Here is a 144,179-nt window from a genome sequence, read left to right as displayed (position 1 = left end):
AATCTAGTTGGTGACACAGCAAAATAGTGAGGTAGCGAGTGATAAATGGCTGGACTTTGCTGGATCCTATAATATCATGGTCTCTCTCTGGTGCACCATTTAAAGCTTGCACAGACCAGAGGTGCAATATTTTTTTTAAGGCTTAAACAGATGTGAATAAACAGCCTCACCTGAGCACACTCACCAATCCTGTTTAACATGTAGTGATTAGGCAAGCTTAGCTGGTTAAGCCTAATCCTCAGCGTTGTAATCCGTACTATATTTCAACATATCAAACATTTAATTTCCAGCATAGTGAAAGTTGTTATGGTGCTGCAGTAGAATATACCCCACAAATTATATTTAACAGAAGGAATTTATTCTGTATTGTAATCTGCTGATGATGGCACAATAAACTCATAGTCAGATTCTGCATGTACTGCATGATTAGTCTTCCTCGCTGTATATAACAGGAGGGTCTGCAAAGCCAAGGAAGTTGAAATGGTTGTGGTAAAAACACACCGATTTCTATGTATAGTTTGAATTAGTTTAACTTTTCGATGTCCTGTATCCCATTATGGTGAAGGACCAATGTAAAAACAAATGTAGTTACATCAATAAGTAATTACAGTGTTTCTTTGCCCACGCTACAGTTACTCCAGGTCTCTTAAGAACAATGAACAAGAAAAAATATTTCATTAAATGGCTGTGAATAATATTTTAAGAGGTCCAGTAATATTCTAGAAACGACATTTCCAATGTAGCGATACATAGAACATGTTGTAACCATTCCATGTCCCTTTAATCAGGCATAAAAACCTGCAATGCAAGTTGGCTGAGAGGCGCAGTTAGCAAGGCTCAGGAGGCTCAACAGAAAGCTCCTGAAATCTTATAATGATTTACTGCTATACTGCTTCTGTAATTGATGAAACCATTACTAACAGTACATTACTACAGCACACAACACTTACTTCACTTATAGCTACAATTGCACTCAGTCCATAGGATTGTAATTCAGCTTTTCAAACACAATGTCAGACTCACCTTCAAATAAAAAAAAACAATAAAACGGCTTATCCTGCCGCCTTTAAACTTTTTATTCAGCAGTTTTGAAACATCACTGTAGTGCTCAAGTAATCACGGTTTAAGGGGTCAGCTGGCTTGAACTGAACATTTCAGAAAGAGTATTTTACTGCCCATCACACATTAAAGGGACAGAAGGTTCATTCTGAAATAAAACAGACATTCTGTTCAAAAACAGAATTAACTGAGGCTGAGGGAACATTTTACATGAAGTGACCTGCTCAGCTGCATATAAAGTCAATATTCAGAGAAAGAGTTGAAAACTATTGCATCAGGAAGGGAGTACAGTTTTACATTTCATCACACTGCTTTGACAGAAAGAGTTTGAAGCGTGTATTGGTAGTTGAGCTAATACAAAGGACATCTGGAGTTTTCAGCATGTCATTATTAGAACGGAAATATAAATTAATTTAATCCTTCATTTTTCCAAACATCACATCTTTTTCCAGCTAATACATCTTTGTTCCTATTCTTTCCCACTTCATCCATTGTCCCGCTTAGCTTAGGAAGATGTGTTGGCACATCTTACTCTTTCCTCCACTGAGTTGGAAAAGCTGCCAGTTTCCCTTTTTGTGTGGATGTTTCTTTGTTTCATTTTGGTTTGCTTATGCCAAGACCAAGACCTCCATGACCTTGCAGCACATGCCTTATGATATGCCATGTTATGGTGCCAATTATGCTTGCTGAGCCACTTGTTATGGGTTCATTTTAAAATAAGTTGAAGGGGTAGCTTCCAGCTTTAGTAAGCTTTTGCAGCGCAGGCACTCCAGAAAGATGTATTTGTGCAGCTGCACATCTGTTTTTATAAAAGCTATGTAGTAGTCCCTTCAAGTAGAAACTCAAAGTCCTCCCAATAAATCAAATAATAATGGCTTAGCTCTCATTAATCTGACATGGAAATGCAAAGTAGTTCAAATGCGTATGCCAACATACATGTCAGAAAATATTAACATTCTTTTTTGTCAGAGCAGATTAGTTCAACTCACGTTGCGTGCTATCAGGGGAGGCCATCTTTCATTGTCTTTGATTCTGCAATCGGAGCTTTGAAGATAGACATCAGTAATAGACCAACAGGCAAGTATTTTACACAACGCTCTTGAACTCTTATCAGAGGAAGAGTGTCATAATAAATCTGAAACTAATTTCAAAGAAAAGACATCCCTCAGTATTACTTGTTAAGAAATTAAGTCAAGCTAAAAGAGGATTGGTATTCCCAAAATGTATCCAACCTTGGTTTAAATTTATGCGGATGAATATTAACATTGAACTTCTGTGTCCAGACACTTGGAAAGGAACGTACCTGACAGACACACATAATGTAGATAAGAAAGATACGAGATCAATGAAGTAAACTCTATGAACCCACACTTTTTTTAAAAAGGGGTGCTGAAACATGATTATCCCCAACAACAACACTGATGACAATACCATGTGCTTACTGAAGGTTACTGTTGTTATTATTATTAGTTGTTTTTTTTGGATTGAGTAAAGGGTTGAGGTGAAGAGTGATGAAGGGCTGCAGCAATTAAGGAGAATGGTCTTGAAAGAGTTGGAGCCACGGCTACAGTTAGGTATGGGAATTGAGAAACCGGTTACAGTTCAAAACCGGTTCCAAATTGTCCGATCCATCAGAGTCGCATGCGTCCGAGCTAATTAATTATTGAGTGATGGAGTCGAAAAGGTGGAACTCATCTGTGAGGGCAGTGTAACGTCCAGACTGTCTATAGTGCGCACATGCTAAATTTATCTTCAGCTATCTTGTAGTTCATCTTAAAAAACGGCAGAAGTTGCAAGCATGTTTTGATTTAATGACTAGATAATTACCTTTGAGAGACAGACATGAAGTATACTGTGAACTTTCCACACTGTTACTCAGAGGCTAACATTAGCAGCCGAGTGGTGAGTGAACTCCGGACTCCGGAATGTCTGGAGACCGGCTAACCAACACACACTACAGCATTAAACAACTAACACCAACTCTGAGGTGAAGAAAATAACTCAAATAAGTTTGTTTCTCCTTAACGATGCCGCGCCACTCATTATGTTGGACAGCGGTGTCTTTCCTCGGAAATAACGGTGCAGTGAATCTGGGTTATTATAGTTTTTAAATCTTCATTAGTTTTTATTTTTATTTAGTTTTTCAGGTATTAAGAGGAAAGAAGTTGAAAATGATTAAATAGTGGTAAGGTTTGCTGTTTGTGGTGCAGCTGTCTGACTGTGAGCTTACGTTAGTTGTCTCTTGCTTCTCTGCGAGAGCTTCAAAGGTGGACTTTCAAATTAGTGGGATTTTTCCCTTTTACCTGTATCCTTTAAAAATGTTCCCATCACTCTTCATCACGACACGTTTACTTTATCTACTATGGGTTCATTCATAGTTCATCATTCATTCAGTCAATATATTCCCATACTGGGCGGTGACATTTTCTACCTGGAACAACTTCTTCTTCTTTCTAAAAAATCATGAGTCCCGTTTCCACTGCAGGAATTTCGGGGTAATTTTACGGGGCCGTGACAGTTGGCACGTGTCTCCATAGCAGGAACCTCCCCCGAAGGACAATCTACCAGAACTTTTATGGGGGCTAAGCGAGTCTCTACTCAAAGCAGTATGTGATGTCAACAGAAAGCGCCAAAATAAGCGGCACATTTAAAACCCAGCAGAAGAAGAACAGTAGTAGAAAGCGTCTATACTGCCGGAAAAAAAGTTCATAGCGTCCACCGCCATGTATATGAACCCACAAACCAGAAACGCAACGACCAGTTCAGTTCCTTCCATGTTAACCTCCTCGTTGTCATTTTCTCTGTTATGCTTACGGCGCGTCGCCTCGGTGACGTCACGGTCAGAGTCTGGTGGGTCCTATCCGGGTCCTACTCTGCTATGGAGACCCAACGACCTCGAGGGCCAAGTGAGAGGATGTTCCTGTAAAAGTCCCGCCTCCTACATTTCACCAGGAACTTCCTTAGTGGAAACGGTGCTATAGACCGCACCTCAAGCATCTTCTTCTTGAGCGTTATGCGGCAGCCGGCATCTGCTACGTTGCCACCTACTGGAACCAGCCCGTTATCTCAAGAAGTCAAACTGAACAGGAAACAGTAAAAAGGGAGAAAACAAAACGCAACACAAACGAAGCTGATTGCATCTGGAATTCAGTTTACTTTTAGTTCATTTAAGTTTTTTAATATTTTTTTTTAAATTTCAGTTAACTAAATTATTTTTTTTTTACTGCTAGTTTTAGTTTTAGTCTTACTTTCAGTTAACTATAATAACCCTACAGTGAAGAGCCTGCTCTCAACTGCTGGATATTTACCGCTAAAGTTAATAACAGCAGAACACTCTGCCTCCCCTCTCTCATTTTGTTATTCTCATACAGGCTACAGACTGTAAGATGCTTTCAAATTAATTCATGCAATTAATTAATGCACTTAACATTTGGCTGCGGACCATTTATCTTACTTACTAGTTATGTTTCATGTATACATCAGTATGCAAAGTCATTGATAGCCAGTGGAGATATTAAAACAGTTGCAATGTCACTGAAAACCTGTGTAGGCCAACTCCTTTCCCACACAAAAAATTGATCAAGATTTGATAGGGAAAAAGATAAAGAATCGGACCAATAAGCAGTATCAATAATGACATTGGCATCACTAAAAATCTTATCAATTCCCATCGCCAGCTACAGTTCAAAGTGAACACTGCTCCCCACATAAATGGCCAAAGCAATACATCTCCAACAACTGAACCCAAGAACCCATTAACATATTCTGCAACAGGACCTGCCTGTATCAGATTACCCATTGCCTTAAATGTCTGCATATCCTAGCGGTATATCTGTCACTTTAAGCAGCATGTTCTCACTGGAGAGTAAACCCTACATATTCAGTATTCTGTGTTCAAGTCTAGCGATATTTTTAAATAAATATGGACTGTTGACTGGGAAAAATCTCCTAATGGTAAAAATTACACTTTTACCTGTTAATGTTGGCAATGCTAAAATACTAAATGTTACATGATAACTGTCAGCCTGTCCATATCCAATTGTTAAGTCATGCAGATGAGAGTGATTGTGGGTGTGGGTGTAAAAAAAAAAAAAAATCTCATTCTTCTTTGATGTGCAGGTAGTCACAGAAGACAATGAAGTAGATGTTTAAAAACTATTATAACTAAAATGAGATAACAGTTCAATCACAGCTATTCAAAGATGTGGAACTCCAAAGCGAGTGTTTCATTGTCTGGAGAGAACATGCTTAATTTATTTTAAGGGTCAGTGTTTGAAGGTTGCCTCAGCATTCAATGTGTATTTCAGAGTAGTGCACTTAGCAAATGTAATTCTGTTGTGTCGTGATGGCAAAACCCATGAAAATTAGGTGCTGAAAACTAACACACCTGGGCTGTTTTGGTTGATCAGTTTGGCTCTGAAAAAATTGCCTTTATTTACATCCTGAAAAATGCAGAAGTGAATTAAAAAAAACAAAAATATGAATAGTATAATTTTTAGGTGTCTTAAGAAGGCTTTTCAATTACTGATCCATCTGGTGTAGCATAATATAACAAATTGCTAAGTCAAGTATCTAGCACGCTCCTGATCACGGAGCATATATCCAAATGTACCATGTTTATCAAACAGATGGTATCCTTCATGTGTTTATATTCTGGGGTCACAGTCTTATCCAGATAGCAAAGAAGGAGATATCAATGTTAAAAACCGGGCTCTTCAAAACACAGTTGAATCAGATGAAGAATTTGCTGTAAAAGAAATTGGATATGATTTCCATCAAAACAGACAGACCAACAGCAAAGAGTGAAAATATCACCCCTCAGAGCCCCTGAGGGCAGAGGGGCAGTGAATGAGGAGCGGAGGCAGCTGTTGATGACACAAGAACTGCTCTGCAACTGGGCCAACAAGAGTCCACATCACAGATTTTTGTAATAAATTCCAAAAGCTAAATCAAATTTCCAAAGTTTGATGCTTATCCAATGCCCTGGGTTGAGGAAGTGGTTGGGTGTAGTGAACAAGCCAAGTCTTTCAAGGAGAACCCTTCATTCAACAAACTGAAATTTCTTCAAATAAACCGTCCTAACCATTGTCCAGAGAGAAACTTTCATCTGCTGCCTTCTTGTTCCTGATTATTGTATGGCACTTCTCTCACCACTTACCCATTTGCGCGCACACACACGCACGCACGCACGCAGGCACACACATTCGAGTGCGATTGTAGCCTGGTGATTCACACAAGATATGATGCAATTCACTGGACCATGCCTCAACGTGTTTCTAAGATACAGCTACAAAAGCCATCATAGCAGCTCTGCAACTTCAAGAATTGTGCCAAAATCCACATGTATGCCTTGGCATGTTGATAACACTGTTTGATTACTATAGCAGCACCAAAACATGATATAAATAACCCTAAAATAAATGTAGATTTTAAACTTGGATTCTTTCTAACTCAGATTTTTTATGCTATTTCTGTTTGAAACTACATTTGTGTGCAAACAGGCTATGTTGTGTCTGTGAGTATTTCCAGTTAATTCCTAAAAAAATTAATTAATTGACCACTTATACTTGGTTTATTTTTGTAAAAGGAGACTGATACCACTGGGCGGCACACACGGGCTTGCAGCTGAATACTCCCACCCCTCTCCACACACTGCCAGCCCTCCACCCCCCAATGGCTTAATACTCATTCTTACAGGAACACTGCGGCTCTTAGTGCCCAACCAGCCAGGCCAGGGTGGGGGTGCACTGCAGCACAGAAGGCTCACTTCAACAATAGTGACTCAGATTTCCCTATATTATCTTTGAGGAAGGACGTTTTTGTCTTCAGCTTTTGCTTTGACATTGGATGGCGTGTAAAGCTCTGTGGCATTGAACGTATTAAAATACTTTAATACCATCATTTAATTCATATGATACATTTTATCTCTATAATATTTTAACATAGATTATGCATATTTGGCTGCAGTATTTTGAGAATAATTTAAGGAATGCCTCCCCAACCGTGATGTTGTTCAGTTACCTGAAAGATGCGTTCTGCTATGTGGTCACCATTGTTGATGTGTGTGCTCATGCATCTGCGTATGTCAACACGGGCATCTGGGTTTACGCACATCCACTAACAAAACAAAATCATATTGCCTCTCCTTCTAGACATAAAGTTGCCCGTTCAGTTTGTGGCTGAAAGAGGTCTCCCAGCTTGGAGGTTAATCTGGGATTTGTGTGGCTGTATGAATCAGCATTAAGCCCCTGACATTGACATAACAGTGAGGTTGCGTTCTCAGACACAGTTTAACAGAGTAATGGAGATCTCATTGCTGATGTCCATGGAGCCCGTCTGGAGGAGGCAGGATTGCTGCGGCTCGCAGTCTGCTGTCCTCATCAGTCCTGCTATCAGGCGGGGCTGCACATCTGATATCAGCCTCAGACCTCCTTCTCTGTCCCCCTGACCCTTCACCATCACCTCAATAATGGGACAAGAGGAGAGGAGCTTATTCTCTTTAAGAGTTAAAGAAACAGAAATATACACAAGTCATTTTAAGTTCTGACACAAATGTCATATTATTTCCTCAAGTAAAGATTTATGAATGGTGCCGATAGAAATGTGCAATTATAGCAAAGAAATTGCCAAGTGATTTACTTTGCTATAAATATTGACCAAACAGACATTTTTATCTTTGTGTCTTAATACAAGCGAGTTAAATCCAACTACTTCCCCTTTCCCTGTTTTTAATTTACCATATTCACTGCTTCTATGATAATATACAGCGTTTATATATATTTCAAGAGAAATATGTGTTTGATCATTGTAAATCATACCACGGTGTACACAGCAGTATAGTTTTGGAAGGAACTCCACTTAAAATGATGAACAGATGTGACTGGGCGGGAGAGCTCAAACTCTGCAGTTGTTCAGTAGGGTAGCTGCTATGTGGGAGGTGCAGCGATATTCATTTCCAGAATCAATTCAGTCGGCACAGAGGAGAGATCATGAACTTGTGGACAATTATCCCACTGATGACAAGAAGAGTCTAATCACAGCTAGGTGATGGTGTTTCCTTTTCATTCCCTGTGAAAAGCTTCAAAATGAAAGCTATAATCACTGGCACGCAATAACAGCTCAGCTCCCCTGTTTCATTGAATGCTCCTCTAAATTTATCATGGAGGTTAAACTGGACATTCGCCCTCTTATTGTTTTTATTTGTCATGACAATTCAATTATCTGAGAAAAGGAACATGGATAATTTTTAATGGGGGAACTAAAGCATTAACAGGCTTTAATTAAACTCCAGAGGCTCAGCTCACAATACGACACAAATGAGCTGAGAAGAGGAGGCACCAGAGATACGTCCTTTCCTTCAAATCTGACTGTAGAGCATCTGCGGGTAAACATGCTCATGTTACCAAAGTGGACGGCAGCTGCAATTCAAACACTGCTGATGCCACTAGAGTGTCACATGAGGGGGCTTAATTTATATCTCTAAAGCAATGGCTTCATGTTAAAATGTGGTATGGAATGTGATTGCTTAAACGATGTGTGTTATGTGTAACAATGTTGCTTTTCCAACACAAGTGATGTCATTTAATCTTTTAGTTGTGTTTGATAGCATTGTATTATGAGGTATGGTTGGGTTTTAGCCTGTTAATTACATACAGGAATCCTAATTGCTTCAACAGCTATACAGCTTTATATCTACCTGTAGCTAGATACCTGCTGTTCTCTCTCTTTTTTATTTTAAACCATGCCCCTGTTTTAAAAAGTCTGCAGCCCACCCACAATAATACAGCACTGCTGACTATGACTTGTAATCACATTCACGGTGTCACATTTAATTTTGAATTTTGGGAATAAAGAAACAAAAGACAATGAAATTATGTGATCTTGAACATGTTAACACTCACATTATAATGTTACTTTTTTGAATTTATAATAGGTTTACATACTACCAATATTTAACTACAGTATTCAATTTACAAATGACCAAATCATCCTGACCCGCAGTTACCCTCACTGCAAATCACAATTAATCATTCTTTGTAAATAAAAATGTCATTAAAAATAGTCACTTTATAATATTTTGTAACAGCAGTGGACATCTGTTATAATGTTTGTGAGATCTGATAGCCAATGCCCCCAGCTTTAATTAGCTAACAACACTGGGCAAGAACATTAAACCAATTATCTTTCTTCAGGCATCCACAGGGAGGAACGTTACTCATGGCAGGTTCTCTATAGGGGATGCTTTGGCAGCTGCATATCTAATTACACCTATGGGGAGAACCTTGTCTATTGGAGAGGTCCAATTTATACTCATACTGGGCAATTAACAGCCCCTCTATGCTCACAGCAATGACTGAGCATTTAGTTTTGTTAAGAAATATAAAATGCACATGTGTCATGCTTAGAAATGTATTCTCTGGTGAGTCATACCTCCTATAGGAAGATGTCTGTTGACAAGTGAGACTGATGCATATGAGGCTTAACCTCCTCTCGGCCCTGTACTCCACATGAAGTGTTTAATTGCATGAATATTTCAACAGTTACTGTAAGTCCTTTCACATGTGGTATCAGCAAGATCACAAGTTTTTAGATACCCGCATGAATAATTCATTTTACCACTCAATTTTGTGCAATCCTCTTTCTTTCAAAGTTTGCATATCAGAAAGAACATATCAACAGATCAATTGGCTTTTTCCCATGTTAGTACATCATGCTATACAAATGTCCATCCATTAAGTTTTTCTATGTTCTGTTTCTCTTTTTATACTATGAAACACAGAAGCCACACAAACAATGACACATGCACATGCCTACACCGTGGTGACGGGGCCACTTGTAGATATTCACTCTCAAAGGTCAGTATAAGATGTATCTATTAGACTTGTTTTCAAAACAACATTAAAAACGAAAAACACTGTATCTCACATTTCCATACAGCACATGTAAAGCTGTGAGTTAAAATGTGAGCCACAGATTAGACCTTTACACTGTTTTCAATATTTTCCCGTTCAAAGTAATCAGAGATTAAATTTTCAAAAAGGTCAGCTGGAATAACACAGCCCACAGCAAACTTGAGGCACACTGTTTCAGGAGGGTCTATGTTCAATAATGAATGAATGCATGCTGTTTCATTAAAACATATCCCAATCCAGCTATGTCTTTGATGAATATCCTATCACTGAGATAACCCTTTTATGCAAATAAAATGTCAGTGTTTTGACTGTTATTTGGCCAGAATTTAGAGTGAAATGATTCCCTGCCCATTTTTTCACTGGGCAGCTTTGAGAAGTGATTGCACCCCAGTCAGCCCGCTCCCACTGAAATGGGATGGCACCACGAACGCCGTTTCGGCATTACTGATGATTATTCTTTTTTATTAAGCAACATTCATGAGTAAATGACTTACTTGTAACAGTGCACTATGTAATATACACCACGGGATATTGACATTTACCATTTTTTTTTCAAGAAAATATTTTCTACTTTGCTTTAGGTCCAATGGTGTGCCAGTTTACCAATATGGATAAGGCTCGTGTTTTATTTAGCCTTTCAGCTGCCGTGGATGAATGGAAAGAAAAGCGTCTGGAAACTCAGAATACAAATGAGACTGAAAATGCTTCAACACATGCAATGTCAGAATTGATAAGTTGTAATATTTTTCCCTTCCAGTTTCCCGGTGCCTTCATAGACTTCAGATTACAGACGGGCCACTTCATATTTCACAGATTCGGAGCAGGCACAAGGTTACGGGCCTCACCTATAGCAGATGACTGCAGGTGACATCCTTTTGATAGAGAGGGTCACAGTCTCACCTGTTTCCCTCGGCCACTTGGCAGCTTGCCTTTTTCAGGAGCACTCTGTTGTTTTTTTTGACACTCCCGTCTCGTACGTGTGACAGCTGACACTGAGGCCACTGGCCCTTGCTTGTTTGTTTTTAAAGCAGTTGCCAGTGTTAAACAGAGACAGAAGGAGATGCAGGTGCTTTAAATATTACAAGCCAATACCAACAGAAAGCCTAGATGTTGGATTACTACTACGAATTGAAACTTCCAAATACACTATTTTTTGGCAGAAGTGTATTATGGCATATACTACATACATACAGTATCTGTATTAACCTTGATTCTGTCAGTAACTTTTCATTGGCCAACAAGGATTTGAAAATGCAAACTATACAATACCTGATTGCTTCATGGTCAATTAAGGCTTAGGGGAGAGCAGATGAGATCAATGCTGTTCTTCCAGAGGATTTAATGGAGAATTAGGACATGTTAGAAAATGTCCAACATCTCCCACCATTAAAAACTTTGGGGCTTGCGTGGGAGTCTGTGTGTAAATAAAAGAGGGCAATAATAAGCTCCTAGTCCTGATAATTGCAGTCAATTTAGCTATGAGTAGATGTGAGGGTGAATGGAGTTGGTGTTATCTACATGGGACCAGCCTGTGATAGTAACGCAGAGTCCTAGGGTCCTGGGAGACTAATAACACAGTAGGATTACTGAGCGCTCACTCTGCTTGCACCAAGGACATTTGCCAATAACAACTTTATCTGCCTCCTCCATGCGCCTGGGGTTCTGGCATTTGTAACTGCTGGAAATTAAGAATCGCTTTGTTTTGTCTCCAAGCTGGGGATTGCTGACTGTGGTTGTACTCAAGAAAAAGAAAAAAAAAAGAAAAGAAAGGAAAAAGCTATCAAAAAGCTTTTTTGATAAAACCTTGAGCAATTTCATCATGCCACTGTCATTTTGCTATGGTCCTTATCAGTCGACTGATCAGGGAGAGTTGTCAGCTGAAGAAAACTGTTTGAGGTTTTCGAAGGATTTTTTTGTGTATTTTCATAAGGTGACTGCAGTTCTTATCTTTCACACAGATGTCATTATTACACTACCTACTACCTTGTTAGTGGGGGCAGACAAAGGCCTAAAGATTCTGATTTGCATATATTTAGCATTTTAGTTCCCATCATTTTATGCTCGAGTCTCCAAGTCATTTCACACCTCTTCAAAACCTCTCATTATAATATACAGTATGTGGTACCAATTTGAACATGGTTCAATTTTCAACAGAAAATTACCTGGCGACTAGAACTTCAATGATTAGTCGATTAATTGATCAGCAAAAAATGAATCTGCAACTAATTTCATAATCGAATGATCTTTAGTAATTTTGACACAAAATTATGACACATACTGTATACACAAGCATTTGTTTCAATTTTGTGACATTATATGGACAACATTTTTATCAAGCTGCTTTTCATACATATTCAGCATTCATATATTCCTTTTTTTGTCATCTATATAAATTGAATATCTTTGGGATTTGGACTGTTGGTCAGACAGAATACTGATATTGAGGAAATCACCTTGAGCTAGGAAACGATGGAGGGCATTTCTCACTATTGCCATAAAAAATGGAAAGAAAAATAAATACAGTACCAGTTAAAAATTTGGATACACTCTTTCATTCAGGTTTGTCCAAACTTTTGAATGTTACTATATATTCACACAGTCACTTGATGCGTCAATAATGTATAATATATATATATTGTTCATTATAGATTAATGTGCCCTAAATTACTTTCCTTTATAATTTCACACAGCCAAGGTTAACATCTTCAAATGTCTTGTATTTTATGATTTTTTTTTTTTTTTGTAAAAGGCTCATTCAATTATCAGAATTGTTATTTTTTTGTCAATCAACTAACTGATTAATCAACTAACTGTTCCAGCTCTACATGAATGTGGTCTATTCTAACATCATACAGTATACACCTCAAATCTTCTTTGTAGTCTGATCTTTGTCACAAGTGAAATAAGCACACTGATGATTTAAAACACTGGCCCAAACCCTAAAGCTATTAAACACTATAAAAGACATAATCATATAAATTCTTTGCTCATGTCTGCTATCCACTGTTTTAATACTCATCAGCATCTGTACTGTCTACTGGTGAGAACTAAACCATTCTATTTCCCTCTGTCATTGAGGTAAAGATGCAGATGCAGATGCCCCCCCCCCCCCCCCCTTTAATTTGTGCCATTGTGCCACACTGCATGTTAAGAAAAATGTTGCCACTCTTGCCTGAAATAAGCCAGATGCTCCTGACATTGCTGCACCGTAGGGAACACCTGACATTAACACAGTGTTCTTCGGGTCTTCAGGGCTGTGTTTAATATGGATAGGAGCCCTTTTCTCTTTTAACAGACAGACTCCTCATTGGTGTGTCTCACCGTCTCACTAGCTTGAAGAAATGAATTCAAACACTGACCCCATCCCTCAGCTAGCACGCACAGGCCTGAGGTGATGAGGTAAAGCACGGGCAGAGATGTTTTGAAATGCTGTCAGTTGGGTTTAAATTTGTTTAAACATACTTATCTCCCACATGTCAATTGTTAGTGCAGAGTTCAAACCGTGTACTCAGTCTTCTTCCTCCCAGGCTAAGCTAAGTTTACAATTTAATTGCAGCCTAGGGCTCGTTTTCTCTAGCTAAGAGATATAAAAAGGCATCTCAAGATCTGAGATTCCACCACCCCATCCCCAATTTATAGTTTCCATAGTAACCATTAAAAAGAAATCACAGGTGGTGTTGTGCCCCATTTTTCTGGGAGAGAACTTGTCAGTGACACAATCAGAAGCAAAATCACTCACTCACACACACACACACACACACACACACACACACACACACACACACACACACACACACAAACACACACACACACACACACACACACACACACACACACACACACACACACGGAGCGTGGATGTGCTAAATAAATTACTTTAAGTGTCACATGTGAAAGATATTATTAATCCATTATTCCTATAGATTTTAAAGATAATATGAATCTATTATTCCTATAGATTTAAAAAATAATATGAATCCATTATTCCTATAGATTTGTCTCTGATGTTAGAAATATATGTGGCACGTTCGAGTACAATTCAATTAAACTGTGATTCTTACAGTTTTTCCGAAAGGCACTATGCTAATTAGCAGCCAAGTCTGTTTGACATACAAAAGTGCCACAAATGATTCTGAGGCTGCCGTAGATGTGAGCTTAGTGTGTGGTTAGGCTTCCTTGTCACTGGCTGAGTCAGTTCCTTTCAATTATAGTGACATAAACTGTTTTAAAGATGATAACAACCTGAGCATATGCCACTGAATTAAGTGCTGGAGGTTCATACAGTAATGAATAAGATATTGTTTGTCTCACACTGAACAGGCAGTGCAGTGAGAATTTGAGCTTTTTGTCACGTTTGATGTGAAACTGGTGGGCACAGCTTTCATAGTCGGGGCATTTATTACACCGCAGACCACTTCCAGCAGAATATAAATAGCAGTACATCAAGGAGAAGAATGTAACATTTGAGAGTGGGCATTTATGTATCATGTATAATATGTATAAACCTGTCACCCCATGACAGTCCGGACAACTTATTAGCCCAGAATTCCTTCCTCACTTTAACCTCCCTACCCGCTCAACATCCGCAATTAAAAACAGACAATATGTGGGTTCAGAGTAGTAGAAGCAGGGTTAGAAAAGTGACTGAATGTTGGACAGAGAGGAGCTGCTGTAAAGTGAAAAGCATTGTACAGATGAGTTACATAACAAACATAAAAGGCTTGCATGAAAGAGACATGGTATGATTGCATGAGATGAAGAAACACACAGGAACTGAGTCTTGGCTGACTTGCCCAGTCTTGATAGAGGCCTGAACACTGCAGCTCTCTGGCTATTTCCGTGCTTGTTCCCATCGGGGATGGGTCTTAGCAACATGCCACAGGACATTATTTCATGCATCACTGAGCTGCCTTGAAACTAATGTAGCCATGTTCGTGTGATTTTTTTTTACTTCTGCAGAGCTGAGTTTCTATAGGATAATTTGTTACTCTTGTTGCTCAATCCAGGTAACCTCAATGTAGTCCATCCTTCTCTATATAAACCTGCTGGCAAATTAAAAAAAGGAAAAATTATAATGGTGATTTTTGTTAATCATTTTGTACAAATAAAGGAAAGGGAGGTAAACGCATCAGAGACTACATTCTCCACTTGCTGCACAATGTGGTACCAAAGATATTGTGAATTATCATTTTACAAGTCCTTTCCTTAAACTGTGAATGCTATTATATCTCTGGAAAACAATGAACATCTAGGAACAATGGTTTGAGCATAGCAACTACACATAAAACTATGTGGAGACCTGTAATTTGTGCTTTTAATTGTACGCTGTCTTGTCCAGTTCCAATTACTCCATACAGGGCTGCCTTAAACGTTTTGCTTCTGGCAAAACAAGATATTTCTATTGCACACAGTAATTGCAGATATACAGTTATTTATTCTGTGAACTGTGGTCATTATGTTATGGTCACATTGTTCTTTATCTTGACAATACTCATTAGCTTCATCCTGATCCACAAGGACAGGTTCAATGTGTTGAGCTTATATGCATCTATCTTTGAAACCTTTCTTATATAGGGGCATAAAATGAACTGGAAAACCCAGTATGGTATTACAAGACCAACATAGAGTCAAAAAAATCAGAAAGCGTTTAGTGATTCCAGTTATTTTACACTTAAGGTCTTCGAACTGTGAAGCTATAATGGCACATAAATGTTTGCTTGAGAAATGCTTCTCCCTTAATAGTCTGAGGCCAAACTCAAACATTTACCATTATAGAGTAGCCTCCTAATTATACATCTTTATGAAGTGCATGTGTATTGTAGAAAAAACTGATGCCAGTACACAGTATGTAGCCACATTAATATTGATGTCTTATGGAGGATCTCTGTGTTTTCACCAAAACTGGAAAACCTGCTGTAATTGAACGTTGAGGTAAATGTTTACGAATAAACCAAGTTCAACTTTGCCTTTGCAACACAGAATAACCTTTCCCCGCTAGGATCTTAATAACATGGCTCATCTTCGAGAAATTAAACATCACTTATCTATTTTCCCCTGTTTTCAAGAGCTGAAAGACTGAGAAATAAAAATGCTACGGCTGTAGAGATAAGCCTTTTTAGATAAAGTATACAAGTCCTGCCGTGTTCTTGGAGAAGGTCCAAGGGTAGCTTTGCTCCAGGTAACACAACATTACTTGCATGTTAGTGGGTTTAAAAACAGAGATATACACACACTCACACACACACGCACACACATAGCATGCACACACACACACACACACACACACACACACACACACACACAGTCATGCATCACAAACAAACAAACAAAAAAAACCTTGAACAGAAAAAAATCTTGCTAACCCCATATGCTCTATTGTGATGCAACTATTTCCCTGACTGCAGAAGATAGTTTTCCCTTCAAATGTTAATCATCGGGCCAACATAATTAGCCGCTGGTCCAGTGTAACACCCCGTGTCAAATGAAGAGCAGGACTTTCCAGTGGAGAGTGATTGCACTTGAAAGTCTGGAAGATTACCACACATAAGCATAGCCTCAGACGAAATTTCCCGGTTGGCAAACTTGATATTTGCTATGCAATTGCCTTGAAGGTTTTGAAGATTTAGCACAGAAAACTTGTGATTGTTGAACAGAACATCTACAAAGACATTTATGTGGGACTCGCATACTGTAGACTAATTTGAATTAATAGTGGACATTCACAGCCATGCTATATGCCTTAACAAAACTGAGGGAAATAGAGGCCTGATGAAGTTTTAAATCTTAACACTCATGCTTGTTTTGTCATTTAGGAGTGGACACATCAGCAGTTAATGACATTGAAATATAATAAGACTCTCTATTTATGTCCGTTTTTTCACCACGGACAACTATTCGAACCCTTGAGATTTTACAAATCTCTTGAGGCTTCATTCATTAAATAAATTGTCATGACTCAAGCTGACTCTTTCTCATGATAAAGGGAATTAGACTGTCAAACAGTTATATCCATTTGCACTGTCTCCCTGTATTGATTTTTGAATTTAGTTCTGAGACACTGCAACAGATTGTGTGTGTCTGACTGTGAAAACCAAACTATGAGTCATCTGAGATACATTTACCAACTTCTGATTGTTCCAGACATGATTATCTCCGCACGAAACATGCATCACTCTCAAGAGAAATCAAAGAGGAGTGTAAAAGAACTACCTAGTTGAAATGATTCAGTAACTCGACTTTCGTTTACCAAAGAAAAGGAAGTTAAACTAATTGCGGATTAAGGCAGACGTTTGTGATGCGATCTATGAGTTGCATTCAAATTGAGTGTAGTTTAAATCGCTGTCTGGCATAAATATTGATAAAAGAGGCCGGCGTTTCCACGGGCTGACAGAGTTTAAAGGCAGGACAGGTCAGACAAAGAGAAGTGGACAGCTATGTGGATGAATATATAAGTGCTCCTCAAATACGCACACACATACAGAGTATCATGTGAGTTCAGTAAGATAAAAAGCACTTAAATTAGTGCAGGAATTATTGATTGCTATGCTATTTTTCATGAGCCAATTGTAAAACAGGACATGTAGAGCAACAAGCAGATGTAGAGAAGCTGTGTATGCTAACTGCTGCCGCATCTAAATGCATTTATAAGAAGTCTTCATTGATTAAGAGCAAGCCTCCCACTGGTTTTCACCAGCTTCATTACGTGCAATTAAAATAATTTGCCAAAGTGACCAGTTTCCTGTTTCCACATCTGAAATAGAAGGATTGTTTTTTCATGGATTTTAGTCTGACATCGATCATCACAAGACTCATGAAAAGCATTCCATGTGCTCTGCTGCCTTCATTTCACTATGTATGCTTTTTCCGTGACTATTTTAGCAACACAATTATTAATGTGACAGCAGTGTTTACACGTGTCAGCATAAATTATTGACATTTGCACGAGCTCAGCTATAAATAGTGTTGTGGGAGAGGGTTTATGCTTTTATCCTCTGACAGTCTTTCCAACGCTGACACTAGCCGCTGTGGCCTCATACAGTACAATAGTTAATGGGCATACGGACAAAGAAGTGTTTCTCCCGCTGTTCATCTGTGAGGCAAGTTGAGATGTGTTCAGTCTGTGTTGCTAATAGTTACCACCAAATTAGTACCTCCTACAGATATATAAACAAAACCTAAATTTATCTTGAACTTATCTTGCACTTATGTTTTCCACAAGTACACTATGTTCAAACGATGCACCAACTGTTTAAAGAAAAAAAAAGTTTCGATACTGTGGACTAAAGCTTAAACCCATCACCAGCTAAATGTTTGGCCATAACAGGATATGTCACAGTATATTGATATTCTCATATATGTTGGGCAATAATTTAAAAAAATGAATTGCAGTACAGAAATATATGCAAGATAAAGCAAAGATATGTTCAATGTTATTTAGATGCAGTGTTGCCATAACCTGGTTTCTCCAGCAGGGGTGCACTGACAAGTTTCACCTGTAAAATTTACGCTCTGCACATACATTGGTGGCAATCCATTAACAACCGCAGTTTAGGGATCATTATCAAAACTGGTTGTTTATACTATATGATCAATTACATTTTTTTAAATCTTAAATACATATATTAGTATTGATGAACAGAAAATGTAAACATTAAAGATGAACTCTGTCAAATTTACACATTAAAAGTGTATAGAAGATTGAAAATGCCTAAATAAAAAAATCATTAAAAAAACCTAATAAAGACAAAAAGTGAAATACAATACACATTGTAATAATATGTATTTCTTTTGTGTGCATGCGCTGTGTCAAAATAAAATGAAACATATATGTAAAAGGACAGTTGTTTAGGGTTTTGACTGAATGTTTTTCATTATGATGCGTGTTTTCTTGTGCCATGTTTAAATCTCATCACAATACAGAAAACAATGCAAGGATGTGTATTGCATTTCAGTGGTGTCAAGCAGATGACAGCACGGAACTGCCAACAGTAAATGAAAACCAATGTAATTCATTTTTATGAGGCGATGAAGGGAGCTTATCTTGTTTTTTTGGAGTGGCAATGCATCCTCAATGCCAAAGTATAAATTACTGTAATGTCACAATCATCATCAGTCATTCAGTTAATAAAGATACAAAGGTTTATTTGATCATGACACAGTAAATGCATACATAAAAAGCAAATATATACAAAAATGTGTATCACTGTAGAAGACTGAAGACTACAAGTTTGAAAATAAAATAAAAAAGGAAGTGAAATTACCAGACCTCTGTAGCCCGCTCTTCATCTCTATTTAAAACAAGTGACTCAAGACTTCATTAGCCACCACTAACATAACACACCTGTGTGTACAATCAAGCTGTATTGAGGGTAACGTAAGCCAGGTTGTGTTACGTTTCAGTAGTGCAAAGCTCAATCAACAGAGGACTCTTTAAGTATTCATCAGAAAGAACACCTGAAGGTTACGACATTATAACACTAGTTCTACAAGCACAGGCAGAGCCCTCTACTGGACTCTATGGGTAATACTAATCAAATCACATGCATGCAATCGCTCACTGAAGTGTACGTGTATGTACCCAGCCAGTCAGGACACGTCTATCAATTATGTGTGCGTCATACCATATCAAAGTCAACTGCAAGGTCTCACTGATGCTCTCATCTCGAAAACCACTTCAGCAGATGGCTTAAGAGTGGCATGGTCCAAAGGTAGAGGGCTTCAGTTGTGCTTATAGAACTAGGTTTACAATATTGTGATTTTTGTTGTATCTCACACAGGCTCCGCCCTTTACTGGAGTTGAACATGAAAGTGGTGTAATCATGGCCTAAGCTCGCAGTGGTCGCAAATCACACAGCACACCCTGCACACCTCATTCCTTAAGTAATCCCAAGTCAGGGGGGTGGTTGCATCATGCCACTCTCTGTGTGGTCCTGAAGAGAAGCAGATGTCCGGCAGTGGCGGCAATGAAGCCAGGTCACAACGGGCAGGAATAAGCTATGTGGAGTGGCAACTTCATAGGAGGTAAGATCAGTGAGCAGTTTTGCTGTCGCTGAAGTAAGAAGTATGAAAACAGCAACAAGACACTTTCTTTTATACTGTGTGAGGCACAAATAATCGCTAGGTACGTCCTGATTGGCTGCCTATATACATGCAAATTTCAGTGGGCAATTGTGTACATGTGATCGAAGGGCAGTATTACTCATAGATTCCAGTAGAAGACGAATCATGTGTGACAATTACTTAATGTAAAGTTAAACTGTTGATGACAGTAAAAGTAATGATATGAAACCAGAAAGTTTCAAGAACATTTCATCAGTGTCCATTTCAGTGGACTATAAAATTCAACTTCTCAAGCTTCAATGCCAGACAGGGAAAATGGGAAATTCTGTTCAATACAGTTGCAATATAATGAAAAAATGGTCATGCTCCCTCTTACCTCCTTTCAGTCTCTCTCTAACTCTTTCTGCTTAACTCTAAAAATGATACGCTGTATCATCCATCATCATGCCATTTATTTGTCTCCTCCTTTCTTGCTCTGTGTACTCCTTCACTCCTCTGCTTTTTCCTGCTACTCACTTCAGTGGCCTTGTTGAATGAATTCAGTCAAAGCCTGGGGATCTCTGGATATCCAAACAGATTAGAGAGTAAGGACCTCAGAGATCCCAACTTTTTATCCTCTGTGATGTGATAAATGTCAGCCTTGGTCCCTGCCATGACAGTGATATATATTAAAAAGGGGGACTCCATCAGTCCTGTTCACCCACTGAGGGAGGTTCATTTGTCACTGAGACCATATTTGAGATATTTATCACAACTACTATTGGTTTTCAAAATAAATAACACCTGACATGGGCTTTCCTCCAAAAAATGTTAACAATCCCTATCATTTTCTCTTGACTACAATTACGGATCTACTGGTGAGGATAGATGCTGAATCAGTGGTGGCAGTGACAGGCTATGCTGAGGAGCTGCATGTTGTAATGGTTTACCATTGCTCAGTGTCTGTATGAATGAGAGAGGATGCCATTAGCACCACAGGCTGCTCCATGTTGGTGTCTCCAATAATGGGCCAATCAATGAGAGTATAGGACTCAAGGCTTGAGTGCAAAAACAAGAAATTGTAATCATTAATGGTGTCTTTCCAAGGTTCTTGAACGATAAGTATGCATTAATGTTTTCACATACTGTAAATATGTAATACTCCCTTGAGTACACAGAATGAGGAACATGGGTGTACAAGTAAAGAAGGATCAAATGCTTTGTTTATCATTTAATACAAGATTGCGAAGTAAGACCATTGTTTTTGCCTTGTAACTGTGTGTGTCTTGAGGAATGTGCTCTTGTTTTTGTTAAGGCCTCCCTCTGCTCTTTCCTTGTTTTGGCCTATGTCCAAATAAGGTAGACATTCTGGGTTTTGTGACACATGGAACTGAGTCCTGCACGGGTCCCATTTTGTAAACCCGCACCCGCCCATACCTGCTGTGCTTAAAACCACACCGACCCATTATCTGACAGCATCTCTAATTAAATTCCATACCCAACCCAACCCGACCCGCTTTAAATAGAGCCGAAACATGACCCGCACCCTAATTAAAATCAGTCTACTACATATATGATACAAAAAAAAGTCCACTTGCTTTCTTTTTCTCAACTTCTCAGGATCCATTTCAATGACTGCAGTCTAAGCGGATGTGATTTTTTAAATGAAAGCAGAGTTCAGAGAATATATATTTTTACGTTTGCAAAAATTACATTTTAAAAATAGCTTAAGCATTACACTTTAGACCCGCGGTCTGCATGTGTCCAACGTGACCTGTACCTTCAAATTACACAGTAAGGTTTCATCAAAATTTGTGGGTCACCCATCGGGTACCTGCAGGTACCTGAACCCATGCAGGACTCTGGCGTGGAACATGGTAAGGTGTCAAAGAATCATTTAAGCCTTGGGGGCCTCACTCTACTGTGTCTTGGGGGCATATGACTCTTGTGTAACATACATGAGTATGTAAATGTGTCTTGTGGCAATTTGCCATTGGATATAATCATCTAGGGAGATGTGTTTATATAGGGGATATATGTTTAACCAATCATAGATCATTTCTTTGTTATAATAGATTAGGTTTGCTCTTGACTCATTGAGATGAGCTAATGTCACACTATGTGTGTATGTTGTCTCCTTATTGTACAATAATAATTGTTTAATCTTCAACCCAGCTGTATTTTGTGTATTATTTCATATTTGTGTTTAGCATTTTCAGAAAATGTCCACGACAGAGCATAATTTATTTAAGATGCATAACTGCACCCATAAAGAGAAGTGCTTCTTGAGGTAGCACTAGGCTACAATCTGCATTACTTCATTAATATTTTTAAAGAACAGTTCCCTCTTAGACAGTATCAAACCGAGGCTAAAATCTAAAAAGATGGCATGTCCATGTGCGACTTTCCCATTAGGGAGGGGAAGGGTTTTGGAGGATAGGCGTTTCAAACTCTCCACATCCAAGAACAGATTCCAATTATAGATCAGGGCTGTGCCCATCTACTTTCCGTCAGATCATACTCTGGAGTGCATGTATTTTCTCCTTCAGCAAAACAAACACAAAACAAATTCACATTCTAAACTGCTTGCGGTGAGGACAGCGGCAGCTGGAGAGAGCAAGAGAAAAGGACTAGTTGAAATCATGTCAGTAGGTTTCAGTTGGGCGTTTTTACCCGGAGATCTCCAGCATAAGGGAGAGGCCTACTGTGAAGATGCAGCTTGTAGTGAAAAACTGTGTGAAACTATCATCTGTTTGCTGAGACGTATTAATGCGATGCTTTTAAAAAAACGGCTTATTTTAAGAACAGGATGTTATAGACTTTTAAATTAAAAAACATATTCATAATGCTTTAAAAATCTGAGTAAACAGATAGTATTTTGCCTGGATATCTATTTTCAGACAGTCTTGTCTGTAAATACCAGAAAAGGCAGAATTACATTTTTCTATTATTTGGCTCATTTCTGTACTTCCATTTTCCTGTACAAAATCCACTGGCTATTCTTATTACATGGCTTCATTATATTGGTGCAGCGGGAGCTTATTTAATTTGAAATATAGTGCATGCTGTCGAGATCTCTCCAGTGCAATGAATGAGTTGGTTTTGTTCCTAGTGGAACATCCTCTGTTTTTTAATTGAACAATCTGTTCATAAAAATTGCAGATCTGTGTCACCTCCTACTGGTAGGACTACACTCTGAATTCATGCAAGTGTCAAGAACAATCGACAATTTTTCCCCCAATTACTCGATCCAACTATGAAATATATTGTCAACTAACATTTAATTTACAGAGAAAAGCAGAGAATCCTCACAATTGAAACAGCTGGGTGGGAGCAACATTTGGTATTTTTTCTTATTAAACAATTGATCGACTATTATCTTTTTATCTTGTTTTTCATCCAGCATGTAGACACTTGAGCATTAGGATAAGCACCAAACAAATCTGATGGGGGGCTTTGTATTGGGATGCATGCATGCCACAGCTGTGTGAGCCATAGTTTGCAGAGAAGCTTAGGGCCCCATTTTAACGATCTATAGCACATGGCGTGAATCGCGTGGCGCAAGTGCCTTTGGGGTGTGTCCAAATCCACTTTTGCTATTTTAACGGCAGAAAAATAGTCAATGCGCCAGAGCGGTAAACCAATCAGAGTCTCATCTCCCATTCCCTTTAATATCCAGGAGCGCTGTTACTTTGGCGGATTGCTATTGTAATGGCACATTTGCCAAGCAATGTGTTTCAAGAATGAAACATGAGTTACTTTTGCTGAAAAGAAAGTTGGCTGATGAGCTGCTAACCTGACATTTACTTCATAAAAAAGAAGAATATGGAGTTATAACTAACCAGTCTGATGAGTGTAGAGGTGTGTTTAATTATACTGTAGCAGCCTGGTGTCATCAGCTGATTTAATAAACAGTGTAGGCTGTGTGTAATGGCACTGTGCTCTGTGCAGCATCTCAGAGGCTGCAGATTTATCAACACATCAGTCCTATAGTATAACCAGCTGTGGATAACAGACACTGTAAGAATCACCAACATTCATTAACAGAGTACCACCTCATTGATTCTGTTATTTTTGCAATTAATTAAATCTGATAAATATTATGACTAACCAATATGACATGTATTTTTTAATATGTTGATGTAATAGGCTACTTTTATTTCATTTTATTTTTTGTATGTTTGTGTGCCACTGCCTGTCCCTGTGTGTGTAACAGTGTACGTGCATTGTGCACCGGCCTATTCAAATCTTGATAATGCGCCCTTAAAATAACAGTGGAATATGTGCCAGTTACTTCAGATGTGTTTTTTATTTTTTTGTCAGTAGCGCAATCGTTTTCCTCTGCCTTAAAATAGCAACACGCCACCAATGCGCCTGACCACACCTCATTTCGAGACCAACACACCCACAGGCACACAGACCGGTGCAAGTGCATTTGCTATTTAGACAATGCGGGCGCAGGGCGAGAAAATGACAACTGCGTCGGGGGGAACTAACAAAGACACATGCGTTGCGCCCACCATTCGCTGTGCACGGAGCGCAAGATGGGGCCCTTAATGTTTGTTGCACTAAGAGAACTGACCAAACCTTCAACCTGCACCATCGGCACACGGCACAGAATCACCACTTGACAAAGCAGAACCGTCTCCCCTCATGGGCTGGTGACATTAACTGCTCATCACATAGTGTAACAGTGTACATGGCTAAGCACAGCACTGTCAGTGTACGTTTATTGATTTGGATAACCATTATTCACTTACCTTTATTGCTGGGGATTGATGTTAGTGCATGTACTCATAGAACTAAAGTTATATCCAGTACCTATTATGTCTTGCATGCAAACTAATCACTTTCTTAACCCAGAATCCTACATACATATTGTACATATACTTTGAATTAGTGTCAAACATATCCACACACACGTACATGAAACTCAAAGCTGCCACTTCACATACTTTCGTTGTATCACACGCGTGTTCATGACACGCACGGGGAACATATACAAATATGCGTACTCGAGCACTCAGGTTCAAACACACTTCCTCTCACACATACACACGTGCACATACTCCCTTTGCTCTTCAGTTAAGTACAATTATGTAAATTAAATATAACCTGTTTTACTTTTTTATCTTTTAAATAAATACTTTTGAGTATGCTGATCTATTTTGCACATGAATGCTGCGAACCTCTACTATTTTGCACTTCAAAATCATAGATTTGGTCATTTTGGTTGTGGTTATTAATTGAATTATTATTCTGACTTCCAAATTGATAGTATATTTGATGAGACTAAAAAATTTGAAGGGTGGTGCACCGAGTTAATTTAATGCAAGTTAGATTCTATATACTGTTAACATTGATTATTTGTGATAGCCTTTTAGGCCGTTGCACCTATAACAGAAAGCAAGTCACATGTGTCAACTAAAAGCATACTGGTTATAGAGCAGACAGAAACATATGTGTGTGGTGGAAAAATCCACTTAGCATTAAAATAGTTGTGATGGTGATGCTGAACCATCTCAGGATAAAATCCTTCCTGTTACAAACGTTTGTCTGTAGGGCCTGAAGTCCATTAATATGCTGCACCTTCCTCTGCACGCCCATGGGTGCCTGGTTATGCTTTAAAATAGGGGCGCAAATTTAGAATGATACATAATTGGCAGGGGTCAGGGGGTCCTCCCACAAAAAAAAAAAACAACGTAATTTGAAACACATTTCTTGCATCTCTACACCACCTAACCACTTGGATTAAGTTACATGCACCAGTTTAAATTAGTTAGATTGAGTGTGCTATGATAAACAAGAGTGCATCAATAACAGTTTATAATTGGGTGGATCAGGACAGGAAATGATTATCAGAAGAATGACTATTTCATATTTGAAATTATATTTATAAAAACATTATGTAACATAATTGGTAGCAGGTTGCAGGCTACTAGGCCATCTTCAAGTTCAAACATGAACAAACAATTTATAAAAATGAAACAGCCTTACAACACATCACAATATGATGTGTTTAATTAAAGCTGGTTAAACACTGTTAAACCTGAGGGTTGCTATTCGCAATGCTCACAAGGTCATCTTCAAAGTCTAATAATTGCAACAAAGCACAAACACTTTGGATGAATGACATGTCCTCACAACAACTATCTAATTCCAATTCCACGTGTTTATTTTACACACAGGTTCTAGTGGGACCTATTCTCAATATCACTGCTAGCTGATGTAGTTGTAATGTTATGCAGGAATGATTAAGGCTGTGCACAGACCCTTAGAGGGGCCTTTAGGTGTGCTCAAAGGTAAAAAGGGGCACATGGAACAAGATTTTAAAACACTAACATAATTTACAGCATAACCTGTTAAATTATAGCAATCCTTATTCAAACAGAATGTAATATGCAGTCTTACAACAAATGCTGCTTTTAAGACATGTAAATTAAAATGTATAGAATGGTACTAATATTGTGACAACAGATATGTTCTCATAAAAAACAGACAACACGATTTACATGTTTCCTATGATCCTTAGTATGCAAAATTATTAAGTACCACTCATCTTATAATCTGTTACAGGTGCAGATCAGTGTTGAACAGAGAGACTCTGACAACTCTTATCTAAATGCATGATAAATAAAAAATAGCCTACAACACTGACATGTTAAAACTAGGGCTGGGCAAAACGATTATTTTTTGAACAATTAATCTATCGATTATTTTTTTGATTATCAATTATTTTCCCATTATTTGATTACTATAGCAATTTACACATTATGAATATCAAAAAACATTGATTTCTATTAACATTTCAATATTTATTAAACATTTCTTTAATACATCCCTTCAGAGTATTGCTCCCAAAATCTCTCCAGATAGATGAGACAAACTGATTTTGAACTGCCTGTGGAATTTCCTTCATTTTACGTGCTTAGCTACAGTCATTGTGTTTTGGGCTCTGAGCACTTCCAAAACGTGGGTGACCTACACTTAACCATGTACCTGAACGCCTCCTGTGTAGACAATTGCTGTTGATCTTCTAAACATGCTGCTAACGCTATGCTTTCTGTCTAGACACAGGGTCAGAGTGTCCATTCTTGATTAAAAGCTCTGTTTTTGCTGTCTACTTTTCTCTCTTTAGAGCACTTTTCTCTGACTCGCTCTGCTGGTGCTACACGCTGCCGCCATTTTTTGTTTTGTTCTGACGTGTCGACGCAAATTTTTCGCGTTGACGTATCGCCCCAGCCCTAGTTAACAAGCGCTATTCTTATACTTTTAGTATTGAAAAAGTCTAGCTTATTACTCAATATGTTAGACTTTTGAGGTGACTCACGTTATTTGATGTCTTTTTCTTTCTTTCATGGAGATGAAGTCATTTAAGCTCACTCCCCTGGTTGACTTCACCACCGTATTCCCACCATGGGTCCAGCCTGGACAGTTTAGGCAGGTAGGCCTGAGGCTACGCCAGCAAAGCAGAGCTCTCCATCCGCTCCCTGGTGACGTCCTGCATCAATGTCCCACTGTAAAAGCACAATATTTCACAATTTTATGTATGAAGGTGGCATTAATTAATTTACAAGCTTAACTTACTTTGTAGGTTGTTGTTTTTTAAATAGTAATCCTTAATGAGATGTGGCCTTAAGAGCCTGTTCTGCATCTCTGTTCACATTAAAGTGAACAGAGATATAAAAACAACAGTGTTGGTTTAGAGAATTGTTAGAGACTTGATAGTAAAGTACTGTGGTGAGATGACTGAAGTGTTCATACATCTATACATTGTTCCCCTCTGTATACCAATGGGTAAATATTGCCTAAGATTTTTAGATTTAGAAATGTGTGATTTTACACACTACATATTAAAAATAAAGTATTAAATTGTCTTTTTACTTGGATACAAGTTGTCACGTCCTGCAATCATAAAACATAAGCTGAGGAGTTAATGGAGCACCCGGGTGACCACATGCAAACTATTTTTGTGTTGGTATTAGGCTACTTGATTATGAAATACACCAATGGAGCATGCTTTTAAGAGCTCAGAATATTCCATCAATAAAACCTCTTTCTTTGAGTGTATGGGGCATTTTTTTAATGAGGGTTATAAATCAGTAAGTGCAATTTATAATTCTCTAGGAAAGTGGAATAAAGAAAGCAACATCACATCTACCTAGTTCAGCTTAAGCAATTACATGTCAGTTAGCAAACTTGCCAGGAAGCTACCAGAATGCTGTTACTCAGTAAGGCTGCATGAATTTGACATATTTATCTGCAAAATATTTGACGAAGTGTCAGGCTGAAAAACAATATTGGTAAATACAACACTTTATTTCATGGGGTGAGGACAAGATTAAATGAACTGCACAGTTTGTCTCTCTGAATTAATAGGCGTTACGCTGAGGGTCTCCCCAGTGATGCCAGCAGCTCATTGCCACCGCAACACCTCTGCTATGACTAATTATTCTTTTCTAGTGAAAGCAGCTTTAAGGCTTTAAGCATTCATTGCCAATTCATGGCAATGCTATGGAAAGTGGTACCCATGGTACATACTGTACAGTATGATGTATAGTAGCAAAGGCGTTTGTCTGTATTGGGTCACAAAAAAATGAAGCTTTCCTCAAACTTATACAAATACAATAAAGTTTCTCTCAATGATATTCACTATTGTCTTTGAATTGACTCCAAGGAGATGAAATCCCTTTACACTGTGAAGGGAAATCTTGTAGTCCTATTGACTTTGCACCTTCAGAATCAGTACTGCATACAACTTTAAAGTCCCCCTCCACTAAAAAATGTGTTTTTCTCATTGCTACTATGCTTGAGTGTTTGAGCTTCATGATGCAGAATGATATGTTATGACATTCAGCAATTTTGGAAAGTTCCTCTGTGTTTACAGAAAATTTGAGTTTAAGACGGTGTGATGTGGAAACTTTAAGCCTCCGGTGCACAAACACAGAGAATGGACTTCTCGGTGAGGTAGGAGGCATCTTGTGTTCAGTTTATTTACATATTCATAGAGTCTGGATTTTTAATGAGGGAGAAGGAATAGGTTTTATTTTAAGAATTTCTAATGAGGTAACTAAACATTTTAATTGGTAAACTAAATCAGACATTAATTATTACTCCAAACAGAGTATTTTATGTGTCTTGGAGGGGATTCACAACTGCTAAATGTGTAAATAGGGCAACAATAGGTTGCATTTACTTAAATTACATTTTAACCTAAGTTGATTGTTGATGTCCCGTTCTCACACTTTTTTCCTGGCCACCAGAGAGATTATGACTAAATTATGAGATTAAATTCAGATTACATTTATGCCACTTTACCATGGATGTATTAAAAGAGTAGATTTGAGATGGCAGGCTAAGCAAACTATGGATGTATGAACTGAAACTACATTGGCTGAAACCTGACAGAATTTACATTTTTTCTTTAACACAAGGCAAATGAATAAACTGACACTAATACTGTGGAGGGAGTAACTCGGGAAATGAAAACAGCAAGGTTGGAGTTGATTGTGATGCTAGCTAACATTACATAACATCCCTGCTAGTGACAGCAGCCCCCAGTGAAGGGATCAACTGACCTGTGTGACCAGTTAGCTCAACTACTGCAACCATATGAGCCTTGTTTTCCAAGTTGGGATTTGTGGCCTGAGGAGAACTAATATCTGAATGAGCTAAGTCTACGTTTTGACCCTGTGCATGATTCTGCAGAGAGGAAGGAAAAGAAAAAAGTATCTGGTGTCATGCAAAACAGCATGTTTATGTAACTGCTACATGGCTGCTTTAATGAAGAATGCAAGAACCAGTTAATGTGATAAAAATAGCAGACTGATCGATTTGAATGGAGAACATTTACAGCATATTGTTGTGTTATTGTCACTGATAACATCCTTTATGAGGAAAGCTTTGCCTATATATAATGCAGCCTTCTAAAATCACCAGAGCTGCAACAATTAGTTGATTAATCAATTAGTCAATCAATAGAAAACTAATCCGCAACTAGTTTGCTAACCAAATTATTGTTTTAATTACTTTTAAAGCAAAAACTATATGCTGGTTGCATTTTCTGGAATGTGCTAATTTCAAGCTTTTTACCATGGGCTGTACATTTTATTAACAAAATGATGAACTGAGAAAATAAAAGACAGAAAATAATCATTAGTGCATCCATAATATCACTATTAGTGACTTTGCATTGGATATCTGATAGGAATGTTTTTTGCTGGCACACAGCATGAATTTTCTATAAGCTACAAGTAATAAGATTGTAGTGAGTACTGTGCACTGGCCCACAGGCCTCTGTGTTGCTTATCTGTGGCAGCCTCTTCTCTACATTCAAAGCACACTGCAGAGATGTAGAGAGTAGAAGACATTAGACAAGCTGATGTCTGGGTATCTACAGTTGTGTGTGAACGATTTGCTACATTTTTAAACTACAGCAAAATTGATTCCTATTTCTTGCTATTACAGAGTTAACCACTTCAAGTTATTTATGTTTCAAGGGCAGACTAGATATTTAAGGTGTGTGGGTAGACAGTAGCAGCAAAGTGTATGAAATAGTGGTTGACCATGATCTACTGTACTCAGATCTCACTTGTTTGGCTTTGGGCCCAATTATGTTTCATTTAGACCTTTTCTAACTTTTTGTATTTCTGTCTTTTCAGTGTCAATCGTGCCTTTATTAAAACCACCTTAAAGGTCAAGCTTGACAGTTATAGAAGGAAGTGGTGTTTAGACTTGACACACTGATGCAGAAGAAAGAGCAGAGCTTATAGAAAGCCAACAAAACGTTCAGGACTTGAGACAAAGTCTGAAAGCAGTGAAACTGATCATATAATAAAATGAACACTCACCCACTGTGGTGAGCTGCACTGTTATTATTACTGGAAGCAGGCATCACATGCTACATCTCACTCTGGAAATTATACTTACAGTAGGAGACTTTGACGTGTGCCAATTGAAATGCATTGTTTGCTGCTTCAGCCCCTCATCTCTAATTATAAAATGCCAAACTTCATTCTGTCTCTTTCTCGTAGGTCAACAGCTAGGTTGTTCATGCTTCATAGCACTTCCCCCTCTCAAGCTATTTCCCCCATAGCCTAACCAAATATTGACTGGAATAGGAAATCCAAAGCTGCTGTAAACATTCAAATGTCTGACAAGCCCACTTTCAATTTCACAGATACAGGCCTTGAAGATATTATGGATAAACAAACCTCAATCTTTCGGCGCATTAAAGAGAGAAAGACAATACTGTTTGGCTTTCAGTGGAAGGTCTTCCCATCCTGTACTCCAAAGATGACATATTTTATGAGGAGTGCTACATCAAAATATCTTGTTGATTTGTGTTTTCTCAATAACACACTATTTTATAGGTTAATGTACTGCCTCTGTAGGGAATTTGAAGAAAATGATTTTGATAATTGGCATTTAAGGAGCCAATGTTTACCTTTAAAGCTTATCTCAGCTGGGGTCAAAGTCATGCCTCCCTACAACCTGAGTGATTCTGCCCCTTCTGTACTTGCAGGCCTTGGAGAGGTCAGAAAACCATGTCAATGTGTCTCTCCGTTTAATTCTATTAAGCGCAGGTTCAAGCTCCAAATTAAAATGCAAATTACCTCCGTAATAAAAGCGAGTGAGAGTACAGGCAGAGATAAGGTACATCCTTCCCTTTTATTGCCAGCGCTTATGAAGTACAAACCTCTTTTTAATGTAAAACTTAATTTAATTCTGAAGAACAAAGTGTCTCAAAACACATTGTCTCACAACAGGTTCTGTCCAACTTGTGTCATGTTTGAAACAAAAAAGAATGATGGCTTCAAAGTCTGTATTGTCTCTTCTTTCATTTTCTGACTCGAGATTATTTCTGAATTACATGGACTGTTTCAGTGCAATTGTTTGGTAAAATTAGGTCCAACTCCATTTTATTTTTAATTATTGCACATCTGTCATCAGATTTTTATAAATAATGAAACAAAGTCTAATTTATTCAGTCTAAATATCTGAAAGACCTGGGTTTAATTCTCTTAAGATTAACCGTAGTATAACTTCTTCCTTAACCAGCCGTACAGCTTTTTGACATGTTAGGAAACAAGAATGACTACTAGTAGTAGAAGTAATTCTACTAATATAAAAATGGCTCACTAAAAACATAATAATCTGTGCTTAGGTAAGCAGATATAATTCCTCCATTTGTGACTGCAGTTTGTGTTCAATTGTCAAAATGTGAGCAGTCTTCCATGTTTTGCCTTTTAGGTTCCCTGCAGCTTTCTCAGTGAGAGTACTGTACCTTTTAGGCACATGTTACCAAGTATATGAGGTGAATGTCAGCATCAAGGAGATAACAGCTTGACGTCTCGCTGGTCTGTTATCACTGTGCAACGCTCCAGAGCAGCACAGCTGCAGGAGCAGAAGTCTTATCGTTCCCAGAGTTAAGGTGAAAGAGCAGCAAAAGGATGAGACTCAAAAAACGACTAGCATGAGCCCTTAAAGCCCCCCTCACAGCAACACCCTCTGCCTCCACACACATAGATAGTCCAACTAATATTCTGAAGGGCCCACCTTTGCATTCCTATGAGGAAATAAAATTAGCGCAATAATCCAAGCTTTTTAGTCATCCCAAGGACGATTAGTATAGTGCCTACGACACAGCAAGTGACGCAGAGTCTTTGACAGCTCTGTGCATACAAATGAAGGCTTTTGCTGTAAAAACAGCACACCTATATTATGGGTCACTTCAAATGTCTTGGTGAAAATGTAATAAGGAAAACACAAATTCACCACGAACCCCCACATAAACATTATGAAGCACACTATGAACACTATGAAAGATAAGCGAAGACAAGCATCACTGTCTTCAGTATATGACTATGTTATCTCAGAGAAAGCATCACTTTGGTTGTCGTACACCAAAAATACGAGACAGCAACGCATATTGTTCACAGCCACAGTGGGTTGTTAAAAATTCAGTAGAGGTACGCTGGAACAATGGGAGAATTTAAAATGAATATATATATATATATTTTGTTTTATAAATGAACATCTGGTAAATGCCTCCAGGCTATTCGTCACCTTTCTAGTGGATACATTACTTCAGCTGAGAGGTAAACAATACATAATAGATAACTTTTGTACTCTGAAGTGTTATAGTCTATATCAAGGCCATGTGTGCTCGGAATTGTTGCACATCACATCTATGTGAGATGACAGTGAACCGAGGGAAGCAAGTATTTCTGTACGACTGGCTGCTGCGATACAGCCTTTCTCTCGCCATTAGGTTGTGTGAAATGTTTTACTAAAGTATCTGAAAATACCAACAGTTTCATTTGGATATCTAGATTTTTGACTATTGTTTGGATAAAATACACAATTTGAATGCAGTACGTCATCTTAGCACTGATCATTTTCAGCAATTAGAAGTCAGATTATTCAGCCATTACATGTCATAGTCAAATTCCTATAGCTATTTCTATCCTGTTGCTGTGATCTCCATGAAATAAAGTCAGGTTTACTGCCATAGTATAGACAGTAGCAGCTTCCTTAAAGGGGATATATCATGCTTTTTGTGTGTTTCAGTTATCTTTTATAGTTTTATGATGTCGGCAGTCCATATTTAACATGGTCAAAGGTCCAAAACTTTAGATGAATGTATGTGAATTGCTGCTCTCAACGATTCGTTTGCAATGACACTTCTACTTCCTTCTCGTGATGATGTCGGATTGTTTGTGCATGCCTGCAAATTGCCATTTTTTGTTGCCAAGGTTGTTGCTAAGTTTGTGCTAATGATTATTCGTGTTGCCCAGTCCCATATTTTGGATCAGATTCAGAGTCAAACGTACAGACGTATTTCAGAGGCCTCTGTTTCAAGTAAAGAACTAGAAAAATCAGTCAAATCATACTACTGCTGTTTGTTAATGTAGCGAAAAACTGAAGGAAGCCAGCCAAGGTGCAGCCTCTAGGAGCCAACCAATCAGAACAGAGAAAATCAGGAGTGGGGCCTTAAAGGGACAGGAGCTAAAACAACCTGTTTCAGGCTGAACTGAGGGGCTGCATAAAGAGTCACTATAAGATAAATAAATAGTTGTTTGAAGTGTAAATCATGCAAAGATATACCAGTAGAGCCCCAGAATCAAAATATAAACCTGGCAAAGTTGCATGATATTTCCTCTTTAATTAAATTATTTTCATACATGTTGATTCATAATTAGTTTTAATAGTAAAATCCTTGTCAAAAGAACCTAAGCAATTTCTAATGTCAACTTATTTTCTGATGAATTGTAATTATTCTATTCTGTTAATGTAGGCCTGTGCTATGAAATAAGAAGTATAAAATAATTACACTCATCTAAATTACCGCTCTACGTTTTTGTGAATGAAATCAAGCTCTCTGCTGTGGAGTTAACCTTCCCACTACATGGCCTTCTGTTCATATTCTAACATTCATAATGAAAAGCTAGGGGAGTGCTTGCTCATAGAGTTCTGGTATTACATAAGTGACTGTGCAGACATTGAGGGCGAGCCAAAAATTAATCGGCACGATTAATTACAAGAGCCACATGGTCAGCAGCGTCTCAGTGCCATTTCCAGTTAGATGGCTTGGGAGGTGCTGGGAGGCCTGCTGACATTTGCACAAAGTCCCTGAATTCAACATTTGTGTTCTGGTACAATCTCCCTCTGTCTCTCTCTCTGTGTGTCTCTCTCTGTGTGTGTCTCTCTCTGTGTGTGTCTCTCTCTCTCTCTCTCTCTCTCTCTCTCTCTCTCTCTCTGTCTCTCACGTGTCTGCATGGTCACACACACAGATGCACACACAAGTACTGTATTATAATAAGTCAGGATAGGTCAGGTACACAATATTCTTAACTGCAACACCAATAGTACTACAGTCGATTGCTGATAATTTTCAGTAAATATTTCCCTACCAACATTCATGCATCATTCAACCATAACGTGTGTGTTGCTGATGCAATATTTAAAACATTGCTGAGCATCCAGAAAGAGACAAGTCATTAGAGACCAGACTTCAAAAAAGGTCACAGTTTTTCCCCCTTTCCTCTATCTAGCTACGGTGTTTGAGTATGTATGGTAAAAATGGAAATTGAAGTTAATAACACCGAAGATGATTCAAGAGCTTACATAATCAAAATGACAAGTGATCGTGCACCGTTAAAAACGACAAAGCAGAGGATGGCACCAACACTCTCCTCGGAAATTAGATGGATATTGTCCCACCTGCCAAGGGGTGTATGAGTCATGACAGACACTGGTTACATGGTGAGTGTACTGTATACACACAGGCAGTATTAATCATGCATACAGTCCCATAGGGGAAATATGGAGTTTTCAGGCTGAGCTCTGTATCTTCCTGCTGATAGACACTTTGCTTGGCTAGAGGTGCAACATGTAGAAAACAAGAACAACAAGTAGGCAGCTGTTAAGATAGATAAAGATAAAGCCTACATTTCTGTATTCTTGTATTACTGGACAAGACGGATACATACTAACCAGGAATGTCTAAAATGATGTTTGTTGAAAATGAAGAACATGATTTTGACAGATAAATTTAAAAATGGAAGTGTTAAAGCCAAAATGTGATGATGATTGGCCTAAATGTTTGGTTAAAGTGCCATTTTGGACAAAATCCATAACTAATTAAAATTAGAGGAAATATAAGCGGTATTGATTTTGTTGTTGTTGCATCTTCTGCCCCCCAATCAAAGAGTGATGACGTCCTTGTCTTCAGTGTTTACAGTTTTCAGTGCTGATTCTCTATCATCATTTAATTAGCGGGGCGTTGCATTTGTGTTTAGTCATGTGCTCAGTATTTTTTTAACTTTTAACATGAACTTTGAATGTGTCTAAAGGTTTTGTAAAATTTTCAATGGTTTTCACTCCTATGCTGCGGAAACTGACATTGGAACTCATTCGTCTAACAATGTAAAAGCGAAGCTTCATGTAGCTAAGTTATCAATGAAGCTCCATGTTCGGGGTCACACATTATTTACACTGACAGAGTGCTCTATAGAGTTGACGGACGCAGAAAGAAAGCACTTTCTTTTAATTCTCCATTAGGGAATTATCATCATTATTATTACTATTATTATTAAATATTATAATGTTAAATATTACTGTATGTGGAGCTATCTTATGCTCTAAACAGGCTTTGAGAAAGTAGGAGGCAACACACACACTGCTTGCTTAGTCTTTCTTGTGGTGCAGAGAATCAAATTCCTTGAAGATTCGATTCCAAAGCAGAAAAAAGTCAATTCCCGCACACACTCATCACCTCTGCATTGATTTGTTAGAAATCTGTCTGCGTTACGGTCACGGGGACCTTTCTCAAGACATTGCATTCTTTATTGTTGATTTGAGCAGGGACAATGCACAGTAAATGAACTGCACCAAAGATAGCTAGAAGCTCATTTGCATCTGTAGTCCCTGGGCGGGGTTCAGCATTGGCATGCAGGTCTGAGCATAATTTAAAAAGTATAGCCCATGATTTAAAACATAATATCATACACAGTGAAAATACACAAAATATATCAAAATAAAATAAAATAAATCATGTAAATCATAAAGTGACATAGTGCTTAAATACAATTCATAATTGCATCATAGTCCTAATAAAAATAGTGTCTGACTTTTTTTTAATATACTCTTTTGGGGGGATAAACATTTGCACATAGATTAATCTAAAGTTGAATTTGGGCTGGGTTTCATGTTTAAATGGTTTTGTGCAGAATTTTTTTTAATGATTTGAATATTCTGACAAGTAGTACATTATATAACAGCTTGATTGACTGATCTCAACTTTTTAAAAAAGGTCAGTAAGATTGAGTCTTGTTCTACGAATGATTGGATGGATGGTTCTCAGAGGAACCAGTAGATCATTATTGATCATTATCAAATATCACACATCAAATTAATTAATCATCAAAATAAAATAATAAAATGGATGAAAATAACCCTTGCAAAAAATCCTTTATGACCACTTGGCTTGCAGCACTGGTGTACAGTTTAACACCCCGATGTTACACTGATGCACTCATCTATATTAACTACCATTCCTTGTATTTTCTATCCTATCTTAGCTAGCTGTGGAAATAGTCAGACGAAATGAGGACTTGTCAGACCAGATCCAAATATGCTTGATTTTCCGTGCAGTGATTGACAATAGCCCCTAATGCCCTAGGATATTCTGTCCCCCTACCATTCCAGGAAGATAGGATTGAATGACGGCTTTTCTCTCTCTTCAACAGCATTTTACTTATTAATCACATTGAGAGTATGAACCGTGAAATGAAAGCCATCCCGCTAAACTACTCCGGCCTTGACTAAATAAATGGTCCTCCAAGGGAAATAACTTTTCATGGGATTGGTTTGGTGGCAATATTCCGAGACTATGCAAAATACCCCAAATATGCTGTAAATCAAATGCCGACATAAACCTTGTAGAAAATTAAACAGGCCACTTTCTTTCCTTCCTTTGCTTTCAAAGAACTTTAGATTACTTGAGATTTACAAAATAAACAAAAATGACCAAGGTAAGTATCAAACATTACTCATGCAGCGCACATATTTGTAGTCAAGGAGAGGTCAGTTTGTGCTCGATTGTTAAAGTTGTCAAGAGTTTTTTTTAAGGCAAGTGTGTGGTCCAGAATCTAGGTACTATTTGATAATCGTTCCAGCAAAAAAAAGTTCATTTTCACTTCATTATTATGTGATAATAGTCTCTGAAAAGTAATACACCAATAGAAAATACATACACAATGCAGGAATGTGCAGTGATAGCAGGTTTAGACCACTGCCTTATGAGTCAGCATACCAACACTAAATTCAAAGCCAGATTCTTAACACTACTTTAAAAGAAATCTCCCTCCGACTCCCTTTGAAACCGCTTTTTTTTTTCTTAACAATGTAAATACAGTAGGGCCTAATGCCGAGCTGTGTTTTGCAGCAGCGTTACCATACAATATGAAAATGAGCCAGTTGCATCTTTTGATTCATTCAAATGAGCTCAACGAACTGTGCAAAATGTTAATTTTCTTCATGGAGGCCTTTTGTGTTCCATGTCCCTAAGGAAATGGCAAGAATACATTTCAAAAGTTGGACCAGCTCAAACTTGGTTCAAATTCAGAAGGGATGTCACTCCTCATTTTAGGTGAGTTTTGCCTCACTGATCTTACATACAGTAGTGCTTTTGGGACAAACGTAACAGTTGCCTGTTGAACACATGGTGATACTCAGAAAAAGCAGAAAGTACTAAAATATATAGATACGGTAGTTTAAAGTTAGGATATAGTGTAATCTATGTGTCAGAGAATGAACACACAAATGTGCTAATTGGACTGCTATATTTGAAACTACACATCAAGTTTTCAAATAGCCTTGGCAATACCTATACTACCATGAAGTGTATCAAATTATGTTGTGCATGGAGGTCAGTATTTTCTTACAGCAGATAAAATTTCATATGCAACACTGATTGCTGAGTAATGTGCATTGTGGCATGGCACACATTCACACAGTTTTTGAGTTCAATTAAGATTTAAATAAAAGAATGTAAAGTAATCAATCTATAGCATTTTGTTTAGGCTTTATAATTTTTCCTCCCACTCTTAACACACACAATGTGCTGCGTAATTCTGCTGAGGATCAAAGACTTACTTTCTGACATAGAATACAAAGCACCATACAGCATATGCCCCCTCATATCTGTGTACATGGTAATGAGCAAAGTGTTTAAGCTGTGATTATAAACTATGGACGTTCACAATCAACTCTGACATCTATAATTATCATTATATAATCCATCAAAGAAAATGTGACTCTTCTAAGACCTTTTTATCATTTAGTTCAAAGAAACCACGTCAGCCCCATTCGATATGTCTTACACTTTATCTGATGGCTTCGTCTGTAAGAGGCTTTAAAGCTATGTAAAACTCACTTGAGTGATAATGACACTGCTTCTCATTTTAGGTCCTGTTCTCATCACAGTCAAAACTATTGTGCTCTTTTAAACAAAATGTAACCCACACTGCACATTCTGTACCCTGCAACAATTGTTTTATATTAAGTGAAGTATAAACAGGATTAATGCTGCAAGAGACAACAAAAATGGCTGAGATCAGCAGAGGCATTTATTGTACTGATAAATGTGGGTAAGCAGTGACTGATGGTAAGAATGATTGATTTCATATAATGGGCTACTATCAATATGAAAATGATTGGCTGACAGTTATGCTTGTTTGTTAATTGGTTCTATGTATATACATACAGTCAAGCTAGGGTTTATTTTGGTCACTGAAATAACCTTTTCATGTATTGGACAAAGAGTAAGGAATACATGGCAATGTTTAAAAAAACAGAGAATTTGAATCATTTTTATAGCAAATCACTTCAGGTGAATGAGTCAATTAAAATGAGCAGTGCAATTATCAATCATTCCATTAGAATAATTGAGTTTTGATTAGTATAAATGAGGCACTCTGTAAATTGGACTGGCCAGGCTCTGAAATTCCACTTGTAATACATGACGTACAGTGATGCAGACCATTGGTGCAGCCAGAAACAGAGAAAGAGTCATTTGAAATTCAAAGACCAAACTCAACTCAACCCCAGCCCACAGCTGTACGCAACTTAACTGGCCAAACTAGACGCAGTAATGATGTTTTGTTGGTACATGTCTGGTTCATTTTGTCTGGTTTGGTACAGGACTCTCTGCAGTATGTGTTGTGAAAACTGACTAAAAGGTTGAGAAGTTTGGCCATTTGTGTACCAAATTAGGATTATGTAATGTAGTTCATTGGCTATCTGACTGGTTGCTACAGCTACAACAGATTTGCTCAGTAGTAAGGAATCATGTGTTTAACAATGGCATGTGTGGCAAACTAATACCATATTTTAAAATGTATGATGAGTCTTACATGGAAGTCCATCATTAACCATCACAAGCTACCCCACAGGCATAAAATCTTACAAAGCCAATATACGGTAGAAGGAAAATATTGATACAGCCCAGCTGTTTTACACCATAACACTATAAAATTAGCCATAACCAAACTGTATTTCCTGAAACCCAAACAGCCCTCTCTGTCAGTACTTTCATCACACCAAAACAGCTGTAAAGTCATTATTTTTTTGAGGACAGTTAGTGTTCCTTTAATGGAAAAAAGACAAATGACCTTTCCTGTCTGTGAGAATATTAATAGAGATTTATACCTTTAGGTAAATTTGAGTCCAGCAGTCTTGATGAATGCACATTGGACAGCCATTCAGGAAAGTGTTACAAAGGTCTCAGGTTTGTGCTCTTTAAGACTCCTGAAGATGAGTGGGTTCATGTGGTGCTGTCTGTGACAAGGCATGGCATTGATGAAGGAAACAGCGGGGGCCACACACTCTACGTCCCATCTCCATGGTGCAACATATTAAACTCTCATTTACTGACAAAAGACATTCAGCCCTGCTGTTAGTCACACTAGTGCTACAACAAGTAGTGGCAGAATGAGAGATGGCCACTCTTTGTCTTAATCACTGTTCAATGATATCTGGTCTAGCTACTTTAATCTTGCCAGCTCCTTGAAACCTCAAATATCCAAAATACAGTAGGGCACAACATTTCACAGTATTCTTACAGAAACACTTGCAATAACCAGCAGGATGCTGCTGAGTACTGTGATTGTTTTTAGCATGTTTCACGCCCAGGAAATGTAAATTTGCCCCACACATTTTGGTGCCTATGTTGATAGAGTTGCTATTTTCCATTTCAAACGGGAATTAGAGAGAGAATCCTTTTAACAGAGCAGTCTAAATTCCTACAGTACAGTAAGTGGTTTAAAAGCTGTGGACAGGGATAAAAAAACGGCTGTCTGTTTAATGGGTGGATTTTGACATAGAAACACCCTAATCTGCTGTTACTTCTGTTGTAAACACAAGTGTTCAAGACAGCTTTGTCAAAGGCAGAACCATCCTTTTTTCCTGCTTCTTCTATAACTGATGAAAATGTATATTAACATCAATCCTTAAATGGCAATTGTTGTTTTTATGTTCTAGAAAATTCAAAGTTCAGTTAGCGCTGAAAAGGTTTGTGTTAGTAGTAGTAATAGTGGTAGCTTTAAGCTTAATTTTCAAGCACATATGACACAAATGCTTTTATTAAAAAAACGTACAATAGATTGTAATGTTCACGTACACACAAGAATTTCTGTTTTATCATATTGTAAAAAATAATAATAATAATAATAATAATAGACGTAGCAACCATCATGTCACCCAGTGGTTATAAACGCTGGAGTTTACCATTTTGATCATCAACATCTTTGATTTTTGGAGCCAAAAGTGACCCTAAAACGAGAGGGTGGAGCTGACCCTAATGCTAGCTGCTATATAGGTTAGCACAGTGCATTTACATTAACTGTGACGCTAATGCTGGGGTCATGGGTCAATGTTTCTTCTTCTTTGTTTTCCTGGCGAACTACATACGCCATGTTTACATTACCTTATCAACATAATGAAAATCAAATTACAAAATGAACATCGTGCTATATTGAAGAAGATTTGATACTAGCGATTGAAACCATAAACTCAATAAATCATGTGAGAGGAAGGGACATTTTTTCATAAAGCGCCACTTTTTGTAGTTAGTGGAGTTGCCCTCTGCTGGCCATTAGAGAGACTGCAGGTTTAAGGAACTTCAGTAACCAACACAGATGGAACAACTTGATTATTCTACTGCTTTCAAACATAGCATGAACATGAAATATAAGAAAAGAAAGAAAAAAATGGAATGAGTAGAGTATCTCCCATTAAACAGTCTTTAGAAACAAATCTGCTATTTATGTAAAAAAATAAATTAAAAAAAATCATATTTTCTGTGTGTGTGTGTATGTGTGTGTGTGTGTGTGTGTGTGTGTGTGTGTGTGTGTGTGTGTGTGTGTGTGTGTGTGTGTGTGTGTGTGTGTGTGTGTGTGTGTTAACAACTTTCTTTATGTTGATGTAGTCTTACTGTTACTAAGGGAGGGGCACCAAATCACATAGAGATACTGTACATTATAATTGCTTTTGCAATCCCCCTAAATTACACTGTATTGTCTCCAAAAGTCACAAAATGAGGTTATAATTTTGAAAATGGTTACAAACCTGGGACTATGAATTTATTATAATGTATGCAAATCAGTAATCACATGCAACCAGTTTGAAATACAACTTATTTTAGGTAGACTAAAAGGGGGAAAAAATCATGAACATAGAGAATAATGTTTGTTAAGTGTCCTTCTTTGCATACTTTGGCACAGATTTAAATGCAGCAAGTAAATAAGGCAAAGGATAGCAATGTCACGCACAAGCACTACAAGGCTCTGGAACATATGGAAAGATAGATCTGTGAGCACTGGCACCAACATATGCCTCCTCAAGAGTCTCATTTGGCCAGTAGCCTTGTATGGCTGTGAGACATGGACCCTTAAAGTAGCTGATGAAAACAAGTTGTCAGCATTTGAGATGTGGACATACAGATGCATTCTCAGGATATCATACACTGAAAGGTAATCCAATGATTTCATCTAGGAAAAGACTGGCATGAAACTAATACTTATGGAAACCATTATCTCAAGGAAACTTCGCTATTTTGGACACATCTCAAGAACTGATGACACACTGGAACGCATTGTGTTTGAAGGCAAAGTAGAAGGAATCTGCTCCCGAGGCAGACAGAGGACAACCTGAAACCTGGATTGACAACATCAAGATATGGACTAGCCTCACTGCCAGAGAGACATGAGGTTTGACTGCCAACAGATTGCAGTGGAAGAAAGTGGTTGCGGAGTCTCTGCCAGACCATGGCATGATGATTATATTATATAACAACATTAGTTCAGCTTAGGTAAAACCATATTCACTACAAACCCGTAAACCACCATATGTCCAGCTTGTAACCAGCATGTGCTGAGATGTTGGAAGACACATTTTATCACTAGGTCCATAAACTCCTGACTTTTTACTTTCCTAGAGGAATCTTTCTGGTTACTGTGTAATGACTTGTTATTAAGAGTGGGCATTTTAACACAACCATGAGGCTTGTAAATAGATTAAATAGACAGGGTTTAGTTATGTGGACTTTCAGACTACAATTGCAGCATGAATGTGCAAATTTAAAAAAAAAAAAACAAGAGACTCAAAAAACTCAAACAAAATAAATAAAAAATAGCAACAACAAACCACAGAATGCTTTTGGCAAACTTTGGACCATTCACATATGTAGACCACAGAGGAGATTGATCATTCAAAGTTTATCTTATCTCCTCATGCAGGCCTAAGTCTGCAAGGTCTCTAATTCTGCAGAATAATGCAACACTAGTATTTTAAGAATGTTTTCAAATGAGTGCCATGTTTTCTACAACATGAAACAGAAACAAATGTTTTTGCAAGATAAACGGGCACAATAGTCAGGTTCGACAATAACAAGTGCTGGTTTCCTGACTCCGCCAAATGACTACTTCTGCCTAATCATTATTTAAGCTTTAAGGCGTCATAATTGAAACAAGTAAAATAAAAATGACAAAAATCCAGACAAAGAGGGACAAAACTGCCAGAAAGATGAGGCAATTTTAACACACATTTCTCAACTAATGGTAATGTAAAAGTTCCAGTTCCAGTAAAAGTCAGGACCTTCGACCATTACAAATTAAAGGATGTGATGTAAACAAACTTCTCCTTTCGTTACTAAGTCACACTATGCTTTATGCAACATGAAATAGTAGGAGAGCAGGAGGAACAGTGATGGGACTTACTTTATTGCAAAAAATGAAATGCGATTTCAACATTTCTTTGACTCAAAGCCCAGTGTAGTTTGTATTCCAGGCTGAAATGGCTCGGTGGTATTGCCTTGTCTTTACTCATTCACCTTGTTCACAGCAGCTTTGGGTGACAAACCCAAACTGAGCATAACACACTGAGGAGTGTTGCAGGAAGGGGGATCAGTGCCCAGAGAATGAAAGCTGTTCGCTTCAGACACGCTCATGTCAATGAACTGTGATCTCTTAAAGACACTGCAGCCCCATTGGACACAGATTCAACAGTGTGAGACCTCAGGAGAGCCCAGGCCTGATGGTGAGTGCGTGCTGCACTGCCTATCTGCACATTAAGGTGTATGTAAAATTCATAAACATGGATCTTTTTTTTGTAAGATTTTATGGAATAAGCACTAGTTCACATTAGCCTGTTCATTATGTGAATCTGAATTCTGATTGGATTATGAGACATGACAAATAATTGAACTCACTATTTTCCCCTTTTTGCCAATTAATGATTAATCAACCAATAAGGGCATCTATAAGAGTAGTAGTATTGAATACATCATGTGATACCCATCCATAATTACGATAATGCAGCTAATATATATGATTCATAAGGTTTACAACAACAAGTCAAGGGAATGTATACCTCTGTTCCTCCCCATATAAAGGTATTGTATTGGCTGCACTACATATTGTATGTAGTGGGATGACAAATTATCAGGTGGATTTACTTCATGTTTAGTGTGGTGCTCTGTCCTGCCAGGGCAGCACACTGATGTACAGTATTTGGCTGAGTGAGTGAGTTTGTGGTTGTGTATATGTATATGTATATATTTTGCTGACTGTGTGTGTGTGTACGTGTGTTTGTGTGTGTGTGTGTGTGTGTGTGTGTGTGTGTGTGTGTGTGTGTGTGTGTGTGTGTGTGTGTGTTTGTGTGTGTGTCTTTAAACCCTTGTTATTGCCTTTACAACTTGTGAACATTCAATAAAATGTTGAAACGTTATAGTTTTGATATTGGAAACAACATGTCTTTGACTTTCATTACTGTGCCCTTTATTGGGTTAGTGTATGTCTGATATTGTGAAATTGTATTTCCCTGGGTGGAAGTCCCGGGGTGGTGTGGTCAGGCTATATCCTTAAATCTTAGATCTAAACTACTCACTCTCACCTCATGTGCAAACTGTGTACTGTTTAAACCCTGGCGGGGAACTGAATTTAAATATGTGAATGTGAATAAGTGCATATGCACATATACCTGATTAAGCCAAGGTACCCAAAGTTGGAAGCCTTAATAATATTCCTCTTTTATTATTTTCCTCCAAATAAACACTTTTTAAAAAATGATGATGATGAGAATGATTGTGAAGGTTAATTTTAATATTACTTTGTTTACTTCATTTTTATTATTTCCTTACTTTTGCCTTTTTTATTATTCTATGTTGCATTTGTGGGAGCAAACTTAAAGACACATTCTTTGTATTCTTGCATTAGCTAAAACAGATTCTGATTCTGATTGAATGGATGAAGTCATGCTGACATAATAATCCTAAAACCAAGAATTATGACATTTCCAGGGTTGTATAAATAGTCTATCCATTCCTATCAGAAGCCTACTAGATGTGCTTATTGTGCAGCATGGTTTCTTCCCTTAACAATAACTAAAGTGATCATTACACCTGATATGCTGATAGTGATGTTTCTAATTTGATAACATAGCTTCATGCATTTTAATAAAGTTAAAAAAGTTAATAAAGTTCATAACAATAAATAATGAAAGTAAAGTCAATGTACAAATCATTTTATAATTCATACTACTTGTTTTGTTTATTTGCACCCAATTAGAATTAACTCTTAACTGCACATATTGTGTTGCAGATATTTATAGACAGTTCTAGATAGCGGAAAGCACTACAATACCCATGACCCTCAGTTACCGTTGATATGGAGCCAGTCCATAATGTGGAAACCTTTTTCACTTTTAAGGTGAAATTGTCTGTAGCATGTCATATGAATTCATAGGAGACGTTTCAATCTAGATATTCTCATACCTCACAACTGAGTTTATCTTTTAAACCTGTATTGTGTGTGTTTTTTTCTTTCATTTCCTGACAGTGGCAAAGTGTTGAGTGACACCTGTTAGCCAGCACAGCAATATACAGAGCTGACAAAAAGCCTATAGATATATTTGTATCTCTGGTTCTGGTGGTTCATTGTGACCCAATCGTGATTTATATTTCTTCCCCTTATCTGTCAACTGTGTTGCCACCTATCATCTTTAATTACATTAATTATACATTCAGAGTTCCTTTTATATTAAACAAAATGTGATAGATAATTTGACAAATACATACACACACACACACACACACACACACACACACACACACACACACACACACACACACACACACTTTTCACACACATTTATTAATTTATTTTTGGCGTTAATTTTATTAATTGTTTATTTTTAATTTAAACAGAATTCAAAAAGTCTTATTGAAAATATTGTAACTGAAAAACAATTGAAATATGTATTTAGATAGTTCTTTAACTTAATTTATGCAAAAATATTTTAATAATAAAGTTCATGTGCAAATCATTCTGCTTGCTTTTGTTTATTTGCATACAATCATCTTTTACACAAAGAGACAAATCATATATATTTTTAAAAATGCCTGTGGATCCTCGTTTGCTGTAGGATAAAAGTAGTATGATTTTTATGCATCAAGATGCAAGAAGTACATTTTTATCTTAATTGCTGTGTTCCAGATTTTTATGAAAGTGCAGCCCCACAACTGAAGCCAATGAAGTGTTGGCAGCTAATTAAGTTGTTTGTAATTTGTTGCTCATAGCCTATGTAGCCTACTCTGTGAGGTCACCTTTAATTATTGTCAAGGGAAGAAATGAGGCTGCAAAGCTGCCCAGGCATATAAGCATTTCCAGTAGGCCTCTGACAGGAATGCATAGGTTACTATTTACCGAAAACCCTGGAGGTTGGATCATTATGATTCTTGACTTTGGGATTACCTGACAGCATGACATCCACTTTATATGGCCATGGTTAAAGATTTGATGCAATTTAGTGTAAATACAGGTTAGGCTTACTGAAAAGGTATTTGGTGTTGTGGGTGGACTTGGATCCTTCAACTCCTGTTTTGGGTTGTCTACTGTTGGTGGGCTTTATTTTGCCACAATAGCAACCGTCCGAATCCAAACACCACTATCTTAAAATGGTTAACAAAAGGTGTTTTATAGACTATGATTGTTTAATTGTATATGATGCCACCGTGACCCGGCCCCGGATAAGCGGCAGAAAATGGATGGATGGATGGATGGATTTTCACGAATATGTGACTGAAGTTAATTAAAATTATCCTTTGTAAAACATAACCGTCTTCCTCAATTAATATAACAAAGGCAAAGGCACTATAATAAATTCAGTCAAATGATAATAAATGTTTTCTAAACGTTTTCTAGACTAAAAAACAAACGTTATCCATTGCATGATGTTGTTGAACCAGGATATTCATGTGTCTACCACAACAGTAATATCGATGAACAGATATCTACTTAGTAAACACAATATTGTATTCCCTAAAATGTTGAACTGCACTATAAATAATTGCAACCAAGATATGTACTGAACAGGATATTTTACAGTGTAAATGAACTGTTCTCTGTTGGACAGACAAAGATTTAAACATGCTTCTTTCTTTCTTTCTTTCTTTCTTTCTTTCTTTCTTTCTTTCTTTCTTTCTTTCTTTCTTTCTTTCTTTCTTTCTTTCTTTCTTTCTTTCTTTCTTTCTTTCTTTCTTTCTTTCTTTCTTTCTTTCTTTCTTATTCTGTCTCTTGCAAATAATCCTACTGTGGTGGGAAAACTACAGTATTTTTCTGTGTATGTGTGTAGAGCAGTTTGGGATATTTTTGAGATGTCATGCTTATTTTATTGCTCTTTTCTGTTGTCATTGTGCTAACAATATGCATTTTTCTTTCCTAGGTTATACAAGGCATACCCTCCCACTGTGAGCATACTATCGATTTTCATGGAATTACATGATGTTTCTAAATTTTGGATGACTGCATTTTTCTTTTTTGAATAACGATAAAACTTCACAGTAATGAGTCACTTAAAACACAACCAAAAAGATAATTTTGACAGACTGTAATTTTTTTCCTCCCTATTACAGAAAACATAACTTTGCCTCTACTGATTTAATGGCCTCAATTTGGAAACATACAGTATTCCAGTGCACAGCTATGGGTGCTTTTGTCACAAAGTTTGAATTCAGTTACTTTAGAGGAATAACAAAGGTGTTGCAATTGGGGTTCATGTAGAAATAAATCATTTTATAGTGCATTGTTGTTTTGAATTTGCCTTTTGAGCTCAGTGAAAATCCCATTACCAATTACTGTAGCTGCCTGACAAGTTACGACATGAGGGTAAAGCCTTTATTGTAATGTAGGTGCATTATTTAGGCAAAACATTCTGCAGCAAAAACTAGAGGCAGGGCCAACTATTTATACAAATTATATTACTTATATTCTTTGGAGAGGCATGAACCACACAAACAAAAAACAGCATTTAAACAGCAGATTCAAACATATTTGTGATTATATTGTATTGGTTGGAATTGTCAGAGCTTTCCAACTATGGAAGTAAAAGCATAATGCATACTTACAGTGTTCCTTGTTTAGTGTCCACTGATGGATATAGCAGCTGTATGATGTAGTTATCACAACATTTACTAGAAGTATTACTTGTAATTACATTGTTATACAAAGGTTTGGATATCAGACTTGACATTGTTTAATTATTACATATGATATGGATATTGTACTGTGGTCCATGTTTAGAAGTCTTGAAGAAAGTCTATGACTGAGAGGCGGCTGCCTGTACAATATACTCTGCTCTACCTGTTTCAGATTTCATTGAGATAGACAGATTTTCTGTGGCAAGCTGTGTATTTATAGCACAGAGGAGAAAAAAGCTTAGCCAGGTCTTAAAAGCATAGACTCAAATATCCTCATATTTAACAGTCCCCACCCAAATGAAATATAAAGCTATCTCGTGGACCGTATACTATGTTTATCCACTAGATGAAGTTGATTAAAAAATTGTTATAGGAACCCTTGATTGACTTGGTGGTAAGAGAAGCCAGAGATTCAGAGGTATCCAGAAGATGTCCTCATTTTCAGCTTTAAACAATAGCATTAGGATTTAAGTTGCAGTTTACAGGATTTTTGATTTGATGTAAAACTCAAATCTGTGTTATCTTTTTCTATTAAAGTTGCATTGATGTAGAATGGTAGAAGAAACTGAAACTAAGGAGAAAAATCATTTATTTCTGCATAAGAGTTACCCAAATGAAAATGTCTTTTCTGAGTGTAGTTACCGTTCACTCACTGGTTTGAAACAGCCTGCAGCTGTCCCAGTGTCTCTCGACAACATCAGAAGAATAAGCTGTGCAAAAAACTCTCTGCTTTCAGTTTCAGGACATTTTCTGCAAGCCGGTGCCCACTCTGAAGTTGCAACAGAAGCCTCGATGGTGCTCAGGGCCACTGCATGGGCAGATTATATAACGTCTTGATGCTGGACAGCAAGGCAGATTAAGGTTGTCAGTGACGGCTTCTGTTTATTCCTTAGCATACTGTAGATACAATATGAAAACTAATAATGTGAGACAAACAGAGGATAAGCAAAACATCTAAAGAAGCATGATTTCTAGAGTGCATGCACCAGTTGTTAATTATGTGTACTTAATCTTAAACATTCTGTATATGAGTCTTTTTCATTCATTGACTTTTGAATTTTAAATGAAGTGCAAAATAAAAAGACCAACATGCTGAGATTTACTATAGATGGCTGCTTTATTTCCAATCACTGAGTATTTGTGCAGAATAGCGTTTTTATTCGTAGCATCGCTGCCACCAGCACTTTTCCTGGGAAACATAAACCCACATGCACACAAGCCACCACACATAACCTCTACTCCACTGCTCCACCAGTAGCCTGCAAGGTGACAAATGAATACTGTCACTTGGCTAAACACCTACTTGCACTTTTATTACAGTTATGTTCTATACTTCACTGTTCTGTGTACGTTTCTTTTTTTTATTTGTAGAATGCTCAAAATAAAATAAAATATTCTTTCTCATAGCCTTCTTTCAAATTCACATACACAATAACTCTAGCTTTAGCAACATGATAAATAAGTTTATGTCAAATTAATATCTAATTAGGACCTTATCTGCCAAGTATTTAAATATGAATACTACAATAACAGGAGACATTGGGCTGGATAAAGAAGTGGTTGAATAAACCTGTAACCCTGTGCCCTTCACGCCACCCATTTTAGTATGTCTATCTGTGGGCCATTAGGGGAGTCGTTGAGAGAGCGAGTGTCACTCTGCATTAGTCCACTGGTCTTGTCTGTCCATTTCATCCTGTCTGATAGGATACAGTCTTATATCATAACCCGCTGTGTCAAATCTGAAATCACCTAGACTGCACCGAGCGTTATCGCCCCTGCACTGATCCTAATCACATTAATGCATTATTTTATGCAAAGGCTAGGACCTAATGTGAAAATATTAAGAAGATGTTCACATATGAGGATCCCTGTTAATCTCTGCATCTACTGCTGGCTAGTGTTGTTCATATCCAGACAGCAAGATGAACCTTAGTTCTAGATATCATAGTTTATCATAAATTGAACAGAAACTGTACAGGTGCCAGAGGTCTGAGTAAAACACAATGAAACCACACCAATTTGTACTAATAATTCTGCATGTCTGACAGTTGGGGGAAAGGTTATGGTATGGCAATGATGAAGAGGGTTTGTTTGTGTGGGTGTCTGTGAGAAGGGCACACTGTGCAGGGTAGGACCTAATACGAATATGATTAAAAGGTTGGAAGGGGTAGGGCTGCAAATAATGATTATTTTCATTATTCCTTAATCTGTTGGTTATTTTCTTGATTAATAGATTCATTGTTTGGCCCATAAAAAAACGGGGGAACATGTTGATTGCTGCTTCCTAAAGCCCACTATGATGTGTTCAAATGTCTTATTTTGTCCACAACTGTCTGCAACCGAAAGATATTCTGTTTACTGTCATAGAGGACTAAGAAAGCAGAACATGTACACATTTGAGAAGCTTGAATCAGAGAATTTGGACATGTTTTCTTAAAAATGACTTAAAGCAATTAATTGATTATCAGAATAGTTGACTATAAATTTAATAGTTGGCAACTACAGTAATAGATTAATTGACTAATCATTGCAGCTCTAGAACAGGGATGAAATTTATAATACTGATAGTTTAAGTAACTGTGATGAAAATACATTGGCTATAATTGCAGTATTCCCTCCCTGTACGGTATCATCAAGCTTTCATAGCCTCCTCTAAAGTGCCTCTAAATGATGATCTAATATTTGTGAGATATGTCTTAGCTATGATTAACTGATTTTTTTCCTTTTTGAGGAGAAATTATTTAATTAGCTTGCCCTTTCCAGAGAGCTTAACCTTTTAAAATGTCAGGTGAAGAGGTTTTAAAATATGTGTATTCTCAGAAAAATCCTGTTTTAGGGGGCTCATCATGACCTATAGTGAGGCAAAATAGAAGGTCTGACAGTGATGAATCTTAGAACCCACAGCAATTTGTTATCGTTCAGATATGCTCCTTTTAAAGCAGAACTCCCACTGAGCGGAAATGACCTGCCTTTTGACTTGTATAACATGCATTACCAACAGCCTTTTTAAGATCTTAGAAAATCTGTCATATTAGGTTTGTGCTCAAAAGAATGCTTTATGTATACATAACATTAAACAGAAAATCTGGGTTAACTAGCTGGGCAGTAGAGGATAAAGTATAACTATTCCCCTCAGTGACAGGGCCATTTGTTTGCTCTGAGGCAGATCAATCCAACTCTTCGCTGGATTTCCTCTGCCTTTGTTGTCACCACTCTAACTGTCTTCAGTAATCATCAGCTTTCATGTCAAATAAATGAGCTGTTCTATTGCCGGTGTTGCCGCAGCTCCACCACTGGTCAAAATTAATGGAAATGAATAAGGGTTATTTTGCAAGGACATACATACATGTGGAGTAAACGTGGCAAAGCAATAAAGGCCTCTGTCAGAGTGAATTGGATCACATGGATGACACATCCAGTGCACTTTACCTCAAGAAGAAATGAAAAAAGAAAATGTGAAAATTTAATGACTCTAAGAGGGATGTGGTGTTCAGGAAAAGTGAGAAATGCGATAATCTGTACCATGTCATAGAAATGTCACAAGCACAGGATGTTAAAAATAAATGTAAAAAAAGAAAAGAAATTGTGGTACAAAATGTATTCTTCAAACATGGACATGTTATGATTTCAGTTTTATTTCATAATGGCTCCAAATTGCGAGTAGATCAATTCTATAAAAAACTAAAACCACAGCATGCACAGCACTCATGACAGCTCTGTGGTTATCAGTTAAACAGCGCACACTATTGTAAATCTTTATGAACACATGAAGTGACTCAAGTGCTTATAGAGTAAACACCCTCCAGCTGTCAGATGTAAACTCTATGTTCTAGACATACAGTAGAGCGTCTGCATCTTCTCTGCTGGCATCAGTAAAAAATGCAATCCATCTTCAGCCTGACTTAATATATAATTTACACAATGTATGCACTGAGGTTAAATGCACCCTTGTGCCATTCACAAAAGTGACAGAAACACTGCTTAAATTAACCAGAATATGCTGCTGCTGACTTTTGTTATTTGTCAGTAGCAGCATTATCATCAGTCTCAAGCTTGCAGAGATGTTTTTGAATGCCTTGTATACTGCAGGTGGTGGTTATATGCCAACGGTGGCCTTTGCAGATGTCCTCATATAATTATAGCAATAGTTGTCTGGTGAACTGAACAAACACTGAAACCTCTCTGTGCTCTGCCGCCACCCGCTGCTGCCACTGACAGCACACTACATGAGAATATGCAAATATGCGTCAAAACAGAGAGAATTTACATTAGACTTCATTCTTCATAGGGTAAAAACTGTTCTACCATGGAGTGGATGGGAAGAGAAATGTGGTAGGGGTAATCCTGATGAAGGAGTATGTCAAGAGTGTGTTGGAGGTGAAGATAGTGTCGCACAGAATGATGTGTATGAAGCTGGAAATCGAAGGTGTGATGATGAATGTTGTCAGCGCATATGCCCCCCAAGTTGGATGTGAGATGGAAGAGTAAGAAGAATTCTGCAGTGAGTCAGATGAAGTGGCGGAGAGTATAGCAATGGTTGGAACGGAACGTCTATGTGTTCCACCTCAATGTTCAAGGTGATGGACAGGTATGTTGTCAAGGAGAGGAATGTGGAAGAACAGATGGGGGTGGATTTTGTAAGAAAAAAAGGATGGAAATGTCTGTGGTAAATATGTATTTCAAGAACAAGGAGGAGCACATCATGATGTTTACGAGTGGAAAAAGTTATGAGAAAGAGTATAAACTGGGTTAAGAGAAGAGGTGATGATTAGTGGGCAGCATTAAGGTGTCATGCCATGAAAGAGCATGTGATGTTTTAATTGGGAATGTTAATGGAGAAGTATCGAGAAAGTTAGAAAAAGTTGCATTGTGTCTTTGTGGATCTAGAGAAAGCATATAAGCCGAGAGAGGAGCAGTGATATTGTATGGGGAAGTTGGGAATTTAGGATATGTATGATGGCAGTGTGACAGCTGTAAGGTATGCAGTTGGAGTGATGGATAGGTTCAAGGTGGAGGTGGATTTACATCAAGGATCGGTTTTGAACCCTTTCTTGTTTGCAATGGTGACGGACGGATTGATGGACAAGACCGGGCAGGAGTCTCCATGGACTATGATGTTTGCAGATGAAATTGTGATCTGTAGTGAGAGTAGGGGACAGGTTGAAGAGAGCCTGGAGAGATGGAGGTATTAACTTGAGAGAACAGGAGTGAAAGTCAGTAGCAAGAAGGAATACATGTGCATTAATAGGAGTGAGGACAGCGAAACAGTGAGGATGCAATAGATGCATGAGTTTGAATACTTGGGGTTGTGTCAAAGTGTCGAAGAGATGTGAAGAAAAAGGTTCAGGAAGGGTGGAGTGGGTGGAAAAGAGTGTTAGGAGTGATCTGTGACATGTGCTATGTTGTATGGCTTGTAGGCAATTGCACTGTCGAAAACACAGGAAGTGGGACTGGAGGTGGCTGAGTTTAAGATGCTAAGATTTTCATTTGGAGTGAGGAGGATGAACAGGATTAGGAATGAGTATATTAGAGGGACAGCTCACGTTGGAGAGTTTGGAGACAGATGCGATTGAGATGGTCTGTACACATGCTAGTTAAATTGGTAAAACGAAGCTGAAGATGGAGCTGCCAGGCAAAAGGAAAAAGAGGAAGGCCAAAGAGGAGGTTTATGGATAGTGCGAGGAAAGACATGCAGGTGGTTGGCCCAACAGAAAAACATGTAAACACGGATGATCCACTGTGGCGACCCCTAACGGGAAAAACCAAAAAAAGGAAAAAGATTCTGATTCATTTTCATTCCTGTGCAGACAAGATGCCTCGCCTCGGCCTTGTCAAGCTCTCATCGGTATCATTCATGAAAAATGTTGCAGCTGAAAATTAGATGCAGCTCAGCTGTGGAAAAAAGTAAAAAAGTGGCTTTATTTCAACTTGTGCTGCTAAACTATTCTGTTGAGAGCACTGCATTAGCTTGATTACAGTTTTATCTGTCAAATGAATGCACAGAAATAGCTGACATAACATTATGTTGCAAATCCAATTTTGTATTGATTGACAGTGTGAGATCCACCAGGCCCATGTTATGGCTTCCTGCACTATTACAGCATATTGCGGTGTTATTTGCATTGGAAAGGGGGGGCATTTGCTGGAAGTAATTAGTTAAGCTCCTCTGACTTTGGAAATTTAATTGCAGGTACAGTAGAACCGGCTAACAATGGGATAACTGAAGCATTACAGTCTGTGAGGGACTAACAAACAGCAGGAGCGTCCCTCCTGACAAACTACACTGGAACACACACAGACAGACACACAACCACACCAGTGTAGACACACACACCAAAAAAAAAAAAAAAAAGAAGAGCCATGCATAGGCTACTGACCTCCTGATTCTTTGATCCATTAATGACATGCAATATTCATCCCCCCAGCTACTGAATGTTTCATTATAACTGCAGAGATGTGGAGTGCATTATTAAGAAGTAGAGCACTATGGTATGTTTATCATTTATCATGCGCTGTTGGTTTAGCATGCTGTTGCAATGAAAGGCTTGACCTTGAATGCAGCTTCCTGCTTTCATGAATCCCTGTATGTTGGAAATCAAAATACAAGGGAGAGCCATTAGGTTAATATCATGTACAAAATGTGCCTAGAAACCTGTATTTGCATTATGTAAACTAAGATAAATATTTTCCTTGCTTTTCTAATGTGCCTGTGGTTATCATCAGTCACCACAATATTATGAACATGTACATGCAGTGCTGTTCTGCCTACACAAAATCTTATGTAACCATGTTGTTAAATCACCTCAAACTGTAGCATTTATTTACCTACATAATAATATGTAAGATTTATTCCTCTTTGCATTAGCAGGTTTATCTTAACACCCATCATAGCTGGGACATCAATCATAGGAACAGTGCTGGCAACATGACACAGTGGACACTGGTAATTATTTAAAAGGATCACTGACTGTTAATGGTATTTTGCCTCACCTTTCCCATTATCTGTAGCAACCAGTTTGTTTTCCTCTCAATTAAGCACGCAGGCAGTGAGCAACACCCATCTCCTATTACTGGGATATGGCAACAGAGGCCATGGGGGAAGGGAAAATAACAGGCTGCTGTTGTTGCTATCACTTCTGCTGCTGCTGCTGCTGAGGAGGGATTGTGTCGCGCGTTTTCTTGGCTGCATTTCATTTCTTTATTCTCGCCACCATAACTTGCTCCACTATTAAACATTTGTCACTCCTTTTTAGAGGTCTAAAATGATGGATCAATGAAACCTGATCTGGGTCAAAACCATAATGTGTGTTTTTGTTTTATCTTGATTTTTTTTTAAATATATTTGCAATACAAATAATATTAAGAAGGAAAAAGGCAAGCCATAAAGAAGGCATCTGAAATCCAGTCAGTGGGCTTTGACTTTAGCTGCAACTGAAGGTAGCTCTATAAGTAATTTTAAAATGGTCAGACACCCATATGATCAAACAGGTCTTGCATCTTACAGGATCTGAGAATCAAAGTGTTCCACAGAAAGAAGCTTTTATCCTGTTTTCTATTGAATGATACGTTCAAGCATTTCCTGATCCAAGCCTGCCTTCTACAAATAATGTTTATATGCAACTGATTTGCTACAGCAAATGCATTTCAGAGGAACCCTGACTCCACATTTATCAACATCACAAGAAAATGTAGTCAATTATTGTGGAACTGCAGCTAATGATTATTTTCATTATTGCATAATCTGTGTTTTTCTTAATTAATAAGTTGTTTGGTATATACAGTAAAAAGTCAGAAAATGGTTAGAAGAGTCACTCTTTCCCAAAGTAACATCCTCAAATTTTCACAAAGATATTCAGTTCAGTATCATAGCAGACTAAAGAAACATACATTTTTCTCATAATTCTCTCTTAAAAATGAATGAAAACAATTTGTTGATTAGGAAAATAGTTGGCAGTTAATATTCTGTCGATTGGCTAATTGTTGCAGTTCTAAATGATCTGGAAATTACATTTGATATTATTACTAAATATATCAATTAAAATATTAATTTCATTTGGTTTTCCTATTATATATCAATACAGCATTTGCTCCTAGTGACGAAAACATGATTTAACATTTTTATAGCCATGTCTGGCCACTAACATCACTTGTATGCGATGGTCTTGGTTTAATACAGAAAAAATAGTGCCGCGACTGGAGGCACAAGACATTTTCTTTCCCTAACCCTAACCTAAGTGCTTTTGTTGCATAAACCTACATGACACTATTCCTATATGTCCATCATCCAGCCTAACCAAGTACAGAGTACAGAAATGTAGTGCTTAATTCACTCAAATGAAAAAAAGGTTGCCTGTGAACAGAATCCAGGCAGTAATTACGCTTCCAAACATAATTGGGAAACAGATAAATCTAAGATCTAGGCACTATTGACCACATTTGGTCTGAAACAAAGATTTGTTACTGATTAATCAACTGTGTAATCAATTAATTATTTCATTAAAACAAAGTCAGAACAACAGCCAAAGAAGCCCATTACAAGCTCCCACACATCTTCAAAATGCTGGTTTTATCTGACCAACAATCCAATTCCCACACACATTAAGTCTATAATGATATAAAGAAGCAAAAAGCCGTTGAAACAATTTTTTTTGGCATGTGTGCTTGTTGAATAACTTCAGTGATTAGTGTAAAAATCAACTGATAATTTCAGCACTAGACAACACCCAATGACCACGCACATCTATGCACTGATAGCATGATCAAAGAGAAAAGCTGTATGATTTACTCTGTGCATGTGTGCTTTAACATGTTTTTCCAATGCATATTTGTGTTAGGTGGGGAGGGGGGTTGGATTTTCTGCGTGCAGCCCATTCCATGTAGCTCGAACCTCATGTGGTGAAGATGTCTTCCTGCCATGCTGCACTGACTGCTGTGGTCGCATGATTCTGACTGCGTAAAGCCCAGGGCAAGAGAGTGAAGTATGTCAGCCTGTGCAGCTGATAACACCGCCTCTGTCACACTCAGGCCAAAGAGTGTTTGCTGGGGAGCCAAAGTGCATGGTGGGTTTTGTGACGCAGCACGCAGTGGTATTCAAATGGTGAAATTGGGGTAGGCACTTTTTTTTCATCCCTTGAAGTGTGTCACGTCATTTACCTTATGCCACATGATGCGTTTCAATTTTCCTCATGGGGAGTTCACAGCGGTTCCTCCTAAACTGTTTTTCCATCACTTGATTTACACCAGGTTTTTATCTTTTTTAGACTTTGTTGACCAAATGTGATTTCCACATTGTAACAGAACATTTTATTCAACTAGATTCGGGGTTTCTTTACATCTTTGTGACACTCAACCACAATGGCAAGTGCTTCTCTATCTCCTTAGGCCATTGCCTTCCTACAGTCTCTTTCATGGGAAGAGGCACTGACAGAATAAAGAAGAGCTCCTTGAGAGCAGAGTCTCTTATCAGGCTATAACATCTGGCCAAGACTGATAGGCTCTTGGAATAGCTCTCCAAATATCGTTGAGTTTTAGCTGCGTAATGCTTGTTTAACTGCATCCTTCCCACAATGTTAATTCACCCCCTCTCATTATGTGTCTTTCACCAGAGGAACCCATTTCTATGATTACTGAATTTAGCTCCTCAGCAGGGTAGATTTGATGTGAGGCAGTGCACTAAATGGTAAGAAAGAGAAAAAATTGAAAGATGAATCAAGTCATATGATGTGACCAGTCCTGATTAGACATTACAACTCTAAAAAAAAATATTGATCTTCCAAGTTGTCAAGTGTTTAAATCTTTGACATGAAAAGCAATTTCCCTCTGATATGCACACAATTTGAACAGTATTTTTGCATAAAATGAGTCTTTCTAAATTGGAATCATCATCGTTGATTTCAAGCGTATGGCCTTGATGCATTGCAACATATTAGATTAAAGCTCTGAGGTAATCTGTGCCAGATTTCAGAATTTATCCACACACCTGCTTCTGTATCCGTAAAGCTATTGATCATAAATGAGAAAAGTTTTTTGAGCAGGTGTGTGGCAAGTTTTGTTCTTGTCACATGAGGCGGATCGACCAATCATAAACCTGAAAGCTAATAATCAGTAGATGAAGATTCTGTTGTGGTTAATAGATAACGTTTGTGTAGTATGTCTAATTTAAGGTAACTGTATTTAATCTATATATTGTTTAAAAAAAATTAAAGTACTAACAAGAATATTTTACTGATGACAGCGGCTCCTTGTTTGGTTGCCGCTGCAGTATGCTCTATGTTATCTGCTGCTGTTGTTTTATGGCATTTTCCCCTGTTTTCTCCCACTGGTAAAGGCCAAATCCCCGGGACTGCAGAGCCTGCTGTGCTAACTCCCACTGCTTGCCTGGGGAGGGTGTAGACAGCCATGTGCTTCCTCCGATACACACAGAGTTATCAGCTGCTTCTTTTCACTGGACAGCGAGGAGCTTCACCAGGAGGGTGTGGTGCATGCAGAGGTTCAAAGAATCTCCCACAGATCTCCACACAGTCACACTGACCAACCAGTATGAGTCACCAGTGCAGCTGCAAGGAACACTGCCAAATGGGTCTTAAGGAGCTGGAAGCGCTGGGGCCAGGGATTAGACCTGGGTAGCTGCAGCGATGGGCGAGTATTTTGCCTCTGCACCCGATGGGTGCCCGCTGATGTTAAGTTTAAGTGATAACGTAAAGCAGTGGTGTTCAAAGTGAGGCTTGGGAACCCCAATTGGGCTTTTTTTTCTTGTAAAATGCTTTACTTTCACCTGCTTAGGTCTTTGAAAATCCCTTAAATGTAACCATCTGAAATGGGAACATTATTCTTCAGTTTGATTCATTATGATTTGTGATGTTAAGTCACAAGTACTGATTGATTTTAAAGGATTTCAACTAGACCAATATGAGGTTATTGCTTCTATATATGGCATCAGTGTACAAGAAACCAAGAAACAACAAACGGACACACAGAAGTACTAAAAAATATGTTAGAGGTAGTTTAGAAACACAGACGTAAGTTAATTTCTCAACTGTATAATGTCTCTTTATATTTTTAACCAAATTTAAATGGTCCTTATAAATAATGTCACACATTTATGAAGAAAAATAATAGGGGCATATATATCATTATCAAATGAGTTAAAACTCAAATATTGACATCCACCACAACAATCCAGTAGCAATCATGATATAAACAAGTCAAAAAAATGTTTGGCCAAAAAGGTCCTTGCATCTCCTAGCTATGATTACCACATTACAACCACAAGAAAACACAAGATTGTAATGTTAAGATGACAGAATAATTATCCAGTAATCATGAGAAAATCAAACCTAAAAATAATAACGCCCATGGCCTCTAGACTCCCACAGGGGCAAAGAATGTCATTTTAAAGTAAATGTTATAGTTTGCTAACTTATTTGCTCACATATCAAAAAAGCAAAGATGAAGATTTCACCCTGTTGTGTTAGGAGAAGAAGGCAGGGAGCAAATGAATAATTCTTCCTGGTGAGGCCTGCACTGCTCAGAGCTATAGCCTGTGAATCATCATCATCATGAGATAAAAGGCAACATCTTTTCATCTATTTTTCAGTCTTTTTCATTTTGCCTGCTCGAGTTACACTCCTGTGAGTGTTTTCAAATCCAAAAGGCATATCATATAATTATTTGTTTTCGTATAGATGATATCTGTGAATTTTTTACACTTGTGACAAAATTGAATTCCTGCATAGGTTGAGCTGAGAGGATAATGCAGCATGTCCAGAGTGCCCTAATTGCAAATAATGCAACGCAATTATCACCATTTAATATAATTTATATCAAGGCCTTATCTCAACCACTCAGGCTCCCCTTGCAGAGAGTAATGTTTTTTCTTTATGGGTTTTGTTTGAAATGATGCACGATTAGCTAGTTCACACTGAGAGCCAGCATACACAGTAAATGACCAATTAAATTGCTCCTTTGGTAGTTGAATTGATTCTTTCAGTTAATTGTTTTACACAACATTTTAGTAAACCAACATCACAGGTGGCCGCTTATTTTCTGCTCTACTAAAACAACCATGTTGATGTATTGACATTGCTAATTCAGGTGTGACGTGAAGAGGTTTGTGGAAATGGCAGAGCGGAGCAGTCAGAGGGTCAGAGTTTGACGTTGGTCATTATGACTTCAGCCGTTAAGTTCACCCAACAACGTTCTATGACTCTGACACAGAGGCCGTGCAGACCAGAGGATCAATGTGATGTCATCCTAAATTCATCCCCAGAGAGTCAGTGAGTTGTGGGAATAGACGTCCACTTTGACCCCGTTTGTAAAGGAAATCTCCCCCTCTGATGACTATAGGTCATACCATATCATCACTTTACTGACATGAATGATTAATAGCACCTACAAGCACATGATCCCAGTTATGTTATATAGGTGTGAAATGATGGTTATAGTATATATTAGGTTATTTCTCAGATTTTAAACATGAAGACATAAACACAGAATTTGTTTATTGATGCCTTATTATCCGCACCATAGTAGCAGAGCCTCATCCACTGGCTCTCTCCATTGAAAACAGTCTATCATATATCTTTAAGATCATGTTAATTTGTGTCTTTTGAATCTACAAAGTTTAAAACAGGACACACGGTATGTTAAAGTAAACCTGGGGTATCAATAGCTGAGGCGTCAGATGTTTATAATGCAATTAAAAACTCAATTTTCAAAGCGCTATGCTGAGGGTGATAAATGGGCCAGTAATCCCTTAATTGTTCTCTCTTAGGCAGAATCACAGGGATGATAGATGTTTCATTAGAGACAGAGCAAAACTTAAAGTAAATAAAATGAGATGCTTATTTTAAAAAGAAGTGTCAGTCAGTGTATTATCATCAAACCTCCAAACAAAGCTGAATGTGAGTCTCTTTGTGTTTATATCAACTTCCGGCATGTTAAATGGAAAATCAGTGAGCTCTTGCCTTTGTTCAGTCTCTTGATCATTTTCAGGACCATAGACAGTTCTGTTGGCTCTGTGTTGCTACATTCCCCTCTGCAAGCGTGTGTGTGTGTGTGTGTGTGTGTGTGTTTGTGTGTTTGTCAGTACTTGTGTGTTTAAACTAAATTTTACAAATGTTCATTTAATTCCTATGATACTTTTCAGCACGAACATCTATCATGACGAAGATGAAAATGTAATGCAGATCTAACATCCAAACATGAAGATTTAACATGGTGAAGACAAACTTTTGAGACATGCTCCCACTGTGGAAAATAACCGCAGTTCGTGCTTGACTCACATGGAGCCTGAATGACATGCAGCAGCAGGGTCAGCTGGAAGTGGCCGGGCTATTCAGAGTCATTGGCCACCTGAGATTGTGTGTTTCTATTGATTCGTCCAACAGTAAGCTAATATTGACAAGTGCAGCGTTTATTCCAAGCTGTCGTAATCTAGCTGTTTGAGGCTTTTTCATTTAACATTAGATCAAGTTTGACCAACACTGGCCTGCCGCGGCGGCTCCAATCGGAGTTCAGATCAGCTCCTTCTCCTCACCACCCCCCCCCCCCCCCGCCCCCCCCCCCTCTCTCTCCCTCTCTCTCTCTCGCTCTCTCTCTCTCTCTCTCTCTCTGTGTGTCTCTCTCAGTTGCAAAAACCGCTCTGCAGCTGGGCTGCACCTCAATGAACCTAACTGGTGCACTGTGAGCGACCATCATCTATCCTCTGGATTTCCTTCGTGCCCGGCTTTCATCCAGAACATATGAATTTGCTTAGACAGACCCCTTTAAGGAGTTGAACAGATATGTCGGAGAAAATGGCACAACGCGTGGTTTTGTTTCTACTGTGGCTCTTTGGAAGATCATCCGCAGGATTTCCAAATCAGATCAATATCGGTAAGTGTTTTGCTTGTATACAAGGCTACAGATTGTGGCTTGAAGGGACATTAAATATGAAACTGCAAGAAAAAAAAATTGTACCGGAGAGATTTGTAAGGAGCGCGGAGCTCTGCGCAATGATTGAGACCAACTTGATTTTATATAGCCTAGGCTGCAAGCTTATGACCGCTGATTCTATAAACTATGAAGATTAAAGGTACAGCTAGTTATAAAGTCTTTACTGTGCTATTGTAATCACTGCATGAAAATAAGTATAGTGTATAATACAGAAGAGGGGAGACGGTCAGTTCATCAGATCGGTCTGGGGAGTTTGAGACAGGCGCACTGGTCAAGTGCTAAAATACATGACACACATTTTTTAAAAGAAACAATTACCCACATGTATAGTTTTATTGGTTTAAAGATCTTCCTCATACATACAATGTCCTAAACTCACCCAGAGACGACAGTGAAAGCGTTGTCTGATCTTGGTTTTCATCTCTTTAAGGGGGACTGTTCATGCGTTCCACGGTGCAGGAGCACAGCGCGTTCAGGTTTGCTGTCCAACTCTACAACACCAACCAAAACACCACTGAAAAGCCTTTCCACCTCAACTACAATGTCGACAACCTCGAGTCGTCCAACAGCTTTTCAGTCACTCATGCGTGTAAGTGTGCTTCTATTTCAGTCATGTCCGGATTCCCACCACTCCTGTCCAAGCAGAATGAGCAGAATTATTTATGTCAAACTCATATGGACCTTATAGAAGCTTACAGCTCAATCCAGTGGAAGCAGTCAAGTTCAATCAAAGATGGGGATATCTCAACTCACTCACTGGTTCATGGAGTCTCTGGCAATACGAATACAAACAGCATTTTTATAATGTAGCTACACATTGCTCTTCCAATATTCATCTCACATAATATTCTTGGATTGTACCACTTTATGTATAGAATTGTTATTTATTTATTTATTACAGATAACATTTTACAGACAATGACTAAGGTTAGAAACCACAGTGCTGTGGTCACATTTATTGTATTTTTTGCCTGACTTGAGTTGTACTGAGGTGATATTTTACAGATATATAAATTCCATGCTGTAAAATAAGTTCCCTTGGCAACATGCTTTATACATGTTGGCCTTGAAAGGAAAATGCAGCCACTAACACAAACACTGTGTCAAGGACTGCTGGAGGAGTGCATACTTTGTGGTGGAACACAATTGGATGGAAGTGTTTTGTGAATGTCTTTAATTTAAACACATTCATGATTCACACAGAGGACGAAACAGAGCAATATCTGTTATACACATTACCTTATGAGCCGTATTATATGTTTATGGTCGTGCTGTGGTGCAACTGGTACACAGAGCTGCTTTGATTTGTGGCTGATCCCACAAATAACCTCTATACCCCATTTTGGCTGCAGTTTCTTGAAATCAGCAGAAACAGAGTGGACAAACAGGGAGGAAATAGAGTGCCATTTTGTGATGTCATTTTAAAGGATGAGTTTAGTTTGGCTGAATGGCCGACTTCAGAGACACAGTTCTTTTTGATTGGTGTGGTTCAGTCCATCTAACCACTGTGTGGCATGCTCATAATGGCCCCTCTGACTCTCCGTGCGCCAGAGCATCTCCGCCTGCTCCTTCCTCTGACTCCCACTGTGTTACAGAGCATCTCCCCCAGCATTGCAGAGTCAGCTCATTAGCACCCAGCCCTCATAGCACCTCACCGTGCTGTCATTGGGTGAAAGGGGGGAAAAAATCCATAGCTCCCCAACCAACGCCAGCAAATGAGTTGGGCTCAGACCTGCAGAGGAGGTGGGTCTGAGCAGTGAAGGAGATGAAGCAGAGCGTCATATCACAGGCAACAGAGCTGCAAGCACCCTAACGAAGGCATCCATAAGAAACAATAAGCAAATGAGAGTGAATAAATAATAGATAGTGCTGTGCAATTTCACGCATGTCGAAGAGGAAGGGAAGCATAGGAGGAAAAGGCTTGATATCAGAATCTAATTAAATTCAGGGGCAGACAGAGCTTTGGTGAGAGGAAGGGGTTCCTGTGGGAGCCATGGCCCCGTTTCTTGCTGCCACGTCTTAGCATCTCCATCAAGAGCACTGTCTCAGGACTGCCTTAAACTTCAGATACACGAGAGCTTGTGAGCTTTTAATGATGCAACGAAACCAGCGCTCCAAAGATATTTATTGCTCAGTGATGCAAAAATAGGAGGGCAATTGTCAAATGTCGTTATAATGTTTGGTGAGAGCATCTTTTTCCCTTTTGATGTACATATTTATAATCTGCTCTGCTTTAAAATTCTCTTCTACGCTGAATGTGTAGCCTGCTACATTATACAGGCAGATGTGTTATACATACACACTAAAAGTATTTTTTATCATAAGATAAGCATTAAAAGTTGAGCAAAAACTGCACATAAAACAGTCTGAGATGCAGGTTTCCTTCTGAACTGATCTGTGTTACGTATGATCTGAGATATTTTTTCAAAGTAGTGCCCTGAGAAGCTTGTCAAGCTGAGCTCACAAACCGCAGACAGCTCATGCTGAGCTCACAACAGTCCACAAGCACCTCAGATTGTCTCTACCAATGTAGTGAACAAAATAGAGATGACGGTTATTAAATATCACTTATCTGCTGACTTCTAGGCCTTTGAGGCTTTGCCTCTAGTGAGTGAAGACCTCCTGTGCTGCATGAGTTTTTGATTTGTCAGCGCTGTTTGTTCTGCAAGCTGTCACAATTATTTAGTGGACATTCAAATTTCCTTTGTCATCAATAGCCCCATGTGGATGACTCAGACCTTTGTCAGCAGTAGTACACATCTGTTTTATGATGGGGCAGTCTGAGCTAAATTTTTTACAAAAGTGGCATTTCTGCGGTTCTAGGGAGTAAATCTGTTTGGAGGCGTGCTTCATTGCTTGGATCAAAATGAGACCTGGCTCAGACTTGTGGAAATAATAGTTTTTGTTTGGACTCCTCTTTTCGTGAAGCTGATGTTGATTTGCTTTCCTGTGCAATGTTCTCTCTTAACTCTGGGACAGACACTGCCAAAGCCCTCCACTCTGACTCATCATGTAGATCACTCCCCCTCATTTGCTGTACATCCTTCAAAAGTAATATACAGTAATAGAGGCAGAGGAACAAGAGGATGCACACAGTAATTCAAATTAAACTTGCTGGATTTTATTTTGCTTTTTAGAAACAAAGTATGGAAATCCGTAGGTATAATGAAGGCACAGTCTTGTGTCAGAACAGTTTCTTTCAAGTCAGTTTAAAGCCTTTTGCTATTAATTGAATTAGTGACCGGCAGCAAAACAATGTGTGGCTGCAGTAATCCTTAAGGCTTGGCTTTGTACTGCAGCAGCGCGGTTTGTGCTTTGGTGACAAGACTGTTGTTGCTTTGAAGTGACATCAGAAATTGTGAAATGTGTAATTACCAGTGCAGGGTCCATAATAGCTGTGGAAGCTAGGAGTCAGGTATGCTCACAGAGAAAACAGGGATAGTTCAAAGCAAAGGCTACCAGTTTGAAGAAAGCAGAGCAGACAGCATTAATGTTCCTGATGGTCACAGCTAGCCAACTTAATGACACCGCCATCCTTTTCTCTCCTGTTTACCCATCTTATTCTTCCTCCTTTACCTGAGGCGAGAAAAACATCAAGCCCCCCCTCCGCCTCTCCTTGCCACGCTATTTATTAGATTACTCGCCTTGATTCCTGTTAAAGACAAATTTTGCAATGCTTGGCTTTTGAAACTCATCTCCCTATTCCTCATTCCTCATTCTGTCATTAAGCTAATGGCCTGTGTCCCCTCTGCCAGCCTTGTTACATGTGCCTACCCCTCTTTTATTGAATTCTCCAGGTCCTTATACCCTGGCAGTAGCAGATGCTTTTTTGGCTGCACTGTTCAGCCACCTTCTCCTGCCGCTCTTAGCTACTGTAGATGAAACCGCCTCACCGCAGGAGCATGGAAGAGAAGACAGGATGAAACAAGGGTTGCTGTGATTGCATTTGTCATTTCTTAAAGGCAAGAAAGAGGAGAAGTACAAGAAATAAAAGCAGACTGACTGTGAGGTGCAAGTGTGTCTTATGGTAAACAGAGAGGAGGTGAGGTTAACTCAGCTCTCAGTGAATAGCAGACGACTTATGTGATGATAGAAGTTCATGTTGCAGGATTAGCATTGTCATTTTGAATCAAAATGAATTGTTGGATGTTGTTTTCCACATAATGCAGGATGATCTATGGTGAAAATAAGTGAGGAATATCTACATGATTAGCAATGTCAGCTTGGGTACAGCATTAGGATGAGAAAATATATGTGACAGTAAGGAAGAGAACTCCAGCCGTTGCTTGAATTTACATGGATACTGTATTGGACATCAATATAATTCATTAGGATTATCATAAATATTTAGTAACAAGCCTAATTGTCTAGACACAACACATCCTTTAAAGCATCTTCTTCACTGACCTTTACACCCACCCAAAGAGTGCAAGCTGTGCACATGTTGCCCAGAAACCCCAACAGTCCCTTTGCGCTAGCGGCCTACACTATGACTGAGCACATGTGGCAAATGGCATATGCTGTGAAGCTCAGATGAAAAGGCCCCTTACCAAATCTTCGCATGTATTGTTGTGTATAGCTTTTGGGGGTGTTGTTGTTGGTGTGTGAATGGATGGTAAACAAAGTGAAAGAGAGACATGTTTTTGCAGCGCATTGCCTGACAGAGACAGGCCATGGTCGAGAAAAGCTCCTCAGGTGATTGTAGAGGTGCCACACTTCTTATCCTTGCAGGCTGTAACTCAGACTCAGCTTGAAAGGTGTGACCAGTGAAACATGGCAGGAGAAGCTGGGAAAGGGGTTGGGGGTGGAGGGGGCTTGGTGGTGGGAGGATAGAGAAGAGGAGTGCAGTAAGAGAAAGCAAGAGAATAAAGAATTAGATTAAAGAATGTTTTAGAGGTTGCTTATATTGGCGAGCACATTTGTGCATTTGTGTGTGTGACAGAGAGAGAGTGGGAGAGACTTCTCCAGGCTATGGGGGGTTGTATCGGGACATGCCATCACAGTCCAGCTGTGTTGAAGGCACAGATGGAGTTTTGTTTATGGACGAAAAGGCGTGTGCATATGCACGCATGTGTGTGCATATGCACATAGCCACACACTCATCAGCAGACAAACATACACACACACTGTAGGCGTATAGAGTCACACGCAGCCAGTCTCCCTTCACTCATTGGCTAATGAGTATATCTTGCTTTTCTGTTCAAAAGCTGCCATGACACACTTCATCATTAAACCAAAGCAAGGGTCATGGTAAAAAATATTGCTGGCTTACCCTGTGTCTCTTTGTGCCAACAGCTAACACAATGTTAGAAGAAAAAAAATATATATATATTTTTTGGAAATATATGTCTCACTTTTCAGCAGTAGGATGGTCTGATGTGGAAAAAAATAAAGAATGCGGAGAATAAGAATTCTGAATAATAACAATAAAATAAGAACAGAATATTTGAGATGCATCATGACTGTGCAGCAGAGTCTCTGGGAGAAAGATGAAGCGCCGTACAATAACATAATGGTCCGATTTTGAGGCCAGCAGGCCAGGCAGTCTCAGGGGCCTGTTGAGGTGGCTCGATGCAGGCCGCAGTCAGATGAGTTGTGCAGTAACGGCCCTGGATGAGGTTACATGCTCTGGGAAATACAAGGGCTCCAAGAGGGGAGCAGGACGTAAGCAGAAAAAGGAGACTGACTGCACAGTTCAGATAGAATAGCATGAGGCATAGAAATAAGGACATGTTTTGATTTGACTTGAGTTTAAACATGTCCAGCAGAAAATAATATTTTATATATTCTAAATTGTAAAATTGTTACCAAAAGTGCTAAGTGCAACTGCATTACAGCAAAACATTGCGTATATTGCAGAAATTTAGGTCTGTTGAAATACTAATGACTAAATATACTGTTAAATTTCCTACAATTTACTTGAATTCTTACTGTTATGGTTACAATTATTAGTACTGTTTGTTATGGTCACATGAGGTTAAACCTTTTTCATACAGCAAACACATAAAAGGCTGGAACTATTCTAAAGGCCAAACCTCCAAAGGGAACATTATTTTTGACCTAATTTTCTGGCCATGAGATGCCCTCCACTGTATTTTCATTTATTTGTTTCTTTAAAGCCAGGCAGAGGGCTGAAGCTGTAATGAGATTCAGAATAGAAAACATAGAACACACTCCAAGGCAGATTCAACACAATGAATTTTTAATCAGAATATCAAAAGATCCTCTTAAACCCAACCTGAGAAGTGTTGCTGTCGGGGTGTTATTTGTCTTGGAATCAATGATGCTGGCAGATGTTGTTTGATAAAACAACAGCTTTCCTGCCTTGCTTCTGTTTGCTTCAAATCTCCATATATCCTTCACAAACACTGGGCATTTGGCCATTTCAGCATCCATGGATTATAAAAAAGCATATAGTTCAGAGAGAGATTTCTGACTTGTATATCGCTAAATCAGTGCTCACGATATAGACTCATAGGTACTTTCAAAGATCTCTCTGACCCTGACAGTTATCAATCTTTTGTGGTGTGTTCAGACCTGCAGTGGGGATGTCGGGGTCTTTGAATTTCCTATTGATTTCCTTTATCTATCTACTCAGTTTTCTGGGGCATATATGATACATTGCTAGAGAGAAGGGGGATTAAGGTGAAATGATTATGGATGGACTGTCACAGCACCCTGAAGATATCATCACCCTACAACACACAATAATTTCAAATAAATTTCAAAGCCAATGTAGAACAACGGTATATTGTTTTTACATGATAAGTGATATTTTGATAAAATGCATACAATCGTAATTCTTGGACTGCAAGGAGTGTTTCAAATGTCTTGCTAGACATATGGGATTCCCCGTACAGCTGTAACAGTTCAACAATAACATTTTCACAACTATTACAGCTATTTATGCCACCACTGAATAATAAAACCCCTTAATGTTACCCTTAAGCATCCAAGTATAGGCTTAACAATAACATGTGAAACACTGACCCATATGTGAGCTTTATGGCAAACTCATGAATGCAAGGCATACATCAAGCCCCTTTTTCATCAGGAGACATGATGCAACATGACAGCCCATCTATGCTCCACACATCTGCTCACCACTGTTCAAATAACGGGGTGGTTTCTGAACTATAAGTCAACAATGACAGGGTAAGTCTGTGTTCCTTTATTGAAGATGAGATCAGCACTGCGTTGTGATGAACACGAGGAACTGGCTGACCATATAAAAACAGCGATGAACACAACAAGGGACCACACAGGAGGAGACAAACAAAATCTTAATGGTGCATTAAACACATTTGCCTTTGTGCTCTTTGTAAGGAAAATGTGTTTATGATAAGAAAAAAAGCCTGTACATTTGGTGCATTTGAAATAAAAATGAACAGGGGGCAAGCTGTTATTGTGAACTATTCATGTCAGGTGCATCAGGGATATGATTGCCAGTAGCCGAGCTCCATGTGACGGCTGCTTTCCATTTTGTTTTCTCAATGAGCAAACGCTCTCAAGGAGAGTGGGGTGCATGGTTTGAGGCAGAGATTATTTTTCATTTCTAAATGTCATTTACCCTCATGCACCAGTTGTGAAAAGGCAGGGATGCAGGTAAAGAAAAAGAAAGGAAGTGCTTTTCAAAACTTGTCATTTTTAAAGATCTCTGACATTGCAGTCAGCATTTTTACTTCTCCTCTCTGTCTTTCTCATTTCCATCTATCTCTCTTTATATATATTTAATCTTTCCTACAAAGCCCATTACAGCTATGTTTCCGCTGCCGTTGCAGTCACACTCAGCTTGCTATTGGCCATTCACTAAACTCCCCTACAATACCCCGTAATCATTGAATCAGTAATCCTCTACTTGAGCTGGAACAGCACATCTGCATCGTGCTTCATTGGAAGTTGCTGCATTGGTCTGGCATCACTGAGTCTAGAAGAAAAAAAAACTCTGTATAGTCTTCCTCAATAGGAGCTACTGACTGCATTGTCCTGACCAAGGTCAGGTAGTTTATGAACAGAAAACACTTCTGTGCCTTTTATTATTTGAGAAAGTCAGACAAAGGAGTATTGGCACCTATGTGCTGTCTAATCTTGTTGGTCCACTTGGACTGTGTTATCAGTTATTTATTGTTTTGGCTTCCCCTCTGTATGTGTGTGGCAGAGTATAATTTCTGTGCTAAAGACAGTCAAGAATGAAGAGGACATCAGACAGTGTTGTGATGAATGCAAAGCCTCAACAGGGAGTGTCACGATGTACACTCCCAACTAGTAAATATTGGATCACAATGCAATGCTTCCTGCTCTCCGTCTGCCGACTGAGCAGACTGATCTGCACGTTTCCTGCCTGTTTCAAAAGAGGCAGTCGCTAGCAGAGCCCTGCCAAAGCTGCATGTCTGTGCATAAACAAGGGCTCCATCATAACTGATTGCTTGTGACAGTTCACAGTCGCCGGGCCACTGAAGCATCATAACCTTGTGAAACTAGTGTATGGGCACTCTAGCATACAGGCTGAAGGAGAGGAGGAATTAAAAAAACACATATTAGCATATTCCTTGCAGTGATATAGAGATGCAAATAAGACATGTGGTGCCATGAATATCCTCTGTGGTTAATATTAAACACATCTTATGTAATGAAAGACATAATGCAGACCAACACCTCTGGAGACAAGGGGCAGATTTATAGATAATTACTGCAGTGTTTGCAGTAAAAGATTGAAGACCCTAGCAGTGTCAGGGAAGGGTTTGTTGATGTGCTGGAATATAGAACTGATGACACTGAAACAGAAATATCTTCTGAAAGGCCTGAGGAACAAACTCAGTTGCGTTGTCACCATAACACACGCTTATATATTTCGGATTGTTCAGTGATTCACATTAGTTTAATCAAATCTGCACAAACGCTGTAAAGATGGGAACGATAATCAAATGATCATGAATAATATGCAGGGAATTATTTGGTTGTAGGCGACTGAAAGGGCTTCAAGGTGCTTTGATTAATCAGCCACTCTAGGAGGCAGTTGCCATTGCTGTCCACGAACTCATCCAATCACTGCTAGCTTAACAGTTACTAAACTGATGTGTTTATAGGTGTGAAAAAGAAAAAAAAACATTTAATTGTGATATAGTGCTGTGGTCATATTGACACGATCTGTAATATAGTTCTCCTGTCCTCAGCCCTCACTATCCCCATGAGTGAGAATTAAGTGAACATGATGTGCTCGCTCAACCATGACCCTCCTCTGTTTCTTCCTCCAATGGTTAATTTGGAGAGTGCTGTTGTGTGGCTCTTGCCATTTCACACATGGCTACGTAAAACCTGTGGGCGGTTGCTCCCCGGCCGCTGTCCGTGTTTGTGTGTCCATGCATGACTGTGCGATGAAATATTGAAGTGTTCTATCATCGACCATTGGGTAGCCCCCGGCGTGACTCCTGTCCCTTAATTTTATTTTTCTTCCCGTCTTTATCTCAGTGGTGTGGCTTTATTTTCTGTGGCATGGCGTGCTAGATCAGGAAGGCAACCTCATCTGGACCCATGACAGAGCTAATCCATCGCAGCTGCAGAATGAAAAGGCCGTTTGGAGTGAATCCATTCCAAAGGCCTCAATGGAAAGCTTCTCTCAGATGCTGGTGCCCTTTGCAGCCCTGACAGTCCTAGAATATGATGAAAAAGGACTTGGGAAAGATCAGTGGCTTAGCAATGTTTATGAGAGAAGGGAATAGTGAGGAGAGAGGCACAGCACTGAAGATGGAGAGATGAAGTGACCAACCGCTGTGTTTGTGTATGCCTATGTGTGCACGTGTGTGATGTGAACTGGATTGTAAGTAAATCGCACAGACTCTTCCCCTTCATCTCTCCACATACCTATCTTCTATATAGAACTGAGCCCAGCTGAATTTCGTGCATCTGTTTTCTGTCAATGTGTGAGGCTTTACACGCCTCTGCAGATGAGCTGCACAAATTCAATAGCAGAACCACAATGGCTGTGAAGTGGACAGTGGCCAAAAGTGGCATGATGTCTACTTTGGAATTAACTCATCATAAAGGAAGTCATAGTATGTGTGGATGGTTAAAGAAAATAGCACCTTGCTCTTTCTTACTGTAAATGGGAGTGAAACTGAATAATATACCTTTCTTAAATATGTCAAGGGCATATTTCTCACCAGACTTGCTTTATGTTCTCCTGCTTTCTTCTCAGGACTTTTTGCAACATATTTTCTTCCTGCCTATGCAGCTGCTACTGTACAAGTCCCACTCCTAAGCTATTACGCATAAAGGAGCTGAAGATGGAAAGTTACTCTCAAATTGTTTATAGAACACAATTTAGATCTCAAATGTGCATTAATTGAAGATCATTTAGCAATGTTTTAGAAGCAGGACCACACCTCAACTGCTCCACTACCAGCATTTGTTTAAATACCACCTAACTCTCACCTCCTCAGCTCACATGTGCTTCACATGCATGCAGCCCAAGTCTACCTTCTCACAGTCACTCCAGTAACAAGCTCAAGCCACCACTAGATATTAGCTGTTTTGTCTCAGATTTCTCGGCAGACAAATCATACTTCCTGCCTAATTGCATTATCTAAAACACAGATAAATTTGCTTTGAAAAAGTCAACTCACCATGGATCACGAACTGCAGACCAACCCAGCCATGACACAGCAGTCAGACCACAGTCAAGCATCCAATCGGAGCCGCTGCGTTCAGCACAGTGTTGTTTTTGACAAGCATCTTAGATTTAGTCTTAGTCTTAGTCTTTTTACTAAAATGCTTATTAGTTTTAGTCACATTTTAGTCACTTCTATATGTGATAGTTTTAGTCTAGTTTTAGTCGACGAAAACTCAAAAGGGTCAACAAAAAAAAAAGAAAAAATAAGTATAGTCTTTTAACAAATTAATTTAGGTCAATAAGTATTGGAGATTGCTGTTGGGCAGTGTCACACATAAGTTGTGAAAATAGCAGCAGATCTATAAGTTCAACACATTGTAAGCTTGCAGATCTGCTATTTTTTACAAATAATAACAATAATAAAGGAATGGTTTTAGACATATAAGGTTTCCACCCAACGGCAAATTTCGGATCTAAGGATTGTGTATTAAAAATATATATAAAAATATCCTTGTGGCGAGCCTTAAGGTGCCGCTTAAGGTTGGTCGTATTTTTTCCGCCTACTTTGTGGCCACATTTGTCACCGTCTTCCTTCACAATACACTCTGTTTTATTATCTGCTGGGTTATATTTAAAATACACCCATATGTCGTCTCTACGTTTGCGACCACCAAGCCCCTGTGTTGAAACTGCCGCCACCATCATGGTCCATTGTCTGATGAGTAACAACAGTGTGACGTGTTGAGCATGTTGTGCGCTGGACGCCAGGTGGTGGGCGTGACCAAACAAGGATAGACTGTAGGCAGCAGCAGATACTTTTTAGGTTTTAATTGACACACACAATAAGGAGAAATGTCATGCATTTTAAACGTCTGACAGATCACCCACTAACATTTTCGTCCATTCTCGTCTCGTCAACGAAAACTCACACACGTCTCGTCATGTTTTCGTCATCAGAGAGCTATGTTTATCTCGTCACTGTCTCGTTATCGTCATGAAAAAAAGTGGCGTCAACGAAATGATTTCTTCATCGTCATCGTTGACGAAAACAACACTAGTTCAGCACATAGTGGCCTTGTTGGCACCTCCACTCAACCTCCCGTAACATCTCAGACTTTCTTTCCTCCATCATTGAGGGCTGAAAACCATGGACATGACAGACATAGGTGCTGGAGGAGGTAGCTTCAGCTCTGTCCTCATCAGCTGTCTCTCTACAATCCGGGTTATCCCATGGTGAAGCCATGGAGCACCCACCAATTGATCTGGCTGTCTTTACATCCACAAATGGAACCCCACATCAATGACTGAACTGTCACCCCCCTCCAACTATTCCTGTAAGTGAAGGCATTTCCTTCAACCGCAGTAACAATAAAGTCAGACTGTTTCATTATCATTTCCCTCGCTTCCGGCTTCTTTGCCAAAGCCGATCACTGCCTCTGCCGGAAAGTGTGACATCACAGAGCCCTGTCGCCTCCACTGACACAGCTGCATCATCAGCATCCCCTGGTGGGGGCCAGGTTATATTGTCCAGGTTGCAAGATACTAATAAATTACTAAACGTCACTGTAGCAGAGTCACTGACACAGAGGTAATCTAAAGCTAATCTCTCTCTCTGAACTAATCTAATATCACATCAGTAACATTGATTATCATGTTAACAACACAATTTAATTAAGTGGATCTTTAGACTTTCCGAATGTTATCAGACTGAAAGTATCAAATTCTGACAGTGAAACAAGTCATTTTGCGAGGGCTGTGAGGCTAAAAAAATGTATCCACTGTTTTTCAGGTGCTCCATTTCCATGTGTGGGAAAAATGCCTTTTGGGCGCAAGTCAGACCCACAAGTTGTAATTCCACTGTTTGGCCACTACGTTATATTGATTTCAAAGCCCAGCCCAAGTCCTGGAGGGTTGGTACAAATAGCCTCAGCACCTGATTCATCACCACAGCCAAAATTAGTCTCTCTCTACTTTACCTTTCTGTTTCCCACTGCCTATGTTTCCTGACTTTAATGGCTCATATAAGCTTGAGTCCAGTGCCATATAATTGTAGCATAGAGTAATTAAATAGGCTGGATGAATGCAAACTTGCAGTCCCAAAAGTATGTTCTACTCTGCAGCAGAACACTTTATGTACTTTTTTCCCTACACACCTTTGATCCATTGTTGATATCAATTTTTGAAATACTCATCTCTGACATTTTTGTCTCCACCCCAACATAGTGGAAGTGAATGGAATATTCCTGTTACTGTTGATAACCCAGTATTCTATCCACAAAAGTGAAATTGAGCATCTTTTCATTGAATGTGAGAAAACTTTTTGGTCTCATCTCTCCAAGTGGCTATATGAAATGGCTCTGAGGTGAAACCCCTTGCTTAGATTTTGAGTTTTTTTTTTCTTTTTTTCTTTTTTTTAAAGGAAAATTTGCTTTAGAAGAGTAAGGTGAGCAAGATATATTCAAGGGCTTTCTCAAAGATATATAGGATTACTGCTCACTCACTGTCATAGCCCTCTGTTTTCCATCTCTCTCTCTCTCTGTCTCTCTCTCTCTTTCTCTCTCTCTCTCTCTCTCTCTCTCTGCTACCTCCAGTATTATCATTCAGGGACAAAGCCCTGTCTCAGCAAGGGCACTAATAAGATGAAAAGTGGCGTTGGACTCTACATACTTAACCAGGCTGGATTGAAGCTGAGAAGGAGAGGGAGTTCTTTAAGTGATGTTTTCAAGGTTAAACAACTGGTCCCATCTCCCGTCCTCATTGACATATTTTATTATTCTTCATAGAAAGAGCTGGGAGAGACCAGTCCTTCAGATGTGCTGTTTTAAAGTACAGCCCTGTAATGAAGCTGCGCAATGCAAGTCCCTCAATGACTTGGCTCGGTTTGTTTCATTGCCATAGGATATGACTTATGACATGTAATTTGATTAGTGACACTGGGGGCAAAGGCTTACTTTACATGCGCAAGAAGTGGACCTCATGAGAGTGGCATATAGTCATCCCCTCATGGTTGTCTGCGTGGCGAACTTTGCATGTGTGTATAAGCCACACATGAGACTCAGAGATCTGAAATCCCCCCTAAAGGACAGAAACAACCAGTCAGGAAGCATTATCCTCATGTTGGTTCACACTGTAACTAGAATATGGAAATTCAAGACTCCTTGCTGTCCTGTGTTGCAAATGAGGAAAAGAGAAAATGACAAACTGAATAACATATATTACTGATGTATATAGAGGAGCAGCAAAAACAATACAGCATTTTGACATTGATGGAAAAATATGTGTGCCTGCCAGAAATCCACAACTCTGCTTGTTTTTTTTCCAAATCATCCAAATAATAACAGAAACAAGAGGGTTTTCAGCTGCCAGGTATTTCCCCTGCTGTGCAGAATTGGATTCAAAACAAGTCCATTGGGTGCGGAGCTCTGCACCTGAAACATCACCACAAATCTTTACCCAAGCAAGCCCAGCTCTCCGGCAGTCAAGTCGAATAATTTATAGGCATCTTCTTAAACTATTCCTTTAATCTCTTTGATGGGGCTGAGAGTTTTCTCCTTGTGTCTTATTTTCTTCAAGGCCTCTGTCAGAAAGTCCAAGACAGATCTGTTTCCTGTGATTCAGCAAAGCTAATCTCCCCTGTTTGTTGTGAAGGCAGAACCCCAGATCGCTTCTGACAGCAACAGTTTGAATGTTTGCCGTTGTGGTCTGACAGGTTGAACTCTGTCTCGTTTGTTCCTTTTGCAGCTGTCCTGGGCGCCTTGCCTCCTCTAACTCGTCTCACTCCCAGCACTGAGATGGTGATTAGACTGCGTGTTAGAACATGTTGGCACGCCTTCAGTGACTGTCCGTCCGTCCTTATGCAGTCATGGCACAATCTACACCCCTCTTCATCTGCGATCCCTGCGTTCTTCCTCGCTTCATGCTCTATTCTCTTCCCTTCCTCCATATTCATCTGCAACGAAGAGCACGCTTTAGGCCTGCAGTGCTGATTGGGAGGATTAGTGGTGTGTGAGGGACTTTGTCACCAGCTTTCTGGGAAATCCAATTACCGAATATCATAAGCCTTACATGTTTCATACTCTGTTGAATCCCCCTTAAAAATGCATACAGTCATACTCAAAGGGTCAGTGTTTAGCAGCTGTCTCCTCCGTATACTGTAGTCACATCTTCCTGGAGGTGTGAGGCGAGATCGTCTTTTAGAGGATAAGACAAGTTCTGTAGCACTCCTCTCGCCTCTGCATTGCAGCAAATGGTGGACTGCACAAGCCTGTCAGAGAAGGGATTGTTATTTGTTCAACGTGATGGGCTGGGATCTCATAGCGTGGCTCTTGAGGTGAAGCGAGGGCCAAGGGTTTAGGTCTGTTATCTGCCCACATAGATAGCCCATAATTGCATGTGTCAAAGAAATGACATGCAGTGGACGAGGGCATGCAAAGTGAGATTTCTGCATATATCATGAAACTGATGTCCCCCCAGAGTTATTCATCAAATCTTGCAGCTGCCATCACAACGCTGTTATCTGAACTTTTGAAAATGGCCAATGTATTGAACATTTGAACAGCATCCTTGTTCAAACCTCCTGCTCTTTTGCTCTGCATAATGATTTTTGTTGCTCAAACAGAGGGCATTTCAGTGATGATAAAGAATCACCACATTGTGCAAGTCCTCAATGGCATGTAGGTCTGTTTGACCTGCACAGTTCTTTCAGCCCTGTGTGTTGCTGTGTGTTCAAACAAAGCATGATGGTAAGACCTTCAAGGTGAAAATATCTGTCAGAAAGAGATGGAGTTGAGAGCCATTGACTCCTTGGGGATTGTACATCAGCCACTCTCACAAGCACAGGACTATATCATCAAGATGGCAGGTGGAGAGAAGGAGGAGGTGGTGGTTGAAGGCTGCAGAGAAAAAACAAGAGAGGAAAGAGAATAGTAAATGAACCCCAGTCATAGGAAGGTACAAGCTTGTGGAGCCACATCTGACCGCAGTACCTCTGATCCTCGGGTCAGTCTCATATCTGCAGCACACCATATACATAGTAATTTGCAGCATCTCTGATATAAGAGGCATTATTAATGATGAAACAAAGGTTAAATAGAAGTAGATTTGTTCCTCATTTCAGTGTTTTCCATCTTAATTTTAATATAGCTGCCATTAGTCCTTGTTATATTAATATTAGGTGTCTTTTTTAAAACACAATTATATTGGACATGGTGGTTGAACAAAAACTTGAATTCACTGACATCTCAAAATTGTTCTAAAACATCTTGTTTGATCAGAATATTGAGTCAATTTATTAAGCAGACAATTCTAGTTTGCATAAGTAAACCTTCCATGGCTTTCTCTGGCAAACCAGTAAAGATTTGACAAATAGAATCATATCATGTTATTCAGATGTGATATCTCAGCTTTTAATTCTTCTTTTGTTTGGCCAACAGAGCAGAGGTCTGGGCACATCTTATTAGAACTGACAGGGTTTTTAGATCATATGAGCCAATAGTATGGTTTGGGATAAGTGGTTTTCTTACAGATGTCTTTCAGGTCTAATTCTCAAATCTTCAAAGAGAATGTAAATCACACTAACTAGAGTTGAATTTTATGCTTTCATACAAATTTCCATAATGTCCTTCTCAATTTGATACACTACTCAACATCCAGCTCTGACTAAATGTTTTTTCTCAAAACTAGAATGTGAATTTTGTACTTTAACAAAAATTTCCATTAATTAATTCTCAGAGGAAAAAATGCAATTATTATTTTTAATGCTTTAAAAATGAGTACTGTAAAAATTACAATAAGGTATTTTTTATTAGGATAGTTGACTAGTTGCCTGATAACTCTACAGTTGTGTGAGCTTGTTTTCAGTTAAAATATACCATACATTTAAACAAATGTTATTCAAACTAATGTAAAATGTTCATTAGCATACAATGCTAATAAATGCCTATCCCATACAGTCTTGCTATAAACTGCAAAACTTTTAGTTTGCTTATCTCCTACTGTAAAGTGTTGTGCTATGTGTTTTACCACAAGTATGATTAGCAGGAGTGTCAATTGTATTGTACAGTTCTTTAAGTATTAAAATATTCCTCCATAGGTATAGAGAATTCTTTGTGTTGTTTCTCACAATATATTTGGATCAAAACTTGTAACTGTAACTAAAACATACTTGACAAAATATCTTCACAGATGATCTGTGTTGTAACAATAAGATTATATTTCCTTTAATATTTGACCTGTTCTCCATCCATCCAGACAGAGTAGAAAAAGAGGTTTATATGCTATTCCATTGTGTAGAGCCAGTGTTACAGCATTACAGGCAGCCCCCTCTTTGATAGAGACAAACTAATTTGACCCATTAAAGTTACTGGCCAGTAAACTTTTTTGATGTGACTTTTACTAATGTATCTAGCAAAGGAGGGAATGTATTGAGTGTTCACAGTCTGCAGTTGTGTGCACTTGATAGATACAATAAAACGTATACATCCATATTCTGTTATTACATTTATGCATGTTCTCTTGGGGCTTTACATGCCTACAACATAATCTTCTTACAGAAAGTATATTATATGTGAAGTTTATAGAATGTTTCATAGCATGCATGAGCATATCTCAAATAAAAAGTCTAAAATAATAGATACAAAATGAGCTAAAGACTGGTCTCCAGTATGCTGGGTTGCTGATCTTTTGGTGGGTGAGCTCCAGGCTAACCAGCCTTGGTGACAGAGGATCCCCAGGCCAAGCTCCTTACCCTCCTCCATCATCCATCATATACTCCAACAGGCATGCACATGCATAAAAAAGGGTGCATGTACGCATGTGCACACACGTACGTCTTTATATTCTTGTGAGAACAATCATGAATATAATGCATTCCCTAGCTTTAATCATCACAAGCAGATGCTTTATCCCAACCTTTACCTCAAACCTAAATTCAATTCTAGCCTTAATCTAAAAACAAGCTGTAACAAAACACACACAGTCGTGTTTTCATCACTTCAAAGACATTACATTGACTTAGATTAATTTCATTTTGCACCATCCCCCTGGAACACACTACAAATAACTTTAAAAATGTATTAATTGGTTACTCTTGGTAATTTTAAATCAACCTTTTAACCCTTGTTTGTACCTGTTCTAATTGTTGTTACTTTTTTATAAACAGCTTTAACCTCAACAATTTTTTTGTTTAAATAAAGACAAATGATTTCCTGGAGATTTATCTTACCTCAACCATAACAATTACTTGCCTAACCTAACCCTAACCTTAAAAAGATTTTGGGGGACTTGCTTTTTGTCTCCATAAAATAAGCAGGTCCTTACAGTATGAGTAGGTAAACAGATTAGAAAATAGAAAATGATTAAAAGGTATGTGTTCAGATAACATTAAAAAGCAGTCTTTACATGCATTAACAACTCATTTTGTTAGTTAATTACTATTTGCTTGGAAACATTCATTTAACAGATGTTTTATAAAACAATAACATGATCATTAAATTGTAATGTGATTCCACTGAGAGTCAACACACAATAATAATATTGAATTATTGTCCTGGAAACTACAGGATACATTTACTGTACTGTAGATAATAAATCAGATAAATTAGTACAACAGATAATTTGAAGTGTAAATAGTTGTGAGATTTTGATGCTGTGGGAATAGTAACAGCTTCCTTTAATGTTTCATGGTAACCACTGCAGTTAAGTCGTTAAATCTGGCTTTACCATTTGAGTTAATAGTTTGAAGCAATCAATGGTTCTGAAACTTTTTCACATCAAGAACCCCTAAACTGCCACATGTTAGTCTACTCACCCCCTTTTGATGAGATTTCATCCCAGGGTCCGCCATCTGATAAGATTTTTGCTTTTAGATGTTTTATTAAGGAAAGTGTATGAATCCCATGCCCAAAATAATCATACATTCTGACACTGGGTTACTTATGGATCTAATTATAATGAAAATATATTATTCCCCTATTTGTTGGGGACCCTCTGGGGGTCCCTGGACCCTACTTTGAGAACCGCTGCTCTATATGTCAAGAGCTGATGCAATCCCCCCCCAGGGCACTTACAAGCTATCTCCCCGTGACAGCATCCCTCTTCAGTGCAGGACGGGCTGGTCCCGATGTAAGCTGTAGGAAACTGGGGGGAGGAAGGCAGTAAGGGAGAGTGTACCAGCAATAAGAGCTACAAGGGCCAGAGGGAGAAAGAGACCTAGACACAGGCAAGAAAATGGAGGACATGTGGCTGAGAGGAGAAACAATAGAGCCAAAGAGAGAATGTGGGTTTTATGAAGAAGAATAGGAAAACAGCTAAAGAGATACAATCATCGTTGACATTTACTATTCCCGGCCCCCTTCCCAAGGCTGTGCAAGGCTCTGGCTCGTGTGCGGCGAAAGAGCATGGAAGTCCAAATACTTTGAGTGCATTTATGAATTAGCCCAGTGTGCCTGCAGGATAACACATATCCCTCTGAACTAGCATTCCAGGCCAGCCATCTCAAGTGATGCATCAGAAATGTAACATCCCTGTAGCACTGCCGAGTGTCCTGATTATAGAAGTGAATGAGGGCGGCACACTGTGTGTGTTTGACCAGTGAACTGAAGATGGGATGCATGGTTCCCTGCAGCAGGAAGGGGGAGGAGGTGGTGGAGGAGGAGGCACGGTTAGCTGCAGAGGAAGGGAAAAAAAGTAGAAGGGAAAATGAGATTGGAGAAGAAGGAAAAGAGGAGAAGCAGATGAGGGAGATATCTTTGTGTTGTTTACAATTCAGTCCTCATGCAGGCCTCTGTAATCACTCTGTGTTCATGCGCATGGTTGTCTGAGGACTTGTGAGTAAATTAGTATTATTGAAATTCAAAGTGACACTCACTGAGTCACTGAATTATATTAACTGATGTGTTATTCCTTCAGAGTTGGACACAGGTTCAGACGCTTTATTTCCTCTTGCAGCGTGGTATTTGTTTCATTTTTATTTAATTACCGAGAGGGATGAGGCAGAGGCCAGGGCGTTTCTCTGCTGCTCTCTCCCCTGACTGAACTGTGCAGAAGAAGTCAAACACCGATCTCTGCTCCACTGATGCAGTAGGGTGATATTATGGGGGAAACAATCTGAGAGGGGAAAGAGAGAGGCACTCAGGTGGAGAGAGATACTGCCACGCTTGAAGAGGATATATGCTTTGGGGGATGACCAGATGGCTGAGGCAAAAGACATGCAACAAAAGGAGAGGTCAAATAAAGTGGTGAGGATAGAAGAGAGGAGAGTGGAGACAGACGACGAGACTTGAAGAAGGAGGGGATCAGTACTGCATGAAGAGACATTTATGGGAGAGAGTGAGTGAAGTGTAAGAATACATACAAAGTATGTTTTTTTGTTTGTTTGTTTTTTGTTCAAAATGGTAATCCAGAACTTTCCACATATGCAACTTTTCAGAAACAGGGCCAGTTCTGAGTTTGGCTGTTGTTCCATCCTCCACTTTATGTTAAGAATCACAAATAAAAGGAGAGTCAATACATAAAGGTTCATGATTGCACAGTGTTGCTTTGATTAACTTTCCATTTCACTGCAAAGAAACTTTGAAATCCTGTCTTTGACTGGTCAATACTTTCTAACTGATTGCTTTTTTTATTTGATGTTTACATTTAAATTTACCATTTATTCTCTGTTCATTCGTTCTGCTTTCTTGTTATTCACCCTTGACTGAAGGAATTAGAATGTATTAAATTATTAAAAAGCTTAAAAAGTTTATGTTCAACGAATTAGTGAGGTGTCAAATTGGCGCATCTTCTGCCAAATGTAAATCAATTTAAATAATATAGTGATGTTAGCCATAAATATATGATGTAGTTTCAAGGACTACTCACTCATTTCTCACACAACACAGCTCATGATGATAAGAGTCAACGCGTCTTTGGCTGGAACAGCAAGTTTCAACCAGTTCAAGCTCATTTTCCCACAGCTGTTTGTACAAGTGATAATTGTAGCTGCTTGGCCAAAGGAAGCATTATTTTTTACTGATGAGATGACACATTTGTTTAATCAGTCATGATCAGCAGCACTGCTAGTTCCACTTGAAGATTCCTGGAACTTGCTCTAAGCATCACCTTTAGGCTGTATAAACACCCGAGAAGCCTCAACATGTGCTGTGGCTTGTTAGCAATTAGGAGTGAGAAAACAAATGATTTCTGCACAGCACACCTTTTGGTACTACACTGAAAAATCAGTAACAAAGCTTCTTTTATTTGTATGTATTGCTACACTAACTGTGGTCGTATCTATTTATGGCAGCACCACTGCATATGGCTGTGAATGCCAGTCCTACAGCCGTGTAACCTGTCACAAATGATGCTTATGCTGCCAGACTTTGGCGAGGGAAGAGGTGGAGAATGGATTTATTGTGAAGAAAGGGGGGGTGCAGTTCTTGTGGCAAAGGTGTTCAGGATGAATTGCAGGATGCTGGCAGATCTGGTGCAGTGAGACAGGCTGGTGCATGACCCCAACACAGAATAGGTCATTGTTTGTCTGGAAGATCCCTATCAAGCTTGCTACTATGGGAGAATCTACCTAAAGATAATTTTAGATGGCAACGCTCATTGGATCAGTGGAACACGCGGACAAAGAAGAGGGTGCAGTGCAAAGACACTGCATCATTTACAGGGGCAAGATGAGAGAACAAAAGGTGAGGGCAGAGAGCGAGATGGGGCGTGTGTGGAGACGATGGGAAGACATAGCTGTTACTGAAGCAAGGGCTTGCTTAAAGCTCGTAATAATCAGAGGACAGCTGAGCAGAGAGAAAGAGGCTGCCAGATCTTCTCCCCTAGGAAAGGTTCTGTGTCAGTACTGGCCCAAATTAAGAGGGAGTGCAGAGAAACTGGGCTTCGTAGAGGACTGGAACTCCTACTGGCTCCCATTCAGTGTGGGAGATTGCACCACTCACCCTGCAGCACTTACCCACAATACTGCTGTCCATCTGTTGATTCACTTATCAAGAACCTGTGTTGTGAATGTGTGTGTGTCTGTGCGTGTGTGTGTGCCTGTGTGTGCACGCATGCTTGTATGTGAGCATCTCTGTGCGTGTGAGCCTGCCTGTATGTGTGCATGCTGAGAGTGGATGCTTATACCTTGGGAGAGGTGTCTGTACCAGGACAGATAGGGAGGGAATTGAATTAAAAAGGATGAGGCAAATCCCACCAGCGACTAGATCTCTCATTCACGCAGCAATTGTGCTTAAGAGCCAAATACTCTACGTGAGCACTGTCATGTTGTCCTCTGAGGAAGGTTTGCGTATACTGTAACAATTTTCTACACAAAGACCGATAAATTCTCACTGGCAGAAAAAAAAGGGTATTGTGTGTGCATACGTGTATGTGATTGAATCTTGAAATTGATTCGGATGAAGGTACAAAACACAAACTATCATGTCAGTCAGTGATAAATTTATTTCCAGTTTGGCATCAATAACCTTGGAGAATGCCGAGAGTCCTCTCTTAGAGCAGTATTTGGACTGTGAGCTACAGGCTTGAATGGATAGCCGTCAGCCAATCAGAAACAAATATTTAACGTACAGTAGCTATTACGCGAGATTGGATAGAGCCATCCTTCCTGTCATTCAACCAGTGTGCTGGAATATTCAAAATGTTTACGGATGTTAAGAATGCTTGATTACCCAGCAGGAACACTTGAGAGTCAATCAGAATAAGTGAACAGTCATTCATGATAGGGTAGGAAGGCAAAACACACCTGTAGCTCTGAATATTAGTTTACACATTAATGGCTTCTGACTGAATGGAAGTCGCTCTGCCTGACAATTTACGCTGTCCCACTAGAGCATATGATGAATACATAAACAAATGGAAGCGTTTTTGCCTCCCAAGTGTCATCAGATGCACATGATGATTAAAAAAAACTAAAGAAAAAACCCAAAAAGCAACTGCTTGTATTGCCGAGATGTTCATTCCCCAAAGTGGTTGTTATAGATTTGTTACAGTGAAAAATATTCAAACGATTTATGTAGCTGTCGCCTCAGATAGTAATTTCACTGAACAGTCTAGTTTTTGCGTAGGGCTGTGATTACATGTTGAAAGGGGTTGTTATTTCTTTAACAGCGGACCTTGCAGTTCAGTGTTGTGTTAGGATGTGATCTCTATCTATAAACATTAACACAATCTTTGCATTTTTGTTTGCTTTCTGTCGTTATTGTGCTCAGATCTCCTTTGACATTCACAGTACGCAAAGATACCAAGTATGTAGCTGACACTGACATTGTCAAAAACAAATTGTGGGTATAAGGTCATTGAAAGTGACACTATATTTATTTTTCACTTGAGGCAGAAAGACTTGTCTTTTTCTCCTCTTTTGAAGGACGTAACTAGCGACAGTGCTACTGTGAATGCTGCAGTGAGCCATTCACTGTGGACGAGGGAACAGAGCGGTAACTGGTGGGAGCTCCTGGTGGGAGCTGGAGACCTATGGTGAATGCCGTAACAATTCTATCATTTGGCAGCCACTTTCCTACCAATGCAAACACACATCCTGTCACAATGTGAGCCAGGCTATGACCACATCCATTCACTTTCTGATGCTGTACTTGGTGTCCCTTTGTACATTCTCAGTTTTTTCTGTGGGTAAGTTATTGAGATGTAAAGATTGAATGTTAATAGTAGGTATAAAATGAGTTTTATGTTGGGATCACAAGGGTTGGGTTTGATTGTCATCACTGATTTATCTTTAGATTTTTTTCTTCATTAATTAATTCATTGTATGGGATATTAAATATAAGAAAATTATGAAGCGTGCCCATCACAATTTTAGAAAGCCCATCGTATTGCCAATTTTGTTCTGACCACCAGTCCAAACAGTTTCAGATTAATGTCACAAAAGACTAAGACAGGCAGCAAATCCTCACAAACGGTATTTTTGGCATTTACAGTTTAATTTATTTGTCAATGGTTGCCAATGAATATTATTTTCAGGCAACAACTAATTGTTGCAGATCTAGTTTCATTTATTTTAGAATCAAATGATACAAGTTTCTTCACAGATACAAAAATGTTACTTTTTTGATACCTTACTTGGAGATATAAAGAGTATAAGCAGGTTTATCTAGAAAACCCTTAATTTAGCAAAAAGAGAGTTAAGTGTTATATGTTAACTATCTTAACCCAAGGAGCTGTAATTTGCCTAAATACAATTTCCAAAGTATTCATTAAAAACAGGGACTATGTCATCAAAGACTAAGCAAACCAACAAATGATAAGAAAAAATACATCACTAACATTTTCTGTTTGATATTATTTCATTTCCCACGATCTGCTGTCAATGCTTTGTCAAGTCCTTGTGGGGTCATTTAGAGTCATATGAACTCTTAATTGGCCATTAGTGGTGGGTCAAACCACCTAATCGATCTAGTACTACCTAAAGTGATGAAGCACACATTTGTGAACATGTGGGTTTTTTAGCTGACTCACGTCTTAACACTTGTGTCCTCTTTGCCCTCTGCTCTCCCTGCAGTTTGTTCCCAGTTCTCCCGCGGAGTGTACGCCATCTTCGGATTCTATGACAAGAAGTCCATGAACACCTTGACCTCGTTCTGCGGCGCTCTGCACACCTCCTTCGTCACACCCAGTTACCCCACGGATAATGAGGTGCAGTTTGTCATCCAGATGCGCCCAGCCCTCCGGGGTGCTGTCCTCAGCCTGCTCTCTCACTACAAGTGGCAGAAGTTTGTCTACCTCTACGACACAGACCGAGGTAGGTGACAGCATGGGGCCTTGAGTAAGGACTTAAAGCTTGAATTACAGTGTGGAACCACAGGAAATGTTTCAGTGACTCAGAATAGCAACTGCACACCAGGGTTAGCCGAGGATAGGTTTACACTGTAATACTTTCGGAAAGCTCTGTAAATGCTTGAACTGTTAACACTGCACTATTAGTTTGCAGTTATGTAAATCTGAAATTATTAGCTAAATATAGTAGCGTGTAACACTTGTAATAACACATTAGCACTTAAAGAAATGACATGTTATATGAGATCTAACCCTTGGATTCTTGGGTGGTTCGTGCCAGTTAATCTTCTGTTAAATCATGTTGATATTGGCTCGTCTTTCATCTGAAATGAGGTATGTCACAGCTGCTACTAAAATGTTTCCCGCAGAAATCAGAGTCTCTGTCTGCCTGTGGGGGCTGCTTATTGTGTTGCATCAATGAGGGTTTTGTGCAGTTCCCAGATTGCATTGCCTTGTTGACAATAGACATTGGTTGATCGTGGCAGCTCTCCACGTGTATGACGACCTGTCAACATGTCGAAGTGTTCGTTTCTGGGATTTCTAATGTCAAACGAGAAAATGAGCTCATTATCCCACAATAGAGTAATGATCCCCGCCTCCTACAGAAATTTCAATTTGTTCAAACAACACCTAGGCAGGAGAGAAAGATATGTTCAGGATATGACAGACAAAGCCACATTATGTCTTCGTCTTTGAACAGGAACAATATGAGGGTGCCAAAAAGGGTGACTGCATACTCCTCCTGCACTGTACGTAGCAACTTTCTATGTTTATTTGCTCATTATAGAAAGGTCCTGACCTGCAGATATGCCTCAAGCAACCCGTCTTCTCTGCAGCATGCTCTCTGCTCTGTTTGGTTCTTTTTTTTTTCTGGTCCAGCCTCACACCCCCACCGTTCTCTGTGTGTTGCTTTGAGGCAGAATATGGAGAGTGAGCACAGAGTCCTCTGTCTTTGGGTTTCCAGGCCTACAGGGTCCAGAGCTGAGGGCCTTAATCCTCCAAACAGCCTGCAGATAATATGTGGTTAATTAGGGTCACTCTGACTAGAACACTCATTGGATCTTCCCTGCGGATGCTAGCAACCCACACGTCCTTCAGCACAACCAATACTGCCCAGCTACCAGTCCCCATCCCTCTGCTTTTCCTCTTCTCTCTGACAAGTCAGCCTGTCTGGGGCAGAGTTGGATGCACAGCGGAGGTGGGGAAAAGAGTATGAAATACAAAAACAGAAGAGGTGTTAGAGAGAGAAAGAGTGATGACAAACAGACATTTACTTTAAAGAGAGACAGAACGGGCAGAGGGCAACAGAGAGATGGAAAGTGAGGAGGAGGAAGAGGAAACAAAACACTAGTCCAGTCCAGCAATTAAAGCAACAGCAGGTTCATGTGATTTACAGCCTGTTACGTGTGTACAGACAATTCCCTATGTACAGTACATCCCCATGCAGGAGCCCATGCCAAGCCACTTTTACCTCTCTCCTTACTGCCAGTGGTGTAAGACGATCCCTTATTAGTGGGAGGACATTGGCCCCAGGAGGGGATTAAAGTCGTTTATTGATGCACTCCATCCAGCACTTTGGGGGGCTTTGACACTTGGCTCATCAAGCAGACAGATGTGTCAGAGAGCCTCTACCTCTGCTTATCAGGTAGTGCAGCTCCCCTGGCAATATGGACACCGACTGCTAGCTAAACCAGAAGGAGTGACAAGGGAAAATAGTCTTCATGGGTGTATGTTTTTTCCCCCCTCTCACCCTGCAGCAAATGAAAAATTGACTGGCAGCTTCTTTGGTCTGTATTCAGGCGATAAATCAGATTTGAGTTATTTAACTTTTTTTCTTTTTTTTTTTCTTGTGTTAGTATTGTCTGAGCAAGAGTCCATTGTCAGCAGGTATAATGTTTAACATATTCACAGTCTTAGATTAGAATACAGTTGAGGCTAATGGGAATGAGATTAGTTTTGGACCAATTAAAACATTAATCTAATGGTGGCAATAGATATAAAGTCATTAGAATTCATCAATTATATTATATTTCAGTCTGGACCAAAGTGGCGTGGACATTGGCTGATACTGAGTCAATGATGTTGGGGGCATAAAACAGAGCTTGACAGACATTCGTAGTCTAGTCGTTTGGTGACCTTTAAATAATCTCAACATAAACAAGTGACACAGATCCAACATATGTAACTATACTGCCTTGTTTGCAGGTGGCTCTAACAGATTTCTGATTTTGCAGTTAATAAACAGTGAAGTAAACAAACCCAAATAACAAATGACCCTCTGCTCATGATGTGAGCCACAGAGAACCTGTTGCGACATATTATTTTCTTGAGTGCCTTTTTGCCTTTTCATTTGTGTTTGATAAAAGCATTGATCATACACAATACTGGAAGCAACTTTGCAATTATTCTCCAAACTCTCCTATTAGGGAGGGAAAGCACAGCACCACCGCAAAAAAAACATTCACTAGCTGAGTTCCATCAAGAGATTTTATTCAGTCAATAGAAAAGATTAATTATAACCACACTATTCATTTGGCTCTGTTATTGGGCTGGCAAAAATGCTTTTAGGCCTTAGTGCAGTGCTTTCAGGCACAGAGTGATGGTCCATATGCTTCAGGCTCAGATGTATTGGAAGGAAATGGAGGCAAATTTGTACCCTAAATGCCAGTATCAGACAGCTGTTTGAAAGCAGACGTTATGATGAAGGAACTGCACTGCAAGCAAATGGAGCCTCTGAAGGCAGTGTTATACCATCTTAATGAGGGGCTACTCTTCTTTTGTCTGGGGTAATATATTGACAGGGTACCTTGTGTGTGTGTGTGTGTGTGTGTGTATGATTTATACTATGTGTGGGTAGAGTAAGATGAAAGATATTACTACTCACTCTTCTCCCAGAAATCACCATCAGATACGGCTGGCTAAGAAAAACTGACAATCCCCCTCAACCAAATCCTCTGTGTTCCCAATTTTTAGTTCTCCAACAGTGAATGTAGTTTTTTTCCCCCTTTCCTTTCAGTTTGTATCAGCAGACGAATTTCCCCTTTAAAAAACTGGAGCTGTATAGGGTGAAGGTAGATGGAGCTTGCCCTTTCTGTTCTGGCGGTCAGGTATGGGCAGATAATTGCCAGGTCTGTGCAGCAGAGACAGATGATTGCAGGCTTTATTGTCTCTCCCAGGCACAATCAACCCTGATTCAGCAATCTCACCTCTACTTGATTTATGAGTCATTCTCTCTTTCTTTCTCTCAGTCTCACCCTCTATACCACTTCCTTATACTGTATGTTTTTACCATTCTCTTATGTCCCTTCTTAAGGCATGTCAGTGTGATTGTGGTGTTAAGGCGGTCAAGTATTTTCTTCTGTAATAAGAGCAAAGTTGTCAAATTGGGAAAGAAACAAACACACATGAATTTTACCACTGAAAACAACTTTGAATTCTCAGAATCTGTTAAATCCATAATTAGAATATTGGTGCTGTTTGTTCACTAAGACCCACCCACCACTTTTTTGCTAGGCCTGTCAAGCTTTCTGTTATAACATCTGCAGTGATAATGGTGACACATTTACCTCTCATTAATTATTTTTTATTTTATGTTTTAAACAATAGGTCCTTGCTTTCAGACAGAGGTAAAAGGAGACAGAGGTCAAAAGAATAAAGAAAGAGTACAGATGTTTTTACTTTGAATGTTACAAGAGAAAAGGCTATTAGAATGAACACTTATCAGTGTCTTCATCCTAATAGCAATTCAAATGTAATGCTAGGTACAAATACGACATTAATGGGGCATAGTATAAAAACATAACCCCACAAACTAAAATGGTGTTCAGGCCAACATTAGTACTCATGTTTGTTTACTACAATAGGTAAGTAGGTAGTTAGTTTGACATGCTAACAATTACAGCTTACATTATAGCATATAATCCATTCCTTACACTTATGCTCATGAGCTTTTGGATTTGAAAAGAATATAATATAATATAATATAATATAATATAATATAATATAATATAATATAATATAATATAATATAATATAATATAATATAATATAATATAATATAATATAATATAATATAATATAATAAGTATTGCTCTAAATCAAAAGCTTGACTAACTACTATGCCTATTTACAATTGCTAAGCTACGACTGGACAATCAATGTTTGGGGGATGGTTTAGCCAAATGTCTACTACCTCTATGTATTATTTCTATTGTGTCAGTCTTTAAAAAATGTATTTCACCTAAAAACTGAAAAAAAAGAAAAGAATAAAGATGTAAATATGACTGATGATGATCTTCTGGCAGTGTGAAAGCACTTATATTTTACAATGACAGACATCAGTCAGGAGAGAGCAAGGCTAGTGAAATGTGTGGTAATAGCTGGGGCTGCCACATAAAATCCATGATGGTGCTGTGAGCAACAGGTTTTGAGCCCGTCCCACAATATTCATCGTAACAACAAACGTGTTGATGACATATTAAGAACAATGCTGGGCCTCCTGTCGTCTCCTTCCTCTTCCTCTACCAATCAATATTCTGAATGTGATACAGTTAGGAAGAAAACGATCCAACACATAAAAAGCACAGAGCTATTTACTTTTATCATTATACCGCTGACAGGTGAAACTACAGTTGAAATAGTGTTCGATGTCATAGCCTCATTATAGCACCAGGAAGTCAAATGCTCTTTGAACAAAAACCTGTCAGGTGGGAGCTGTATTCCAGCATTCAGTAAAAATATATACAGGGCATTTCTTTTATTCACTCTGTCAATATTTTCAATGACCCCAACTGCAGCTGAGTCAATTCAACAAACTTATATGGAACAATGAATTGCATGTACATCTATTGATCATCTGAAAGTTGCTGCAGTTTTTCTAACCATGATGGGCTTACTATCATTACAAGCAAATATGAGCAAATTCTAACCCCCTATATGGTCTCTAAACTGTATATGCAGACATTCTTACGATATTTATTTAAGTTACTCTGTCAGATATATTGAAAAAAGGTTTTAAAAATGTAGATATTATTGTTTTTACAAGCAAGCAATGGCACTACATAAAATGGAGACATTGAACTGCACCAGAGCTATCCTCAATTTACTTTCTAAAAGAAGTTATTTGCTTCCTTCATTATCACTCAAGCAACTATCTCCCAGACAACAGTCTGAACTTAAACCTATATCAAACAGGAACATTTGGATTTCTCACTGTAGAAGCAATGATACATTTATGTTGTTTTTAAACGTAAATCAGCTAATTAAATCTGTCCACCAGAAAAACAAATGCAATTATGCAAATATCTGCAAATATAACTTTCATTCTTTTTCCAGTTACCAAATATGTGGTTGCAGATGTAAGTGTAAAGAAAAAGTAATGTAATAAAAAGGTAACAAAGCCAGTTAGAGCAGTAAAAAAGGTACAGTAAAAAACCTCTCATCATACTGATCTATTTGCTCTTAGCTCTCAAATTAAATATCTGATAATCTGACAACACTAAAAATGTGTGGAAGTTGCAAAACAGAAAGGTTTGAATTGTAAAGAAAACTGTACACAACAGGTTGCCCTTCACACTGCAACCCCATGCATCCTTTTACATTGAAAGGCTGTTTTTTTGTTTTTTGTTTTTTGTTTTTTTAAATAATACATTAATGTTTCTGTAAAAAGAACTTTTTAATCATTCAACACATAACCCTTAACCAGACATGTTTTTTTTTAGGCAGACACAATTTTACAACTTTGCTGTCAGCAAATTTGCTAGAATTCACAGTATTCATGTCCTTTTTTTTTTTAAGGGTCCCTTTTTGTATCGAGGGTCTAGTTGCCTCAGTCAGGAGATCTTGACTGTATGTGACAGAGATGACTGAGTGGAACCAGTGTGACACTGACAGAGGACATGCTCACACTGTGCGTGTGATCTGTAGCACTTCAGTCACATGTAGCAGTGCAGTCTAGACAGTGTGTCTATAATTGATTAGAGCCTTTCAGCAACAATGGATACAGTACTATACTGTCAGCTACTAAAACATCTTAAAATAAATCTTTTATGCTTTTCATTATTTTCTATCAATGTTACAATATCAGAAGGTGTCAAATAATGAGGTAAACATATGTAGAAGCCAATGTCAGCTCATGACAGATTTCTCTATATGGTCATCTGCTCCACGCACAGCAAAAAAGTTAATTGCTCCAGTCCGCTAACATTATAGCATTTTTCCACTGATTTGTGGGTAGTCATGCCAAACCATAACTCAAGTTGAGCTGGCACACTGTGAGTACTTTTCCATGAATTTTGTTTGCTGTCACATGCCATAGCAAAGGTTTAGGTTTATACTAGCTGCTCACTTACTTCACAGCCAGCAGTTTGTCTTCTCAATAAACATGCCACTGTATAATTCAGTCATCCTCCGTTCTCCATTTCATGGATAACAGTTCCCGCTTCAGCTGTCTACATTGCTATTTCCCCTTCTCTTGTTTCTGCCTCTGTCTCCCCTTCTTCCCTTCCTTCTCCATCTGCTCCGCTGCACCACACACACAACTAAAGACGAGGCAGGACTGCACATTTGCTTATGAGCGAGCTCTCCAATAGCAGAGACACGGAGAGAGAGTTAGAGGCGGGGCTGTGCTAGTGGATGTCAGCAGTTATATCAAGCGTAGGGCAGGATATGGCCAGAAAAAGCATCGAAGGAGGAGGCAGCAAAAGGTGCAGACTTCATGGAATGAAGACAGTCCTGTAGGAGCCTTCGAGATGGTGGCAGTGACACCACAGAGCACAGGCAGAAATTGGACAGAGATGGCAAAGGATTAACTAAGCCAATAATACATGATACAGGGTGTAGTAAGATAGGATGAGATTTTAAATAGATACTAGATATCTAATAGAACTTGGCACCCCCTACTAAGTAATGAAATAGCATTGCTTGAACAATAACAACTACAGCTTCCTGATGGTATAGGCTACAGAATCATGTAATCATGAACATAAATGTAAAAGTAAAATCAGAAAAGTGATAAGATTATCCTCATTCAGAAGAGCTGCAGCCTCGTTGAAACCTTTTGGTGAGGTCCATCTCAAGTGCAAGCTGAATCAGATGAGCTTTTCTTTTGTGTAGCATGCTCCTTCTGTGTTCACTGAATACATTCTTCAGTGTTGAGAATGAATTGTTGCTGTGCAGTGCTGATGCTCCACAGGTTAAGCTGAGCTTCTGTGTTTTCTATCACAGTAGGCATAGCTGCCAGAGACTGTCCTGTGTTGTCCAGTTTGTATCTGACTGTGCCCTTCATCCAGCAGAAACCACCATGCCAAAGAAAACTCAGCTTCCTTAAATTATGTTCCCGTTAAGTCTAACAGTGGTCTCGCTTTGTTTGTGTCCAGTAAATATTCACTTCCTGGGTGTGGGGCGCACATAGCCTCTACAGGTTGGTTATTTCTTTCACTGAATCTCGCTGACGTTTCTCCCACTGCAGCATCCAGGGTACTGAAATACAGTCTTTTGCAATCTGTCTACTCTCCCACTTCTTTCTGACTAACTTTTTTATTGACCACATAGTCTCTCTAGTGGCTAATTTCTCTTTGTCATTTCTGTGGAGGGGCTGCAGGAAATTCTGTGGTCTCGCTCTCCTGTAAATTTCTCCCAGCGTGTGTCAAACTGACTATCCTCCACACACACCAGGGCACTTTGGACCAGTCTGACACCAGGTTGGAGGTCAGTGGCTCGTGCTTGGAGTGGAGTATTAGGCCGATCCAGCAAACTCAATATTTGATGTGCCATACAGGCAATGAACTGGAAGCTGTGCTGGGTAATGGCCTTCAAAACCCCTGTGGCCTCAATTTGAACCTCTGTGCCACTGGTTTGGGTGCCATCGATCTTACGAAGCAGGTGGAGAATGCTGCTAAAGATTTTCATGACCACTGCACTGTAGCCAAGTGGCCAGAACACTGATGGTTAAGCAACCGTTGTCCTGTGTAGAGTACAGCTACAGTAGTTTGCCTGAAGTACTTGTAGAGATAGTTGCATACACTGAAAAAGTTCTCCAATGTGTTCTGAGATGACCCTAACCCTAACCCTAACCCTAACCCTAACCCTAACCCTAACCATAACCATAACCCTAACCCTTGCATGCAATGTTACCAAGTACAGTTGGTGATTAAAACAGTGCACATAAGACACTTCCCTCTGTATTTCTGTTTCTCTGTAAGAACCTTCTCTGTACTTAACCTAGTATGTTTAGTCAAAGACGTGGCATCATATTGTTACAAGTTGCCATCAATAAAAGTCTCTCTCTCACATTTTTACTCTTATCCACATAATGAAGCTCAATCAAAATATTTTCACATCTAGTGGGGTATTTGGTGCCACATATCTCCAGTTTTACAGTTTCCTAAGTGATTATTTAATTCATGAATTCCAATTATTTCATTTTGTAATTGATCCAATGTGTATGAGGCATTCGTATTCATATGAGCAAAGTCACTTTTTAAGACTATAGTTCATAATTACGCAGACAAATATGGCATTGTCTTTGCAGGAGTATTCTCTTTTTTTAAACCATGAGGTATGGCACTTGTTGAAGTTGTGGGCCAAGGTGTGGGGACAAGTCATGCAGCAGGAGTGAGCTGGTGGTAGCTGCTAAATTTCAGATAGCAAGGCTAACTTTGGCTGGAGACTTTAAAATGACTTTGATGCTGGTAACCTTACTGTTGTCTCCATGATCTGTCTTGGTCTCTGCAGCCGTGGAGGCAGTGCAACTGGGTTTCAACTTCCGCCTCCCCAACCATTTTTGAGACACCCAGAGACACCCAGCCCATGATCGTGGTCTTGACTGGTCCCACTCACCACTTGCAATTAAATGACAACACATTTATTATTCAAATTTCAACTGATGATGTAAACTGAAGGTGATAAGCATGCTTTTGCACCCTTGTAGAACCACACCTGATCACCGTCATACATGGGCTTGATAAACAGGTGTTTTAGGTAAATGTGCTAAATTATACTGATGGTCGAGACTGCACATGTGGTTACCTCCAGCATGGCTGCTCATGTGAGTGGTTGTGTAATGAAATGATTTGCAACCATTTCAATAAGTAGAAATGATCTATCAAGCTGATAATGTTTTGACTACATCAATCAAAGACCACTTGGCTTTGTATTAAATCCTCATAACTCACCTTAGACACTGTAGATCAGCTGTTAAACAGGCACACACGATAACTCCAATCTGGCAAAATTGGCAGGGTGATGTGCCAACAGGGCCAAGAGGCTCGTGAATGGGAGAATTGGATGACTGCACATAGTTAGCCTCATCTCTTCTTGCTCCTGCCAAGCTAGATAGAAAGATAGAAAGACAGAGAGGGGAGGGGAGGGGGAGCAGAGTCAGTTACTATCTAACTAAAGCGAACCTTGCTCCCTATTCTTCAGCAGTCCCTCTAATTGGCTATCCAGAGACAGTTGCCTTTGTTCCTAAAAGAGTCAAACAATAAATGCCTCCCGCTGCTCTCCTGGATGCCTTTGATGGCAAAGCAAATCAAGTCTGTCCTTTAATTTGATTGTAGTGTTTTGGCATTACTGTTACTGTTGTAAACAGCATAGAAAATCAAGTGATACAGTACCAAATCTTATGAAGCATAGTCCAAACTCCAGTGATTAAACACATGACAAAACAGACATGAAATATCTGTGACTTTTGCTTCAACATAACCTGTTAAGAAGGTGTTGTGACATGTATTCATCTGCAGTGTCTCTTATCTTCTAACTACCTTTGTGTACGTCTGGTAAACCAAAGCAATATTGTTCCTTGTGATACTGCAGATTATCAGATGTTTTTCAATTTGTTATGCAAGTAATTATGACATATTTCACACAAATAATGTCTTGTCAAGTGCAATATTGTCAGCCACAAATGTTGATTTATACGATTTCCTCACAATGTGAGATAATAAGTGTGAATGCCAGCTCCCTACTGCAACCATGTCTATATCATAGAGAGCGGCTTGTTTCCTTGGCTTTGTGGTCTCATCACAGCCACTATAATGGCACATCAGCTGCACCCAGCTGAGACTTTATGAACACACACACACAAACACACACACACACACACACACACACACACACACACACACACACACACACACACACACACACGCCTCTTGTGCTTTAGTGGCCCTCTCCTTCACGCCCACTTCATAACAACTAAATTATGCATGCATCAGGAGAATAAATCAGCTTGGACACGCAGACAAGAAAGGGCACATCAGAGAACCCATAAAATGCACAAGAAAAATAATATTAAAGAAATATGGATGAAGCTATGCATCACTGGCACTTCTCTCTCTTTCTATTTTGCACACATAAACCAGTATCACCGGCAAAGTGACAACCCAATATACAGATAGTTCAACCTGCAGGAGACACCTTCGTAATTCAATAACCCCTTGAAAAACTACAAGTTAAGCACCTGTGCCTTGAAAAAAAAAGTGATACAAGAGCCATCGTCTGTCACAATAAGCACACAATAAACCTCTATGATCTCTCAGTGTCCTTTTTTAAACTGAACCTGGAATAAAGCCATTTTACCTCCTACTCACCACCAGCTTCAGCAGCCATGAAATTACTGCTGGGAGCTTCTTTTTTTTCCATTACAACAAAATGTTCTGGCCTTTGCTTCAAGCAGCCATACTATAGGCTGATTGCTTTAATGTTACACCATGTCACAGGGCCAGTTTGTTTGTTGAAGCACCAAATAAAACATATATATCTTTCAAAAGCGTTAACACAATAGTAAAATAATATTTGGATCTTTTTTTGTTTTTGTTTTTGTGAAAGGTAAGTCAATCTTTTCGTCAATTCTTCCCCATTTTCAGCTGTTTAGCCAAAGCTTTGCAGCACTTGATCAATCCTTGTGTGTGTGTGTGTGTGTGTGCGTGTGTGTGTGTGTGTGTGTGTGTGTGCGTGTGTGTCTGTGTGTGTGTGTGTGTGTGTGTGTGTGTGTGTGTGTGTGTGTGTGTGTGTGTGTGTGTGTGTGTGTGTGTGTGCAGATATGTAGCGTGAGTGTGAGGGAGACCAGGGAACAAAGACAGATAGGGAGAGATGAAGAAGCTCTGAAAAGTCTGTGGGTGGATTTTCACAGTGGAGAACAGCTATTCTCCTCCCTCCTGCATGTATGTACTTCTAAAGATACAGACGCATGCTACTTCTGTTTGATTTGACATGCGCTGTCTTTCTGATTAGGACAACACTTGGCAGTGAAACTGTTTTGGTTTTAGGCCTACTGTAAACACCACATCAAAGCCTTGGCTACACACTTTTGGGCTACTTTGGCATTCGCTTCACGGTGAATGCTCCTTCTCTACCATCAGTATAAACGTTTAAAGCTGCCTTCTCCTGTGGGCAGGGAGAACTGGAGCTTATACTGTAGCTTTAGTTGCTTTGACGTACTGCATGTAAAAAAATGTTCCCCCATTTTAATTTGCATGGACCTATTTTTTAGTCTTCATTTTCTTCGTATTTTAATTGCCACCTCCCTTTAAAAGCATCTCAATTGCCATGTTTTTACAGGCACTTAGAGATTCATCAGACACTGATTGCACTTCTCCAAGTTGTTGCAACTGTATATTTCTTCAATAGAAGTTCAGAGCACAGGTCATATAAACCACAGCCTATTTTATTCAAACTGTGGGTCTATGCCAGATGACTAATGAGATGAAATATAAAGCCTTCTTCATCTCCTAGCCCAAGATTTTGATCTTCACTGTGCAAACACTGGAGGAATCCTCAGAGCCCTGTGAGCATAATTTAGCCCAGAGGCAAACAGTCACCAGGCCCTAAATATTGTAAGTATTTATTTTGGCTCCCTCAAAAGACAATGGAGACAAAGCATGTTTGGACTATGTATGAACTGGTACGTACATACAGATGCAGTTAATGAAGAGTGTCCCTCGCAACACTGGGGGGTGAAGGCAATTCTCAACTGTGATTTTTATGACTTGTCCAATTGTTCATTTTGTTAAATCCATGAATGACACCAGTATAGTGCAATTCTAGCAGGGAAAAATTTGAATGAGGGTTTGAACATTTAGATTACAGCATTTGGATAGGCAAATCTCATTCAAACATTGTATCAGTTCAGTCAATTTCTGACTTGATGTTCTATTCTGTATTATATTTATTAACACAATATAACAAAAGCTTGGTTTAGCCAACCTTCGAACACATGCACAATTGATCACCTGTCAGCACACAAGGAAATCATTTAAATTGAACTACCATAATTAATCTTTATACTATATTTACTATACAAAACATCCATATAACTATTAAAGGAACTTCAGTGATATCAAAACACATGATAAATAATGTACCAAATACATGTTTAAGTGGCTCTTACAGCCGTCATCTTATCTGCATATAATCAACCTTAATGTAAATAGGCCTATGTACAAACTAATCTCAGGAATGTGATCTTTAAAAACACGTTCCTGACTTTGAATGCCTAACATATATTCCTCTGATAGTGTCTCTTACTTTTTTAAAAAAGAAAGAAAAATCAAACCGTGCAGAAAATTTACTTTTTTTTTTTTTTTTTTTTAAATACTTTGCTCATGTCTGAAGATATCCATCTCTGATATTTCTGCCTCCATATCAGTACAACTAGAATTTCCTCAGTTACATTTTCGAGACAGATATCTAAAAAGCCTAGACAAACATCTCCATTGCGTGATACCACTAGAACTGACTGATATTAAAAAATACAGCCCAATAATACATTTCTTGTAATCTCAAGGAACTGCCCATGTAAGGAAATATTCTATTTCAGCAATGTGCAGTAGCAAGGAAATCACTGTGGTACTGTTACAAATGCATCAGTGTAAACACCTGTAAAGCTCACTTTCCAGCTTTATCTGCAAAGGTTCAGTCCTAAACTCGATATCAGGCCAATCACACAATTATGAATCGAAACCATTATCTTTGTGGTTTCAATCCAGTTCTTTCTGATGCCCTCTGAGACCCTGGACAGTGCTCAGCAGGGCGTTGCGACTCGCCAGAGACCTTCATTTACCAGAGGATTGGCAAGTTTTCATGCGTGTAGATTTTGATCCTTCAGGAATGAGTGCAGATCGTATCATTTGTGCCATTCAGTTCTTGCTCCTAGCTGTTAGCTGGAAGTTTCAGACGTATGTGGTTCTGTTTCATTCAACGGGTACTGTAGATTGGCTGATTGTGACTTATTTACTCATATTTATTTGATTATATTAGTAGAGTAGATTTAGGATTGATGTGGATTAGTGTAATCCCAATGATGATACACTGTAATAATACAGTGTAATATGTGGTATAGTTGTGTCTCTAAAGCAGACTGTCAGTTGTGGCTAAATACTGAGGTGTATGCTTGGAGAAATTTGCAATAAGGTTTCTCTGATTTGCCTTGTTAGCCTGAATCAGCTGTGAGTTATGAAAAAGGGTTGTGAATAAGAGAGAGAGAGATGGAGGCCTGTGACACTCTGCACCGAACCCTAATGAGAGGCAGGGAACCAAAGGAGCTGGGCAATGAGATTAGATGCAACTCAATTCAATTACTGCTGAGCCGCCACGGGTGACGCTTCAAAACTCATCCTGTTAAGATCCGGTTCACAGGCGAAGAAGATGACTGCAGCTCTCACTCAGGCACTGCACTCTACACTGCCACAACATCTCATTTGCAACAGCTCTGATTTATAAGCACACAGGGCGTCATTGCGCCAGGATTTGATAGCAGACTCTGCAATGTTCTGATATAAATTTAAAGGAAAATGCAGAAATAAATTGAGTTTTCATCAATAGCAGCAGTTTATACACTGCTACACAAAGTACAGAGTTGTTTCAAGTGTGTGTTATAAATTAACAAGCAACTTTGCACACAGCTTTAACCCCCCTCACACACACACACACACACACACACACACAAACACACACACACACACAGTATATGTATATATATACATATATGTGTGTAATACATTCAAATCTAGACACATATAGCCAGCCTCACTTCACCTTTGTTCGACTTTGACATGCAAGTGTGCAGCCAACAGAAACAGTGTTGTGCTGTGTTTGGATACATAGATGTAATTGTTCTAGCAGTTTCCCATCACCACTGCGCATATAGTGCTGCGCATATCTTAAACATTTTTGCAAAACATTGCATTGCATTTTTGCAAAAAATGTTTAAGATTTTTAATGGAATAGTTTTTGGCCCACAGAGCATGCAAAATGGACAATCTGATCACAACAGAAATTGGGGTTAGTGTTTTACAATCCATTAACCAAAAAGTTGACCTGCAGGATACACTTCACTCTGAAATAAAAGACATGCAACTGAGCTTGGATTTTGTCCACAACCAGATTGAACACATCCAAAGAGAAAGCAACTCCCTCCAAACCACCATGAAGATCATCACTAAACAAATGGATATTCTGAGAAAAGAAAAAAAGCACATTAAAGAAAACTTGCTGGGCATTTAGACATGGAGTATGCATGACAACCTGATATTCTCTGGCATACCGGACAAACAACACATCTGACGACGTAGAAACTCCGCTCAAAATGCACTCTCAGCTCAAAATCCTTCAGATACTGCAAACAACATAACCATCGTCTTCACAGACTTGGTAACTGCACCAATAAATGCGCCTGACCCATTATTGCAAAAATGGAACACTACAAACACACAGGACTCATAAAAAGCAAGGCAAAGGAAGTTAAAGGAACAAAGTTTGGCACTGATGGTCATTTTCCCTGAGATATAAACAAACAGAGAAAAAACCTCTATCACATCATGAAAGAGCATCAAATGAAAGAAATAACAGCATACATAGTGGAAAAACTGTACTTAGATGGACAGCTGTACTGCAACTCTATAACAACACCATGGCTATTCTAAGCCTTTTATTAACTAATTTCCTTCTAAAGAGTATAACATACAATACTCCTCAATTAATCCTCCTTCAACAACAAAAAGTAAAGAGCTCTATTCAAACCCTCCAAACCCAGACAGACAGTTGTCAAAGCTACACACAATCACAGCAACCTTCCTTCTGTTTTCCCGCTTGCACCCTCCCTCCCATTTCCCAATTCTATGGTCATCCTCCCCTGTTGTTTTTGTTTTGTGTTGTTTACTGGTGTGTTGAAATCCCTTTGGCTCATGTATCTTTGTCTCATTTTTCTGCCTTTGTTCTATTTCCTGTATCTCTTTGTCTTGTACTACCCACCCAGATACCCACCATATTTACATACATATCTGCGACAATATAAAAATCTCTGATTTACCCTTCATTGGCTCAATCATCAAACATCGCAGCTGCTTCAAAAACCCACTAATTTCCTCAACTCTGACAGCCTGCTGGAAAACACTCAAAATCAGCAAATTACAATTGACTCGTTGCATGTACGCCTCTCTCTGGCACAACCCAGACTTTCACCTCAACAAATCTCTCCTTCTCTTCAACACACAGGAACAAAAATTAATCACACATCTCCACCATGTATTTCAAGACAACTCATGTATCTAATTTAAAGACCTGATCAAGGGGTATAGGGTCAGTGGGGGAAACTTTCTCCAATACCTACAAATAAAATATAATATAAATAATATGAATATAATAAGTACTCCACTCCAACAACCCCAACTAGCAGAACAGAACATAACATATGCTATATCCACCAAAATCCTTCCTTTTATTCACCAATTTCCAATATAGATAACAACATCCACCATCCAAAGAGGTTTATCTCTCCACCAACCACTGCTCACAAGTTTGCAGAAACTCATTTGATACAAATCTACAAGTAGTCCAGTGTAAAATCCTCCTTCACTCCAAACAAAATGCGTGAAAAGGGTATCTCCAACACAGATAAATATTCACTATGCACTCTAGGTACAACAGACGACTACATCCACTCCGTTATGGCTCTGTCCACTGGTATAACACTTTTGGTTTAAGGTTGAACTTCCATTAAAACCTACAAAACCCACACAGGTTGACCTCGCTATCTTCAAGAAAGTCATTTTAGTAACTTGTTTGCATACTAAATGTTCTATCTTCTGTCATGTTTTATTCATCCCTTCATCCCAACCATATCTGAATGACGGGACTACCCCAGCCTCAATCTTTGGGGGTTTGGGACAGCTTGGATTCAGAGGCCCTGATCCCCGCTAAACCGCTCTCCAAATAGAAAGCTACTCCTCAGAACCAGTTGAAGAGAGCCCTCCTGTAGGGGTGGGGGCTGCAACAGGTCGACCACCTCACACAGCCCCGATGGTGGTCTGAAGCAGGCGGGACCAAAGAGAACAAGGAAGAGGAGAGTGGAAAAGAGCTAGAAATTGGGAATAAAAAAGGATAACACAAGCAAACAACCAAAAACAGCAAGAAGAAGGGAAAGTCAATACAAATAAATACATAAAAGTCTGCCCTGATCCTGCTGTCCTGACCTAAGCAACCAGGGCTGCCTTCCAAGAGCATTGTAGCTATGTTATGTTTTTATTTTTCACACACACACACACACACACACACACACACACACACACACACACACACACACACACACACACACACACACACACACACACACACACAAAACACATACTGTTGTTGGTCTTGTTATTGCTTTTTTGAAGTGTCTTTGTTTTCTTTGAGTCTAGTTCGCCCTCTTGTCTTGTGCTGTGTCATACGTGTCTTCATGTTAGTCACATGTATTGCACTATAAACAAATACAAATAAATACATATCACTAGCAAATGCTTTTAAGAGGTTGTATCCATTGATCAGCTATAGCTCAAAATGGACTCTGGTCCAGGGAAGGTGACTGGTAGGTGTAAATCTATGCAGACCAGCAACAACAACACATGCATTTTATCTATCGAATACTATTTATTAGTTTTTTCCTTGCTGGTAGAGATTAAAAGACAACAATCAGAAGTTTCGCTCAAAGGATTTTGTCCATTTTCAATTCTGAAGTCTAAATCAGGAAACTTTTCTGCTGACTTGAGGAGAAACAGGAGCAGAAGTAATCCATTTCTGGACAGACTATTTACCACTACCAGATTTCATCTCTTAATTTCCATACAAATGTAAAACTAGGCAGGCATGGAATCTTCTGTGAATCTTAAATGAATCCAATTGTTCCCGCTCAGTTCAGGGTTTGCCGGAGGAGACGAGCATCGCACAAATCAGCAATTTCAAAATAAAAGCCCTCAGCGATTCTAATCTGATTGACAGCACGTTGTTCTTCCTCTCACTGAAGAGTTAGCATCATTTCTCATTTTCTTGCACCTCCGAAATAAAAATAGGAGATGCACTGTTTTTTATTTTAGACAGAACACTACAGATACTCACAGATAAGGAGCTCAAATCCCCAGAGTTCTCCCCTGAGTGAGTATTTGTGTTTTCTTTTGTTGTGCGAAACGTTCTTAGACGTGTTATTATGCATTTCAAGCATTGCAGGAATCAGTGATTGTGCTGCAGTAAACAAATAGATACTTGCAGCTCTGAAAAAAATACCCACTCTATCATTTTAACCCATATGCATGGCATGTCGAACACCCAATGTGATTACTGAGTACAAAATGGCTCATTGGCTTTTCTTTTTTTTTTACCTTTACCAGCCTTATTCTCCACAGTTTTTTCCAAACCAACAGAGACCATTCTGACCCAGTTAATCTGCATGACATCTCTTAATGTGAGAAGCTTTTATTGTTGGGAAGACTGCCATGCTATCCAGCTGGCTTGTGGTTGTTGAGGTTCTGAGCATATGCCTGAGGAAAATGCACAATGCAATCCAGGTTCTTCAGACCTTCATTTTGTAACTTTTGCTTCAGGTGCAGGAGATGTGAGGAAGTGTAGCACATGAGAGACTCCTGCTGCTGTGCTCATGTAAAAATGATGATATTTCAGAAAAGCTTCAGATGTTTTCACTTTGTTTTGTTTTTGTCATAGGAAAAGCTATACATGCGCTCCTTCTATATTGTTATTACCCTTCTACATTGTGTCATCTCAGGCCTTGTGGTCTGTGCTACCGCTCTTAAATAGCTCCGTGACCCGGAGGCCACAAAGGGAACATGTGTACCTGTATACGCCCTCAACATATCTCAACACAGTGTTGTGCTACAAGTTACGTTCACAAACTGTTGGCTTAACTCCTCGGAGATGTGACCTGATAACCGTGTTGCCAGATAACCTTGAAGTCTGGCAGGCTGATGTTTCCAGGCAGCATGCCATTGCTCCTCTGGACAGATGACACACTGTGCATGGGTCTTCGCTTCTCGCTGTGCCGCTCGCCAAAAGGTCATCTGGTAGAGATGTGGCTATGTGCTGAGGTGGGGGGAAGCACACCAGGAGCGCAGACACACATGGTGCAGCAGTCTCAGAGCATTTATGAGAACTGCTTCTCAAGAAAAAAGGCTACACGGCCATTCAGATGGAATGGAAAAGAAGTGAAATGCAAAAGCAGAGAAATGAAGGAAGTCGTTTTCTTGTTATAGCCGTTGTTGTTTCTTTGGTCTCTGTGCTTGCTTTGTTGGCTGTCTGCAGCCGGTTCATAGAGATAAGGTTTTACTGAGAAATGACTCACAGTGAAAAAAAATATATGACTAATGTTTACTTTGCCCACTGCTGTTCAGACAATTTGCATAATACCCAATCACATATTAATCGTCATATAAAATCTGTATATGTCTGAATGTGTGCCAGAAATTGCTGTTGCTGCAAGTTTTTTTTTTTCATTTTCATTCTCTGTATCAGTTAACCACATGATAAATTATGAAAAATGAATAGAGTTTTGGAAAAGAAGCTTATTGTACATACAGTTTGCAGTTGCATTGTCCGTGGCTTAATAAAAAATCAGCACTGTGCTTGATTTTCATTAATAACCTTCATGTTCATTCTTGTCCATTACATTGGAGAAGAGTTAAGCCATTTCTATTTCATCTTGTGCTATGTGCAATACATCCCCCAGAAATAGGACTATATTACTCATTCTGTGGTATGTCATTTGACCATAGTGTTTCTGAGCGTGCTGTTAAATGAAAATATTTCACGTGTGAATTAATCATTAGAAGGACTCATTCTCCATTCTTCTGGTGGCATAATGATCTCTTTCTACCACTGGCCTGGATGAATCTTTCATTGTCTTTATCTTTAAATGAGTTGGCACAATTCTCCAAGGAGACACGGGCTGGGATGTGTTTCACCGCGCTGTCAGAGTTAACATGTGGCTGAGCTAAATGCCATAGTTTAATTGTGCCAAGCGCAATAACATCACCCACTGATCTTTTAATAATATGGAGATACAATTCCTCCTTTCACTTCATTATGATATTGGCTTCTCAACATGCAAATGTAAATTCACACACAAAGTCTAGTCTCTCAACAATATTTCAGCAGGCCTGCAGACTTTGAAATGCTATTTTAGATTGTAATGAGATGGCCTTTCACCTTTGAATTCAAGTAAAAACCTCTCTAGAATAAATTAGTAGCCACTTAATTTTTGCATAATTGTTACTGTGTGCCAGTCCTGTTGTGTCTAATCCTCTCTGTCACTCTCTCATTCTCTCTGTATCTCTCTCTCTAGGTTTCTCTATACTGCAGGCCATCATGGAGGCAGCTGTAGCTAACAACTGGCAGGTGACCGCTCGCTCTGTTAGCAGCACAACAGATGCGGCAGAGTTCAAGCGCATCATCGAGGAGATGGACAGGAGGCAGGAGAAGCGTTATGTGATTGACTGCGAGGTGGACAGGATCAACACCATATTAGAACAGGTGAGCCTCATAGCCGCTGTATATGTGGTAACACGCTTGTAGATTACTTTGCCAAACATTTACACTGTCTATCCAGCCCTCTGCTTTAGTTAAATAATTGCCAAGCAAATTTAATTTACAAAATAACAAATATTAACAAATATCAAGTGATAGCACTTGAGTAAACTTGGGTAAGATTTTGAGACTTTTTTTTATGAGAAACAGGGCGTGGAGTACAGTATGAAGATATGAGCATTATCGAAAATAAAATGAAAGTAGCCGACTAGCTTATTGCTGTGGTGATGTATTTATCTGCTAACATGCCAGACGGAGCTGCCAGATCTCATGGTCTTACACCCCGTATGCCTTTTCTCAGGTTAACCTTTCATCTTTGCTTCCTCCAATGTAAGATTTGCAATTTTTAACTGAAGGAACAACTTTTGTTTTGTTCAAGTTCAGAGGGGCTGAGGTGCAGAGCAGAACAACGTTAAGGCAGGTTTACACAGATTGTCTGTGAACGCACCAATCATCATCTGCTTGAACCAAAACCATGCAAAAAACAATTCATTGTAATGTACATTCTGGTAAATCTGATCATCTATTCAGATTTTACTTCTCTTTGGATAGACCTGAGACTAAAGTGGGGAGTGTCAGACTTAGTGAGGAGCATTGACCTTATGTTTTGAAGAAAAAAAACATGAAGTATCTGGAGGGTAGTGGCTCAGTTTACCAAGAATAATGCTCATCCAAGCTGAAGAAGCCCTGATGCAATGATGATTTGCATGGAGGAAGAGGAGTAGGTGGAGACCAAAACAAAGCTAAAATGAGAGTGAATATTGTCAGATCAATTGACACAATTTCTTATGAATGCAAATGCTGCTCCGTGTCTGCTGGATATGTACACAAGCAACTGTTTGCTAACATGTTGCTTACATATCAACTTTATGATGTAATAGAGTGTCAGTGTTGTGTTTCCAATATGTTCTGCTGCCCCCAAGTGGCCAAAAAAATCCCCTGTGTCTTATGAGCCCCTTAACTTTATTGTTTTTCTGGAATGCCTCTTTAATTTTAGGAACATTTTAGTCCACAATTAACCTTTGTGGAATATAGAGGATATTAGTGTCCTTTTTTAAGTTTTTGCACTGCCTCTTATTTCATATGCACATTTTTACAGGTGGCTGATATCTCATTTTGGCACCAAATCCTTTGTTCTCTCTAATTCAAAGTCAGTTTGTGCAACCTCCTAAGAGCTTAACAGTGTGATGAGTTGAATGGAAGGCACAGCAGTAATCCTACCTGTTTGAGGGGCTCAGTTTGACACTGTTTGGTTGGTGAGTTGGGGACCAGTTTGTTTTAAAATCAACATGTTGTGTTGAAGCTGTGCGAGAGCATGAGGTTGAGAGGTCTGAGCGTGAGCAGCCATTTGGAGACACCACTGATGATGCAGCCTTTTTAATCCTCTTCTAACAACCCCAAACCCCCTCTGTTCCTCTATCACGTCCACTGCCCGAGGAGGAAATGAAAGGTCCACCAGTCCTTGTAGTAGGGGAAACACAATTACCATGAATAGATGAGTGGCTATTATGCCATGCATCTCCTCTGTTCACTTGCTCTGCACTACCCTATACTCCTCTGCTTGCTGCCGCTGCCTGCTTATAAGGCAATCAGCTATCGAATTGGATTCTGCTCGTTAACATTCATTTAGATATTGGCTTCTCTCTGCCTCACAATATCCCCTCAACGACTGTTAGTTTCACTTGTTTTTTATGAATCTAATTTGATCCCAGAGTCATAGTTTAAAGCAGAATTGCTTTTAGTAGTAATTTGCTGTGTCTAATTTAATTCTTGTGCTGCAAATTTTCTCCCTTTACAATGCAGGGACTATACTGAGATCTGCTTTCTTTTTGTGTATAAGAATATGCATCAGCTTTTAAGAAAAGCTTAGAATATTCATTACAGATCACATGTGAGGCATATTAATGGGTGCGTCTTTAATTGCTCTCTTCCCCCTGCAAACAATAATAAAGATATAGGCAATAATCGTTTTGATGTTCTCTTGTTCCTGCCTTCCCTCCCATTAAGTGGAATGAGACCCCTTCCAGAGGGGTCTCATTCCACTCCTCAATCTCCACCATCATACATGTTTATGTGTAAAGTTTATTTTACCTCGGAAGGGGAAAATAAAGCTTTAACAACAGCTATCCTTCAAAGCAGCAGTGTGCTCAATTTTACCCCTTGTTTCAGTGACAACCTCAGCGTGAGACTTTTTTTTTAGTTGTTTTTTTTAAGCTAATTGAAATAATCTGGCTAGCTCTGCCAATATGGATGAGTCACAGGCATTCAGGGAAGCTGCTGGACTTCACTCTGCAGCTGCCCCCTATTGGGTCATACCATTATACATCGAAACAGGGATAGACTGTCTCCCATGAGGGAAATCACACCAAAAATGGCACCCAGTGGCAGCTATGTGGAAACCTGCTGTGTATACCTGCTGTTATACTTCCATTAACCAAAACAAAAAAACTGTAGACAGATAGAGTCTCATCTCTGGAGGATAGGAGTTTGAACTAGAACCTGTGTGCTGAGGCCAGTGTCTGTTTGTCGCAATGTCGACATGTCACTTCCGTGCGTCAAGGTCACTGCCTGCTGAGAGAGGATCATGAGGCAGGACAGATCCAGCTAGCTGATTGCTGGCGGAAATAGGAATCAGCTCAGTGGCTCAGTTTTATGATTTCAGTCTGAGTAATCCCACCATAGAACCAATGTCTTTTTGTTGGCCAATGAAGTTCAGAGTGTAGAGATATCCTGAATGGGCAAGTGTTGAGTCTGCACAATTTGGAACAATTGTTGAACACAAAGAAAACTTTCCATGCTGCTCTTCATTTGCACCACTTTTGAACCAGTCACTACTGCTAATGCTTTGATCCGGCCAGGCCCTCGTTGCTGTACTGGTTCACTGCACTGCACTGTATTTCAGTGTTTCCGTAATATTCCTGAATGATTAAAGAGTCATCGGCTGGTAGTACATTTATTCATTCATTTTATCATATTACAGTATGATTTAGTGGCATTTACATCTTTTGCTCCTTTATACTTACTGTATACTCTAATACAAATAAAATATTACATTAGTGCCATGTTTCTGTGCATATTATGATTTTTCATTTACAACATATGGAGTATAAATCTACTCAATATATCAAGCAATTAAAATGAGCTCAACTTCAATCAGCTACAGAACTGAAATGCTGCTTACATGTTAATGCATTCATAATGATAATATAACAATCCAATTATATACAGAAAGGGGTCATTCTGTATATTGAGTACTCTTAGATTTTATACTTTTCTATTAACAAATCTTTATGATATATGAAACATTTTATACTGTGTTATTATTGCTTTTACATAAAAGATATGAATACTTTCTCTACCACTAGAGACATCTCAACCAGGGCTGCAACTAATTATTATTTTCATAATCATTTGAACTGTCCGTAATTTTTTTCAGTTACCTGATTAACTATTTTGTCTTTGGAAAGTCCAGAAAAATATAAGTTCAAACAATACAACATTTATGAAATTTAAAAAATATATATAAAACACAGAAAATAATTCAATTAAGAAGCTGGAACCAGCAAATATTTGGCATTTTTTTCTTGATGAAACAACCAAAACCATTGTTAAATTAAAGAATTATATAAGATTTTTTTTAAATGTATGATCAGTGATGTAAATGATTATGACACTTGTTTCCGCTTTAGCCTCATCCTGTGCCCAAGTGTGTGACAACAATTCCTTTAAATTGATGAAGGATTCATCACGTACACAATAGTACTGGATGTGCCTGTTCCTCAGTCATGAGCACACTCAGTTGAATGTCACTTTTATTAGCTCTGTTTATCACTTGACATGAGGTAGAAACACAGTAAGAGAAGTGTTTGCATACTGCTGCATCAGGCACAGTTGTGTTTGCTCATGTAAGAGCAGAGTGAATCTTCCACCAAATTTGTTCTGGGATGCTGAGGAGAATGCTACACCCGGGCCATTATCATTTTATGCTGTAACAACCACTCAGGATTTATCGCCCATAGGACTTTTCCATCAATACACTGCACTGCAGATAAATTAACCCAATGGCAGTCCTTCCCTTACGACAAAAATGGGAGAGCCTCTGCCAGCTCTGCTTTCTGAATCATATCCGATGAATGTTCTTCATTGTACCATCTAGTCTTATGGTATTAAATGTTTTAAAAAAATGTTTGTGACAATCACAGAAGGGCACTGTAAGCAAGAACTATGATTGCGTGTAAGTTAATCATCCTTGTATTGCTACCACTTGTCATAATGATGATTTTTCAGAATGTATATTCGTGTGCCTCTCTATCTCTGATCGTATGCAGCTGCATGTGTGTTACACCGTATACTATATGTGCTCACGCCTAATCTGATCCATCTCGGAGATTGCACATATAGCCTCATCTTTGCCTTCATGCTCCTTCCTGGCCCACTTCCCTCCAGGGAATTCTGTGCTGGAGTCTGCTCAGAGGCAACAACCTGCTCATCACTAGTGTAAAGAGAAAAGGCAAAAAAAAAAAAAGGCGAAAAAAGAACGGCGTCTGGGACAGGCCCAGGGCACGCAAGCTGTTCAAAGACAGGCAGGCAGGCAGTGCGTGCTATACAGACGCAAAGCATTTTCATGCAGAAAAAAACAATAAGAAGTGAAAGGGATTCCAAAAAAAAGGAGAGGTGCATCTGGGGATTTGTTAGAACAACATTCTGCTGCCTGTAGAGGCATGAGGGGTGGCAATATTGTCTTCCCATGGAGAATTGGAGATCCTCCATATCCCTCTTATTGCTCTTGAATGAAGAAAAAAATCCCCAGTTGGCCGCATTATAGAATCAGAAATCTGTGTTTATCAAATTCAAGAAAGGAAAATAAATCTAATAAGAGGTTGTGGGATACAGTCTGGATTACAGACTGCAAGCAGCACTAGATAGAAAAATGTCTGCAGTAAAAAGGTCCTCAATCCATGTAAAATAAAAACAGGGAGCAGCATCAGCGTTCCGTAAACCAGGGGATGACATGTGTATGCTCATGTTACATATTGGCAAGCATAGATATAACCAGAGGTATTGCAAAATAAAATAACATCAAGATAAAAATGAAAATGTACTCTGGCACTCTTTGATTTTCTAAAAGATACATCATAAAATCTGCCACATAAACCCTCTCAAGCATTCAAAGCTCCTTGATTACTTTGACTCTGTTTTCTAATAACACTTCCTGGCATGCCTCTCAATTTGTTCTAAAAGATAGAGGAGGACAGAGGGAAGAAAGTGAGCTAATGTCGGATATGAAAGGTGCTCCTGATCTCAACATTACAGTAGCTTATTGTCCCTGGGCTGCTGAAAGGAGGGGCTGACGGAAATATAGCTGAACCCTTTCTGCTCAATGTAAAGCCGAGGACACGTTGTGCTTTCAAATCCTTAGCACCCACCTTGGATGTTGAGGGCCATTTACCTACTGCGATGATAGAATTAAATGGGATTAAAGTGTTATCATTAAAGAGAAAGTGACCTGTTGACTCCACGACTGAATGTGAGGCTGGGATCGGTGTGCTGCCACTGTGAACATTTGCACATGTATCAAGGATACAGTCTTACAATACAGTCTTTAAACCACTGACATTTATCAATCAAAGCAAAATTACACTGATTACCCATTACCTATTTTCAGTGAAAACAGAGCATATTGCTGTTTTGAAAGCCAAGATTTTGGCACACATACACGAGGGCAGTCTCATTGCAGTGTCAGTGATTCCTTCCTGAGGTGTCAAGTCTCAAATAGTTCTCGTATCTCATAGTAATGATTTATATAATCATCTGAATATGAGTCAGGTGTTTCTAAAATGTTCTGCATTTGGGGGAAGGCCAGTTTTTGTGCTATCTTCGGGGGGCATATATGATGGCTGCCAAGAAAAGCAACTCAGCCACAGCCACTACTGGCTGTTAATTACAGAGTGCTCCACCAAGAGCACTTCTACCAAGAGCCTTGAAGCAGAAATGGAGACCAAATTCCTTCTGTATCAGAGCATACAGTGCTCAGATTCATCCACCCGTCCCATAGTGTGTGAAGTTAAGTACTGTGATACCTCTGCAGCAACAATGACCCCCGTAAAACATAAAATGTCCATTCACTACAACTTCCCTACGTCCAATTATCCCTCAAGTTACTCACTTTTTACATTTTAAAACATTTTAACATAACATTTATTTTGTGAATTACACAAACTACAAAATTAAACTGTAGGTTGTTACCTACTTAAGTAAATGTGCATGGCAAACCAATATCAGTGCAGCTGAGTGAAGATGGTTTATTAGAAAGAAACTCCTGTATCGTTTTAATATTTTAAAAAGTTGGCAAGGTTAATAAGCACACTTGCGTTAGCTTACTGTGCACATCATTTTCATTATAGCTACATAGCAGTAGATTATTATGTCCCAACAGCTAACACTAGCAAATAGTAGATCATAGTTGGAATCACTCAGATATACTTTTGAAAAGACGATATCCCTTAATCAGGATCGCTGGACACATATAGCTGAACAGCAGCCTTTCGTGTTTGTGAAAATGTAACATTAGCTAACATTAGCTCAGCAGCAAGAGCAATTGCTATTAATATTGACAAAAACATAGCAGTCACTACCAATAATCTGCTTTTGATTAGAATAATAAAAAGAACATACATACAAACACAAGATAGTAAACCAGACATGCTGTCTCTCTATGTTGCTGCTAAAATTCTTTAAAGTTGACTTCAAACAAAATACTGATTAAAATATATCGGTGGCACAGGTAAAACCTGGGTGTACAAAAGGTGTACTGTCTTTATTGCCTTATTTTTAATTTACGTGATTTTATGATTAGCAAAGATTTCTCATTTGTTAAGTTTCATCGAAAAATATAAAATATACTTGTTATATGTCAAAAATACATTATGTTGCGTTTACTTGGAGTACAGTGGTCTCCCTTGGGTATAGTTTTCAATAGATGAAAGCCCAATAAATCCACTCCTGGATCATTTTGGCCCAATCACAGATTATTCAAATTAGTGCTAAAATGATTAGTTGACTAAGGGAATAGTCAATCAACAGATAATAAACAGTTTTGAAAACTGATTAAATGTTAAAATCATTTATCAAGGAAAAATACAAAAAAAATAATTATTTTCAGCCTTTTCAGTGTGCAAACTTTCTATTTTACATCATAATAAAGTATGGAGTATCTGTTGACAAAATTATGACAGTTTATTTATTTAATTTTTGATTGTTTTTGTAAATGCTTGATATTTCATTCACTATAGGATTAATCAGTTAAAGATAATAAACAGGTTAATTAAAAATGAAAAGCTTACATGTAGCCCTAATGCCAAAGCCTCAAGGAGGAATCTGTGTGTTTTGGTCTCTTAGCTTTTTCGTAGTGCAGTAAGAGGCTAAAAATAATTGCATCATTATTTGCTGGTCTTTCAGATGCCTCAGTCAAAGGTATGATATTTACAAACTATAGGGAACCTATCATTTTCAGTCTGCCTCTTCCTGTGTTGCGGCAAACTCTGCAGTAGAAAGGTCAAACTTGGAGTAAAACAGTCTGGTGTTTATCGAAAATGTGGCTGTAGTTTTAAATTTAGGGCTGTCTGTCTAGCGGGCTGAGCCATGACCAGTGTGGATGATGGGGAAGTCAAGGTCATCCTGGTTGTCTGTCCCCATCAGGCTTTAAGGAAAACTCCAGTCTGCAAAATAGAGGCTCTCCTTCAGCAGCAGAACAAAAGGTGCTGGAGCCAGCTAGTGGATCGATGTGCAAGAGGGTGCACTGTATGAAAAAAGAAGGGAATCACGTTATTGAAGCGGTAGACACACTAAACACATTTCTTCTCTTCAGTGTCACTGGGAAACAGAATAATTGGTGAGTGTTTGTATTTGTATGTTTGTGCTGTAATATAGATTAATAGCAGCAGGAATCAATTCAAGGAAAATGGGATGCCAAAAATACAGGATGATGGAAATTGAATGTGTCTGAATATTTTTTGACAGCTAATGCAAACATTAGTTTTCAATCTGTGCTTCTGGCATAAATATCCATTTTAAACCAAAAATGAGGAGCAAAATCATATTAGCATTGTTAAAGTAATCGTTCAACATGTTGGGAAATTCACTTATTTGCTTTCTTGGAGTGAGATTAGAAGATTGATACCTCTCTCATGTTCATGCATTAAGTACAGAGCTGGAGTCAGGATTTGATTATTGTAAAATTAGATTTGGTAGATAGATCAGCATAAAGGTGAAGATAGATAGATTAGCTTAGTTCTGTCAACCCTTTCCAACATCTCTAAAACCCACTAATCAATCTAATTTTTTGAATCCATCCATTTAACAGGGTGTTACCTCTGCTCAACTAATACCATCTAGCTGTGCAGACTCAAAACCAATACTTATTCACCTTATCAAGCAACCTGTACTAGCCAATGGTTAAAACCATTTTTCCTCAAGAATCAGTTCCTTGTAACTCCCCTTAAAAAGAAAAGTTGTTTAAAAAAAAAAAATGCTTTAATTTGTGCACCATTAATACAACAAGGTACAACATATTAATTAGTGAACTTTAGGGTTGATGGTAAATGGATTTTTGGATTTTGGATAGCACTGGGCTAGCTGTTCCACCTGCTTCTATTTATTAATCATTATCTGGTGGTCAGACCACATTGCATATTTGCTGAAATGAATATATTTTTGAATAAGTATACATTCATATCCTAGGCAGTAAATTAATAACATTTAACCTTTTAACCAGCTATGGAGGGCAGCCATCTTTTCATCCCACCGGAGGGAAATGTTTAGCCTTGATATTAATATTTTGTGTGTGCAGTTTGAATGGAATAAATGAGGTATGGCATGTTAAACACTGAGCTTTAGAGGTGTTGGTAGGTATATTTTTGAATTTTAGACAGAATATTGCTGTTCCCTATGTTTTCAGTGCTCACATGTCGAACTCCAGCTATGTAGTTTAACATTAATCTTATAATTTCTCTCTCAAAAACAAAGTATATAAGTATATGTTGAATTATGCCTTTTAAGGTGTTTCTTTAAGCATTTTAGACTGCTTATTCTGCTGGAATGTTTTATATATTCTTATTTTTAATCTGAGAAACTGTTGTTGCAGTTAATAGCATATTATTCCTCAAATAAAAAGAAATAAGAGAGAATGATCTCACCATTAAAAGATAGTTATCATGCCCTGCAGTATCTAAGTGTTTTCACAGACGGGGCAGACGGCGGTTCATCGCCACTGCCCATCTCAGGGTACTGTTGTCTGCCTAATTAAGGAGGTTGAGGGGAGAGGTTGGCCGGAGGTTCTGTGTATCCCTGTGTCATCAGTGTCTTGCCGTGCTCCATCCCAAGGTCGCTGCTTGTAGCTGATGCCAGACTGGCTGTGAGCTGCAGGCTGCAGACAGGGGGTGAGGCCTTTCTCTGCCCAGCTCCAGGGCAGGTGTTAGGAGCCTTACGGCCAGAGTCAAGGTTAGCACACGGTGAAGGAACATGCAGCCGTGGGGTTTGTCCAAGAAAACGCAGCACGGTTTAAAGTCCGAGAGTCAGACTTGTGAATGATTACAGTAGAAGTAGCCATGATCTGTCAAGCTCTTATATCACTGTAGTAGAGTAATTCATGGAGGTTTCTGTCACTTACTCATTAAATACAGATTGATGGGTTCTAAAAGCCAACTCCTGCTATTTCTACTTTATAATCAGCTCATTTTCTCTTTGTTTTTATTTCACTTTTGTGGTTGCTTCCGTCTGTCTGACATCCTGCAGTGTTGGAAGTTTTAAAGCCTTAATGATGGGGAAGTTGTCAGAGAACGCGGACCTACCGAAGCAGCTTGATAGCATGAGAGAGAGGCTTTGTGTGTTTGTTCTCCATCATGTGTGTCTTATTGTAGGAAATGCTACCAACTTTCTCCCCTTCTGTGAACAACCTTCAGATGTCCCTGAATGAAGGAGAGAAGTGGTTTATTTAATTTGGGAGGGTGCTCAGTCTAAGTAGGGGTAAGATCTAATTGTTTGGTTCCACTGTATAATTGTGCTCCCAGGTCAGCTAAAGTTCAACAGAGCTAAATGAAATATTGTAATTGTAGATGAAATGGTTGAAACTGAAAACGTCCTTCAAAGATTTTTTTTTTTTTTTTGCAGCCTCAGATGTGATAGAAGATACAAGTCTGCTTTTCATCACTCTCTACTACTCAGCGGGAATGTCGTAAATGATCCACAGAAACAAATATCTGACGTCCCCCGGCCTAACACGCACACACAAACAGATGATAAACTGACAGTTTGTTTTTGTGACAGAGCCAGAGCCAGAACATGTGCAAACATGCTGATTTTGCTGTAAACTTGTGTTGCTGTGTTTGTAGAACGCAGATGAAAACTGAGACATGGTTGACAGGTTTCTGCATGGCAGCCACTCAGAAGTCCATCCACAGCAGGCTGGAAACTCATAAATAACAGACCTCACAGGCTGAATTGAAAAGCATGTCCAGCATGTAATGCATAGAGAGCCAGGACAATTTAGAGTTTCACTATTGAATTTATCTGCAGGTCGGAACAAAAGGAAAATGTAGAATAAAAGGCAGCATATGGTTGGTACCACACTGATGGAATGGCTTAGAAAACCACTTACTATTTTCAGACAGGCTGCGTGGGTTGAAACATGCTGTTATGCTCCAAAGGTGTGATATTTTCAAAGCAGAGCGAGATCTACATCTTACTGTCTCACTGTAAATTTCTTTGAAATATTTTTTCCTGTTTTTACCTTCCGTACAGCAGTTGCCGAGAACTCACATCCCTGCACCGTGAATCACTTCAAAGTGAACGGAGTATTCAAGGGTGTTCCACATTGTTTCTGTTTCTCGCTCATTATCAGCTCCTTCTTAATGAACACTTCCTTTCCTTCCTTTTGTTATTCCATAGGCATCTTCACTTTTGTTTCAACTTTAGTGGCATCCTGTGCGCTCGCAGGACGCTGCTGCATTTACAGAGATTGTTTTAGCCACTTATATGAGCCACAGCTCTTAGCTCTCATCTCATGGATGGTTTACTGTATCAATGTTTTTCTTCCATAGGTTGTGACCCTGGGGAAGAACAGTCGTGGTTACCACTACATTCTGGCCAATCTTGTGAGTAATAACCGAACCACTCCTCGGGGAGAGAGTGGAACCTGCTTTTGGCTGCACGTGATGGGACTAAGTCTCAGCCATGAAAACAAATGTGCATGCACAATAAATTAATTATGGGCTTTTGTGTGAAATGAGAAAAGAAAAGGCCTGCATATGTGTTTTGTTTGCAAATGTAAGTCTTTTTTTTCTCTGTATAGGGCTTACTTTGTTTATCATGTCTTATCAATCACAATCTGGCAGACTACATTGTGTATATGCCTGTGAATTTACTCCTATTCATTTTTAAATTAAAGTAATAAATAAATATCATTTAACCTTTTTAACCACATTTGGAGGACAGACATCTTTCCCCCAACCCCACCCCCACTCGGGGGATGGAAATGTTCATTCAGCCTTGATATTAGCATGAGAGTTTTTAGGTGGAGGCCAGCCCTGCTCTCAGTTGATGATCCCCCGCTGCTGTTTCCCAGACTTTAGAAGATGTGATTAGCTATGCAGCAGGCAGACACATGTCCTTGCACGCCATGACACAATGCTGCGCTTAAAAAACAGCAATTTGACCATAAAAAGAAATAACTCCATGTCATGGCTCTAGGGTGAAGAATGAAATTTAAAGGCAGCTGGAGGAACAGAGGTTTGTGAAATGCATTAGAAAATGTTGTTTTTTTAAAAACATGGAATACAATCAGAATGAAAGTAGGTCAGCTGGTTCAAGTAAAATATTTTCTCTTCTACTTGATCTGACAAATTCCTCGGTATAAATTGGAAGGTTGTTTGTCTGTAGATGAAGTACACCACAAAGTGTGAAGAGGGATTGTTGCCTCAGTGTAATAGCAAACACATGTTGCCTTCTCATACAGCAAAGAGTTCTTAATAAAATGCACCTTGCACACGGCCAAAATACTGCTAATATTTTGTGGTGTTTAGCCCCAGGTTATACTAAAAAACCTCAAAGAAAAACAAGTTACTTGAGCCTTCTCCTCCCCCACTTCCCCTTTGTCTCATCTCAGGGATTTTCTAATGTGAGCTTGGACAAAGTCTTCGCCGGTGGAGCCAACATTTCAGGGTTTCAGATAGTCAACCCTGAGAACCCGATTGTGCAGCAGTTTATGCAGCGCTGGGAGCGGCTAGATGAAAGAGAATTCCCAGAAGCCCGAAACACTCCGCTGAAGGTACTTTGCTTGCGAGGCCTTTCATTGCGCTTGCAGAATACAACGATCACTCCCTCTGAAGAGTTCTTTATCAGTTCTTCCCCTCCTCTCATCCTCTGTTTGCCTTTGTCATTCTCTCTTCCTCCCACCCCTCGCTTCCTCCTCCAGCAATCAATATATTGATAGGCAGTGCAAGGCAAGGTTATATCGTAGCTTCAATTTACATCTAATTAAACAATGATCAAGAAAGAAATGGATTTTGAATGGCATTTAATTAGATTTTGTCATGGTGCAATGGTCAACAAACAAGTTGCCCAACCCTCAGTGGTGGAAAGGTCAGGCTAAGTTGGAGGGGAAGTGCGTGGGAGATAAAATCACGCATTAATGCTCTAGTCTGCAGTAAAAGTTTTGAAAGAGGTCCTGACCACTAGACAAGCCCTGGCTTTTCTAATCAAATCTGTCTAATCAGACTATTTTTATCACAAGCAAACTGTCAGAGAGTGCTCCCGTCCCATCCCACCCACACTGACCTGACCCCGAGGCACGGAGATAAACGAGTTGAAACTGCCAGAATTTTCATTGGGAGTGTCTCATTATACTGCAAACAAAAACTTGCACAGAACAATTTGAAATATGATCATATAAAAGCTATAGTGACTATTTGTCACATTACACAGCCATTGAACAGTATAAATACATTTCATCTTAAGGAACCTGTAATGGCTTTACTACAAAAACAGTTTGATTCCTTAATATATCTTTATCTCTTTCACCACATGTTTGTCTCACTGTGTGTTCTGGTATTATTTGTTTTGTTTTTGTTTTTTTAATTTTACAGTACACTTCAGCTCTAACCCATGATGCCATCCTGGTGATAGCAGAGGCCTTCAGGTACCTGCGGCGCCAACGAGTGGATGTTTCTCGCCGGGGCAGCGCTGGAGACTGTCTAGCCAATCCTGCTGTACCTTGGAGCCAAGGCATCGACATCGAGAGAGCTCTCAAAACGGTAGGGGGGTGGTGGGAAATGAAAAGAGAGAGAGAGAGAGAGAGAGAAAGAGAGAGAGAGAGAGAGAGAGAGAGAGAGAGAGAGAGAGAGAGAGAGAGAGCGAGAGAGAGAGAGAGAGAGTAGCAAGCTGATAAGTAAGAAAAGGCTAGAAGAAGTGAAGCAGAGATAGCGTGTGAGAGTGTGATAAAGATGGAAAGTGACAGAGAGAAAGGAAGAGAGTGCAGAGCTGTTCTCCTCCCTCTGCCTCCAGATATCTTTGCACAGAGCTCACTCAAATCCAGGCCTTCATTACCATAAAACTACATCTTTTATTAAAGCGTATCCAGTTCATCATTTGATTAACAGACTAAGCGCACTCCAGTAGCTCCATGGACATGAGCACCTTAATACCAGCTATATGCAGTATGCAAAGTGAATGCTATTACACATTACCCTGTGTCTGTCTGTCTGTCTGTGTCACATGGCAGGTCCAAGTGCATGGTATGACTGGGAACATCCAGTTTGACAACTATGGCCGCAGGACCAACTACACCATAGATTGTTATGAGATGAAAACAGGTGGGCCAAGGAAGGTAAGACAGAGCAAGTGACCTCCATCCGTTTCCATCCATCAACTGTCAAATCCAGACCTGATCAAAAATCCCGGTCCTTATCAAAACACAGCATACAGCTGGCACATGTCATGGTTTGGTTCATTACTTGTCAAAATCATGGAATTGGGCCAACGTGTAATTTTGAATGATTTATTGATCATCTGTACCAAAGAACAGAACTCAGTGAATGTTGACCACATGTTTAGGCGTGCCAAGATTTTGCCCTAAATCTTTTTGGATGATCGTGTGACATTTTCAAACAAGCCCACACCTCCATTTATCAAAGTGCAAAGGGCTTTTGTGGTGATGTGGGACCAGCAGAGCTGAAAGGACAGTGCAGAGTAATGCTGATTGCTTTTCTCCACCTCTGTTAGGTAGCAGCACTGATGAGCTATGCCAAACATTACAAGCCTCACAAATCGCACACAGTCTGCAATCTGATAGCTAAAACTGTCCTATCAAAAGAATGATATAAGACTATTTCTGTGTCGGGAGAGAGTGCATATATGATTTTTGGTCCTCTCCTGACAGTAATTACCATTCAAATAACCAATTACTATAAAGGGGATCCAAGAATTCCTCTGGCTCCTCTTCAAAACGGTAATTCCCAGTGGTACATTCACATTATAACCGGTACCATATGATGACCTCTGGTTTTATTTTAACCTCACAGAGTTCCAAGAGACAGCTGTGAATTTCTCGTTAGCTGGATAAGTGTAAGCTCAGTTTGATATGACGCTTGATTATGCTGCTTGCCTCACAGCCCACACTTCAATTAGCATCACATGGCCTTCACAGCCATCCCCACAAAGCCAAACAGAGAGGAGAGGAACAGGGAGAGGGATGGAGAGAGGGGAGAAAGGAGGTCAGGGGGAGAGAGCGAGGGAGCAAGGGGAAATGAGACAAGCCGGGCAGCAGTTTGTCAGGAACTGGAGCCCCAGTCACCCCAGTGACAGTTAGAGGATGAGGGTTCTTAGCTGTGACTGTCACAAGTGATGTATGGGCTGATATCTGTCCCAGCTGCTAAGGGTGACATCAGGACTTTGCCTCTGGAGCAGTACTCCATGACACAGCTCCTCACGGCCTCGTCCCCCAGGCGGCGCTTCTCAAATACTGTATCACTGTCGGACAAGACGGGGGGGATAAACATTTAGAGCTTTCAACAGTCTGGCAAGTGCACTAACTATATCCACAACTGTAACCACAGTTTGGAGTTTTAAGTTAGAGAAGTTTGCTGATTTCTAGCGCCTCCACTTGGTGTTTTAAAAACTGTGCAGTCTTGTACACCTGTCTGGCCCAGACATTTAAAGATCTGAGGGGGAAAAAATGTGGACCAGATGTGAAGGGAAAAATCCTAGCCAGCAACAGTTAGACTATTGGCAGCAACATATGCAACACGTTTCATCGCGAGCCAGACCAGCCCTTATTTCAGATGGGCAAACAAACACTTGACATCGGTTTGACTTAAGCATCTGTACAGCAGAAAACAGAGCAAATGCAATGGCAGGACTGTGTAGAAGAAACTGTGGAGCCACTGGAATATTATGCTAAATTATTAAATGTGTATGCAGTTCACAGGCCTGAATATCAATTATTTACCGTAAAACCTGGGAAGCTGAAGATGGGAGGGATTGAAGTTGTCTACCGTATGCTCGTCTGCTGCATTTTAGCAATTTAGTTCCTGCACAGTTGGCTGTTTGAACTATGGAGGACAAAATCAAAAACAAAAGTATATTTTCATAATAGCTGTGATCATGATGATATGCATGCTGAATGTAGAAATACCAACTTGTTGTGTATTCCATGCTGTGCCACGTCTATTGTTTTAGTATTCTGCTCGTTCACTGCTATTTTGGTCGAACTTCAGCAGGCCTCTGGGAAATGCAGTGTTGTTTTAATGAGCCCTGCACCCTGGCATTTCCCAGAAGTGTCTCTCGCTATACTGTATGCTCACTTACATATCGTCTGAGGGCTAGAATGCTTAGTTCAAAAGACTGCAGCATCACTAACCACTGTCTTCTCTTTGCAGATTGGGTACTGGAACGAGTACACGCGATTTGTAAATATTATGGACCCGCAGGTCACCAACGACTCCTCAGTGGAAAACCGAACGATTGTGGTCACTACTATTATGGTACACTTTCCATGCAGTTTTAAATGTTTCACGTATTCTGCCACTCAAGGTCATGGTGTTGATTCCAATGAGTGATACATTCTGTCCTGGGCGGGTAGAACCACATCTTTTTTGTGTTGCTTTCCATCCACTCACTACACGTTGAAACAGTCAATCCGAAACAAGGGGAGTGTTTCAACTGTATCCGTGTGGGTGTCAAAGCATTTTGATTTTCCATACTTCAGTGGCCTGTCGTAGCAGTGACATCACAATAATGGTATAAATGATAATGGTTGACTCCATCAATTACAAAAGCATACAAACGCATACGTAAGTAGACCTGTCTGTCCTCATCAAGTAAATGTTCAATGACACTTGGGATAGACTGGCCGAAGAATGACTAGAGGATGATACTGCAATGGTTTCTCCAGCCGGGCAAAGCAAAATAATCAGTATTGGAGGAGGGATAAGAGGGGGCGGTAATTTTCCTTGTTATCCCCTCTCCAATCTATTTTGTATTGTTCCTCCACGTGTTCTGTGTTGAAGTATAACCTCTAATCAGCACATCAGGAAGCAGCATCAGGAAGGATAATTTTCTGGGCATTTTTCAAGACCAAACTATGACAAACAAAACATTTTATTTTTATCTGTGTTTACTCAGCTAAATGTTTTAGGTCTATGGGATAGCTTCCATTGCAAATAGATTTGCTGACTGTGTAATGGCATTATAATTACCTGATGCAGCACCTCGTTCTGTGCAAACAAACATTTTAAATGCTAAAGAAAAATGTTTGGAAAGCGATAAGAATCTCTGCTGTTTGTGCACAGTTAGATTTCTATTTGTATTCCAAGGCATAAGCCAGCGTCACTCAATAGCAAGTGGAAACATTTAACGCGTCTAGATGAGGAATACAGTCAGGAGGTAAACATGTGTTAACTGGAGGAAAACACTGAATGGATCCAAGGTGAGGGGATACGTTCAGCACAGAACAAACAAACCATTGCTCTCCTACTTGCACTCTAATTGTGTGTGGCTGTAATGACAATGCCTGCTCTCCTGAGCGGTCCTATTGTTTGATAATGATGATGTGCTCAGTAAGAGAAAAGACAAGCTGCACCAGCGTTTTGAAAAGGAGAGGAAAACTAGCACGCTCCCGCTCTCCTGATGTAATTATTTTATTTATGGAGTATTTTTGCACTTTTTCTGGATAGCAAATAACAGCTCTTGTTCTTTTATTTCTTATTTATTTATTTATTTATTTATGTTTTGGAATGAAACAGCCTTTAACTGCGCATTGGTGCAGTGTGCCTGAATATGTTGAGATAGTATGGGCACTCTCTGATCCCTCTCCTGTCACTGGCATTTACTTATGAAACCCATCCCCATTCCCATCCCCACCCACCTCTGAGCTGACCCACACCTTGCCTACCAATGACTCCCAGCCCTATTAAAATAGTCGTGGCCCTTTGTTCTCTACTACAGAAAAAAAATAATTCTGCTCTCCCTTCATTTTACCCTCCTTTATGCGAGTTGCACCCTTGGGTTCAAAATGGGTTGTCTGCATTGGGCTTGGTGTCTGCTGGCTGCCACGGCTTGATGCAAGCAATGTGACCACATGATCACGCTGCTGGTATCAGTGCATATTTGTGCATTTGCGGGGCATCATCTGTGTATGCATGACTGCATGGATGTGGTCATAGCAGCTTATAATATCTTGAATCTGTGTGTGTGTTCAGTGTGTGGGTGTGTGGGTGGGTAGGTGGGTGTGTGCGAGTGTGTGCGAGTGTGTGTGCACGGGCAGAAATGAGCGCATGTATGCATATTTCTGTATAACTGAATGTGTGCTAGGGCATGGGAGTGAATAAACCAGCGTGTGTTTGAATCAACAGGAAGCTCCTTATGTGATGTACAAGAAAAATTATATGCATCTGGAGGGGAATGACAGATATGAAGGCTACTGCGTCGATTTAGCATCTGAGATTGCCAAACATGTTGGAATTAAGTACAAACTGTCTATAGTAATGGATGGGAAGTACGGAGCCCGAGACCCCGAGACCAAGACGTGGAACGGGATGGTGGGTGAACTGGTCTATGGGGTGAGTACTGGGAGCCTCGTTTTCGCTGATTACATGACAGTTTGCAAGGAACTTCAACATGAGAGGAGATCTCATTTTTCTGTCTTAAGGTTATCACCAACTCGTTGTGAACTCATCAGCTCTTGCCCAGTTCAAAGTCTAATGCTGTCTCAGGAAGCTCAGCTGTGAGTGAATTTGTCAAATGCACCCTCAAGCATTGGGGAGTTGGTGATCATCTTGAGACGGAGAAAATGAAATCATTTCTCAGTGCTGTTCATTGCAATTAATCCTTCTTGCTTAGCCTAGAAAGCTCTCTCTCTCTCTTACAGACGCAAACAGAGGTAGGTACATGAAAACAATGAGTCCATATGGCAAACACACTGTAATCACTTTGATGAATGAAAGATTGTATGCCTTTGAAGTGATTGTGTAATTATGTCCAATGTTTGATGTGTATGATGAATATGCCACATTGTAAATTCACAGCTGAGAAAATCTGCTTTCGAATCAACAGCTAAATGGTGGTTTGCGGTTAGGGACAACAAGATCCATATGTGTTGTGCTCCATAAAGGTTGAACCTCTCACATTAGCAAAGGGTCATGCCGTGTTTTACATCTGACAGAGCGCGCAGGCTCTCGCAACACCCCGAGCATTCCAAAATTACCCCCCTTCCCCACCTTTCTCCACAATAGTTGAACAGGGGCCAAATACAAAATGCATGAGCGTTAGGCTTTCTCATCTGTTCAATTTCCCAACTATCAGCCTGAGAGATTGCCTGGTTTGATGTGCTATTGCCACCAAATTATCTTTCAAATGGGAAAAGTCCACTCCCTGCAGATGGAAGGTGAAAAAAATATCTTTCCAGGCCTGTTTACAGCAGGTTGGCCAGGACTAATACTTTTGTACATTTTGACCTTTTGACCAGTAAATTAATTTGATTTTAATTGTTTTTTAAAGGTTAGGCCCGAGGCTGCTGTTTATTGCTTTGTTTCACACAGCATTGATTGAGTGCCGGTTACGCCTGCACGAGGATTAAATGGTTATAGCCCTTCACAATGTTGTGTTGACAGGGTAAAGAAAACAGTCATGTTTATTGCATCTATTTGTGTTGCTCCTAGTTTGACCTTGTTAAAAAAAAAAAAAAATTCTCTGCTTGTGCCTGCGTCAATCCAATGTTTTCTCAATTTCGACACAAAAAAAGACAATAGAGCACAATGCAAATAATTTTCCTTCACGAAGCGGCTCCTTTGAAGAGAAGCATTTATTTAATTAATCACATACACACACGCTGCAGTAACACTGTCTAATGTGATTAATTATTTTCTTCTGCTTTTACAAAGAAACCCATTGTGATTTCCAAAAAGGCAGCACCACCTCCATTGGATGTGTTTAGATAATATAATGTGATTGAAGCAGCAGAGCAAAGGAGGAAGATAAAGAGAAACAGCTTGGGGAAAAAAAAGGCTAATGCCAGAATAAGCTGTGTTTGGGAAATCCAGCCTACTGAATGGCATGTGATGAAGTCTGCACAGCCACAGCTTGCTATTTTCTGTACAGCAGCCTTTTAACAATGTGGTATTTAAATCACTGCCAATTATTAACACAGGTTACTCTCTGAATGCAACTTTTTAAGGATAACATACATCTTTGCATTTTAAGGCAAAAAAATTAAGTTACTGAAACAGGAAAAGTTATAGTGAGATATACTCTGAAACAGCTTGTACTTCAAAATTCAACTTATTTATTTTTTCCCCTCTGTATCTCCTTGGGTCGTGATTAAGGAAGCATTTGGTCAAACATGACTCAAATCGCCCATCTGCCTTTGTGGATTTTTTTCCCAAGCTGTCTCTGAAAGTCTTGCAGTGCCTTCATGAGCTTTCCCTTCTTTCTATCTCCCACAATGTGGCCACATTTCAGTAAAAACTTTGATTAATTTAACAGTATGATTCTCAGATGTATTAGCTGCCATCCCAGGTCATAACACTGTGAAATGCTCTATTTTCCTCTGTGTGTGTGTGTGTGTGTGTGTGTGTGTGTGTGTGTGTGTGTGTGTGTGTGTGTGTGTGTGTGTGTGTGTGTGTGTGTGTGTGCCTTCAACTGTCGCAGTCGGTGGTTTGTTTGTTATAATCATATGTAAAGTGTGTGATAACAACATCCTTTTATACTCCCTCTCTCTCCTCTAGCTAACGATCAGCTCCAGTCATTCACACACACAGACACACATTTAAAATGAGTCTTTATGCAGGTCATAACTAATGCTTGCTGTGCATGTCCCTGTTTCCAGAGAGCAGATATAGCTGTTGCACCTCTCACCATTACTCTGGTTCGAGAGGAGGTGATAGACTTTTCCAAGCCATTTATGAGCTTGGGCATCTCCATTATGATAAAGAAGCCCCAAAAGTCCAAGCCTGGCGTTTTCTCCTTCCTGGACCCACTGGCCTATGAGATCTGGATGTGTATAGTGTTTGCCTATATTGGGGTGAGCGTGGTTCTGTTCCTGGTCAGTCGGTTCAGTCCTTATGAGTGGAATCTTGACGAACAGGATGAGACCAAAGACCCACAGACACCACCTGATCCTCCCAATGACTTTGGCATCTTCAATTCGCTCTGGTTCTCTCTGGGCGCCTTCATGCAGCAGGGCTGTGACATCTCTCCCAGGTGGGTCAGCTCCAAATAACACCAGGACTGGACTGCAGTGCAGAATAGAAGAATATAAACTACATGAAATTTTATCTCTGTGTTATGAGATGTGTTCTTAAAAGGTACAAGGAGTCATCCAAGCATGTCTTTTTCCTTTAGGCATTCATATTTATTGCCATTACTATATCTGTAATTGACTTTGTCAGTTTATGTGCTGAAATGATCATTATTAAAATGCGTTTGTCAATACTTTCTTCAGGCTATGAAATGAACTTTGATCCTGATTGTTTCACAGCTATTTAAATAATTGGATTAGAGTACATTTTCTACAATTTGTAGTGCTTTCCTTGGAAATGTTGTTGCTGTTTTAGGATACTGACACAGTGCCAGGTTGTTTTATTAATTTACAAGGAAAATTCTGATGCACAACTGGTAGATCTTAGCAAATGATGGGCACCACATGTCACCATGTAATTACATTCCTTGTTTCCCTGTCATCCCCCGCCCTCTCTCAGGTCTCTGTCAGGCCGTATCGTTGGTGGTGTGTGGTGGTTCTTCACCCTCATCATCATCTCCTCCTACACAGCCAACCTGGCTGCCTTCTTAACAGTGGAGAGGATGGTCTCTCCTATAGAAAGTGCTGAAGATCTGGCCAAGCAGACAGAGATAGCATATGGCACTCTGGACTCAGGCTCCACAAAGGAGTTTTTTAGGGTGAGTCATGCCAGAAAACATTTTGGTTTCACACACAGGCACACACGCACACCAACTGACTAATCAGCAAGTGGCTCTTTTACTTTCATCTCAAACAGACCCAAGCATTTTGCACATCAGGTCTGTTGAACCATAAAAACATTTTTAATGTCCTTGATGAACTCCTCCTTGCAGCATTTCTATTTTATACCTTTAATGCAACATTCTTGACCTGCACAAGATTGCTCCAAATGAGGCATGTTGACAGTGAAGCAGTTCTTGAACTCTCATGACATGAACGTGAAATTTATGCGGCAGTACTGCAGCGTGCAACCTTGAGGCACTGGGGCTGTCAGCAGAAAGTGTGATAACAACGTGGAAGACTCAGAGGTGATAAAAACAGGAGGCCAATCAAAGCAACCACATCAGGCTCAAACTCAGAGGGGTCAGCTCATGAAATATAATTAGCTAGCTGGCCATGGCTGGCAAATTGGACCTGATGAAGAAGAGCCCTGTAGGTCAAACAGAGCAGTCTGAAAGACGGTTCAGATGGAATAAGCAATATGTCCAATGGCATGAGGGACTAGCCTAGCAATTAAGGCATAAATTAACTAAAATCTGCAGCGAGAGTGTGTTACTGAAAGCCCAGCACATGCTTGCTATGGAGGCAGTTTAACAGCCCTGCATATTTCATTGTGATATTCATAGATGTCTTTGCTTTTGGCATGGCTACATCGCTAGTCCAATCCTTTGCATTTGCAGCGCAAAAAGTTGAAAAAGAATTAATGAAACAGCACTGTGCCCGTGATGACGAAAAGGCAATATTACAGTCTTTTATCTTACACTCCCTCATTACTCATCAGCAGGAAAGAAACAATTCATATGTTTCACAGCTGCAGCCTGTTGGCAGAAAGAGCAATTCATTTGTGTTACCCCTGGGTTGAATTGCTCAGAACAACAAAACGCACAATCAAATACTCAATTTTTTTGTTAGACAAAGAAGGACGAGATACAGTCTGCAATGTTATATTTTTAAAAGACTTTTGTTTTAAGTCTGTAAACTGTCAGGAGACAGTTGTTAAAAAAAAAAAAAAAAAAGGGCTATGAAGATAATATATCCTGGGAAACATGGCATGTGACGTGTATGACAGCAACACATTATTCTCCGTGGAGCAACTCACAAAATCTGTCATCACTTTTCCTTTCATCAGAGTAGCAGCACAGGTGTATACACAGTGCTGTATATGTCTTTGTGTCACAGAGTTGATGGATGCCAATTACAGATTAGATTTCCAGCTTGACAATGGAGCCACCTCAAATCTGCAGGTAGAACAATACGAGAGGTAGTCGGGGACTCGCAGTTTTCCTGTGTTCTGTATAATGAGTGTCCTAGTTACATCCCCAAGTCTTCAAATAAGAAATGACATGTGTGAGCTGCTATTCCAAGGGACTTTTAATTAAAGCTGTAGAGGGCTGACAAGGAAAAAAACACACTGATTAATAGGAGTTCAAGTTCTATTTCAGATCTGTTTTTCAGGAAATACATTCAGGCTTAATTAGACCCATACGGCATCAGCCAGCTGGAAATTTTAAATCGAGTCCGATGTTTCAAACAAGACATATGCCATCTTCTCTGACACCCCTGGCTTTAATATTTGATGATTTCACCTGGTTTATTTTACAAAGCTGCCTGACAAGTAGAGCAAACTTAAATAAGATAACAAAGATAAGACAAAAAGTAAGACGCAGCAATACAAATTCTGAGCTTCCAAATAGACAAAGAGAACATAGAGTATACAATATTTCATATGTTGTATGTTCTCTTTGTTTATGTTTATATTTATATTTTAATAAATCCCTAATGAAATACTGAATTAAAACCACTGTCTATGACCATTCTTGATGTAAGTCCATTTGTTGAACCCTCAACTTGTTAAATGGCGTTTGTGTCTGAAAAATGGATAGTATTCACAGCATTGTCTGTCTTCATTTGGTGTTGGGAATGAGTCGAAGCTGTGCAGGAATTTTCAAAAGGAGAGGCGTTTGTGTAGATCCCCCAGAAACTCCTGGTTCTGTTGCTCACAACCAACTAGGACAGCTGGCCTGGGAGCCCGTTGACGTGCCCAGCGGAAGACTGAATGGCTCTAGGCGCTTGGCAGTGTGTCTCAACCCACTCTTGGCTCCTCTTCCCCAGACTACCCTGCTTGTTTGGGCACCCTCTCTTCAGCCTGTCTGTTTCTTTACCTTGAGACAAAGCTGGATAGCTTCAAGCTTTGTGTTGCTCTTCCCCAACATAACAGCTGTCATGCGCCGCTGCACCACTGTGGTTTGTTTCATCATTTTAATTCTTGTCATGAGTCTTTTCATGCAGTCAGCTGAATATTTGTGTTTTGGATGATTAGAAAATGATGAGTTGTGCCACTGAGGCCATGTTTATCCTCTTGATGAGGTTTTATTCCATTAAAAAAACGGCTTGGCTCAGTTACATTTTGAAACGTACATTGTAGGAGAAGCTGGATAGTAATAATGGCTGAGATGATAAAATGGGCTGATGTGGCTGTTTAATTACGTGTAAAGACCGGGGTGAGACCATCAAAGACAACCACGCTGCTGTCCCTTCATGCACCTCATTTAACTGTGCAACAATGAAAGAATGATAATTGCGCAGAGAAATGAGACTGCAACATTGTTTTCTCTTCCCCTCAAAAGACGATACATTATCCAAAGTCTCAACAACAAACATCATGCATCTTACTGATCTGCAGATGTGGTGAGGATGGGAACAACAGCTTGAGTGCAGCCACCAATGCATTTTACAAAGCATGAAAATCAATTTCACGTCTCAACTATTGTGGCACAGGCACTATAGCTTTTGCATGGTCCAACACAATGTTTAGTAAGTAGCTTTTTTATGCAGAGCAGACCTGCATTAGTCCAGGGTTGCATGAAGAGAAACTGGCGAGGAGATTTATACAAGGAATCCTTAGGTTGCCCTGCAATCGTATGCGGCACATTGTAACACAACTCCCTGAGCTCGTGTCACTTTGTGTTTCAGCACAGTGCCGAGTGAAGGGGAGGCTCCTATAAAGATTAGAGGCTGTTTGCATAAAAGAGAAAGCTGACAAAAGTGATGATAGACTAGTGTGAGATAGGCGTAACCTCTAAGGGGAAGCACTGTACTCAGAGGGCCTCGTGGAACGTTAGATGAGCAACAACAGCAGGCGTGGAAGGAGCTACTGGAGTCCAAGAGCAAGCATCAAAGATGAGCAATTGGTATTCAGGGCGTAGCATGTGGCACTTCAATGACAAAGTACACCCCCAGAGCCTCAACTTTCATTTCTGCATACTTGAGATACAGGTAGACCTGGCATAGAGGATATTGAGGGGAAAGTGGTGATGTCCACAAACAAAATGGAGGGCAAGTTAAGTAGAAGGAAATGTACTGGTGGGTGTTTGGAGATGGCATTTAGATATACAAGCAGTGAAGCGTATTGGGGAAAGGCTGTAATGAAAGCAGCCTGCGATGCCAAAGGAAGAATAAAAAATAGGCTGCAGTTTGGAGGTCTGTGGACACAGGTGTGGAGGAGCTACACGTAACACAGGATCGATATAGATTAAGTGGTTACTTAGAATGGAGAGGGCAGTTTCTTTGAGTTTGCACTTTAATCACTTGTCCCCTCTCAGACGAATTCTGGATTAACAAAATCTTCAAACTATACATTTACCAATGAAAATAGAGAAATTCTAAGGCAACAACAACAGCAACAACAGTGCTTTCATTCAACCATAATTGTGTAAAATGTATCAATTAAATGTAATTTCATGTAGTGTAACAGAGCTAACACTTGTGAATATGAGTTGTTTGTTTTTTTTAATTACCAAATGAGTATTAGGGCTTGGGACATCTGCCCTCTCATATAGTCCAAAACCATTTTTAAAAAGTCAATCTTATTTGCAAATGATTTAAATTGTCACTCATTTAAAACAGAAACACTCACTACTCGCATACTGTTTGGCCAAAACCTACTGCACACTACCTGCCTAGCACCAAACTAGCAAACTGACCAGCTGATTAACATAGTGGAGCGATTAGCAGCGAAAGAGCCAGATATTTCCCTCAGGAGCTGATGGAATCCAAAACAGATCTATGAGGATAGCAAGTATTTGACTTGATGGCCAGAAACATGAATTCAAATAGATGCTAATGTTGCTAGCTGCAGGGTGTGTAAATGAACAACTGTATTCTAACAAGTTCACCATATTAACTTTTTTGTGATCAATTTTTTGTTGACAAAAGTACAATCGAGAAACATTATACCATAAACATTCTCTCCCTGGTTGTTGGGAGGTTGGTGGCATTCTCAAATGGGGACCCTACACACCCCCACTCAGGAAAAAACATTTCAAACATACAGGCTCTGCACTGTATCTGCACAACTATAGTTATAGATATTGTCTTCCCATTTAAAAATGCTAATGGTCTATAGTTTAACCTAATTTGTGTGTCCTGATTAAGATAATGTGCATCTATAGCTTCATTTTATGCCATCACCAAGAAAAAGAGACCTCAATTTGTCTTCTGACTTTTATAAAACAGTAGGAAACCCACTGATTCAGATGGACTAGCAGGAGAAACACCTACACAGATGATGTAACTGTGTCACCTGTGTAGGTAGGAGGATTGGATAAGATCCACTACTAAGGTGCTTCATTATGAATAGAGCATCATTATGACTGTTTTAGTATTACCTAAAAAGACATTTAAAAGAGGAGGTAATGCCATTTGCAAGTTACCCAACATAGACTCCTGTTTCTTTTTAGTTTATTCTATAGCTTTCAAATGTAGCCTCTCCCTGTTAATTGGCTGGGAGCTCATTTTGAATACAGCGGTATGTTCCAAAAGGGCCATTATATAGTGTGAAAGAGAACCACATGTATAAAGCTGTATCTATGGCAGTATATAATTGCTCAACAAATTGTTCATTGATGATGGACTCTTGCAGTCATTGTTCCATAATTGAATTTTAAATGACCACCGTAGACTGGAATGTGAATGATTACATTTTTAAGGGGATGAGAGCAGACATTCAATGCAGTTATGATGTGTTCATGTGTAGAAACTATATGTGTATGTGTGTTTCTGTGAGTATGCACATTTGTGCACCAGCAGTCAATAATCAAATATCATTCTTTCGCTGCTGGGCTTTCTCACTGTATCTTGTTTTTCCTCTCATGTAAGAAGCCCCTTAAAGCATCGCAGTGGTTACTTTAGTTGCAGTGGAATAGGTTTTGGTCGCACTTTGTCCCCCACTCTGATATTGATGAATTGACTTCATAAAGCACTGAGGCAGCACACTCTGTCGTCAGTAATCAATGCCCAGATCCATTCTTTTCTCTTCATTTGAAGAGGCGTCTGGAGCTTTCCCACTGCCTAGCAGATGAGCCCTGGGTCTTTGGGGAAATTGTCCTCTAAAACTAGTGTCCTTTTCAGGATGTCTGACACATGCAAATTGAAACACATTTAACAGGCTTGTCAACAAAAACATCACATCTAACTCTGACTGTTTCCCCCTCATCTGTTGTATTTGCATGAAAATACAACAGCCAATGTCCCAACTTTAAACTTTTCCATCTGAGCAGGGAACATTCATCATGCAGACTTTTTAATTTGTGTTTGTTGCTGTCTCATCTTATCCTCACCCTTGGCCTGATGCACCATGACAGATGCCTACAAACAAATTGTATGTTATTACATAAAGCCAGTAAAGCACTTCCATTAGGTCAAGGTTAATGCTTTTGTTTATTAAAAGGGATGCATTAGAGATGGATGTGCTCTTGCTTTTTTCGAATTCAGGACAGTGATGAGTCTGTGTACTGATCCTTATGTGTGGACGTAGAGATCAATATGCATGGACACTTACTTAAGTGTACTTGATTTTCAACTTCAGTAGTTGAGCTTTACAATACAGGATCTTCATATAACTGAGGGGACAACTTGTTATTTAGGACTGCGTTAAATATTGTTAAATAGTGTTAATACATTTATTGATTACCTTGTAGTTTGTTTTTTCAATCTTGTGTTAAGTCTGTAAAATGTCAGAAGAAAGTCAAAAATGACCATCACAAGTCTGAGGCAAAGTTGACATCTTTAAGTTGCTTGTTTCGTCAAAATATCCAAAGATATAATTTTACCATGGCATGAAATATACTTAATTTGAGAAGCCGAATGCAGCAGTAGCATGGCTAACCATCATCAGAACCATAAACAGGTCAGTTTTTAGCCATGCTAGTAGCATTGTCGTCCTGTTGGTTGTTCATAACTTTGGTCTCCACTTGAATATTTCAACAACTGTGTGATGGATTAACATGGAAATTTGTACACACATTCATGGTCCCCATAGAGGGTAAATCCCTCAACATCTACTGGATGGATTGGCATACATTGTTGTACAGACAGGCATGGTTCCCAGATGAGGAATCCTTCTATTTTGGCATTTAGCTCAAAGCACTGTGCCTGAGTACACTAGCGAGGCTGTAGACTCTTTGATAAATGACAATAATTTGATCTTCAGAAATGTTGCTTATTTGTTGATTACTATTGATGATTACTAATTATTTCATTGGTAATGTAATGACTTGTGACCTTGTGAGGTAAGATTTCTTAACTAACTAGAAAGTATCTCTGGCAGATATTGGTATATCAGCAGCTTGTCCTTCCATTCTCAAAGCCTTTGGTTGATAGTAGATGTTTTTATTCAGCCAGTTCTTGAAAACCGTCCAATCCCAGCAATTTCTTTCTGGCCTTTACTGAAAGGAAGTATGTTTTCTTATATGAGATCTAGTCTGCAGTACACACAGTGCCACTCGGGAACTGGCTCATCACTGCTTGGACCAGGATCTGTTCAAAGTGTGAAATGCCTATGCCAAAATAAATCCAGCGGCATTGAATAATTTAATTGATGCTTATTATAGATAGTGCTCAACTCCCCCAGATTTTACAGGCTTGCTAAGCCTGACCCCAGGCGCTGGGAAAATGCTCATCTGTTTCACTTTGTTATGGGTTGCCTTGTGTCTGTGTAACCCGCTTTCTTGTTCTCTTCTCTTGCTTCTTATGCACACTTCCTCTGAGTCACAGTTCGGATGTAACATCAGGGGCATTATTGTTGAAATGAATGACTGTAATAAGTTCTACAAGTTAAAATTGAGTCAATCAACTGTGGCTCAAATTCACTCAGCTGAATTTTCAACAAACTGATCCATAACTTTTGCTCACTTTTCATATAAATGATCATTACCTAAAATTCAATGTCAAAAAAGTTTAATTATTGAGAATATTTTTGCATGAACAAGCCCACAAATCACTGATATACATATGTATGTTAGATTTTCTACTAAAATCCAATTTGCATGATAGTACGTACTGTACAGGTGATACAGTATGTGATTCTCATTCAAACTCAGTGAATTTGAGCCTCAAGCGGCAACATGATGTTTAAAGAGTACATTTATGCTGATAAGGAGAAATGGATTTTGTAAATTTTTGTGCCTCATGATCTGAAACTCCACCAGCTATATTCCTTGGAAGTATTTAAAGATATCACACAGCCGCATTAAAAGATGTCTATAAATACTTCATGATGCCAGTTTAAATCAAGTGATCATTAAGCACAAAAAAATGATTCAAAATCCATTAAACACTTATGTTTTTTTGGGTTCTAAACTACTTCTCCTCTCTTTTTTCCTTCCTGTACAGCGATCCAAAATAGCAGTGTATGAGAAGATGTGGTCATACATGAAATCTGCTGAGCCCTCAGTGTTTGTTAAGACCACACCCGATGGCGTAGCCCGGGTACGAAAGTCAAAGGGCAAGTTCGCCTTTCTCCTTGAGTCCACCATGAACGAGTATATCGAGCAGCGGAAGCCATGCGACACCATGAAAGTTGGAGGGAACCTCGACTCGAAAGGCTATGGTGTGGCGACGCCGAAAGGCTCAGCATTAAGGTGGGTGGAATAATATAACAATATCTTCCATGTTGTTATAGTATTCCACCTACCCTGATGTCCCCTTGTTTTCATTCTCTTCTCTTCCTATTCTTTTTATTTTTGTGGACACGGAGGTAACGGTAGTATGCCTCGATGCATTTTGATACAAAGGTTAAATAATGGTAATAATGTCTTTTTATAGAGTTTTATATATATATATATAAATATATATATATATATATATATATATATATATATATATATATATATATATATATATATATATATATATATATATATATATATATATATATGTGTGTTAAGAGTTGTTACTTTACAGTGGAGGAATCAAAGCCAGATAATAAGGCTAAAGCTAACAATCATTTCATTATTTATGTCTCTCTTACTGTTGCTTTTCTCTCTCCTTCGATCTCTCCTTCTGTCCCGTGTGCTGTCCTACCTGACTGTTGTGTTGTCACTTTTAATTTAACAGTTCAATGGTTTTTCAATTTAGCCTTTAAAAGCTGCGCTGTCACTTGTGACGAATGTTAATTGCATGATGTTTGTTGTTGTTACTTTTCTTCTCAATGACAAGTGTCCCCATCCCGCACACTTCAGTTCTAAACTACGTAACCCTTCATGCCACCTTTTCCAAGATTTAACACTGTCTTTACCTTATATGAGCCTTTCTTATCTTTCCATATTCCTTAAATTTTTAAACAATTTGTCCTTTCCTAGATCATTCTGATTAACAGATAGTATTCTGTGCATAAGCCCCTGCATAGACAGTGGTAGACTCACTACCATGACCTATCATTATTATGCTTAATACGATTATTACTTTGCATTAGATTTCTCACGGACCTGTGCATTTTCTTACAAGTTATGTTTTATCGTTTCAAGAAATGCTGTTAACCTGGCAGTTTTAAAACTGAATGAGCAAGGCCTCTTGGACAAATTGAAAAACAAATGGTGGTACGACAAGGGAGAGTGCGGCAGCGGGGGAGGTGACTCCAAGGTCAGCCTCGATGTCACCACAATCGGGTACCATAGTGCAGAGTAATCGGCAATGCTGTTAGAACAACCCAACCATAACCAAACCAACTGTCCACTTCAGTCAACCTGCTGCTGCCCTACAGCAGATTACCAAATTAACTGATACTCTGACCAGACTGTTTAACAGCTCAGATCAAACTAAGGAGCCCTTGCTTAGCCAACAGATAAATGTTCTTGGCAGTTATTGTAATTGTAGTGTACCCAGACTTAAATACAGTGCAAATAAAATTTAAGGTAGGAATTTTCTTTCTGTATGACTATGTTGTATTTACTGGGAATTCTTAATAGAGGGAGACTATGAGGAATGTGCTGCCCTACAGTTGTGAAAGGTTGAGCTTTGCTTATTCATCCTTTCATATCTGTAGGGCAGATCACCTGGTCTCAGATGTGAGGACTTTGTCTAGGTAGTTGTGATAGTTTGAGATGAGGCATTTGTAGGCGTGTCAATCAACAAGAAGATAGGCTTTCATTTGCTACTAAATATTAGATTATTTTGCATCAAAAAGGGCAAAATCTCCAGCTTTCCCTCACAAATCTGAAGCTCTCTTATCCTGTAAAAGATGGCTTCGCAGTTATTGATTGCACAGCTGCTTTATATCCATGACACTGGCCCAGAACCTGTAAGCTCTAAAGCCAACATGACAAATTCTTCCTTAATGGCAAAAGCCTCAAAATGGCTACACAGCTGAGGCCGAAAGGAAAGCAAGGGGAACAGCGGCGTCTTGAGGGGACTAAGCATTGCAGGAAAACGTGAGAACTCTAATTAAATAAAAGACTTGTGATTTCCTTTTAATGGGTCATCTGATGATCCACCTGTGGTTTGATTCCAGTAGATGCAGTTCCTTTCCCAAGTCATTAATAACCCAGCTCTGACCTTTTTTGACCATCAGATATTTCCCTCTTCCCCTGTGGGTGAATGATGAATGATTTTTCTATCAAGCATTGTACTATTTTCCCTAAATTACATACAAGCCAGCAGCATTATATTGTTTACAATGCAGGTCAATTTAATGACAAATGATGCTGTCATCACACATGATGACATAGGTCAGTTAATTGGCTGAATAACAGACAAGCTGCAATGTCCTGTGGACAGCTGATTGTACCATTACTTTCTTAATGTCATTTGTCATGGATTGGCCTGGTCCACAATGAATACTTACGCAACAGAATATCACATTTAAAATAGCATCACCACAAGCATGTCTTCCTAAATGACTGTGGTTCATTTTTGGAAAGGATTTTATTTATATTTTAAATGTTCAAGAGACTACCTTTTCAATGTTTGCATTGCTAACATTGCTATGTCCTGTAGTTACTGAGCGAGCTCAGGAAGCCTTGCTGTGCAACTGAGAACTTGTTCAAGAGCCGTTTGAAAGCAGCTGTCTCTTGTGCTGTCATCGATCTTTTATCAGGCACAGGTATGTACTGTCTGTTTCCTGGCTTGTTTTGGCTCTCCAGGACTCAGTGGAAAGGTCCGATTAGGCAGAATAAAGTGGCCTGGAGCGCTCTGTTCCAAACAGTGCATTGCTTGGCCCCATCCCGCTCATAGTTCCATGTTCCAACAGACATCAGGAGATGCATATAATCATAAACACAGCTGCATGCACAGCCACTCACACACAGTTAACACTTTCTTGCCCCCCGGCACAACACAGTGCAGCCTAGATTGAGTTTCAGACACAGAGCATGTTACAGGGTAATTGCATTGTTAATCAATGTCTTTCTGAGCCAAGACAATGATCCGGTCTTCACGATCCGTTTCTCAAGATTGGCTATGAGGGATATACAGTGGTGTAATCTTCTCTCAGTGCATTATGCATTGCATAGATCCCCTTGGGGGACATTGTTCCCAGGGAGTAGTCGGGTCACTTATTTATCGATGCACTATTTATCTTTGGTTCCAATTTGCTTTTCAGAGAGACTGACCTGAACTACAAATGGTCCAGGGTTAGTTTATGACCACTGTACAATTGTTTTTTGTCCCCTATTGTAATTTTGTTCAATAAATTATTTTTTATGTTAACATACAGTACAATACAACATCATGATGTGACTGCTACAGATGTAAAAAAGCATGAAACAGCAGTGTTATACATTATATTATGCAGCTACAGGCAAATAAGAGATGCATTATTCCACTTCCGCTTTGTCCTGTAGCTCTGTGCAGTTTGGTTGGGATGCACTCATCTGACACTAATCTGGTGTAATTGGAAGATAAGGTTTTCTTAGTGATATGTCGGGATGAAACACATAAGAATTAATTAAGCTTTCACTTTTGGGCATAGTTGCTTGGATATGAAATTGGTTGTAGCACCTGCAGAATTGATTGTTGTCATGTTAGTGACAGTAGTATTAGCCATCACAGAATTTACTATGATACCGTGTATGTTAAGGTAGTGATTATGAAATGAAAAAAGCAAAAGCTCTATCTTTTATATTATTTTGTTTGTTAAGACAAAGCTCCTTTTGGACTGAACTTGTTAAATGCTGTTCAGAAACCCCTTTTAATTCATGACCTGACCCCAAACCAATGTACCCCAGTGCTTTTTGATATTCATAGACCTGCAGATCGTACTTTCAGTACCTGCTTGTCGTCCTGCTAACAGCGTCTGCCGATTACTCAAAGCGATATGGGTAGGTCCTGGCTTTAGAATAGGGGTTATAAAGGTAATAGGTAGAATGCCTGCTCTCTGTGATGTTGATAGCCAGGAGCCCTGCTTTATCGCTTTGTAAAGTATGTAGTAGTTTAAAAGTTGAATAACATAAAATAACATAATATAATGTTATTTATGTTATTTCCCACGTGAAGAACTCCTGTAAACCTTGCAGTATTGAAACTCAGTGAACAAGGCATCTTAGACAAGCTGAAAAACAAATGGTGGTACGATAAGGGTGAATGTGGAACCAAGGACTCTGGAAGTAAGGTCAGTCGCTGCAGGTCTTTTGTACTGATTCCAAATTGCATTTTGACGTACTGTTCATATGCAAGACAAGACTTCTCTAACATCTATAGTATAGATTTTGTTCATTTGCTACACATAATTTTTTTTTTTTTTTTTTTAGTGTTTTAATTTTTGCCCTGCCACAAACTGTAACACAGTGTACATGTGGCTTTAATATAAGGCACTGCTTCCCCAAATTCTTTTTTTTTTCTTTTATGCTATAGAAATTACACACTTTTTTATGCAATATAAAATATAGAAGCTCTCTTTTTTGTAAGAACTGTAATGATAATGCTGTGGGGAAATTGCTAAAGTGCCTTCAGGATAAATTTCAACTGAATCACAGCAGTTACCAGTTGTTGATAAATGCTATTTTTGCTCATTTTCACTCTTGACATTCATGATACTTTGACCATTATGCTGCTGTTCCTATTTACCAAACTGTTAATGAAAATTTGATTTATTTGTGTTGTTACTAGTTTGCATAGAGACGTGTCTATTAGATTCTTTGGCCTCCTGTGGTGTGGTGCACAGGCAAAGCCTCTTATTGTGATGAGTTACTCAAATTCTACTTCCTTAAGCAGCGAGTGTGCCGCAGGGTGTCCTCTAAATCTTGCGGCTTGCTCAGAGTTGAGGTTAGAGGCTCTGTTTGCACATTACAAGAAGTTGAGGAATGTAATAAACCCACTATTTAACCCTCTGAGATACAACCAATGCCTCAGATTATAGGTTTGGATCGTCAGATAGCGTCAACATGTGTCCATACTCATAGGGTTAATCTGCAAATAGTGAAACTCTAATGAACAAATTTTTAATGAATATGTTTGGTAGGTAAGCAGCAGCAAAATGGTTTGATTTTTAGTGTTTTTTTTAACTTAAATGGAGATATCCTTCATCTACTATGAATTTGACTGTACTGTATGACAATGTTGCCATGAGAGTTATACGTACATGTCACTAAGAGGATTGAAAAGACAGGGATTTACAGAGTTGTCGACCTATGCGATACTGACCAGCTTCCTAACATGGTCAAGAGCAGAAGCCATTTTACATACATGTAGTGTAAGGAAGGAGAAGCTCTACATTCACCAACAGATTAACATTCTTTCTCCTTAGTGGAGAATGGTTTGACTATGGTAGTCTAAAGGTCCTCTTAACTTAGTGACAACCATAGGAAAATCAGTTCAGTCGAAATTATAGGAGCTAACCGTAGAAACTTTGTTGCTTGTAGCTGTTAGTATCCATAATCTGCCATCAGTAGCACCAGTAAGATAAAATATGATGATTTACTAAAGCAGTCAAGGCTATGTGAGGCTCAGTTTGAAGGATACAGGCTGCATTTTATTCTGTTGCCCTTGCTCCACTGCAAAACTCTTAACTATAATGTTCACTTTCCCCCAGGACAAGACAAGTGCTCTCAGCCTAAGCAATGTGGCTGGTGTCTTCTATATTCTGGTTGGAGGGCTGGGGCTGGCCATGATGGTGGCTCTGATAGAGTTCTGTTATAAATCAAGACAAGAAACCAAACGGCTGAAATTGGCCAAGAATGCCCAGAATTTTAAGCCGGCTCCCCCGACCAACACCCAGAACTTTGCCACATACAGAGAAGGCTACAACGTATACGGAACCGAGAGCGTTAAGATCTAGAGGTAGGTAGCATCTCTTTACTGTCCTCCAAGCCCCCCGAGTACCACAAGAGATGAATCATTTAGCTTCCTGTCATTTCAGTTAGAGTAAATTATTAATTTATATGTGTTTCTGAATTGCTGCTGTTTGTGGAATGGTTCATTGCTGTCATGTTGGATACAACAGAACACACTTCCCTTCTTAAATACCAAACTCTGAGATATTTTTTGCACCTTGTAACGTATAGCGTCATGGATAATGCGTCAGGCTACATGAATGCTTAAGCACCATGTACAGTAATTTCAAATTTACTTTTTTTGCCACTTGGGTGCAGAAGAGGAACCTGGAAACACAACATTTGGTATATTATCACCTTATAAAGCTTATATAGTGAAGGTGGTAGCAAGTATTTCCTAATTATGGGAACCAGCAGGCACAGAGCAACATGAGCATTCATTTGGAGTAATTTTCTGGCTCCAGTAAGTCCAATATGCACTCTTCTTTTAGCTACAGTATGTGCATGTCTCACTACATGCTACACACTAAGTTCACTGGTTAGTCATCAACTGGGCTGGGTAGATAGTGTATAGTTTATCAGTTATTTGGGTTTTTTTTGGGTTTTTGGGGGGGGGGGGGGTTTCCTACTGAAAACAGCTGGCTGCTTCAGCTGGAAACACTGACGACAGCTGTGAGACTCAACCAAAACAGTAAAAATGGGGACTATAAATCCAAAACAATAAATCAAATGACACTAAAATTCTCGGTAAAGCCGAGGGGAACATCTGAGATGGGTGATAATTCTCTGTGGGATTGTCACTATGAGCGATCACTTTCACATTACACATAGTTATTCAATGCATCGTTAATTTAAAATATTTGTAAGTGCAGCTTTAAAAACCTGTCTTCCCATTACTCTGAATAATCCACAGAATACACTATGAATAGGGGCTATTTCTTCTGTTGAAAGTTAATAAGTAGTTCCACCTAAGCCCACTCGTAATAAAATTAGTATTAAACTCAAGCAATTCTAAAGCAATGCACCAACCAAAGGGAAGCAGACAATGTTCAGACCATTTTGATACAAATGGTTATTCTTGTGTTTGATTGGATGTGTGTTCTGTTGTGTCGTGTTAAACATGCAATATGTCTGTTTACAGGAGTGCAGCTGTACTTACAGCATAGCAACAGAATTTAAAGACCCTGAAAACATGTTTTCTCAATCAGTGTCTTACTTATTACAGATTTGGGGCTTCAGGGGCTTAACAACAGATAGAGGCAATAGAGATACAGTAGTTAGAGAAAAATCACCTTGTTTTTAGTTGTACACTGTACTGTACTGTAAAGTATTTTTACTGATTTATTCTTTAATTTTTACTTTATTTTTTTAAATTTACTGTCACAGATATGCACAGATCCCCCAAAGTTCCAAAATATATATTTTTTAAATCTTACATGCACATGATATTACTATCTTTATATGTTGCGTGCACAAGTTAACAAGATATTATCTTGTGCGCAAAGCATTTTTTCTTTTGTGCACAAGAGAAATATGCTATCCATCTTGCTCACACAAGTTTTCCATCTTGTGGGCACAACAGATCTAATTCACACAAGATAATAACTTGTGTGAACAAAATAATAAGTTGTGCGTATAATATATTTTCTTGTATCCGTATATAATATTTAAGAATGTCGAGGGGTCTGTATTTACCCAACATGAGTTATACACAGTTTGCCTGACATGAATCCTCAACTCTTGCCATTTTTGCTTTTGCTCTGTATGTTGACACAGGTTTAGGAAACATTTCCATTGTCCCTTACAACTGTGACTAAACATATATAAAAGGACTGGATCACGGGGATTGAGCATCGAGCCAAATCCTCTCGGGCGGATACGGAATGATAATCTGCAATGACGACACGACTGGACTGGTCATGGGAAGAGCCAATGCAGTTCCCTCCCTTTAGTGCCTTATGGAACTCTGAGTCCAATCAATGCAACTCACTCACAATGATATTGCTTTTTGCTTGAAACTCATATAAAACAGAAGACTGGTGCAGTGATATATATATGTATATATATATATATATATATATATATATATACATATGAATATATATATAAATATATATAGTACATTTGACATGTTACAATGAATGAGAGAACTAAAGCCATCATTTGCAACCCTAAGCACATTTTGAAGTGCCAGACAGAAGACAAATCTTATATAACAAGGGTCTAATTGGTTTCTTGTAATCAATATGATCAGATTACTCTTCATCCTTCTGCTGCCAGATTTTCACTGGTTATATGTGTTAAAATAAGTTTATTAGATCTCTTCAGTGCACTGTAAGACACTGGTTATTAGACATTAGCTTTTATACTGCTGTAAGTCACTCATAGTGACATTGTTCTTGTTTTAAAAGAC

The 144,179-nt window shown here is 39.2% G+C and overlaps 1 protein-coding gene across 1 annotated transcript; it reads left to right on the top strand.

Moving 5' to 3' along the window:
* Nucleotides 1–62,297: 62,297 nt before the first annotated feature.
* On the top strand, nucleotides 62,298–143,903 carry LOC133986428 (glutamate receptor 3-like). The gene is made up of 17 exons (XM_062426246.1): nucleotides 62,298–62,421; nucleotides 62,912–63,070; nucleotides 86,595–86,834; nucleotides 106,476–106,663; nucleotides 117,814–117,867; nucleotides 118,878–119,039; nucleotides 119,857–120,024; nucleotides 120,492–120,596; nucleotides 122,647–122,751; nucleotides 124,621–124,827; nucleotides 127,092–127,465; nucleotides 127,963–128,161; nucleotides 135,894–136,141; nucleotides 137,027–137,167; nucleotides 139,992–140,106; nucleotides 141,526–141,773; nucleotides 143,543–143,903. Exons 1-16 carry the CDS (start codon nucleotides 62,331–62,333, stop codon nucleotides 141,769–141,771), a joined length of 2,802 nt encoding a protein of 933 aa, XP_062282230.1. The 5' UTR covers nucleotides 62,298–62,330; the 3' UTR covers nucleotides 141,772–141,773; nucleotides 143,543–143,903.
* Nucleotides 143,904–144,179: the final 276 nt, after the last annotated feature.

This window comes from Scomber scombrus, chromosome 9, assembly GCF_963691925.1.
Source record: "Scomber scombrus chromosome 9, fScoSco1.1, whole genome shotgun sequence".
NCBI classification, from domain to species: domain Eukaryota; kingdom Metazoa; phylum Chordata; class Actinopteri; order Scombriformes; family Scombridae; genus Scomber; species Scomber scombrus.
Note: the sequence above shows the minus strand (reverse complement) of the source record. Positions and strands in the feature narration are given on the sequence as shown.

What these genes read in the sequence shown, in the direction of transcription:
- LOC133986428 (XM_062426246.1), top strand. Translation starts at nt 62,331, where the DNA reads ATGTCGGAGAAAATGGCACAACGCGTGGTTTTGTTTCTACTGTGGCTC. An exon ending in CCCGAAACACTCCGCTGAAG is followed by an intron (nt 119,040 to 119,856) that starts GTACTTTGCTTG and finishes TTAATTTTACAG; the next exon opens with TACACTTCAGCTCTAACCCA. An exon ending in CTCGATGTCACCACAATCGG is followed by an intron (nt 137,168 to 139,991) that starts GTACCATAGTGC and finishes TCCCACGTGAAG; the next exon opens with AACTCCTGTAAACCTTGCAG.